Consider the following 144,179-nt stretch of genomic DNA (forward strand, 5'->3'; position numbering starts at 1 on the left):
GAATGTTATCCTTATTATACACATAGCTACTTAATGAGGAAATGCAGGCAATAAATATATTTTAAGTCAATAAAATGCTAACAGATTATTTGTAAATTTGCCTCTTTCTCTGCTTAAATAACTTAATTCTGGAATTTCGTGTAACACATATTCAGGTTGTGAAATAATTTTTTAATTAATTACATACCAGTCTTATTTACATTAAAGAGAATCCAAGATTCATTGGAGACAACATTATCTAAACTCAATTGTGGCTCAGATGGAAAGAAGACTTTCATTGGAGACGACCAGCTGCCATTTTCGGTGACATAACTCAGCGGAATGTACCAGAATTTGGAAACATCTTCTAATGATCTGTCTAATGTAAATTGTTCCTGAAATAGTAAAATATATATATTAAAATTCGATCTTTTTCATTGTTCCGAATTAAAGGTATCTACATATTTTGTAATTGTGCACAAAAATTTTAAATTAAAAATATAATTGTTTATAAATTAAAAATGTTTTTACAAAAACGATAATAGCATTTCTTATGTGTTTTAGAAAATGTAAGTAATCAATTACAAGATTAATTATAATTTAACTTATGAAACATGCATAAAACACATGGTCTACGATTTTAGGAGTTTATAGCATTCATCGAGTGGAGTAAGAAAAGTCCAATCAATGTCCTAAAATGAATCTTTTCGATGAAAAATACAGAAGTTTTTTTTACATTTGTTACAGATGTTCGATATGTATTCATTCCATTTCAATACAAAACTCACGTCAGCAGATCACAGATCGACATACATTTTCGAATATTCTTTCTGTATCTCATATTACCTATTGTCATACAACTTTCAAGTAATCTATAATACTTCTAAACCAATTTTTCTGTTTACAATCAATATGTTGCGAAGTAACTCACGATATCGAGAGCTCGTAAATACGAAAGCTGAATTTGTATCGAAAAAATTTATTTTATAACCTATGTTGATTAGACTCTTTTATTCCACTCGGTGTGAGTGAAAATACTAAAAAACATAGACCCTTTTTTTAAACACAGATATTATAGTTTCAGAATTTTCATAAAAGTTGAAAAATATGTATTTTCATTAAATTAAGAATTTTTGTTTACTTGAACGTTGAAATATTTGTAAGCTTGTAGTAACTTCGGGGAGCAACTAATAGTTACTACTAAAACGGAAAAAACATATTTTCACTTCATTTATAAGAAAATGAAAACGAAGTATAAATTGGTTTCAATTAATAACTGTCAGAATAGAACCTGATGTTTACTTTTTTATCGTATTAATTTAGGCTGTTCACCTGATAAATCGTGAGGGAATCTTCGTCATAATTTCTGATGACAGTGACAAGTGGATATCCGCCTTGACGGGCCCAAGAGTTCATTGACTCCTCCAGGGTAACTCCGGAGGGAAGTAGAAGATCGGAGGATTCCTCCGCCATAACAGTCATAAAATCGAGAACGTATGTAGTGTTGTTCTTCCTGCATGAATAATTCGAACAACTTCACTATTTTGTAAAGTACAATTCACAAATATACATGCTATCTCAGAATGAATAATATGTAAAACCGAAAAAGACGTGATTCTACGTTACAAATTCGAATCGAAAAAGAAGAATATATTACAAAGGGTAGGATTGTAATACAATTGTAATACAATGCATTTATAATGCTCCGTTTATGAGTAAATTCGTTCTGACAATTCTATTACCAAAATTCAATTTTTATTGAATTATTTAATAATACAGATGAAGGCAATATAAAGAGAAACGTAAGTAAATTTATCATATGGAAAGATATGATAAGTATAAACAGCGTAGCAAGTAATCAATCATGATTAACTCCGAAACGGCTCGATTACCGCTTCAGCTTGACTAAACTTTGAAAACATACCAACCTCAAACTACTATATTTAGCACATTTTATTAATATTTGCAAATTTAATGAAACTGAAATACAATTTGGGCAACTAAAATATATAAAATTCAAATTTATTAAATTTTTTGCAAATTATGTACCCACCACCTGGTCACCAATTTCCTGTAGCCATTCCTAAAGGCTGTATCACTTATTGCACCATGCAACATGCGTATCAGACATGCACCTACAAGAAGTAATGACAATGCAAAAGATTTCACACCTTTAATACCTTGAAACCAGACCTAAGTAGACATTTCGGAAACTTTCTTTCACACTTTTAAAAAATTCAATATTCCTTCGTGAATTGAAAATGGCGCTGCATCTGTCATCTGTGACCACCATGATAGTCAATATGTTGCAACTTAATTAAGTAGTTCTGAAGTTAAATATTTTCATAAAAAATTGTAAATATCTACTTTAAATAACAGATCCTCTTTTCTCTTATGAAATGAATTATTCGCTGTTTAATAATTTATTTGTTGCTTGATTTGGTTGCACTAAACTTATAATATATATCTATAAGTTATTATTAGTTTAATTTTCACTTCAACTCTGTTTCCTAGTATTCAACAATGTTTTAGCATATGTATAATTTCAAGGAAAAATATACATTACCACGCAACCATTAATTATTATCGTAAGTATCGCTTATATCTGCCTGAAAATCAATAGTATCAATGAGATTGATGGTGGATTTACTTTTTGCGTATTCGTCATTGAAAGACTGCAGCAGTCGATAGTTGATGTTCTCATGAAACGCCCTTGAAATACTGTAACTATCGATGTCCATCATTTTCATCTGAACGTCCGTGACGAAGGAATTGCTCAAGTTCAATGACGAATCTATCTAAAAATGAAATTTTATCGAAACGGTTTACAATGCCTTTAAATTATCGGAATTTTATCAAATCAATTTGATCATTTGTCATACAAAAATTGTGGCCATTTTATTGGAAATACTGCTCAACTCTATGATTTTGAAATGAATTTGATCGCTTGCCTTTGGTGTAACTTCGTGTTGAAAGTAAATCAGCGAACCCTCAAATAACCACGCGTCCGTACGATTCACGTTCATGAATTCGTCGAGCAATTGTTGCCCGAATAAAGTGACTAGAGCCTTCAGAGCTTCGTTCTTGGTGACGAGCGGTGACATATCAGTGGTGAAGAATGCAGACTGCCTTAAGAATTAATTTATTACTTATTAAATTGTATCGTCTAACGACGGTTGATAATGAGAACAAATTGGATAGAAAAATTAATCTTTTTATTTAGTAACGTCTTCTATTTACACTTATGTAAAGATGACTCAAGGTAAATCACAATCGTGATTAAAACAGACATAACGTTTTATGAGATTATGTATCTCATAATTTGAAATACTTTTGCTATAAAGAATCCTACAAGTTGTTACTAAATGATTTAACAAGAATTAAAATAAGAATGTAACAATATTACTAGAAATGTTAGAAATCGAATTGTACTAAATTCGCGGAGTTGAATGCATCGTAGAATCATTGATAGGTTTTAGCTGTGTCAAACGGCTTTTGCTTTCTCTCTCTCTATGTACTCTGCAGTCAATGATGAAAACCTTTTCCTACTATGGATGGCTGAAAAAATTGTTCTGCTTTGAAAAGTATTGTCTCAGGACCACTCCAATTATATTGACACCTGTAGGGCAGGTGGTTCCGTTAGAGGGCACTTATTATGACTTTTATCCTTTTTTGTCTATTAAAATACTAGTTATCATTCAAATGATCACAAGAAACCAAAAATATTTCTTTCATTCTAACAGAAAAATAATTACTCCTTTCTAATCTCTTGAAACTTATCAAATACTATTAGAATTTTAGGTGTTGGAAGAATAAGCCTTAGTAATGAAAGTATTTGAAGTGCATATTTTCCATGTCTACTTTACTGTAATAAATTTTTTTATGGATCGTCTTAATAATCATTCATTTTCCTTAAATTACATTGCCTAATGTGTATACAATTTTCTTCAATTTTAACATAAAATCACTAGAATTATTACACATAGAGTGGATATTTGACTGTTCTATCATTTGAATACTTTTGTAACTCTCACTTTTATATTTCACCCTTTTCTACTGTCTTTTTCGTTTCTATGGACCACAAAGGATTAAAATGTCAACCTAAAAAAAGTCATCGGAACACCTTTTCGAGGATTAATGCAATACCACGAAGAAAGAAGCGACGAGTCTTACTTGATTGCAATTAATCCCGGACTAGCAACGCTCTCGTCGATCCCAGGTGGCAGAGAGACTAGGTCCAACTTAGGAAGGGCGTAAGGTATCGGGAACACGTCAATCAGGTTAATGACAGCCGGCTCCAGTTTGTCGAAGAGGTAAATCCCCTGCGAGCGTCTCATCGAGTCACTCCAGAATGTCGCCACTACTTTTGTGCCCCCTATGAATGTCGCGCCCATATTCTCAATGTGGCCCATCAGAAATGCTAAATTGTGGGGCGAGAGCGGAGGAGACTCGTCGAACGTGTCGATCACCATTGTTGAATTCACGCTTGAACCGAAAACAAATGAATAATCAGAGAAGCATTGACACAATAGCAACTTTTATTATTTCCCACAAGATTTGATCGAAAGGTTCGGGGACTTTATGTATAAATCATTAATTATTAATCTTAACAATAATTAGAGAATCATTTTCAAAGTAACCGCCTTCTGCCCTTAATACATCTTTAAAATTCATTTTCGACTACAATTTTTTCATATAAGACTTCGGGTTCTAAAATTCATCTAACCAGCATATGTATATTCTTGCTGATAGTAAGTAGAAACGGAATTCAATGAACAGACGCATCAGCCAAGTTCCATTCAATTAATTCTACGCGTATCCAGCAGACTTTCGAGACCGATTATTTGGAGAACGAAGCATTGTACAATAAAATTTTACTCCACATTTCTAAAATTTTATTCTACATAATAAAATATCTAATTTACTACTTGAAGATATAGTATAAGTTACTTTAGAGTACATTTTACTTTTTTTTAGAAAAAACTGGATTGCTGGTAATGATTGTTTAATGAATTGAATTCATTATGATAAAATTTCATTTGAATCAGAAACTGTATAGCTACAGAAGTGTAGTAAAACAGTTTCTAGTATAATGTCTAAAGAAAAAGTTACAAATATTTGTTAAAGTAAAGGGAAATGTACTTTAAAATTCCACTCTGTCTTTTACAGTCTTATTCCTAGAAATAACAGCACGACTGACTTACGTGTCTCGCAAAGTTCTCAGAGGCATATTCGAGAGGACACTCATTTCTTTGGGACGTGCCACAGATACGGAGAAAACGACCTTCTGATCCGTGTCGTCGAAAACTGGCAGAAGATATCTTGCTCCGAAACGTTTTAACTTCGTTCCCATCAACCACCTGACATGGAATAAATTCAACGGTCGAGTAAATTTGAAAAGTAAACTTTTCATATGTGTATTCAAATTTTAAAAGTAAATAAAATTTAAATTAAAATAGTTAAAAAGCTTAAAGCTGTGAAATTAAAAGGTTCTTAAATTTTAATTAACTTTCTCAGAGTCTACGTTATTCGTTTATTTAATTTTCAAGTAAGTGTGTTGGGGCTACGTAAAGTTTTATTTGTTTAACGTTAAACGCTTATATGTATGTAAATAGACCAGTAATTAAGGTACATAGTATGATGAATGTAATGTTGTACGAATTGTTATAGTTGCTAATTTTCTTCTGTAATTGCGTATGGCTCATTTATTTTATAGTTTATTTTCTTATTTGCCTTAGAGTGAAAAATGTAAAATATGTACCTATATTGCTAAAAGGTGAAACGAACGTGACTAAATATGGGATGACATTAGTAACAGACATAATAGATCTACGACAGTGTGTTTGCAACACGATATTACGTAATACCTAGACAAACCATAGGCATAATGAGAGTGTCATTACAAATATCTACATATTTCTATGTAGTATTAATATTTTCTTTGTATACGTCTAAGTGTAAAATGATTCACTATAATCGTTTTAAAAATTATAAAACAATCATAGATTAATTATTCATGAATTACCTACGCTTTTGTCTACAATCTAGAAACACCGTGTATACTGTACGGTTAATAGTATGCACACAAGAATGTGTTCTCTCATCGATCCCGTAGTTGTCAGGAGAAACATAATAGCAATCTTCTTGTTAAACGAAAAACAAATTAAAGCTTAGAAATCATCCTCAAACTAATGAACAAAGTATGTACTTTTTGAAACAGACTATCCTGCCAGACTACTTTAAAAGTAAAAAAAATCGAAATATTTCTTTTATCTCAATATTCCTTTGAAATTCCTAAAAATGATTGTGGTGTGCGACTTTGAAGCGAACGCACCACAGGGCGGAAATATGCTTGACAGTTTGTACAGTAAAATAATTTCAAGTACTGAAATAAATGTTAAAGTCGACTGTTAATTTAGCTTAAATTTCAGTAATTCCCAATACCAAGCGGTAGGAAACTTTTCCCTTACACTGCTTTTTCGCTTAGCAGCAGCCGAGTTTGCACGTCAGTGTGCACTACAGAACAATCTTGGCTTTCTTTTTAGAGGAAAAAGCGGCATAGGTTAAGCACGTTGCACCACTTGATCTCGGGACTTACTACTCGTTCTGCCGAATGAACATTCGGCTTAACATTTTTTTTCGATTTAATATTTATTTCAGTACTTGGAATAAAGTTACCAAGTGGTAGGAGGCCCATCCCCTACGTCTCTTGTTCCCCTAGAAAGGAAGCCGACTCTGATCGTCAATGTACATTACTACTCATGAGCATTAGGACACTTGATCTGTATGAAGAAAATGTGATTCCAGAGGAGGACCCTCCCCCCCTCGCAACCAAATAGTAGGCATAACGCCGCTCTCGTGTTGCATTCATATAGAAATCACTGTATTTGCTTTCTCTTTATTCCAAATCACCAGAACGGCTGCCATCATGAACGATAATTGCCACGGTTTTTTCGTTTTCTTTTTACGTTTAACCCCTCAACGCCGACATACGTAAGAGATACGGACCCTGCGTTTTTTACATGTCGCTAATGCAAGTTACCGATCCACGGGCTGCTAGGAACGGCGATGCGATAAGACGGATTGTATACATTATTGATTGATATATGTATACAATCATATATCGTATCGTAATGAAACGCTTATGTTTTGTTTATAACAGCAAAAGCAGTTTTCAAAAGTTTTCCCACTAAATGTTCGTTACTAATTTACACAAATTATTATTTACAATTCACATTAATTTATCTACTAAAGTAAACACTAATTACAAACTGAGTTGTTCTATTTCTTTCGATATACTGGATATCACAAATAAAATATATTTATATGTATACATATACATATATGTATGTATACTCGGTTATAGTAAAATGCACTATAAAGTGAATAAGACATATAAAAACATACACCAAAAAATACACAAATATTTTTAATAGCTATTACAGCATACCTACGTGGTCATATGTGACTAATAATAAAATCCTGGGGCGCCAATAATGTATTTCCAAGCAATACAAGTATTTATGAGTGATCTACGATTTTATTTTTAGTCTCATATGATCAGAACTGTTGTGATTACCATGAAGCTTATTTTTTATTCTTTAGTGAATTTTTGATATATTATTGCACTTTTTTATGTATGCGAATTTTATTTCGCATTTCTATAAGCGTTGACATCATGTAAACACATTAATAAACAACGATATGAAAATATAAAACTGCAGCAATAATAATTTTCATCTGTTAGAAAGATTCCTCCTACGTATCCTAACCTTCACAATAAGAATATTGTTTCTCCCTACGCAACCGCCGGCACTGCAGTGCCACTGCTTGCAAATACTACCCAGCACGACAACTTACTTTTCGTTCCGCGGACCCCGGCGTTGAGAGGTTAAGTTAATAAAGAAAATGGTGAGTAATAGTTTCATAGTACTTTAGTTAATACACTAAGTTTAAAAAAAACAAGGTTATTTCAGTTCCGCATAAATAATTCGCGAACATACACTCCTTGTCAGAACGTTACTGGTCTCGCCCCTTAAGTTGTAAGTCTAATGAATGTAAAGCGTTAACGGCAAATATAAAATTACATTACAATGTATAGGAATGATATTCCTACTTGGAAAAAACTAAAACTTACCGTTCTTGGTCAGACGCGGTGTAATTGGCAATAAAAAACGCATTATCATCGATCCACGTGTGATAATCAATTTCCAGCAAATAAATTCCTTCTTGAATCGGCGTCTCTAAGAAAATCGTGTGAATTTCTTTATCGTCGTCTATTATGTATTGTGTAATCGCTATTTCCGACGAGGAAAATGCCGGAACGTCAGGATACGGTTCTTTAACATCGGAATGGTTTGCACTTCTAGCATCGTAATCTTTCGACGACGATGTTTCGAATCCCTCATCGGCCGACAAACTTTCCGTTGCACGTTCTGTGTTCTCTTGCGATAAAACGGTTTCGTTCTCCGATACTGTTAAAAGTAAGTCGCTCTCGGCGGAATATATATCCTTTCTAACTGCGAACAGAATGAATAGTAGATACATACGCGGGAAATTTCAATGAAACTAACAATCACAAGTACGAACAGATTAAAATCTACGTAATGTATTAACGATAAATTATATCTCGGATTTATATTCTGGTCACGAATTAAATTGAATTATACTAGCGAAATATTTCAATATTTTCAATAAATTAAACAATTGTGTGGTGAAGAAATTAAATTTCATTCAAACGAGAGGTTTTAATATTATTGACCTAAATGAAATGGAAGAAAAAACAACATGTTAGTATATAATATAACACAATTAGTTAAGTGATTATGGATTTGGTTTGAAAGTCATTAAATCAATTTTCAACTTCAGAAATATGTTTGCACGCCGACAACATTCAATAGAACAGAAAATCAATAATAAAAATTGTCAATAAATGATCAGTATAAGCGAATAATTACGAATATTTTGAACGATTGGTGAGTACAGAACAAATAACGACGAAATATTTAGCGAATAAGTAACGGAAAATTATAAAAATTCCAGATAACCAAAGTGAAATAATTTATAGTACATTATATGAAACTATGCACAATGTGTTTTTGCTGAAATAATTGATTACCCAGTTTTCTGTCCTGATGATCCTCATAACTACTCTCTTTGTCGTCACTCCTTCTTCGTTTCTTCTTTAATCGTGTCCGATCCTCGCCTTGATCCCTTGACGACAGTTTGTATCGCGCTACCGTGATGTTCTTCGCGTTTAAGGACAGTTTAGTTAAACCGGTTGTGTCGTTTACTTGAAACTCGATAACTACATAGCCTTTTAGGTGCGACACGCTGTTTATATTAATTATTGGCATTAATTGAAGACGATATTTCAGAGGACGAATGAAAGGCGAGGTCAGAGTCTCCAGTAAATTCTCAGTGTCCTCGATTTCGTCGTTGAGCAAATCCATGGTGTCGTAAGGCTGTAATAAAGATTCTAATGCAGCAAACGGATTTCAATTAAATTTCGTTCTTGTCGATTACGCCGTGATAATACTTGTACAATCAATGTGTTTGTATGAACATAAACTCCCATCGAGAAGTCTCTGGACACTTTGTTGTCTTGAGGAAAATGAAAATCGAAACAGAGATGTAATTATCTGTAGCGACTTTACTAATTTATTTCATTGTTACGTAAGACAGTGATCTTGAACATACCTCAAATATTTTTCAGAAACGATTTAAAAATTACTTGGTTATAATTAGTCACAAATTTTACAACCCTATTCACAGCTACGCCAATTTAATACAGACGAGTAATAATGGCATTACTGTAGAGAATTATTTCAGAAATGAACACGGTCTTGCAGAACACAATATTTAATAATAAAAGAAAATATATAATACAGCTCATAAACATACACACAATCACAACGAAATAATACAAAGTTTTAATGTAATAAGTAGTATTTCAATAGACTTCTTTATTAAATGAGTGATGACAAGAGCAAGCCATCGGAGAACTCAGTGATGTAAACATAACAATTAACTCATACTCTTTTATTAATAACAGATTACTATTAGAAACTGATACTTATGAAATATAATTGTAATTCATTTAATAATAATACGTTTGTAAAACATTCTACAATTCGTCATTTACTTATGTGCGGTGTCAGTTATTAAAACATGGCTTAAGAAATACCACCTGGCTGTTCTACTTACCTTTTTTTTTGGTAGAGAATTTATGTACCAACCGAGGCATCCCGCGGCAACGACACCGATTATGAAAACTACGATAATTCCAGCTATCTTTGTATACGATAGGAACCAACCATTGTCCCTTTTGTATTGAATATCGTCACAGGTCATAAACTCCACCGGACCGCCACTGAACTGCGGCATCGTTTGAGCTGCGAAAATTAATCGAAAGATTTCACTTCGATGTATCTGCTACTGGAATAATAACATACGATGGCAATCTGGTCTATTATCAAAAACCACATGGCCTAAAAGTATCAAATACGTGTTTAAAGAAATAAAATAATTTTATAGTTTCAAACCTCTAAATGGCGTAGGACGAAACCAAAATGAAACGAATATTGTGGATGATACTTGATCCGCAATGACTATTGTTGCAGAAGAAATTCTTTTACGTACCGCGTACACTATGGAGCTATTAAGTCTCTATACAACTCATAATTAAATCCTAACGTTATTTAATTTATTACGATAAAATGAAAGCAATTTGGACATAGTGTCATAATAGATTTTTTGTTACACTTGATATGACCTATCGTATAACTTGGATGTCCTGCAAATGTACATTTGGTATTGTGAGTCAAAGTAGTTTAATAGGTCGAGTCAGATGGACTGCTAGAAATAAAAAAGTAGCATAAAAACGTGTTTTTAATTTTTGCATGAACTGCTTATTACTTTATGTTCATAGGCATATCGATGTAATGAGTATTTACATTTGATTTTTAATTGATGAGTCAAAGAAATTTTATCAGATAAGAAATACAACACATTATTCTATAAAATAGTGGAGTAGGTACTACTAGCATAAACTTATTCTTATTATAATTAATTAATATTAGTAATAATATAAGAAATTCCGATGCAGTCATAACACTCAAAGGGTTATTCGACCTAGTTTATTTCGTGGTTCATACTATTAACACTCTGATTGTTTAATAAATGTCGCTCAAAAGGTCGTTAGCGCTGTTCTAAATAAATTGAAATTGTTTAGATAAAAAATATGACTTACGTAGCGTTAATACAATAACAAATAATGTGAACAAATAAATATGAAATGCGGCTATAACGTCGACTACTAATTAGCATATGAATACGACTAAGAAAAAACATAAGTCTGTATTTCTTGATTTTCTCACTTTAATGCCTCCTAATGGCAAAGAGGAAACAGAAATGTTCAGATTTGTAAAAATATGTGTACAAAGAAATGACATGTCAAGTCCAAATGAAGCAGAAGAATAATTTAATAAGTCCAATTGAAACATAAACAGATTTCATTATAATGGAGAATGTTAAAAAAAAATTACATTAACTTGATATTAATGCAACATAAATATGAATAATCTAGTAGATAAGCCACTGACATATTACAACTGTACAAAATATAATCATGTAGCAATTTTACAAAATTTTGACAAACGAGTGTAATTACCTTGGTACGTATTTTCAAACTTTTGTATGCATAATCGAGAACAATCGAGAAGGAAAACTGTACTTGAAGTTTGCCTGTACAACTGATATGCGTGTCGACGAAGATATGAATAAATTACCATAACTGCATAGAAAATGCAAATACACCTGCGTATCTATACACGTGTATATGTATATTACCGTAAATTTGTGTTTTCAAATCTTCGACGAAAATATTGAAATGTATCATATCCAGCTAAAACGTTCGAAAATATATTTGGGACAATTACAAGGTAGCCCGGGCGAAAATTCACAAATTTCTGCGGTATATTTTTTTTATACATATAACATGTTCCATAAAATTTACAATAAAAATTAATTTTAATAGTTCTTTGAATTTAAAGTGTTCAATTGTTCCACGAGTTGGTTTCATTTATTTGATTGCATTTCGTTCATAAAGTTAACTAGGTCATGGATTGATCCCGTGTATCAGCTGAGAATCGACTACTGCAAGTAGTACAACTCATCGCGCCAGACGCATTCCACACGCATTTTACCCAATTTTCAACAATTAATACCTCGAAAACGAAGCCTAGAACACGGTTCCGTCATTCTTGATTATCGTCTTTGTTTGGCGTATAGAATCCACACTGTCAAAATATGTCCCATATTTTTCTTAACATCCTATAGAGATATGAGAGGCCCAGTGAAAAAGGGGCACATGCCACAATACTATAAATTTACACATCTATTATACTTGTGGAAAAACTAATTTTCTCAGGAAATGCGATATTAACTGGTAGTTATTTTAGTTGGTAATTGAAGTGGATAGTAAATGACAATTGCTATCAAATCTTGATTCGAAAAGTCATATTATGTGACACGTTTTTTAACAATCTAAACAGAAGGTTACGGCTATTGGGGCATACAATTTTTTACAGGAATGCCTCTTTTAGTCAGTTCGATTTGGAATGTGAAGGAGGAATATTTTTATTTACATTGTGTCCGTCTTGAACATAAACAAAAGTAATTTTTGCATTCTTTTCAACGTCTAGAGACAACATCTAGCGCGGTTAATCAGTTATCATATGAAGCAAATAATGTAGAAATAAGAATTAAGGAATATTAAGATATAGTGGTAAATGTTATGCCCGGCGAAATAATACGGTTCTACCTAGACAAGTGTGTGCAAAAATTTTGCCCGAGTAACCGTACCCTTTTTGTGTAATTGTTAAAAAGCGTATCATTTATTATGATTTTTCGAGCCAAGATTTTACAGTAATTGTTATTTACCACCTTCAGTTACCAACTAAATACCTTCGAATTAATACCAAATTACCTGAGAAAATTAGTTTTCCTGAAAGTAGTTGTCGTGTAAACTTATAGTATTGTAGCATGTGCCACTTTTCCACGAGGACCCTCTTATTACAAGATCTCTAAAGAGGCAAAGTGGCATGGGCTACTTTTCCACTAAGAATTGGTTTGCTCTCAATGTTAAGAAATTTTAATATGCTTCCATTTACGAAAGGGTTTATGTCACGGTGCTTGAAGGTCGTGGAATGTACGCTAGAATGCTAGAGCCTGTTGATGGTGCAAAAACGTAAAAATTGACGTAGATGTGGCATGTGTCCTTTTTCCACTGAGCCCTGCATACATATATGTACGCTTGCCAGGATAGAAATATTGCATAGAATACACACGAAGTTTGAAATACATTGTCCGGATAATAGAACGTTTCGATGAAAGAATATTCAGATAATGAGAACGTTCTGATAATGGAGGTTCTACTTTATTATAAGAACTGAAAAACAGTTTGTATTGTATAGAGTCCTTCTTGGCCTGAATTAGTCTACCAAAAATGTTTATAAAGTTTGCCACTCTGTATTCTTACGAAATTTAAAATGATAAAATGGTGATTTAATCTTCCTGTATATTACTCATGTCGGGGTCTGTTATAAATTAGACTTCAGAAGTGCTGTCGACCACTAAAAACGATATCACCATGGTCGCCTTATCACAATCGTGTTACCGTCTCAGCCGAACGTGACGCGAAAACATTAAAATTGATTTTCCGGTATGCACGTTCATAAATACGTTCAAGAAACAACTCTTCAAGGCCCTTTCTGTGCACACTGCCTTACGTCACTTGACCGTTAGTGTAATCATTCATGGTGCCGATGAAAATTCACTCGCTAAGTATAATACTTACGTACAGGGTTGTTTCGTTGACTCTACTAAAAATCATTCTCTAAAGTTTCATCAAATATATTTAACTGTAATTGAAGAATTTTAAACATTTTTTCTATTCTTCTACAAATTTCACTAAATACACAGCTCCTTTCTTATTATGTAATACCATGGAAAATGTCATTTTCTCTGCTATTTTCATTTTCTATTATCTTCTATTTTCACCTACAATTATTCTATTATCTACATGTTCTTTTCAAAAATAATGTAATATCATGTTGCATTTTTTTAAAAATGTAAAGAAATTAATTATTATGTGAGAAGCAATTTCAACGAATATTTATGCATCTGACAATATAAAATTCTACATTATTAAACCGAACATTATACGTAAAGGACTAGTCTCGTGGACACAACATTTTGAATTTGAAAATATACTCTTTAATAAAAATTTGACTGAAGATTTTCGAAGTTTTTCCATGAATTTTATTCTCATCCAGTGTTTATGCAAATTCGTTTCAAACGGCCGTTCGTAGAAATATTCAATCATAAAAACATAATTTAATCTCCAAACCAGTTCAACCGATCCTTTCATATGGAACAAGTTAATATAATTCAGATATGTAGCAGTTCATCATATACGAAACGATTTCGTAAATATAATAAAACGGTAGGGAATATCATTTCGTTTTTCCTAATTTTCGAATGATTTAAATTCGATCGAGAATTAATTCGAGGAAATCGTTGAACCCTGCATGAAATAGGGTACTTACTGAGGTGTCAGTGAATGTTTAACGTAATTAGTTGCACGTCACCGTAATACACGTGCCAAAATCCCGAATTTCGCAAGACTTTGAATTATTTCACCGAAACATGCTTCACCGATGATAACTCACGCAAAATGACTAAAGGTTACTACCAACAGTGCTTTATGGTATTACGTATGCGAATCGTACGTGCAATTCCTCGCAGTAATATACGGTATGAAAGGATTCTGTTGCACGTTATATCACGTGTTGCATGATCAACGTGTAAACAAACGAAATTCGACGTACCCGTGTTCCCATGTCGTTGTTGCTAGTAGCTGATAAAGGTAACACTGTAAAGCACGCAACGCTGATGAAGTTGATAAACAGATTGAGGAATTTTATGCAAATAATCGTGTATATATAAAAACTGTTTAAGACTGTAATTACATGCACTACCGTTCAGAAATATCCGGACAATTATACGATGATGCAAATCTGAGAAATTATCTATAAATATTTATAAATATCGTTTATACGAATTGTCTTTATTTATTTTTGTAACTTCATCTTATAAAAAGCGAATATATTACATTATTATAGAAGAACGTAAGTGATATACTATGACCATGGCATAATTTAGAGTAGGATTCTGGAACAATGACGTTGCTTGTATTGAACGGTATCCAAACGAAATAGCGGTAACTTAATAATACATCTTTTTTTGTTTACACTTGCACCTCTCATAATTACATAAAATCCAGTTCACATTGACAAATTAAAGCGTTGAAGTTTGTTGTATTTCAATATTAACGTATAATATTGTAATGTATTTAGATCAATTATGATTACACATATTAATGATGATACTGTGTTTGTTAAATTGGCACGTTTGGTCTCCAATTTATTATTTTGTGAATATAAACTTTATTAATGTTTTACACGTTTGCTACTTATTTTATTAGCAAAATAAAATAAAACCTCGACGAAAATCTTACCATCTTCTCATGTTCCATGAAATAAGTTTCTTTACTGCTTTTATAAATGTATCGAACCTATTGTAGAATTATCAGGTTCGTATGTACAAAATGTCAGTTTTTATTGTTTTGATTCCAGCAACGAAATGATAGTACCCTCAAAAGGTAAAAATTCAAACAAATTGCTTTAATAAAATAAAGAAGATTCTTATAATTACGTATATAATTTTATTTGCATTTAAAGTAAATTATTTTATTTCATTAGATCCTATCAACTGTTTAAGCTAAACAAATTGCATTATTTATTTTAATCTTCAACCTAATAAAACACGACGCAAAATGTGAGGAGTAAATCAATTTAATTTATTTATAAATTAACTTATTATAAAATAGCGAATTTGCATAAATATGTTAAGGTCGAAAATTTTAAAATAAAGGTATTCCTATTACTATATATTATATATTATTACTATATATTGTGAATTGATCCTAAAAAGGATGCGAATACCAATTCTTCACGAAAATATATATGTAGGTACAATTTGCTATTTCATTTGACTACTTGGCTACGCGTGCAACGTTGGTCACAAGTAGGTACAATTATGTCATACAATAACTGTGATCGTACATTTCCGTTTAGGAGCCTTCCGTTTATGTTGTATATGCCTACATAGATACTTACAATTTGACGAAATATTTATATAAATATTATTTTCTATCTACTGTTACCACAACTGTAACTACACCAAACGTTTCTTACAAAATTGTACTAAAATAAAAAGGAAACAGATTCCTAATAAGTTTTCATGAATACATACATATGTATATTCACACTAGAACTACCAATCTCGTCAAAATGTCTGATTTAAAATTTCTTATTTTACATATACTAAAATTACAAAGGGCCATTGATCGGACTTCATGCTGATAATCGTTAAATTTAATTTAATTTTATTATAATTATGGTATAGAAGTACTTTATTCAATTGTTTTATTTATTGTTCCCACAATTTTTTATATACACATAACAAAGTTCATAACGTTTTATCATTATAATTTTTATTATATCAAACAGTAATAATACAACTATGAATGTTTATGAAAATTTCCATGTTCAGAGACTATTCTTCGTAAACCGGAGACAAAAAATCTGAATTTCTCGAATTTCGATGTTTATTATGTTCACAAAATACAAAAACTTTTACTAATTTCCATGAGAGGTTTTCATTATATTGTGCTATACGCATATTTCTCTTGCGATTGTTGCAAAAGAATACAATAAAGACAAACGTTGTTTCTCCTTAATTTTAGAATTTCTGAAGTATTAACAAACAATGCACAATTTCGTGTTAATAGACATTGGCTTCCAATACAGATTCTTTTGGAAGAATGGTCAATGTATTTTGAAAATGGAATTTCCAATGGTAACTCACAATCAGTGGCTGTGGAGTCAGTTACGCTTCAGAGACACGAGCGTCTCTAGCAATCAAGCAATTATGAACGTTTTTTCTATTATATTTTCTCGACGTGGAATTCAATTCTTCACAGACACGGGGCAAAACGTTTTGAAAACTGAGGGGCACTACTTCTAATAACAAATGCTGTAACAATGTAGAAAAGATTTTTGATAGACAAATAATTATTACTGTTCATTATGTCTGATATTAAAACGTAACATGAAAAATTTTGAGGACTGTTTCTTTTTTTTTGTTTTTGAAGGTAAATACTTGTGTAGTATTATTTGATATTTAAAAATCTATTAACTCTATTCTTTTATATCTATGATATAGAACTATATGAAATTAAAAAATATCTTAACTACTAAAAATGAATGTTTACATTGCACAAGTCAATTAATCACTAGAATCTTAATTATAACTTTTATAGATTTCGGTTAGCTTTTCAATATTAATATTTCAATTTGAAATAAATGATTTTACGAGTGCGTTATTATAGAAATTTTCATCAATATAAATTAAAATAATGGGTGTAATTTTGAATAGATGCAGTAGTTCTATTTTAATGTCAAATGGTACATAGTATATTGCGTTACATTATTCTGAAGATTGCATGGAATTAAATATTGTAATTACATGAAAATAATTAACATTTAGAATAGTAATAATTGGTATAACGTTTCAAAAATAATGTGCTAGAAAAGAGAACGTTTACGTTTTTATATTATTACAAATATGTACTCTAAACAAAACTTACAAGTGCAAGTCTTGAATATTAAGCAGCAAATAAATTCACAGTTATGCTTAAGGTTGGACTATAACTTTCGAACTTGTCACGTATTTTTATCTTTTCATTAACATTGTCCTTTATCTTATTACTGTCGGTTCAATTTCGTGGCACAATTCACGGTAATCGAACATTGAAAGCCTGTTTTACGACATATTGTAATAATATTACTACATTTCTTGACCCCAATCATCTCATAGGAAATTTCACACAACAAGTACTGTAAATTTGTAGCTTGTTACAAAGATCATTGCATAAGGCTCAAGTAAACAATCTGATTACTTGGAATGTCTAATACCTTGAATGGAATACCTTGAAATAAATGCACAGAAAATACTTTTAATTCAACTAGATCCATACTCCCATGCAAATTATTCTAGAATTGAGAAATTGAAAAATTAGTTACAAATTTTGTACAAGTTATTATATTATTATTAAAAACGAAGCGTTGAATCCTTTCAATCTCTATTATATGCCTTCGAATATTTTTTAGAAATGTATACAATATTCTCTCTTTAAATGATACAAAAACTATTAAATGCTATAAAACTTTTTTAAATATTAAATATTTCTTCGTTAAATGAGGCATATTAAAATGTCTGATGTCTGTTCTTTCATTAATCTCTTATTTAACAGTAGCATAATATAACTGTTTCTTTTAATTCTTCTCTTATTTCAGTAAAATATTCATATATAAATTTGTTATAAATGTCGATATGCAATGGGAACATGGGTATTTAAACTTGAAATTCTCTAGTCTATGTGTAACCTGTATTTACGCATATTCCTCGGTGAGAAAACCAAACTTTGACCAGAATTTCAATTTTTGACCTACATTTCAATTTTTGTAACTCATAAAAAACACTTAGCTTCTTTCACATTTTACTAGGAAAGAAAGATTAGCAAGATGAATGTGCTGGTACTCACAACTTCTACGTCCATAATCCTGCCAACTGGAAATAGATCCTCGGCTCATGTGATCAGCTTCCGGTTACCACCAATCAAGGAAACAAGGATCGCGTGCTGCGTCCGACACGACAAAAAGCAATCAGTCACGTGAACTAACCAAAGCGAACGAATGATCCACAGCGAGACGATTCTTTTTGAAACTGAAAGTTAAATTTGTGACCGCGATGGCGCGCTTCGTTGATGCAGGTGCAACGCAATTAGTCGTTCTACCTGTGATGCAATAGACGAAGACTGGCTCAGCAGTCAGAATGCAGCAGTTTGTAGCTCCCCACTTTTTTCAATCGTTACCTCGACGTATCACCACTCTTTGTTATCGTCACAGTCTTCTTCCTTTCCCTTTCCGTACGATATACATTATCAAACCTCAAATTACTTTTGTCCTGACACCATTACAAAAATCGCTTAAATCATTAATCTGTCGAATCTGTAAAATCCGCATTCGTCACTTATTGTGTATTATATCGGTCCATGTTATGTTAATGAAAACAATTTTCGAAAAATACTTGAAAATTGACCTGAGTAATGGTATCGATTGCTGTGTCGTTACTCAGAATACAATTCACATTCAAAGTGTGAAAATAGAAATATTATCGAATGCAAAGTATATAAATTACAATTAAGCCATTTTCATAATCACTGTCACATTTAACGCGGGCAGTTATATAGGTATCTTATTTTTCAATGCAATTTAAACATTTCCGATTGAAGAACCTAGATGTATTTGTATTTATTAGTATCAACGCAAATGAATAATCCTAGTTAGAGATAGATCTGATGATGAGTGAAGTTTTAGTAAAGTTTCAGATCGGTCTGAATTAAATCTAGAGTAGATTTGGTTTAGAACCGAGTTAGGTCTCAGTCAGAATCGAGGAACTAGTCTGTGATTCAAAATTGATAACATTACGCACTAGGTTTTTTTAATCAAAATTAAAAATAACTTTGTGATTTATTGGTGGATCACCATACTGATCTACCAATACTAGTACCATCTACTATGGTCTAAATTCATATTTATATTGCTTTTATCGTATATGGATAGTTTCTCTCTTCTTTACCAAACTGATGTATATCAAGCGAGATCAATTTTGTTTCAATACTTTGACTGTCGCGTAACCTAAATATGGATAACACGAATATTGCAAAGAAGCTGGATTATTTAATTACTGTTACAACATTTTTGGGTAAAATTCATATCGCAGTATTATTTAAAACAGGACCAAAAGCCCCTATTAACTATGTAGATATTTTCGACGACTCACCTACAAAAGAAAATAAATTGTGACTGGCTAGGTACGGCATTTTTCACTGCAGCAGTCGACGTGCAACAGGGAAGTTAAAGGATCACTTGAAAAGTACCCGTTACAAATAGCGTCGATAAACTACGAGCTTACAAGTTATCGTCAATTAAGAAGAAGCATAAGAGTCTCATAATAAAGACATTAAACAATTTTGAGAATGTTATCTTAGGAAGTTTTGTAGAAGAAATTTTTTATTACCCATTACAATAGCATTATCAGGTCCATATACATATAAACAGTTTGAGGAAACCATGTACGAAGAAAATGGAGAAACATCTCAAAAATGTTATTTACTTCTTTGAATTGCCTAATGTCAGCGAAGCTGAAGTAGACGAAGAATAGGAACGTGATTTGGACTAAAGTTATACAATATGAATATTGTACCTATAACAAGTAAAGACAAGCTACAAAGTATTTGTACTTTTTATACAAATAATTACAGCATTCAAAAGTGCCAAAAGACTTTTTCGTCAATAAAACATCAAGGTCACTTTAAAGATGACATCGAGACAAATTTAATCACATCACAGAAAGTTATTTTTTTTAATGATTTTCTTAGAACACCATTCTTAAATGTACCTAATAAGATCCTTCCAAGTAACGCATGAGTCAAACATGAAAGTGCATGATGGCGACATGCTTCACATATCACGTGTTCTACAATAAAACAATTACGCACAATGAACGAGAAGTCAAATTTATGACAAGTCTGTTTACTGTTTACATTTAGTTACCATGTGAATATACGTTCATGTTTGAGATACGAGTTAATAAACAATATTATTACATTTAAGAATGATTTTCTAAGCAAACTAGTAAAGACAGACAATTTGGTAAGAATCACTGAATTTTTTTCGATACTACTTACAATACGAGATAGAAAGAATTATACGGTGCCATTCAAGAAAGTGAAGGTGACATTGATTTTTTATCGGAGAAAAAGATTTCTGACAATATTTAATATTGCAATTCATTGCTGATTGATTACTGACTAACTCTGAAAAATCGTGATGATTATTACGATGAACACCCTGCAGGCCCAGTTTAGATGTATTTACTCATTAATGTGAACTCACGTATTTTGTTTTAGGTTGAAATTATGCTTATTTGCAGATAGTACGCTATACTTGAAACTCTAAGGAACCAAGTACATGAAAGTTTCGTTATAGTTTCACAGCCGAAACATATAAGACTAGCTTCGGACGGTTTTATACTTCTGAAACGCACTGTATACACCAGCAATAATAATTCTGTTTCTCGAATGAAAATCAGAGTACGAAACTCTTCGATAACTGTAATAAACATAGAAAACTAAGCACATAAATTATGACAGCAACATAATTGGATGACCTGATAAACTCACCTGTGGTTCATCAAATTAATTAAAATTTTATCCACCGCTGAACAGTACGAGTGACCCAGTTGCCCCACTAACGACACAGGAACCTCATCCACAGAAACATCCCATCAGTTCTAATTGAAATCTTACGCGTGGCCAAGATCGCCAGCTTTTCATCCATTTAAACCAATCCACAATGACCGCACGCAACGGTGCCATACACGAACAGGTTCACCGAATCACAATTTCCATTGACGCTTTCAGTATTGGCCATTGACGTTGGCTTCTCAGCCGTCAGCGACGGTTACTATTACGATTAGAGTCCCTTTTGTGACGTCTACCGCGTGGAATTGGATAATGGACGATCTACATATTACGCGGTTAAGTGGATCTAAACGATCTGAATCCGTGATTCGGGCTTGAATCGGTAATTACGTGGTCGTTCACGTTCACTCTGCTCGCCGGGCGACATTTTTTTTCCATCTTTTCACCCTGTTTTTCTTTCTTTGCTGCCAGTGGTGGCCATATTGGTGCACCGAAGAGGACGAAGAAGTTGAACAGTCGGCTCGGGGCCGCGTTCCTTGCCGGTCCTACGGTTTTCGCTGGAGCATATATCTTTGTCGGTGAATTGTATCAAGGTCACACCGATGATACCATAGATCGAAACCTTTGGTGATCGTTAGTTACCGTCTGTGAATTGATACTGTCAGAGCGTTCCCTACCGCATGCAAGTGCGGACGTGCTGGATGAGAATCGCGAAGTAAGCCTGAGTGTTTCATGGATTCTGAGCTGAATCGAAAGTATGCTATTTACTGTGATAGTTCGATTGAAATTGATATTTTTTTATGGAGGGTGACTTTGCGATTACAGTTGTGTCGATAACTAACGGGACATCTGTTGTTTTCGAAGAAAGTGTGATGTTTCAGAGGGGTTGCTGATTTCACAGAATTTTTCTTGCTTCGCGGTAGGCTGAGTATTCGCTAACGAGCTTTAACAGTCTCAAGACTGTGCATACTTTATATTTTTGATGATTCTGTAATCGTTTTTTTTAGTATTATTTCTTATTAGATGGGTATTCCGATACTTTAATTATTTGTTTTTAAAATATAGATAGTATTAGTTTGAAAAGAATCTTTCAGTCGGGTATCAGTATGACCGCCATTGGAATGTTAAATGACTTCACACTTCATTTGTTCGAATTTAGTTGCTACGGACAAACTAAAATTTAAATTTAACCTTTAATATCAGTGCAGGAAAGTAATTAAATATGTCAACCTTTGAACCATTGATGTAAAAATATTTTATTAGCATTAACAGTTGTTTCATAAGTTTAATGAGTACTACACACAATTACATCTTTCAGTCTTCTATCAGATTACCCGATACAGGCGTTAAGGATCATTCTACTTTGACTGCCGAAAATTTAAGCTACTTATTAGGGATTTTTTCCTCAGCAAATACAATATGTTTACGAAATACAGCTTTTTAATATTTATTGAACTACTTATGAATAATAATAAAAAGCATTTGCTAACATCATTTTATTATATTGTGTTTTAACATTGTTTCTTAGCATGAAAATGACATGTCAAAAAAAAAGTATCCGAAACAAGAAATTCAAGAAGATTGTTAATTGGTATGAGTGTGGCTGTCACAGGGGGCACAGTCATGTTTATATCTTTAATTTGGCATTCTTTTTACATAACAAAATGACCGAAAAAGTGCTTTTATTTGGAAAATAGAATAGAATTATTTTTGTAAGTAAATACTAAAAAGATGTACTTGATTTGCATACTAAAAAGTTGCTTTAAATTTTCGGCCGACAAAATACATAGATTGTACTTGTCATGTATTAATAATATTTTACGTACTTAATAGTACAAAGAATATACTTGAAAAAGTGAATATTCATTTTTTTGCTCATAATAATATTAAAAAACAAGTGTACAAAAACTATGGTACTAAGAATACGTAAATTGAATTCATTTTCTATGATAGTTCTTACTGTGTGCATAGTGTTTCACTCATTATAACTCCCAATTATAATGTAAAAACGACATATTGATGTCAACACTTATTAATGTTAATTTTAATGCCAATACTTTCTTTCAATATTTTATAACAAGCTAATAGATATAGAGCATTCTGTACATATTTACATTGTACTGGGCAAAATAATTTAAATGCACAGTATATCGATACTATTGATATTTTCCTTTCTCATTTCTATGCAAGTGTACAAGCTAAATTATTCGTATACACTAATATTAATAATATCCTTTTTATATACAATACTGAACACGAATAAAATAAATAAAAGTTACTGTACATCATTGTTAAAAGTTTCTCATTACTTACACGAATTTTTGGTATTTAAGGATGTGAAACACCCTACATATTAAGAATTTCTTTCGGTCTCACTTAATTTTAAGACAGTTCCATTTTCAATGTAAAATTTTAAAATATGAAATATGAAACGGTTAATCTCAACAAACATCCACGGTCTTCAATTACTAACGACAAAAGTGTTCTGAATTGAAATATAAAACTTGTCGACACCAGTTTCGTTTTACTGAATTCGTCTGAACGGTTTTATTTATTATTTTGACAGGAGAACGATGAGGTGGATAGCAGCAATCGCTGGACTGGTTTTCATTCTGGTCCTGCCACAGGATACTGAGGCCTTTCCCCATGTAAGCAATTAGTTTTAAGCATGATATTAATCAATTTCCGCCATAATCCGCTAATGTTATTTAACATTAATAAAATCGCAACTTGTTCTCCACGAAATTCTAAGTTTATATGAACATTACATTAAAGTGCGTCGTGAACGCTTTTCTAGTACGCCCATTTTCACTCACGGACAATTAAAATTTAGAAGTCATCTGCGCCCTTCGTCTTCGACATTTGAATCAGTGATTAGTAATAACTTATTACGGAAAAGTTCAATTCATTTCAATTTATTATTGTAAAGTTTCAATATGAATAACAATGGTGAAATTCAAAATCGAATTTTAGCTATTAAGGCCCTTAGGGGGAAAATGCCTGAGGTTTCCTATTAAATGTATAACAAATTTAATTAACATATTTCTATGAAACCAACGAACTTCATTTGTTCCTTAAATAATACACTATGGAATGGACATTATTAAATTAACAAAAATCAATGTAAGGAACTTAATTCGTTAATTTCTTCACGATCCTATGTCAACTTGAATTAAATCTTAGGAAAGAAGAACAGAAGATTGTATGGTACAATACTTTCTGTTCTCCACAATTTTTAGAAGTATTTTCGAAATCTGTGACAAGTCTCATGCAACTACTTTGTACAATTAATGCAGCAAATCCAATCGACTTGGGGTCCATTTTTGTCGCCATAATACCAATCACAAGCAATACGGAAATTATTCCTTAATGAATTAAGTAAGTTGTAACGTCTACTAGAATGGTACCCTACCCCGACATAATTTAGGCATCTCACCCCAATGTGTTGGGGAAGATGCCATGCTTGTTAATTAAGTCAAATTGTACGCCCATCATTTATGCAAATGTCTAATTAAAAATTTAATTAAAATAAGTTAAGTTTTCATTGAAATACAAAATATTAGACGGCAACAAAAAATTCTTATACACGCTACAATTTACAATATAATCATGTTCGAGACACACGTATATTGGAAGTGAAAACCAAGCAATATTTTAGTAACGGACATGACAAATGAACTTGTAGATACCATTGTGCTACCATCTACCGAATAAATTCTAAATTATAATCATTTGGCATCTTCCCCCAATTACCTTAAATTAAGATTAAAAATAAATACAAAGAAATTGAAGTTTAGTTCTGGGTGGTGCAATAGCAATTCTAACGGCTAAATTCGAATTTGAATCTAAATTTGAACTGTGAATTCAGATTTGAAGTTAAATTTCAACGGTCTAATTCAAAATTACAAATAAATTTTAACGTGCATGTTTAAAATTAAGAATAGTCACTTTTAATTTAAATTCAATTCCGAATTGTATACAACAAAGTTATATTGTTCTTTCCCGTACATTCTTGGAACGGTTTGCACATTCTGAAAGTACACATATTATATTACATGTACGTATACAGTAGACATTCCCGTAACGAAATTACTTCGGACACGTAATTGAGCGGATAATCGAATTTTCGAACAATAGAACACATCATTTCCTGATAGTAATATTCATGTACTTTGTAACAAAGGATAGAAATACTAATAATAAATATAAAGAACAATATCATTGTACCGTGTTAGGGTCTATGTTATATTTCCATCTTGATGATTCAAATCTTCTGTACTCAAACAAGAGATGGTTGGTTAATTGTTGGTTTCTGGCAGCAGTTTTAGTAACGTGGTTCTGTTTTCACTATTAAGTGTTCACGTATAATTTTACATTAAAATATTTTCAATAATCAATTAACACTCCATTATTCAATTAGAAAATTCTTGTTTTTATACTACAATGAGATTTTGTTTATCAAATATATATTTCGTAAAGTACAAATCATGGTACATAAACTACAAGACAAGTTTCTGTGTAAACAGTTCTAAAAGTACACTCGTACTGATCTCATTACGTATGCGAATAGTAGAATCTTGGAATAAAGAACTATTCTTATATGGAGAATTCGATAACAGAGAATTCTACTCTAATTCATTGTCGTTTGTTTTACAGTCAAAATGGAAACGAAGTATAGACCTAAACGACGTCTACCATTTCAAAGTAAATCAACAACGACTACCGGACAAAGTTGTACCAACTAGTTACAACCTGGAACTTCAGCCTTTCATAGGAAATGACAGATTTATGGGTCGAGTGCGAATCAACGTTATTTGGACAAACACCACCAACCTAATTAGTCTGAACGTTCATCCACATCTGGAAATCCGTCAGTCTAGTGTTACGATCACGGAAGGGTCGTTTGAAGAAAGGTCAGAATTCAATCAAACTTAAATTACTTTAAACGTTCAAGTACGACACAGCAAGCTGCTTGCATTCCATATCGAAGAATTTCGCGATATGGATCCGTGAAACCATTTCATAAATTCGGAATCGTCAGAATGCTAATTGTTACCTATACAATTATGAAACCGCAACTACTGCTGTAACCGTGAGGGGACAGTATTTTCCGATAGCAAACAAAAGAAAAATGCTTTTTTATTGAACATTTCGTCACTTTTCGACCAGATTCCTGCAGTAATTCGTGGAACTTAAACGGTTAATAAATTTTCTTATTTTTTAGTGACAACAAAAGGAAAACATTACCTAATATACAAGGTGTTTCAACAGAGATACTGATCCAATTTCACTAGAATTTACAATGGTTCTCAATTATAATATAGACAAAATGTCGAATTCTGTGCTACATGCTACTAAAGACAGTGGTTTCCAAACATCCCCAGTTCGTTGTGTTTCCAGTGTATTAAAATTTGTGTATACGTGACCGTCAGAATGTACCTAACATCTGCATTTACATTAGATTAAAAAAATATAAATAATGTATTACATTGAAGAAGTTACATATTTATTTGATTTTTCAATACTCAGAATTATTGGTGGCCACTATACAGTTTATCAGATCTTAGGATCAAATTGAAAACTGCCACCCCCATTTTCTGTTCTACGTTAATCTTTATACCAAAATTCACACACTTGACATTGCGAATGGAATTAGGTTTAGAATTAGCAGCATATATTCATCTTTTCATGAAATTTCAGACTGAGGTTTCAATAGTTGATCCGTTTAAGTTCCAGCTGCCAGCTTCTTATAAGTGAACTATCACCTTGTAAAGCAACGCTAACAACTTACACATTGCAAAATATTACTGTAAAACAACACATATGTAGTAGGGAGGCAGTCTTGTTTGCCTTAAAAATTTCGAATAATCTACGATCCTCCAAGACACGTCGACGCATACTTTGGGAATCACTAATTAAAGATTCAGTCTGATTTCGAACAAGATGTTTTCCTCCGAGTTTTTTCAGAACGTTTTTCCTTAATGGACTAATACTGTGTAGAAACACTATTGTTCTACGATATAAAATTCTGTGAATTTATTTTAAAAAGGGAGAAAGGATTGCCGCTTTTGGATGTCCACTTAGCGAAGCAAGAACTTCCAACAGAAAAAAAACCTTTATTGGTCATCCACCTTGAGGAGATGTTAAAAGAAGGCAGTGCTTGTAAGGTAGACATCACTTTCGAGGGGAAACTCACCACCAATGAAAGCAGCGGTTTATTTAAAAACGAGTACCTTGATTCCAACGGAAAGATACAGTAATTATGCTAACATTAAAAGCTCAATGTAAAACATTGGAAACGGTTCGCTAGAAACAGAATGAAGTAACTTTTCTATATACATTTTCACTTCTTATTTAGTCCATTCGTTGCTACCAACCTCCGATTGGACCACGCGCAGAGAGTATTCCCGTGCATGGACGAACCTCATTACAAAGCAACATTCAAGCTGAGTGTCTTGCGCCCGAAGAACATGACGGCTAGGTCAAACACCCCTCTAGAAAGCAGTACCGACGCGTAAGTAACTTATAAGTTAGAAATTATAATATTGAATTTTTCTTTGGTTTTTTCTTCTCATGCGATTTAAATGCAATGGCAGTCATCAACCCTCTAAATACTACGCCACTATAGGGGCTTCTCACTAATTGGGACACTTAAATATGAGACTAATTCATGGAGCCAAATTTTTCGTACCTACATGATTTTAATAGGGGTGTCCGAATACTGGTAATTTACAAGCTGAGCCGAACTTGGTTCGATTGCTCGAGTCCAGTCGAGCGTTTGAATTTTCCGAACTACTTGAAATCAACGAACTGTTTGAAAAAAATGCGAGCTACTAAAGAAACTCAAACGGCTCGAATATTCGAGCTCTCGTAAAGACTTCGATTTACTTGAAAATTAATTTTCAGCCTGTAAATGTTCGAATTACTCGAATATATTCGAACAGATCTCTTACTTTCGAGTTACTCGTAAATATTCGAACAGATCTCTTACTTTCGAGTTACTCGTAAATATTCGAACTGCTCGAATTACACGGAGCAGATAAAAGAAGAAAATTTCATTCAACGCTACGACTAAAACACTTTGAATAAAAAAGGTATCTTCTATTCGTCGGATAATTCTCACCGAATAAATTTATTTATTCGACGCTCGTCGAAAAATGATACTTTTGTATTCGAACACCGAATAACAAATCAAATTTTTCCCTCCGTTATTCATTATTCGAAATTTTTATTTAGATAAAAATTTTGCCCGTACAAAATTATTAACTGATTACGTAAAGGATGTTTGTTTTCGTGTTGAAAACATGAAAATACATCATACGCATTTAATTAGCCTCTTATATTTTTCTTTCTAACAATTAGATCAGTATTTGATAGTAAATAGCTAAATATTCGAGTAATTCGAGCAATTCGAATATTTACGGGTAACTCGAAAGTTAAAGATCTCCTCGAATGTATCGAGTAATTCAACAATTTTCGAGCTGAAAATTCATTTTCAAATAAATCGAAGTCTTACGAGTTCTCCAATATTCGAACCGTTTGAATTTTGCAAGTAGCTCGCACTTTCTTCGAACAGTTAGTCGATTTCAAGTAGCTTGAAGAATTCGAACGCTTGACTCGACTCGACCGACCGATCATTATTTGACTCGAGATTTGAGTTACTCGAATAATTCGAGTACTAACACAACTCTAGATTTTAAACGCTAGATTTCGAGACGTTTACTATTTTTACAATCCCTCGTGCATTTTGTAGCTGATTTCACGATAGAACATCCCGATCGATCGAAGTGTAATTTCGACTTATTTTTTAACAATGAATCAAGTAGCATTTCAATCAGATATTTACAAAAACTTTTGGCTTTTGTTCAATTAGTAGTTACTAAAATATTCAGTGAACTTGTGTCGTATGGTAATTTTTTCTGAATTTCATACAGAGTCGGAAAGCCGGATCAAGTCTGGGACCACTTTGAAGAAACACCGCTAATGTCAACGTATCAAGTGGCTTTAGTCGTATCGGACTTCGAAAGTATTTCTCCTACAAAAGAAGTGAACGAAATGAACGGAAAGAAACTGGAAATTAAGGTTTGGAGCCGGAAAGAATACTTGGACGCCTTGAAGGATGTGCCCGATAAGGTGGTCAGGATCATGAATTACTTGCAAGATTATTTCAACAGCTCCATTGAGTTGCCAAAACTCGACTTAATGGCGATTCCACTATATAGTGCTACTAAAGCTTCTGACAGTTGGGGTTTGATGCTTTTCAAGTACGTATCGTTCCTATTATACTTTTCTACAGATATATTAAGTTGTCCGGAAATAAATTGCAGTTTTCAACGGGAAAGTTCAATATACTTCAACTCAGCATTATTAATCGAAATAAATAATAACCTTTAGAATCAGTAACTTTTCAAGTATATGTTACAATCTGCAATTTAATCTTTCGCACGCAGTACTTAGCCATAGACACTCAGCTTGTACCACAAGACGACGTAAAGTCATTTTTGTTTCGCATAACGCGTAACAATTGAAAATGACAAGCAAAAAATTTTAAATATCCATTAACGAACAAGCTTGGATACGACAAACCTACAGCTACGAGGCGACCAATCAGCTATCAGGGAAGAACTTCTACTCTTATAACAATTTAACCAATGAAGGATAATTTAATTGCTTTGCAAATTTTCGTACTGTCACATCTAACTGAAATTTTTAGTCGAAACGTATCATTTACGGTGTCAACTGTAGTAAATCGATCCACATCACTAAAAGTATTTATTACGTTGTTGCCTTTATTTGTATCGTAATTAACAGAAAGGCAATTCGGTGTGTGAAATACCCATAAAGGCTTGCTATTATAATTAATTGCTTCTTCTTATTTAACATGCGTACGGAAAAAATCACATTAGTTATGTCACGATTTAATAGATCATTGTATAATCAACTGTCAAAGAATTATCTTTAAACCCGACAAAGAGACTCAAAGCAAAACATGTAGATAAATTATTTTTTATATAACGTAGGAGTAATTGTATAAAGTTATTCTTGATTGCAGAGAAAGTGAACTAAGCAGTCCTTCTTATTGGAACACAGCCTACGAACTTCTTTATCAATGGATCGGTCAGCTCATTACGCCATACCGTTGGAGCGATACACCAGTCAATAAAGCACTCAATTCATTCTTAGCTTCTATGGCAACGGTGAATGTAAGCGTGATTATTTATACTTACGAAGATTATGGTGAAAAAGGAAATAGAAAATTAAGTAATTTGTTACAGCTTAACCCGGAAGAAATGGAAGGAAAGTGGCCAATGACGATATTATATTCCCTGTACTACGAATTCGGAAAGACTGTGCCATTCTCAAGAGTCGCTGGAATTAGGAACGAAGCAACGTCATCGAAAAGTGCGTTTCAATTGGATTCTTTAAAAATCTCAATTACGTTTCTTTGAATAAATATTTAACAGTTTTAAATTAGTATAGATACAGTACGTCCTTTCAATTCATTTATATCTGACGTATTTTAGAACATGAGTTGATCTGCGTTCCCTTACGTTATACATATACAGGATGTTCTACCTAACATTATCACCTAATAATTTGTGTTATATTGAACATGTCATAAGAATATTCTTTACTAAAGTTGCACAGTTTTGTGGGGACCAGTGTATAATAAAAATAGTTTTATTCTGTTTGGAGGGGGTAATGAGATGCGAAGGTTAACTTTCTTTTTTTTTAATGGAATGTTATATTCTTTTTCGATATCCTATAGCCACTGTAAAAACGAATTCAGCGACCTTCAACAATTAGTCGTTCAAGGTCACTAAAGGTCGCAGAAAAAATGTTGATAAACAAGTTCTAAAAATTCGAAGATTAAAAAAAAGAAAGTTTTTAATGTAATTTATTAAATGTACAGTTTTCATTACTTTTTCTAGTATGAATTACACAATGGCTTTCAATTTCTGATACTTTTCATAATTTTGTCTCTTCCAATGAAGAACGACAGTTCTTCAAAGTAACAGAATTTTATTTTCCAGAAATATCTGAATAATGTAATATCCATTATCTTCAAACAAATGATCTTCGATAAAAAAAATTGTCAAAGCAATTCAAATGAATAAATTAACTCAAATTGAATCAGTAAAAAGGAATAAAAAGAAAGCAAAATAATAATAATTGTTTTCTTTTTCCTGCAGAGGAACTGATATTCCGGATGTTCAATTATACCCTCGGAGAAGACCTGTTCCAAAAAGGAGTCAGAAATTTCATTCAACAGGAATCGAACAGGTAGTAATTGTTTTCACCTATTAACCGGGAGACAGACGTAAAATAGAAGTAGCTTGAACTCTGAGCGTTAAATTACGATCTTGACCTAATAACTGTCGAAAAATAATGGCATCGAGGTCACGTAATCACTTTAGGAATAGAGTGTAGGTGAAAATTCTTATCAAATTCTATTGCATAATTCAATTACTCTTAGAAATTTTGTTGCACATCACAAGTTGAACTTGTGAAATTAACGAAATTTAATTCATGGCCGAGAAATAAAAATATTTCTACTTTTTATACGAATTATAAAATAAGCTAGATGTGTGTGCAAGTTGAGACTTTCAAATATTATTTTCATCGTTAGACGATTCATTACATTAGAAATAAGCTTTTATTTCTTTATTTTTCACACATCTGTATACGCTACAAGTATGCCTATGAGATCTACATTCCGATTATAAGTTCTTACACTACCGCTCAAAAGTTTAAGATCATTGATCATATATCAGCATTTTTAATACTAGAACTACCAAGCAAGTCAATATGACTTGTCGGTACCTACACTCTTACAACGATGATTAAAATGTTATAACATTACATTTTCTCAGATCTTTTGCAACTTTTATTACGATATCTAAGCGAAGAAATTCGTTCATTTATAAATTTGTAAATTTTTAAAAGTTGTCATGTTTATCGACCGATTGATATAGACATGCGTTTATCGTTGGACGTTCTAGTGTTAAAAGAACGTAACATAAATTAGAAAGTTTTCAATTTTTCAGCAATATCATCTGTCAGATGGTATTGTTAAAAAGCACTGCATTCGAACTATTATGTTATCTTTCATTTGGTTGATACTGAATAACAATGGAAAATTAGGAAAACTAACCTATAATTCTTGTATTCTATTGAATTTTAATTATCATTACGTTATTAAGAAGCATATAATTCTACTTAATAAAATACTACTAACATTTATAACATCGAAACGAAAGACGACATGCTTAATGTTCTGTTGCACTACATTTTGTTTATTGTAACCGGTTTGTACTTACACAATTCGCGTTGGCACAGCAAAAGCATATTTTCAATTTTGCATGTTTTAGCATCAAAATAGGTTCATACTGTGAAGAAAATGTTAGAGAATATGTGTATTCAATGCTGGGTCAGTTGGTTGAATATTATTTAAGTTACGTACCCCGGCGTGAAACACCTTTTAGCTCACAGGCTGCACATATAACTATAATATTTATGGAGTTGTCGTGAAAATAAAAATTTTTTTATTCGGTTTAATTGTACAATAAAGTAATCTCAAAGTTTCAAAGAAATAGGTTTAATATTTTATTCACAATAAATTCCCAAAAATTCGTTCGTTTTTAACTATCTGCATCAGGCTCCTGCTTTAATATACTCTGGCTTTGGGGACCAGATATTAATTTGAAAATACAGTAATTTTGAGTAGTACACAATGGTTGCTTCCCGGTTATTCGTGTCGGTGCCTCACTTCGACTTAATTTTACTGTAATCTCTTCTATGAAAATTCATTACAGTAACCAGCGAACATTCTTCATAAATGACATCTATAACCGACTGAACGACGTAGCGAATGAAACGAACAGCTTACCGCCGGGTCTAACGATCACCAGCATCGCAGAACCGTGGGTCACTCGAGATAGAGTGCCGTTGGTCACGGTCATACGGGATTATGAAACTAAAATGCTCAGCATCAGCCAGGTAGGTGCACTTACGTTGGTAAGCTTATCGAACAAAAGCCCCGCTACTTCCTTCAGGGACGCCGAAACCGGAACAATCATACGATTTTCGCACGGATAACAGAGCGATCTCAAGGAGACGTAGCGCGATAAATTTGTTTGTGAACGTTATAAATGAAATCTGTTTCTATTTAGCTGAAAAACTGTTCCACGATGACACATGAAAAGTTGTTTTTTTTTTTACATTCGTCATAGATAAAGGTATTTTTCCTTTTGTGCTTACGTTCCGAAACGGGAAGTTTGGGCGACATTTTGCGACCAAAAGATGACGAAACTACATAACAGAATTAATGATAGAAGAATAACAAACCAGTGATACTCGTTTCTGAATCTACAGTGGGTGAAAGGGTTTCCGCACAACAATATTTGAAATCTATATGATACGATTGGAATAAATATTAATCAAGCATGTATATTTTGTTTCCAATTGTCTATGTATACTACATATTAAACTAATTCGTTTCTAATATATTTCCGACAATATAGTTTTCTTTATAGATTTAAATGTATTCAGATTTACTTTCATGAAAAGGAATTTATCGTCATGTAATCGAATATGTAGTTGTAGCAGAATGATGAAAATATGGGTAAATATGGGTTAAACTATTTCTTAGATAAAGACCATGACAGAAACGACTGAAAATCAATGAAATATTTTTTGATACCTCATCCTTCTACGAATTTACAGTAAAATTTCAACTTAACGTTTGGCGTGAGCTTGTTGCGAGATGCTCACATGTGAATGTGATTCAAAATAGGCGGATGCGCGATTACGAAAACAATAATACAATGAGAAAGGTGTCTACCCTTGAAGTGAAAAAAAAATTCTCTCTTATCTTTAGAGCCAGCATTAAAGCTATTTTAAAGAAGTGTATAAACTGTAATCGAAATGAAAACTAAGCAACTGACAACCTTGATTGTTGGTTCTATTTGCATATCGCCTTGCGCCATTGATGATTACTTTAACAAACATTTTAGTCCCTGAAGTTACGTATTTTACTAGGATGATGTTAAAAGTATTCAGTAAGTTTCTGCGCAGGGTACTTCTAGTAACTGGGCCAAGCTATAGCTCTGTTCCAAGTGAAGTTAAGAATAACAGAGGAAAATTTTACATTGTTTAACAAGCTCCTCGGTGCATCTCATCGGTGCATTTGCAAACTGCAATTGCACTTTTTCCTTAAATGGAACACTATGATTTTTTTGCACAAATTGTAATAAAGCTGCACCCAATATATTAATTGACTCTTACACAATCAAGATATGTCCGTTTATTAAGATGAGAAATAATTCAAAGAAATATCGTAATTGATATAGCTGTAATAACAGTTAATATATAGTAAATAGGAAATATGACACTAATAAAACATATAATGGAATAAAATTGTACTTAATTCAATTATATATATACGTAATTTTATTATGTTTGGAATTAAATTAACAGAAAACATAATCGCACAAAATGATACGTAATTTCCAAATTACATAATTTTTCATCAGATTTTCAATTACTTTTACACAAATTAGTGTTATAGTCTTACTAACTTGAGAATGTGATTAATATTACAATTTTTATATTAATGGATTAATGTTATTCATACTATTTGTATTAATGTTCACAGAAAGTCTACCTTAGGGAGAGTCTACCTTACACACCGCAAGCCTCGACGCCTAAGATCTCCTATCAATGGGATATACCACTCGTGATGGTGTCGCAAGAAAAATGGGAATTTTACAAACCATGTCCTCAATGGCTCACGAAATCAAATGAACCGAAAAATCTCACTGTTCAAGACATCACTGACAAAAATAACTTCATCATTGTCAACCCTGAAGAAATAGGTAAGAGAACTGAATAAATTACTTAGATTAAGGAATTTTATTTTATTACTTTTAACAGTTATTATATAATGATGAAGGTATTGCATAAAAGATTATTTGTTAGATGAAACATACGCAACTATTAAATATACAAATGAAATTGTTCCATTTAACGCAATAGAACTAAACGAAAGATAATTTATAGATATATTAAACTGACTACGTAAAATATATCGATAGGCAATAGGAAACCAGGAAATGGAAATACATATAAGGAATGGTTAAAAACTTTTTTATTTAGATTCTTCTCTTGAATTATCTGTGTTCCTTTATTCAATAACACGCTTGTTTAACAAATCATTCATTAAACTAGAATTTTGTTTAATATTAAATAACGTATGTACTTAAAGTTTCGAGACTATAATTAACTTATAAATTACACGAATGAATTCAATGAGGGCGCTTGCAGATCATTACATTACTTGTGAAATTATCAATATTTATTTATTGGATACCAATTTATAATAGTTATTAGATGAAAGATCTATTTATCTAAATAAATTTTCTAATTGAGACGTCTAGTAATCCGACAAATCGGTGAGAACGCGAAATTGGAAATGGCCGTCATCCACACCGATTTCCAAGTAATAATCTAAACAAAATTTTTATCTTATCTGTTACTTACTCTGTTCTTTTATCTTAATGACCATTATTTGATGAATAATTTATTAGATAAGTAAATTACGTTGAATAATTATGATTTACGACATTTAACGTAATCAGAAAAACGAATATATTCTTCTCATCACGAGTAGAATTTCTGTATTCTCAATCATTCTGTATTGTTTCATATTATTACTTCAAATAACAAATTATATGAAGAATAAGTTATTTGAAAGTAATTAACTATGAAGTAAAATTTTCAAATTTATTTTCGTATCTGTTCGTGCCCACTAAATATCCTCGTCTGTTCATTGAAGTAACCATATATTTTCTTTTATATTAATTATACCCTTTATACCCTTATTACCCCATTATACCCTTTTAAATTAAACGTGTATACCTAATTCTAATCGAAATGCATTTAAATAAAATTGCTTTATAGGATTATTCCCGGTAAATTACGACCCCTGCAACTGGAAAATGCTGTCACAATATCTACGATCTCCCAATAGGGAAACAATTCCTGCTTTAACCAGAGCGAAACTTCTTCATGATTCCTGGAATCTAGCATACGCTGGTGAACTTTGCATCGGAATAGCGTTGAATATGACTCTCTCTTTAAAAGAAGAACGAAGCCACGTAGTTTGGGAACCTGTCTTTATGATGATCGATCATATTGGAAGACGCATTGAAGGATCTGATGTATACCCTAAATTTGAGGTGAATTTGTAAACAATGACAATATTTAAACGTCGAAATTTAACCAAACTTTCATTATGTATAAATTTTTCAGGATATCGCAGTACATTATAAATAATTGCATGTGTTTTAACAGATACGCATTACAGCGTTGACTGTTATGCTGGCCATGAATCGTCGTTACCATTGCATTTAAAGGGGAATCTCGTGTGACTGATATTAATGAATTTAAAGCAAAAAACTTGCTATTGCTAGTTTTAGATTGAACTTCTTTTGTTTCGCGTAGAAGCTTGTTATTCTCTTCGACGATGAAACTCCTATTGGTGTACACTGTGCAATCAGTCATAGACATCTAATTGCAGAAAACAAAAATTTTTTTTAAAGTTAAAAAGTTAACGCTGGGATTGAACCGAATTCAAAGAAAAAACATGAAAAATTGAAAAAGTTATAGCGTTTGAAAGGCAAATTAGCTTTTTTCCCTAAATAAATTTAGTTTCGTATTAATGAAAAAAATATTATAAATAAAAATGAAACTAACACTTTGAGGTTCAGTACCTCCAGAAATATATAACAAATAAAATGAGCTTTGTCTGAAATTGATCACTCCATTCAGGAGTTTCTGAAAGAAGCGAAATAAAATTTTGTTGTAGACCAGTTGATTTTATATCAAGCAATTAAACTTTTGACATTACCTGTTGATATGCGTGACTGTTGATTTTATATCCGGTAACTATATTGCTAATTTCATATCAGGTCCCTCGAAATTTGGTTCGTCTTTTAAATCTGGGAGAGATGTCTAAATTATTTACATATATGTTATAAACACACGATAAATTTTTACAAATATTGTAATGCAAGGAACATAGAACAGTCATCGTCACATTCCGTCAATAATATCTGGATTGTCTAGTACTATTTTTAATATTCAATTTAACGCATCTTGCAATCACTTGTTCATACATCCACCGCGTATACAGGGTGACCCATTTAAATCGAAAAATATTTCAAATAAAAGTTGAATAGTTTCATGCGAGAAATAATTTGATATTAATTTGATACAGCTGTTAAATGTCATGTAAAGTACTTTTATTATTGAAAATTCTTTAAGAAATTACTTCACTACAGTCTACAAAATAATATAAGAAATTTTCATGGGACCATAAAACACGTAAAACCGTTTACACCAAAAAATACACGGAATTTCTAACCGATGTGATATAATTCTTCTAATAATGTTTGTAATGATCTCATTTGTTTAAAATCGAAATTCTCAACAGAATTCACACAAGCGAATAATTTCTAAAAAAAATTGCTGTTTCAGGCGTATATACTTACCCTCCTGACGCCTCTGTATGTGGAGCTCAATGAATCCGTACAACCTAACGAACCATCTTGGAGAACTCATATGCGGAGTCTGGCGAAGCACTTCCTCTGTCGTGCTGGTTACAAACCATGCGTTAACGAAGCCAGAAACCAGTATAAGAAATGGCTGACCGACGACGATCCGGACAAAGGAAATCCGTTCGTATTTTACTTCCTTAATATTTTTTACATACATAGTTGACTGTCTTTCTAAGCTTGAGTCATCGTATCAAAGGTTCTGTATGATGTAAGACATTGACTTGCATTAGATGTTTATCGATGATGACGTGCAGAGTCATCTAGGAATATCACACCGTACTATCACTAGGCCAAACAAGGGAGTTAGAAAGTTTGTTTTCAAACATCCGGTTTGTAACCTTTTAATCTTTGGACTTGATAGAAAAATTTCGTTATAAATCAAATATACTAAACAACTTTCAATTTGAAATTAATCAAACATACATTGATTAATTTTAGGGGAGACCAGGGACAAACGTAACAATTTTTCCTTTTGAGTTTGTAACTTTTGAATACAGTTGAATTTTAAAAAAAAATTCTTGTACGACGAGAAACCTTGATTATTGGCCAACACAATCAAACTTTAAAACTTTAAAATAATATTATACTAGTTTTTTTGAAATAAGACTTTCTTTAAAATAATTCATTTGTTACTTTCGTACCTACCCCTAGGGATGATTGTAATACCGCATCAAGATTGAAACAAACCAACTAAAAAGAAAGATGCATTTAAGTGATATTTTTATTTAATCTATAGATAGACATTGACATAAATGAAAAGATGAATATAAACATAAAAATAATATAAAGTTTTAAAAATTTTTGAATGCAAACATGTATGTAGTATTAACATTCGTTATTACCACGAGTCAGGAATGTATTCTTCATACTTTATTGCCAACTCGGAAGCCAATATTTTTACATCTTATTTTGCCATACCGTAATTGATAGCAGATAAGTACAACAAATAATATTGCAAAACTATTTCCTCTTCGTTGGAAAACAGCCTTTTTGTCAATGTATGACAAACAGAAGTCATTATCATGAAAAATGTTATATCTACCTGAAAAAGAATTCATTATTTAATATAATACAAAGACCTTCATAGGATTTTGTGGAACTGAAACAAAAGTTACAAAATTGAAAGAGATAATGCAAACTTGCTTTTGGCATATTACAGTGGACACTAACTATATTACCACTAAACATATTGCCACGTGAGGCACTTCCCCTTCACACGTACTTACGCGCAGCAAATTCGCTCTCCCACCACGTTGCGTACGCCGGCGTAACAACACGATTCAGCTTTTGCGCAGGCGTCGAGGCCGAGACTACAACGGTAGAACTTATCATGGCGGAGGCTCTGAACTCATTGCCATTTTACTCCACTACAGCCCCGACCATGGCAATATAGTTAGAGTCTACTGTATTTCAATAAGGTAGTCGTATTAGGAAAACCGCTTACTGCTGCGTGCTGGTGACAACTGAGATGGAGGACAGATGGAATTTGTGTATAAAGATGGGAGGAGAGGACTGTTGGGCGATTGGCATTTGTTTTATAACAGTTGGTACGTTCGTCCCGTGTTACGTTTGTCTCTGGTCTCCCCTGACAAATATAAAGTCACGAAATATTATAGCTGAAATTGTATTATCCACAGACCACGAAGTTTTTGTTTTCACATAGAAATTTACGTCAAAATTGAAAGACTATATTATTTCCCATTGCAGGGTCCCATTTTTTTTCATAAAGAAGACGGTTTCTATTTTTTAATAATGTGCAGTTCTCGTTCTTTTTTGTCTCTGTCTAGGGTCGCCAATGAGTTTCTTTGCCCAGTGTTCAAATGGGGCACTGAAGAGGAGTGGGAATTCGGACTTCAACGAGTCATAAACTTCCCACAAAACAGCCCCGAGAGGAAACAAAATGAGCGAACGTACCTGTTGAAGAGCCTATCGGGCTGTCCAAAAGACAAGTATAAAATAAAAAGGTATATCAACTTTCTTATCCATAATGTATTAAATGTATCAACGTCGGTGAACGTAACTTCATGAATAAATTGTGCATGTGAAATTGATAAAATGTATCTAAGAACATCGAATTACACGAATTAATCTGTTTTTTAATTCTCGTCGTATGAATTGAATCGATGCAGCTTTTTCGTAGAATATTATTTCACGAGCAATTACTGAAAATGTAAAATCTAAGGCTCTAAATATCTTCAAATTGAATACCTGACATATTCGAAAATTTCGAGTCATTTGATTGGTAGACAACAGACAGCTAACATGCATATGTCCGTAAGAGAATTATGAAACTACAAGAATGCTGCGAACGTACACTTCGTGTATACTATACTTGATTGAAATTCATAGCAAATTTTCTTGGAAGCAAAGTAACTTCGAAATTTTATTCCATATTTTCATCTCATTTTTTCGCAGAGAATCACTACCTTTCCGCTTGCACCACGAATTATGGGACATCCTATATAATACTCACACTGTAGCCCACCTTCTTCCGCATTATTACAAAGGCATAGACGTTCGTATTTTCACTATAGTTTGCAATGTTAACGTCCATAAAATCGGATTACTTAACATCGTGTGATGAACAGAAAGTACTCGAAAAAGATTCTAATCATCCCATCAATTAAAAATTCACATATTATTTGGCAGTATAGCTCACATTTTTTAAATAATTATAAAGAGTTCGAGCCTATCTCTAGTCTAGATTTGAGTCTATTTAAAACTGGTTTTTTTCAAAGTAGTCGTTAAGTGTTCAAATACTTGATCCCTTCACAGTTTATGTTACTGAGAATACGAACTCGGTTGTTACTTAATTTCACGAGTTCTGGAGGTGGAGCTAGCAAAATACTCCTATTGCCCTTGTCACCCCCCCCCCCCGACAAGATTTTTCTACCTTTATATAATAGTTATCTATATACGCCAATCTGATAGTGATGATGATTGTCTGCTTAAAGATAGTTAATCCAATTCTAAGTGCTTTGAGGAACAAAGAAAATTGAAGATTTCGAATATGATAAATACGTAACACAAGAAAATAATTCCTCTTTATATTTATGTGAATGTCCTATGATTCATTTGACTCAAATGTTTATATATGAACCTTTGAAAATTATTTATATTTGTTAATAGTTATGTCATTGTCAACGACAACATTATCCTGCCTTGTCAACTGTATCAATCACCATGATTCCCTCTTTTTATGTTACCCCATAAAGACAAACTGAAATCATTAGGATAATTGCAAATAAGTAATATAGAAGTTCAGAATTCACTAAATTTTCTTATGTTACCATTTTTATTACATTGTCTTACCTCTTTATTCAATAACATGGGTGTAGGCAGACAAGAGAAAAGGGGGCATTTGCCCCCCCCCCTACCACCCTCCCAAGGAAAAAAGAGAACACATAAATATTATGAAATTCACCTGAAGATAAATTTGCCTCCCCCGTCCCTCCCCGACTGATAACCTGGATACGCCCATGTTGATTAATTATATTGTAAGGTTACATGAATAATAATTATATAGGTTGTTGAATGTGACGATTCTGGATCAAAATGGCAACTTCACGGACTCCGATATTCATCTTATATTCAGCACGTTAACCGGCGGTGCAGCTGGTTACACTACTCTCTTTAATTTCTTGAACGACCATTGGGACGTTGTAAAACAGCGATTCAAGGACAAAAGGCATCTTTGGAACGGAATAATAAATTCAGCGACCTCTTCTTTCAACACCCAAGAAGGTCTGGAAATGGTTTCCGATTTGTACACGACTCGTCAAGGTGAATTCGACACTGCTGATCATATAATTGAAGAAGCATTAAAAATCATTAAACACGAAACGGAATGGAGCGAGAAGAATCTTCCAGTAATTGACGCTTGGATTAATGAAAACTTACAGTCCGAGGAACTGGAAGTGCTTCAGACATACACAACGACTTCCGTTCCGGGATCTTCTGTTCCTAATATATATAAATAAGGGTATGATTTTTAATTTAAAGTAATTATTAATAGAGACGTAAATGTAGATTTACTCTCAATTTCCTTCGAAATAACATGATTTATTCAAAAAGGGAATAAAATGTTCAATATTTGGGATTCAAAAATTAAGTCAATAAACACATAATTTGTCTGTTTCTAATATTTCGTCTACGAAATTTCGAAAGTTGCTACCGGGGTGATCACATTTTAGAATATTCAAAATTCAATAAAGAAACTTGTACATTGATACAATTTATGAATTTATTATTTATAAAAGTTTAAACCACTTTACAGTATGCAAATTTTGTTTTTCATTCGTAGTTTAAATCTACAAATAATTAATCTGATACGCTACTAACATTAACAAGAGTTATATAAGAATGTAAATTTGGATTATGAAGAAAACTTTCGAATTATACTGTTTTATATAATATTAGCATGGTTTTGTATTGTATAGTTTGTTTATTTATAGAAAAAAGCTTTTGCAGATTTATAACTGCTACCAAATGTTTATATAATACTTAGGTTTAGTGAAAAATTGTGTAAATTGCAAACAATAAAAGTCTGATATACATTCCTAATGTTAAAACGTGGTGAAACAATTGTTAACTGTATTTTAAATATTACTAATGAATTTAGTGGTAAAAAAAATGTATTAAATATAATAATAAAAACGTTGAAGTGCTTTCAATTCATATTTTAGATAAGTATAGATATAATAAACATTTTACTTCTTCTTAAATATTTATTACATGAAAATTGAAATGACAATACGGGTTATTTCAATGTTCTCGTAATTCATATTTTACTGTTTTACTAATATTTAGTATATAACATCCAAAACTTATAGAGGGTGTTAATGAAAATATGGGACACTTTCACAGAATATTAATGCGAAATGAAGTCGTTTATTCAAATTTAAGACAAAAATCAAGAATGACAAAGTTTCTGTCAAGACATTCTTTTTTTTATTATTAAGTGTTCACTAGCGAGATGGTGTACTCTTTATACTAATTAAACAGTCGATTCCCAGCTGATATATGAAATCGATCAATGACGTAATTAAAATTATGAATGAAAACCAAATGAATGGAACTAATGAATGAAATGAATGGAAATTGAATGTATGTACATATAGGGTGGTCGGTTTGTCTTTTGCATCTGAAATATGCTCTTTTAGGATTAGAGGCCATTGCCTTTGGTAGAATTATTCAACTCAAAGGTGTATATATTATAATTGACAGAACATCAACCACAAAATCACTTTTTTTGTCAAAATTTCAAACTTTTATGACCGTGTTACCCTTTTATTGTGCAGATGATAAATTATTGTCTCTGCAGAATCAAACAAGTTATCACTTCAATGCTTATCACACGATATTTTACATCTAAATTTCACTATATCAGAACAACAGATATCAGAGGAATGCTAGTGTGTACATTTCTTGTAGACTATTTCTTTTGTGTGTCTGTCACTATCTTACCGTTTCCGAAGATATCTTGAAGTCCAGGGCAATAACTTTGAGCACGTGTTTTAACAATGTTAAAATAAGTATTCTTGCGACTATACTAAACCACAAATTTTATGCTGTTTTTAAGAAATAAAGACTATTCCAATAATTTGTGACGATACACCTTCTATTTTGGAAACATTGAAGCTAACAAAAATCTAATTTTTCACGTTCAAGATCATTTCAAGGTAATACAATTATAACTTGCTGAATTTATCATAAAATAATTTATAATACTGCATAGAAAAAATTAGGTCTTATGAAACCAACAAAAATTTAATATTTCACGTTCAAGGTTATTTCAAGATTCTAAAATTATAGCCTGCCGAATTTATGTTGGAATAGTCTTATAACTTTGTGTGGAAAAAATGATCATGCGAAAGTTGTTTATTAATCATAATATACAACTTTTTGAATCTAATAATTTCATCATCGACAATGTACTATGACTACTCCTAAAAGCAGCGGAAATACAATTTCGAAGATAAACGGACTACCTTATATACAGGAAGGAACGTAATTATTCGTACGAAAACAAACAAAAAATGTGTCATCAAATGTTCTTGTACAGGGCTCCCGTTTCAAGAAAAAAATATAGGGTCAGTGAAGAAGTTTCGATAGGTTTTGCTCTAAAAGAGTAGACTAATAATTGTAATTTAATAATAATTTATTGAAATACATAATGATTCTTGCAAATTATAGAAATTTTTATTCTAATAAGCAAACTTTTGAAATATTATTATTAAATGCATTTCGGTAATTAAATTATATAAATAAAATTACAGTTTACCACAGATTAGGGTTGATAAAACACCTTCTTCAAACAGATCATAAATGTTTTATGTGGTGTTTGTAACGTACGTTCCTTTTATTTTTGATTTTCTTTTCAAGAATTCAATCTAAATTTTATTGTAAGCAATAAAGCATGTTGATCGCGTCAATTTTTGTTCTAAACAACAATTCACTGTGTCACATCGACGTCGACACGTAATATATTAATATAACTGTTTACTACTTTCACAAAACCGTGGCGATCTCAAGCATAACTTGCAGGAAATCTATTAAAACTTTTGCATTGACCCAATACATACGACTTGGCCATTGTTTCAATTCCCTTACTGATTGTTTCTGCTCATATCAGACTTTATAAACATTGTGGTATGGTTCAAATAATACAATAGGTTTTTGTAGAATATTTATCAGTTACAAATATTGTTGACAATACCCCCCACAGATTATGATGCCTTTTCAATTCTCAATTTTATAATTATAATTTTAATTGCCATCGCGATAACGTGTGATAAACTGATAGAAGATAACAAGTTCGACGGAACGCAGATAAGATTTAGCTGCCACTAGTGTTTATAAATACTAACACAGACAGACACAATCAGTAACGAAATCAATCGTACGTATATCTGGCAAATTTTCATGAAAATGGCGTCCCGTGTGAAAAAAATGTATACCACACTTTTTGTTTGTTTTTACATGACAAATCATTCCCTTTTTGGTCGTACCGCGAGTTACACACCGTTCTGCATACAATTTCATCTGAAACTGTGGAATAGTTTTTGAATAATCTTTAAGAATTCAACCTATTCAGTTAATCTGACTTTACGAGGAGCAATTATGACCCTCTTCCAAGCATTTTAGTGAAGCAAGCCGTCCTGGCTTAATGAGGCGTATTTAGTTTTTATACTGGATGAGACTTTCTGCTTCTGACGCAGTGATAAATGAAAAAATCAGCAAATATTTGCATAAGAAGCCACTTCTATTTTTATAAATGCCTAACTGCAATACATACATGTTCAATCACACATTTCTCCAACAAATCATTATGTGCCAAATTGTTCTAAATAAGTTTTAACAGCAATAAACAAGAAGACAACATGATTAAAATATTCAAGTTGACTTACCACTTCAGAGGATATTCCAGCCTGGAACGTCACGTTTAGGCTTTTTGAAGATTTTTTACAAAAAAAAAACTTAAGAAGTTTTAGGTATCGACCTTTAGCACGCATATTTGATTATGTTTTAAGAATAGTCACCTTTTTTGTTAAGTAAAAATAATAAAAATTGGTCTAATTGCAAATCATTTAATATCATCCCTTGAAAAAGTATCCCACTGGCTGTCACGATTTCACTCAGTCTGGTCCTTTGAAACGAAATAACGAAATATATTTTTTATTGGTATGAGTGTGGCTATGGAGTGAACCAGTAAGAAAAAATATTATAAATTTTTTAAAATGACACCACTGTGAAGTTTGAACATGGATTTTCAAAATTTTATTCGTGTGACGCGTGATAAAAAATCACCACGCGGTTCATGCGATAATAGCACATTTACCGAAAGTCTACACCAAATGCGCAGTGAATTAGTAAATTAGAACTTGAGATCTCGTGTTCAGTCATTTTAAAAAATATATTTCTGAAAAAAACTTGTTTAAACCTTTGTACGCTGCATACTACGGGCTGTATAAAAGTCTTTCTGCAGACATACTTTCAAAACTCTATACTTACAGAAAATGCACCAAAAACGTACATTTTTTAAAAGATCTAAACTAAGTTACTCCCTTAAGCGTAAATTGCAATCCATTCATAATGATAATTTGTGATCTTTTTTTTTTTGCTAATACACTCATTAATAATATAATTCTGTCAGTAGTGTATTGAATTTGCCAAAATATTACATTCCTTTTTACCATGTGATTTGTTTTCCTAAACATCAAACATTTATCACAAGCGTCCTCATTCGATATCGGAAGGTTTAGTCGCATATCGAGGAACAACATGAAAAGACTAGAATAAAACACTAAAATAGCTCAAATATATAGTATATATTGCTTCGACCGATAAGCACGTGTGTAATCTTTGCACGTGGATCAACGTCTTTCTACCATTTTATCTGGTAATTGTTCAGAGTTACACGTAATACTTCCAGACGATTTTTATTTATTTATTAATTACTTTCTTGACGGATTATTGAAAGCTTGGATGTATGACAAAAAGCTAAGAATTAGATACGATAAAGGGTCAAAATATAAGAACAATACACCTAACACTTATATAATAATACTGATAGCAAAAGAGTAAAAGAATACATAAGGTACATACACGGTCTGTCCTAAAAGTTCCAGAACTGAAATTTAAACAATAGTTTTCAGTAAAATAACGATGCTCTTCTTCATAAAATATTATAGATAATTTTTTTGTAAAGAGGTATACTGTTACGGTAATTATAGAAACTCTGAAAATAGATCTGATTGTCCTTCTTTAAAATGCTAGAACGGACGATGTTCGAAACGTTTGATTTCACAGATCACGAATTTATACAACGGTTTGGTGTCAATAGGGATCTCACAGTTTGATTATCCAGCGTATTTGTCTAAATCAATTTCGTCAAACTAATTCCTGTCACCCAAATTGGTAACGAAAACAAAGAAATAATAATCTAAAATCATTTTGACATTCACGGGGCTTTAACGATTTTCTTGAAAGCAATTTCATGACAATTTTACCAATAATCAATTAGTTAGTACTCAATCCACTCGTCCATATATGCATCGTCATAGGAACGACAATGGATCATAAACGTCCTCAATCCATTTATGACACAAAATATAATACTACCATTTAAGGTCTTATTAATATACACATATGTATCTGTACGGTATTAAGACTTATCTATTGATCCTCATTGCAGTTTTTGATAACTGTTACGTAGAAAATGAACTTCTGGTTTCTTTGTGTTGCGGAGAAGAATGATAACGTTTTTTACTATGAAATTTCTGATAATACTCAGAATAATGTTCATCCTAAAAATTTGTTATACTACTTATGAAATAAACAGATACTGGCTATTAATTTCAGTAAATGAAAAAATATTACATAAATTGCAACTTTCAAACTCTACAATTATTAAACAGTTTTATTTATAACAGATATTCTATTTAATATAGAATACATAGCAATAACAAAAATTGGTTCGTATCTCATTTATTCGGTTTTGTATTCATTACGTTACATTTCAGGGGGAATTTTTCTAATTTCACTATTTTAAAATATAACGATTAGAAAAACACCCAAATTTAAAAAGAAAATAAATTATAAAATCGTTCAATAAACTTCAAATAAAATAACTTGTAAATAAATAATTAAAACTAACGAATAGAATAATTATCAAAACTAGCCCCTAAATGCAACAACATGAATAACACTGATATGTCTTTAGAAAGGAGAATTAATAATACATAAACCATAATCAAAAATATAATTGTTATAAAAAGTATTTTCTAAATCCTACAATACATGCAGAAAAACAGATACATTCATTATGATTCTATTGATTACGATTTTTGTTAATTAACACAGACATGCTATATTAAATTTTACAGGATGATAAAAATTTTTCAATGAAATATTAGAATATTAATGATAAATTTAATTGATAAATGAAAGAGTATAGACTAATTACAGTTTTCGAAGCAAAATAATTTGTGCCGGCACTGTCAAAGGGTACGCAATAAGATATTATCTTGAAAGTCGCTTTTAACAAACAACGTGAAGATTAAATGAAATTCACTGATTGATATTTGTCGCGTCGCGAATTGTTTCGTTATCGATCTTACGGTTGTAAGCCGTATTCGCGACTTCGCTGTGTTACTCGCCAATTTAATTTTAAGTAACTGTTTCGAATTCTGGTTGCTGAAGGAGTCCGTTCGATGACTCTCGTAGTTCAGCTAAAGGAGTCCGTTCGTTGACTCTATTGATTCTCTGAAGGAGTCCGTTCGTTGACTCGGTTGATTCTGTTCGTTCGACGACTCGATTAAATCTGCTCTGGAGTCCCGGGGTTCGCTTCCTCCTCGGTTCCGGCTTCCCCCGAGTCGCGCCTTCGGGGGTGTCAACGCCTTTTCTTGGGCGTTGACAGAATATCGATATCGATTTGTATCGACCTGAGGAAGGAGGATCTCCAGCCACTCCTATAGGGGTGGAACGACACCGCCCTGGTCACTTCGTTGGTGGTGGTGGCAAGCCCCCGGTCATCCTGCGACGGTGGTGGAGGAAACCTCTCCCTCAGGTCGAAGTCCGCGAAATTGGGGAAGAGGAACGAACCCCGGAATAGCGCGCCGGTCCCGCGAGTCGGCGTCAACCCTCCGTAAGCCCGAACGGAGGATGACCTGGCGTAACGGTACCGACTGCCGGGCAATACGGCCCTCGTATGTTAAGGCTTAAGTCGCCGCTCGACGAAAGCACGAAAGTATTTTATTACTTGGGATGCCAGATGTGGAATCCTTAAACGTCGATGAATGAGAATGTTAACTCTGACTCGCACATCTGGCAACAGTAAAACAAATTGCTTCGTCGAGCGGTCGAAGGACCGTGTCGGTTGTCCTTCTTGTTCCTCGACGGAACAATATTTTATACGACGATGAAATTAAACACGCAACTGTGAATTCCCAGAATCCATTGAATATAACATTGAATTTATTATAACATTACAATACGATGGATAAGAATATAGAGCACAGAATGGATTTTACAAAAATATAATTGCATTAGTAAAAATGATCTTTTCCTATTATAAATAAAAAAATTGTTACACGTAGGTGTCAGTTTGCAAGACACGACACAAAGAATATGGAACTTTGATTATTTTAACAAATAATTTTAATTGTATTACAAAATTATACTCTTAACTTGATTTATATACTTTATGTGTTGTTGCGCTGGATGTTCAAATTATTAAAAAGAAAAATACTAATTATTTTTTTTTATGTATTTCTCGAAGAAGAATATGACAATTCATCACCAATTTTTACGGTAATCTAAACATTTTGTACAAATTTTATAAGACATGAACAATTATTCCCTAAAACTGTCAGTGATACTGATTTTTAAGTTTACAATCGTTGGTCATAAAACTTTTATTGCATTATCAACCGTATTGGGATGTGTATTTACTTGGCTTAAAAGCAATTCTTGATTCTGTTAATCACGCCGGTACACGTGAGACCACGCGTAGAAATCTAAAACGTGTCTTGTTAGTGAAACACTGTTTCCAGGAAAAGAAGTTCCATTAATTATGATTAGTAATCATCACTATTAGTGTTATCATTAACAGTTTCTCGTTGTAATTATGAGTAATGCAAGCAACTACTACTATTGCTGCTAATAATTGTGAAAAACCACGTACTTGTATAAAGGCACGCAACTAATATAAAGTGTTCGGCAATTTTTCTTTTGAATATCATAAAAATTACATAATACAAAAGTAAAGAAAATTGCAATAAATTAATAAAAAATGCTAATACAAAGTGTAAGTTGAGTAGCAAGCAAATTAACAATGTTATTAAATTAATTAGAAACGGTAAAGTTAAAAAGTATAAAATAAAATTAAAAAAAATAAATATTCATAATAGGTGTTCGTGCTCCGAAATTTATAAATGATTCATTGTTCAAAATATTCTTTATTTTGCATTAAAAATAATTCATGCACAAGTCTGTATTCATGTACCCCGTTCACAACGCCATTTTTTCGTCAGTCGGTTGTCCACCAATACTGCGACTTTTTAAATAAAGAAACAAATAGTAATTTAAAACATTATAGTGAAATGAATAAAGATTACAAAGTCAACATAAAGTGAACAATGATGAAGGTAGTAACAGAAATAAACACAACAACCATAGTATCATAATATCAATAACTTCCGGTTTAAGTGATTACAATGTATGGTATAGTTTATTGAAAATGTCTTCTTGTAAGCCACGCTAAACAGCAACTTTTCAATTCATAATAAAACAAAATAAATTCAAGATAATGGTAAAATTGTAAGTAAATAAGTAAAAGTAATGATAATAAAATGAAAGAACAATAGTAATATGAAAATAGAATGAACAAATAAAGACCAGTTTAAAAATTGTAATGACGATAAAATTTCTCATATTCATGATAACTTCCAAAGCATGTTATGCTTGTGTCATGTCATCTAATATGAGAACTTCACAATCACTCGATTTTTGTTTTGGTGCTTTTGCACTTAATTCTTCAGGGTGAAAACACCTTTTGAAGGTTAATATGAGTTTTCCTATTTACCTGCATATCTTGAGAACTATAATAAATGTTCATAAACTATTAGCACGAACATTTAATGGCCTGTTATGCCGCATAAAACTGCGTAATAAAAGTGTTAAAAATTGGTTGTATGAATAAAAAAGAACATTTTCAGCCATCTCTATTTTAAAAAAATTTGATTCTTGTCGAGTGGAAAAGTATGCAAACTCCCATTATGAATACAGATACGTGTATTAAATCTACCCGACAAGACAGTTTTTCGATAATATTAACTGATGCTTGCATCCCAGACACTCGCTGTTGCACTTCGAACGATACGTTATCAACAAGTAGGTATTTGTGAGTATCTCTTGTATTGTATATTTCAATCGAACCATATAAAATAAACTCGTAAAGAACCACGTGGACTAGCATTTTTAATCCGTCATTGCTAATAATAAATTTGTGGACCTTTTATCAATGTCACTGACTGCCACTTTCTCATTATGCATAGCGTGTATAATACGTATATACATATATGTGAATACAGTTATGTTTTGGAATTTCGTGTTCTCTTCCTCCCTTTCTCCCCATTTTGTCTGATATGGTATAATTGTGCCTATCCGTAGCTAACAGTCATTCTGTATTGTAATTGCAGAAAGCTCATTGCATATAAGATAACATCATACAACATACAAGATACAATTATATTACATGCAAGATTATTATTATTTCAAATAATAAATTTGTATCATTGTACAGTTTTATGGAAAATAGACAGATATTAAGTTTTTACTGTAACAGTTATTGTTATATCTACTATAGTTTTCAAGGTATACAGAGAAATAGGAAAAGGGCATTTTAACCCTCGTAGGGTGTTTCCGCCCTGAAGAACCAAAAAGTAGTCCCTTATGAATCTGCAAGGTTTCAAAACAATCGGAATTCTTAGGTTACCGAACTTTCCTTGTGAGCCCCTAAACAAAAGCATGCCATTTAAAAGTTCCGGGTCTCTGTTTAGATAAAGTCTGTACGATAAAGCGGCGTCGAACACAAGTGAAAGGTAACATCGGGCACTGGTCAAACGTCTGATAAGATAAGAAGCGATACTAAATAAATATACACGCCGAAAACAATCAAAAGGACGAGTACCGATCTAATGAACAACACAGCGATCCAACGTACACGATCGTGATATTGGCATAAAAGCACTATCCTTAATGCTGTAGTCTCCTTTTATGCATCGGCCGTCGTTGGATTGTCAGCTCCGTTGTGATCAGTGACCAGTGTGGTTCGTGACAGCGAAATAATCGTGACAGGAATTGTGATCAGCGAAGCACTTTCACTCGATCGAAGAGGATACTTCTATAATAGTACTGATAGCGCTAGATCATTTTCGTCGAATGATGTGACCGTGAAGACGAAGTGCTGTAAATGGCAAGACCGAGTGGCGTTTAAAATATTTAAAATCGTAAGTTACCCACGGAAGTTCAATTCAATCGTTACATAAATTTCAAACTATAACGGATACTAATGAAATTATTAAAAATCTCGAGTATGCAGTTTAACTTATTTTAGTTCAATCGCTATTAACAAAAATGTATTGTCGAAATGCTTGTGATCGTTATATGTTGTCCACTTAAAGCAGATGAATTTTGGTTAATACATTCTTTTATTGCAATCTTTGCAAACGACTGAAAAATTGTGCGAACCGTTAGAGTGAATTCCTTATGTACAAGATAGAATAGAAGCAATAGTACAAGCTGGAAACAAGTGATACCTCGTGTCAAAGTAAATCGAAAGTGAAGAATAATAGATAAAATCGACAATGAAAAATTATCTGATACGTATGTAGGTACACGTGATTATCATAAGTAGAAATGATAAATACTGAACAGATCACGTTACGCAAATCCAATTCAGTTACAGGCGTATCCAAAAGGTCTTCGACATCGATATTCTCGTGAATTAAGCCTTGTACGAAAATACTTTATTCCACACTTTTGACACATATTTGTATGTAGAATCACCTCTTTTCCGACTGTACCATTATTTTCGTCACAGCCTGTATTAAAGTATAAGTTGGTACAGTTGAAGAGCGTGTCTTTCAAATAAAATAACCCATCGTGTCAGACGTTTTTTACTCATATTTTGTCTCGTATTTTCAACAATTAGTAATTCGGAAACAAAGCCTCGAATACACTTTCGTCCTTTTTAATTTTCGTCTTACAGGGGGCATTATTCAAGTATAACACACCAATTGTAATGCCGTTTAGTACAGAGATAGTATTTTAAGAAGTATTTGTAACGAATTTTTTTGTAGCTGCTGACATTGACATATAGGGGTGAAAAGATCCCTCAGAATCATGGGAGAAAAATACATTTCCTTAATGTCTCGCAAACTATTCGACATAAAAAGCATATTTGTTAACAAGAATGATGTGTTTTTTAATAATAAAAATAACTGTTTAAGTAGTTGTTCGAAATACCAATTTATTTAAACAATTCTTTGTATTCTTTAGTGTTTCGATAAACTACTTAAGTATTATTTTTATTATTAAAAATCATACGATTCTTGTTAACAAATATCTTTTTTAAACCGAATAGTTTACAAGATATTAAGAAAAATGTATTTTCACCCACGACGTTGAGAGCTGTTTTTACCCACTAGCTGTGAATATCAGCAATTACAAAATACTACATTTCAAATATTTTCCAAAATACTACCTCTGCAACAAACTGCATAGAAATCGGTGTCTTACACTTAAGTGGTATACTTTGTTAAGTTTGCAAGTAGAATCTACTCAATAAAGGTGTCCCACATTTGCATTAACACTCTGTGCATTTTATGTAACAATTAGATGCAATGTTTGACATTTGTCGATTTTATACTTATATTAGAGACGGACACACTATGTCTGAAAAATAATTGTATCGACAATATATTCATTTAGAGACTGATCATATTTGTAAAAATCATTCATTTTATTCAGTTTTATTAATCAATGCATGGATAGATGTCTGGAGAACTGTTTTCGAAATCGCTTTGAGTATCCTTGTCGAAGCTGCTTGTACACACAAGATAATACACCTGCTTGTCGTATCGCAACTGTACGTGAATTTTTAACTGAAAACCAAATAGTAGTGCTTGCTCATTCGTTGTATTCACTTGATTTGGCTTCCTGTGATTACTTTCTTGTATTTCAAAATTCTAATAAAAGGGACATTGGTACGATGACATTTCAACCATACAAACAGTCGTGACAAGAATATTCAAGGCGATTCCGAAAACAGATCTCCAGAAATCTATCCATACATTTGTTGACCGTGCACAGCATCGTATTATTGCCGAACGAAAATTCCTTGACTAAAATGAACGAATTTTGGAAATATGATCAGCATATGAATTAATATATCGTCAATTACAGGCAACAATAAACAAGAAAATATAAAGAAGCTTTTAAACTCGACAATTTTTAGAAACACATTTAACTATTAAAAATTGTGTCTAGATGAGGTAAAACATTTTGTGTTTTGAGTAAATTGAAAATATGCAATGCAATTATAAGTAAAATCCAGTTTGTGTTGTTAATGTGAAGATAGTTTCAACCCGCTTAGTATCAACCTTAATACGTGTATTGTATATTCTCTATAAAAGTATATTCACAATACCTACAAATATTTTCATTCGACAAGTATTATTGCAGAGTTTCAAACAATTATTAGATTACAAAAATTTTAACACAATACAGCGATTATAATTTATTTAATAAGCATTTAATGCTCAAATTATTAAATTATAGTAATAGATCCACAATATTCAATAATATTCACATAATATTAATTGCTGGAATAATAAATGCAGTACATGAATTATTAATATGGTTTTCATGAAAATGAAATACTTCCACCGAATTTATAATTAACAGTAATAATAGAATATTAATCACGAATATTATGTCCGCTGTAGATGAACATTCGAAAACTAAAAATATTTTTAGTTGAATTCTTAGTTGATCTTAACTTTGTCAAAATAGTCTGTCCATATTAAACATTTCTACTTGAGAAAAGGTCATTATTGCTATTTTTTGTTAGGTATTCACAAAAGGTTTCAACATGATCCATTTTCATCAAAAAGTGCAGACTTATTACTTGTTAGTATAAAATATAAACCACTCACAAATATGTACATAGTTTCCTTTTCTTCGTGATGTCGAGACCATATAGCATCATTGCAATTTATTTAAGTATTCGAAGTGCTATTAATATTAATATGAATTGAACATCCATTCATTTCGTTCGTACTACGCATAATTAACATGATTTACTACGTTTAATTTCATCTACAATAAACATATACATATAGTATGTACAAGGGCTCTTCACGCAACTGTAACGAGCCATATCTTTTGTTTATTGGAGTTACAAAAAAATTTTAAAGGAAAAATATGAATGGTTGAAGGCGCATTACATATACACGATCATATATTTTCACAAGTACAACAATGAAAGTGCATTTTGTAGTTGCACTATTTTTTCAAATGGACACCTACCTTTTCTTGCATGCACCGAATCCTCTCGTCATTCCGTCAAAAGTCTGAGGATAACGTGGTCGCAATATGATTAGTTGAGGTTAACGAAATTCTACTGAGAATACAAAAGTAATTTATAAGGTCCAGTGAGGGGGGGGGGGATATCCAATGAGTCGAGTGAGTAACTATAACCAAGAGTAGGTAATCACCATTTAGGTGGGACAGGTACAAAGCTAGTTACCAGCCAATAGCTGGGCTTAGCACGTGAATGTTTTATTTTAGTTATATCTACTGACTCGCCTTGTTGGCGGATCATGGTATTTTTTCACGAATGATCCTCGCCGTATGTAGCTTAGCGTTGTCAATGCGAAAGCACGACGCCTTTACGATTGCCAAATGCTTGACATCCTCCTTGTAGTTTTTCTTGAATCCCTGCGAATTGTTGAACGTATAATGCTGCTGTAAATGGTTCATTACGCTGCAGAACTTATAATTAATTATCCCGTCCACGATCTCACCATACGCAGAGAAGAAACTTCTTTCCATTGAAAGTGGTTCTGGATTATGACTGAAATTATTCAATTTCATCTACCCACCATCTTTTTCGACTAATATTCTCATAGGTGACGCAGTTTTCATCTCCTCTAATCAATTTATCCAAAAATGATTCATTTCAGTCCATAGACAAAAGCGAAATGATAACGATCATCCGATCTACTTTGTTTTCTTTTTTCGTCAAACTTTACGGAACCCATACACCCAGCTTGCTGACATTCCCCAGTTTTTCTAGGTGTTGACAAATGGTAAATTGAAATGTTCCCGTTTTATCTGGTAATTGTCTAGTCGTCTGAAGTGGGTTTCATTTCATTAGAACCTTCACAGCATTGTTATCGACATCTGTTGACCATCCTGGCTCAGGTTCATTGTAAAGACTGGTATCTCCAGAACGAAACTTTGTAGACCAAATCCGCATTGATTTTTGCAGTACTCGCCGCGCTATGGATATTCTGGGATTTCCACATTATACAACGAATACTGTTTGGACTTCGCCATGTCAGTTACATAAAAAATTTCACCCGTCCTTGATCTGTACTTGCTGACTACTGTCTTTAGATTGCTTCACCCTCAGACATAAAGTAAACACAACGACGATAAGGAACAGCGGGTCATCTGGATTTCCCATAAAAGTAGACGATCCGTTACCCGCACCGGCAATTACTTATGACTCAAACCAATATTTACCAGAAGAGCCTACTTGCTCTTTCCAACTAGAAACCAGACTGATCATAATAAGCTGAAATGTCTCATTTCTATTTTGTGGTCCTGGTTACTCTCACAATTTGAATCGAACCTGATTGTGCAACTAAAGGTCCGACCTGATTATTGGAACTATCCTAACTTTAGACTGAGTGTCCTAAACGACGCGTTGTCTCTGAACTCCTACCAAATCAGAACTAATTCTCTATTACCTGCTGAAAATTCATTCTAACGAAAACTGACTTCAAGCCAACGGGTTCCGTCCAATGTGCTCTTAGCGCGATTCATCATGAGAGGGATTTGCAACAACCCCCTCGCGATAGGGTGTACGGCAGTTCGTCAACATCACAGAATTAGATTCCAAGTTTTTCCTAAGAACCGTTAACTCTAAGTACGATATTACTGCCCGGAAACCTTGGGACTCTTAAACGTCGATGGTTGAGGCCCATTGAAATTACCGACACAGATTTCACCGACACTTTTGTTATCACCAACAATTCATCGACACCAGATTTGACCGACAACGACATTAACCCTTGCAGGACCATACTTGGGTCCGATCAACCCAAGTCTTTAACAGCTCCATATAATACATCAACGTAGAAATCGAGTTTAAGCTAGTAGCTGTTCAAATTGTGTCACATTAAAAAAGCAGGTCTTCTTGAATGATTGCTTATGAAAATATGTTCAAAAAGTAGGAAGCATAGGGGTCCAAACGGATCCAAAACCCTATACTCTAGGGGTATCTCTCAAGGGTTAAACAACAATGGGTTTCATCGTCAACAGCATTACTCGGTCACAGTATTAACCGATAATGACATTGACTGACAACAATACACATTCTGCGATCCTTCGGCTTTACGTGTCCTTCGTACATATCAATAATACAGAGCTTGTCGTTACTGTTTATTGTCAATTCTTTAATTTTGTTACATAGTTTTAGTACATCATAACGTGAAGCCTCAGAAGCATGATTGTGTATCAGTAGATCATGTTTTCAAACAATATGTTTATTATCTGAGTACAGCGTATTCGCTATAGCTGCACACTCTCAACTATTGCCCTTTCTTCAACTTTTGCCAAGTTCCTGAAGCTTCATGTCAAATGTCGGGATACATATTCTTCCAATTTATCTACAGAAATCTGCAATAAAAATCCTTTACCGCGCCATAAACTATTCTTAGCGACGAACGTTAACATATAATCTTATTGTTAGTGCCACCAATATAATCCTTCATTAGCTGTTTATTGCATTATTGCTTGTCATTACTGATAAGATTTATATACTATCATTCTCATACTCTGCAGCAATCTTTGTCATTATTGATAACTTAAGAAGTGTTTATTTTTGTTTCTCTTTTTCATAAAATTTAGCAGACGGAAAGAACACTGAAAAATCACCATGAATATCCTGCGAGTTGAACATTTAATTATTTTCCTCGCTCTAATCAGCACTGGGTATTGCGCTACAAGTGACAGCGTCAATGAGACTGAAGGTAATTATCAAAAAGATTATAAACAGCACAGGTGCTTACATGTCTTAATATGAAAAACATGACTGGCATGTATTATAGAATGTAGTAATATATCAGTAGGAAATTGGTAGATTCTTTTGTTATATGGATTATTATTAATTTTTACAATATTCTTTTATTTTTTCGACATTTCATTGAATGGGTGGCTGATGGAATCAATTTTTGTTCTAATGTTTATTAAAATATTTAGTTAATTTAGTTAAATATTAAGTTACAGGGACCGAAATGATTATTAAATATTTCAAATAAATTCATATCTAAACGAGTGGAAATGTAAAAATTTAAAAAAAAATTTCTGATGTGATAAATTCGGTTTGGAACAAACAAATAAATATATAAAAAATAAAAGCTTTAGCTTGAACTGTGTTACATCACATGCTTTAGCTGTGTTTAAATTTTATACGAATACGCATGAACTAGATATCCCTGACACTGAAGTCTACACTGTAAATACTGATACACAAAGCGACAATCTGATAAATATTCTACATCGTACACATTTCAAAATAACGCTTTATCAAATATTACACTGATTATTGCTTTCGCATTTTCTTATTCAAATAAACGCATTAATACATGCAATCTCGTATATATTGTGCATAATATCACACTTTCCTGACAAAGTTTTTACGATAGTATGTATGGACTAATGTTAGAACTTTTTTCATTATAAGAGTTTAATAACAACTATTCAGTAAGCATCGTTCTTAAAAAAATTGTTAAGCTAAATTTTGAATCGCATAAATATATAAAATAACACAGATACCTTTTGAAATAATACATTTTCCTCAGTAGGTACCTGATTAAAATTGTATTTTCTTTGTGCAGAAACGTTTGCCGAGAACAATGGGAATCTCGACCTCCGACTGCCAAAAACGATCATTCCCGTTAGCTATAATATCATACTTACCCCAACTTTAAAAAATGGCTTCAAATTCGAAGGAACTACTATGATCACTGCTTTCGTACAAGAAGATACCGACACCATAATTCTTCATCACGGAACTATTAATATCTACACACTAACTGTAACAGTTGGTGATACGAGACTAGAACACCAGGATCCAAAATACGACTCTAAGACCGAAAAGATCAGTATTAAATTAAATACTACTTTGAAGAAGGGAATGAATATATCAATCAACTTCTTCTATGGCGGCGTACTCAGAGAAGACATGATTGGATTTTATAGAAGCTCGTATATTGACTCTACAGGAAACATAAGGTAAACTTATGCTAAATTTATTAAAAAGAATCATTCAATGAGACAATACTAAACAAATAATATTTGATTAGTGCATTCTAATATGTTAAGAACCAAGAGCATCTCCTTGTTTACACACCCTTTGCTTCCTAGATAAATGAAATACCAAAGTGTAAATCACCGAGTTTTATAAAGTTTAGCACAGAAACAGAACTTTCAAACTATCTGACTCTGAATGGAAATCTTATTTTGTTAAATATTACAGAAACTATTAGAACTAGACAAAAAATTTAAATTGCAAAACTGTATATCATTGAATGACGAATAGAGGTACATGTGTAAATGTAATTAGGTAATACACTTGTCTAAATTTTTCCTGCAGGTTCCGATAAGTTTATTAAAAAAAATCCAAATACCAACTTGTTTGGAGTTTGTATGTTGACATGTAGTTTACGTATACAAATTTATACAAAAATAGATCAACGTTTAGCAACAAAAATGTTGACAATATAGTACGTTTCAATATATTTTCTAAACAAATAGATTTTGTAAAGATCTATTTACGTAGGTGCAATCGTTGTTTAGAGACACAAAATCTGTCAAATTCAACTTTTTTAATTTCTACATGCAGGTTCTCTATTTTTAACTTTGAAAGCTGTTTTCAACCCTTTAACATGGGCGATTGCCAATACAAAGCTACATACATATCGTCGCCCTAGTTCTTAAGTGTTCTATCTCCACTGGTTTCAAAACTGAGAAAACTGAGTTTAAAGTTTACGAAGTTTAATATTTTAGCAAGAAAGTAATGAAATAATCAAACACACTATAATATCATCTAGTGAATAGCTATTTATTACAATATTTAAAAAATTTTATCTTATTACCAACATAAATTTTTAATTGTTGTTAGTGTTTGGAATAATACAATCATGAAGAACAAATAACTTTGAAAGTTTCGGAGTTAGGACTTAAAAGAGTACCTGTTGTTTTTTAGGTTGAATTTTCTTTATGTTATGGTAAATTTGTATTCCTAGGACTAAAACCTTGGACAACGATGTCAAATATTTTTCAATGTTCTATCTCTGTTTCAAACTTAAAATCTTATTGGATGAAATTTCTCATTCGACTTATTTGCTAATAATATGAATGACCTTTAGACAACAGACCATTTGCTACTTAGATAACCGACATTTTATTATTAATGCTAATACCATTAGATTCTATCATGTATAGTCACAAAATAATGTTATTGGTAAAAACTTCTCAATGTTGGAAAATCGTAATAATGAAAAACCGTTTTAGATGGATCGCCGCAACACAATTCCAGACAAAGCATGCACGCCATGCTTTCCCGTGCTTCGACGAACCAAGCTTCAAAGCAACTTTTAAGATCAGGATTTCAAGACCGACGGAATATAAATGTCTGAGTAATATGCCACGGAAAACAACCGAACCCTCGTAAGTAATTACTCAACCTCGGATGTTCATGCAAATTCACATTATTATACACTAATTTTTTAACACTAATATTCAATTGTAATTTATTCTCTATACATGGAGTAATGGGACACGTAGTACAAATAGGTAATGAGTAATTCTACGTGTACAGATAAGTCGAAAGAAAAGTATTCAATTTTTTCGACGTATTTGTATACATACGTAGGTTTATACCTTGCTCGGCAGAATTGGGCAAAATGTAATCTAATTACAAAATCTAAATTGCAATTATGTACAATGTAATTGTAATGTAATTCCAATATAATTACGGGACAATTACAATTACGTTGTGATGTTTATTGTAAATTTAATATAGTTAACTACAATGCAATTATAATTGTCTTGCAATTACATTGCAATTACATTGTAATTGTGATTTGAATTGTGTAATTACAGTGCAATTACATTATAACTGTGATTTCGATTCTGTAACTAGATTACATTCAGCCCAACTCTGCTGCCCAGATGTATATACACGTCTTACTAAAGTCCAGCGATACTAATATTGATATTATTATAATACATTGCATTAATTCCTGATATACCTGAGGTTACTCATCGTTACAGAGACCCTGGTGAAGAATGGGACATTTTCGAGGAAAGCATCCCAATGTCCACCTACCTGGTAGCTTTCGTGATTTCAGATTTCGATTCTCTGAAAGATAAAGACTTCAGTGTCTGGGCAAGACCGAACGCCAAAGATCAAGCGGAGTATGCTCTAAACATTGGTCCACGTGCTCTCAAGTATTTTTCCACTATATTCAAACAAGAGTATCAATTATCGAAAATGGACATGGTGGCAGTGCCGGATTTCTCAGCCGGGGCAATGGAAAATTGGGGATTGGTCACTTATCGGGAAAGCAGAATGCTATATGACAAGGCTACGTCTTCCGATGCTGCGAAACAGAGCGTTGCTGCGGTGATTGTACACGAATTGACCCATATGTGGTTTGGAAATCAAATTACACCCGAATGGTGGAGCTATTTGTGGCTAAGCGAGGCATTCGCCAGGTACTTCCAATATTTCGCCACTGCACAGGTAATCCTTAATTTTTAAATTAAACAATTTATTATCGGAAAAATAGAATGAAATTGCAGTAGTTTTCCGATAATAATAACAATGAGGAACTTACTACACTTACCTTAAAATTATGTACACAATAAAATATGAGAAAATTAAGGGGATGAGCTACTCAAAGCAATTAGAAATTTAGGCTTTTCGTACATGGATCTAAATATCTTTTGGAAACAATATATATTTGGAAGTAGGAATGTTTGGTATAGAAAAAATGTTTGCCTGCATACTTTAGACAGAGAAATTTTCTTCTTTGTTGGAGTCCTGCTTCCTTAGCTTCGAATAGGACACAATTTATAAGACTTATAGGGCTTGTACGGTAAACTCATGTGGCTAGTTTTGATGCAATATTGTGAATTAGTTCTATTATTTTTGAAATATCTTTTGTACAGATGCCATATGATTGACCCGTAATCTATTTTTGTGTTTATTAGACTTTGGAGATTTTCAAACGAATTCCATAGTCTGCTTCTCAGTTGCTATTTACTAATATTTTTGTTGTCTTTAGTTGTTTTGTAAATGTTGTTTTTTATCAAGGCTAAAATCAATAAGTTTGACAGACTGTATCTACAAATTTTAATTCAGTATTTCCCGTGATTAAATTTAGTGGATTCCAACACTGATGTTGTTAGGAAAAAGGGGTACAATGTGTTTTTGAAGTTGAAAATTTGAATCCTGATTTATTGTACCATTTCTACAGGTTATTTATGGATTATTGTAATAGTTGTATTGTGTTGTAATTTTTTCCGTCGCATGCCACAACTTTGTGGGGCTGTTCACCACTTTATACCGTTTTTTAGCAAAAACAAAAAAATACGCATTCAATAGTTTGTAATTCTCCACAAATGCATTCCACTTTGAACGAAAAGGAATGTTTGCCCTGGAGATGTTCCCTTCTAAGCACTTCAACTCCCGGTCAATTTTACGAATATACTATATCTCTCATACCAAGATTAGTGCGGTCAGTTAATCAGTACATTAAGTATTTATTCCTACTACAATATTATTTTATTACAATGCCTGTTACTGTAGTATATGCTGTTTCAATAGAGTTAATAATAAATACGACTAAGAAAAATTCCAAGCCATTAAGGCTGCACAGACATACATATATATATGTACTTACGTTTTGCTTTCTCACAAAATTCTACCATAAAGAAGTAGTCATTTCATTTAAAAAAAGTCAAGAATTATTACAGAAGACCAAGGGAATAAAATACGATGTTAAAAAGAAGCTGAATGAAAATTGTAACTACATTATAATTGTAATTTATTTTGCAGATTGAGGAATCATGGAACATGGAGGATCAGTTTATTGTGGACCAATGTCAGACAGCTTTCGCAGCAGACGGTCTTGAATCTTCTGAGCCAATGACTCGAGACGTTGTTACTTCCTCGCAATTAGGTGGAGTTGGGGACACTATCACGTACAATAAAGGAGCAAGTATCGTACGGATGATGAATCTTGTTTTTGGCAATGCAGTTTTCGAGACAGGACTGCAAAATTATTTGAGGAACAAGTAATGAGAAAATGTATTATAATAACATAATGCATGTTCTATTTGGTGATATAGTGTTAACGAACGTAATTCTCAGAGTAACATAATAACAGTACATGAAATGAGAATATTGATTATATTCTTATCTACATTACATATGGCGTATTTAAGGAAATTAAATTTAAATACGAAATAGGTTTGAAACTTATGGTACATCGAGTACTGTAAATACGTATTTGTATTCCAGAATATACACTAAATGTCTACGTTTCAATAATAGTTGTTTGTCAGTGCAACGTATACAATGCACTCCTAAAGCTTGGTCTAGTAATTTAATAATACTCCGTATAAAAGTTTCCCAACTTTTCATTCTATCTTCATAAATCCGGCACCAATGAGTTAGTGACGATCTCCTCGTGAAGTGGACACCACATACGACAGCATTTAAACAATTACCAGTTACATTAATATTAATGTGCATGTATTCAATAATACCATAATTACTAGAAGCTAGTTTAACAATGTGCAAAATCTCCAGTGTTTACTGTCATTTTCGTTAGTAGAAGCTTACCAATCAATTGACAAAAATTTCATTATGAAATAATGGAAAATATAGAAATTTTTACACTTTATTAATCATGCTAATCCTAGAAATCGTGATGATTACAAATTTGAGACTTCTGAGACTGAGACACTCCAGATAATTTCAGTAATATCTGTTTGTTCTGTTGTAATTTTTAATGATAAGAAGGACGCGTTTTTATAATTACTATTATTATATTTTATATGCAAAAGTAGTATTTAATAGCACAGAAATGCAGTTATTAACGTTAAAATAAATATTATTATTGACTTTACTACTAGTACTTTAAGAAACATCTCTGAAAACGGAATTTTAGATAAATATCCTCACTCTAGTAACTACTATATTATTCATAGATTTGTATCATCACTGTAGTATCCTTATTTACTACTCAATTAACTATATTTACCACTCACAGATGAGTGGATGCATAACCTGAGAATTAACGTAACCATTTCTCTGTTACTATAAAAGATAACATAATACATATGTGTCTATTGCAGCAAAGAGGCAAAAGTAGCGCGGCCAGAGAATCTATGGATAGAGATTCAAGACGAATTAAATCTACGAAACGAACAACTACCTACATCAGTGGAAAAGATTATGTCTACGTGGACAGAGCAATCCGGATTTCCAGTTTTAAACGTCGCTATTGAGAACGGTGTAGCTAAGATACACCAGAGTCGTTTTCTATTGAGAAATTTAAAATCTACACCCACAAATTTGACATGGTGGGTGCCCATCACTTGGGCAAGCAAAGACAAGCCAAACTTCGATAAAGTTGTGGTACCATATTGGCTGAATAAGCAAGAAGATACCTTTCAATTGGGAACTGGGCCCGGATGGGTGGTGCTAAATGTCCAATCGGCTGGTGAGTAACTTTGGATTATAATTTAACACATTTCTAATTCTCTTATTACATTTACAAATTACACTTCCTTAATAATATAAGTACCAGTTATTGTTACTGCAGAAATTTGCCTTTCAACGTGATTCATACGATTTTATTCAATTTCATGTTTATTACAGTACTCTAGACTAGTATTCATTATAAAATAATCAAAAAAAATTATATGAGTCGTCGAAATGAAAACTATAATACAGATATCGTTTTCTGAAATTCTCTAACCACTTTGACCTTACAATATAACAAACATCTTTGAAATTAACGGTCTTACGGGAAAGATTCAGAGGGGAATTCAAGTAAAAGTAGTCGAAATTTGTTTACAAAAAACACCGTCGAACTGCCATAACATTCGAAGAATGATTTCTAAACAAAAGGAAAATACTTATAAAAAGAAAAACAAATTTAAAGTTACTCACAAAATATTGTATGGTTTACACATCCATTATAATATACATAATTCATAGGAATTTGATTATTTCGATAGTAATTCAAATATGAAAATATCATTACTGAATCTATAAGTCTTAATCTGAATAAACGATACAAATAAATATATTATTTTAAACTTAAAACTTATTACCGACATAATGTACCACATACATAATATGCAACATGCGAGTAAAAATATTCTGCCGAATAAATGTTAAAATTTTACTTTGTTTAGGTTATGAAATGATTGAAAGAATTTTTTGAATATTAATAAAGTTTATTTAATCTACAATATGGACATATACGCAATAATCAAATTTATATAGTAATAGAACACATCACAATAATACACATGACAACGTATTCAGGGAACACAGGGAATCACATTGGTAATTTACATTGAAATATCATAAACGTAATCCAAAAAAATATGTTTCGTTCTATAATATGAACGTTTTGAGTGAAAACATGGCGTGGATAATTTTTTAATGAAACATTTTAATGTAAATTGTCCTTATATTTTGAAAATTATATTTCTAGTTTATTCAGGATAATATTTCCTACCTTATTCCCAGTGGTCTTTTGGTTTAAAACACTCTATGTAATTAATCGAATGCAATTCTGTTATCGATAGTTCGAACTTTCAAACGTGTTAGGCATCTGTTTCCATCACCTCTGTTACCCAAAAATTATTTAAAAATAGGCCTAACAAGTGCTATCAATGATGAGGTACCTTATCAACACGTGCGATACAAGATACGAGGTAGCAGTGATACAATAATTCTACACAATACATCGTATTTTACTGATAAAAGATCAATTTCCGGAATTTAATAAGTTAGACATGAAATCTACAATTCACGTGTATGCCAAGTACGAAATATACAATATAACTAAGATTCAGACATTTTTAGCAAAACGTTTAGCATCGTATAAATAAAAAATACATTTAAAAATATGTTATAAATAGGAATTAATATTATCGATAGATCGACAAACACATTAATATTAAATCATTTTACAATATTTCTACAATAAAGAAAGGATTATATAATTCATATTTAAAAGTACTAATTCTAAAAATAGCATGTTCATTACCATTTATTATACTACGAAGTATGATATTGTAAACAATTAATTGTTTCCAATAATACCAGCCCTTCTGCTAGCACATCTTACATCATACCGAGTACCTACCATAAATTTGTATAGCTTACAATTACTTAAACTGTCACCTATCTGTTTTTCTAATAATTCCAAATATTCGTTCAATAATGACGGTATCACTTATGATAATAATTTGAAGAACGTTTGATAAGAGTTGGACGGTATTACCATCCAATTTCGACATACTGTGATAAGTATCCCGTTTAACAGAAATATCAGATATAGATATTCGATAATTTTAGAGTTATAAATGATTAAAGTAGCGGGCCTCAAGATATTATACTATATAATGTCGTCTTTGATAATGAACCATAGCGGACGTGATTTCAGTGTGTGATATACGCGTATTTATAAAAATCACCAGGAACTCTTTATTTTTATATGCTGTTCGTTTCAATTGTTCGTCCAATTTATACCGTCGGTGCTAACGCTAAATGAACTAACTTATGAGAATTACTGCAATGTTATCATGAATACTTTGCACGTCGCATTTTTAATCATCGGGTTTATTCTGTCCTTCCATGAAAATCAAGCTTTGGATAGAGAAACTGATAAGAATGAAGGTAAATGAAATAAAATTTATGAACAATTTGACTTTTAGTGACACTTCTATTGGTTAACAAATGAATGACGTTAACGATGTTGAACATATTAATCACAATAAAGTCTTGAATAATTATAACAATTTTAAGTATCTCAAATATAAGTATTTTCTTTTAATCCTTGTAATGATTTAACCACTTAATGAATTTACCGACTTTAAACATTGCAACTGTCTCAACAATCTTAATCGACACGACAATTCTGATAGTCTTGACATATACAACAATTTAAACTGTTTTACTAGTCTGAATCGCCTTAACTGTCTTACCCGTCGTAACCACCTCGACAATTTTTTAAATTTTATATTGAAAGTTATTGTTTAACACCTTAAGGCGCAATGTAGCCGTCCATTTACTTATGTCGAGTGTTCTGGACCAATAAGAACTTGATCACTTGAAAATTTTCATAGACGGAATTCTGCACGGTAATCTGCAGCAGTGGTATGTGAAATACTCATAAAGAATTTTTTTGTATGCAGTTTTTAATATTCGTACCTTTAATACTACCACTGCATTTAGTTCGAAAATAATGAAAAAGTAAAGAAATTGAGTGTGAGCAGTATGGCGTGATCTTCCATATTAAAAACATTCGATAGTTTGAGATTGTGTCTTATCTTCCGACGACTGGGACGAATATATCAACATACGTTGAATATATTCGAGCTGTAACATAAATTACATAGCTATGATTTACATGAAAAAAATTGTGCTTTAACAGACATCTCTTTGTTAAAACAAAAGTCAGACAGCATATCATTAATAAGTTCAATTAAACACCACATTCGTTTCAACAGTCTTATTATCTTTACTTATCTCAACCAATTGAGCTGTCTTGATGCTCATGATCATTTAAAGTGTCCTTATCAGATTAATCGTCTGAATAATTTTGACGATTATAACGTCTACGGCGCTTCATCATGATAGCTATCTATGAATTACAGGCGATATTAATAATTCATAAAATGAAGTCATTTTTGATATTCCTTTCAATTAGTTTTTAACTAAGAGTGATCATTTTTTCGAGTATATCAGAACTGTATAAAGCACGTATGGAGTGATCCTGGTCCTTCTTAACGCTACTTTAGCATGCGCTACTTTAACGCGAGTCTACTGTAAATTGATACACCACACGTCGTTACCTAAGAAGGCGTGGTTTAAAGCCCGCCGAGTTGTCGTTGCTCGGAAAGCCTGAAACGTTGCCCGTAGGAGTAGCTGTTGAACAGCACTGCCCTGCTGGAATATACAACTACGTTAGTACATGTACTGTGTACTGGGTCAAAATGATCAACTATCCTTAAACCTAAAGGAGTTTCGAACAAATATTATTCTATAGCTTTAAGTTATTTTTTCACATGGAATCATTACTCTTGCGGTTCTATTCGAATGAAGTACAATATTAAGACAATTTTTAGAAATGTAGAAATTTCAATGATATTTTCAGGACTGCCCTCGTAGGTTTACTTTAAAGAAACAATAACTTAATCTAAAAAATCATTATATCGATTTTTACATGCATCACTATTTATTGAATTATTTAAAAGATAAATGATGTACCAGATTGACGGAGGCAATAATCGATTGCGAACATAGTTGTACATATTAATTACTTTCACAGGTTTCTATCGAGTAAATTACGATCGTGCTTCTTGGTATCATATCATCGAGGTCCTCGACAGTAGGAATTATCAGGATATACCAACTGCTAACAGAGCTGCCATCATCGATGATTTGTTGAATTTGGCAAGATCTGGTTTGCTTGACTATGAAATAGCTTTGGATGGTTTACAATATATCAAACGAGAAAGGAATTATTTGCCTTTCAAATCGGCGTTCTCTGGATTTACTTACCTCGACCGACGGTTCTCTGGACATAATAAATTTTATACACAGTTCAAGGTTTGATATAGTGATTATGTAACATATATTCGTTATTTATTAAGCAAAATAACGTTTACAACATGCCATTCTTATTGAGCAAAACAATTTTCTTGTATTCTTTAACTAAATACATAATAAGACGAATACCGATAGGAAAGAAACATTTAAAAGCAGATATACTTAATACTAATAGAGAGAATTACTATATAAATAAACGATGTAAAACAGAACACTTTAATGAAGATGAAAATATTTTTAATCAAGTTTCTTGTTACATTAATTTTAAAGTTCACGAAGACTGATGAAAGAATCAGTAGAATTTATTATGTTATTATATTTCATCCAAACAATTCGATATATTACTAATTATTGTTCAATATAATTTTCGGTTGAACGTGATTTCTTTTACGTACAATGTGACGTCGGATTTACTTGTTGATTCATGAGAACAAATTTCATAAATGTTTGCAGACATTTGTGCTAGACCTCATCAAAGATGTATATGAGAATCTTGGTTACGTGGATCGTGCGGGTGACGACAGATTAACAGTATTATTGAGAACTGAACTAAACAAATGGGCTTGCAAGTATGGCCATCCAGGATGTGTAGATACCTTCACTAAATTGTTTCAAGAATGGAAGAAGAACCCTAGTTTGACGTAAGGACATTTCTGAGGTTTTAGACATCCAGAGCCTGATTGAGGCTTTTACGTTGTAACCCGTGTCGTTTCATAGTACTTATTTCTACGTGTTGCAAGCATTCTAGTTAAGTTTATCTGGAACCTAATAATACACTGATATGTATCTATACAGTATCCATTTGTATAGATCTATAATGTGTCACATTTAATTGAAACCGACGGAATATTTTGCAAACCATGGAAGATATGAAAAAATTGTCTTCGCGATAATTGCTAATAAATATTTTCCTTATGTATGTGACACCATAGAAGGGATTTCAAGGTCAACGTAATTTTTTTTAAGGGACACTGTATGTCTTTTAAATAATGTTACTTTTAAAATACGTACAACGGGGTGTAACATAAGGTCATTCAGTTTAGTACGAGTTCATAATTAATAAAATTCGAAGGAGTCAGATCAACGTGAATCGTGGATTTAGTTCGAGTCAATGAAATAGTTACGTTCGATAATAATCCACGGCCTGCAATTCACTAATGTATGACTTGCTAATACACTAAATCACCTTATCTGACATCCAATTGATATTTAAAAATGCTATTGTGTTATAAACAAACACGTACAGTGTTTTTTTTTTTTAAATTACGTTCCCCAATGAAATCTCATTTACCATATCATACATAAGGAAAATATACATAATACATGTCCACCTTCATATCAAGCAACTACCCAAGAACAATTTTTTCATATCGTCAATAGCCTACAAAATATTCCATCGTTTCCGGTTAAATATAAGACACTGCGTATGTATCTACATACATATACATATGTATACAAGGTGCTTCCAACTGTTAGGTACAGGCGGGCATTAGATGGTTCCACATGAAAAAATAAGTCAAACATAAAGATTAACATTTTTTTATTTGAGATTTCGTTTTCGAGAAAATCGAATATGGAAATCAATCTGCAACGGATGTATTCGTCATGGTAGTAAGTGGAAACGGAATACAATGAACAGACGCGCTAGCCGAGTCCTATTCAATAATTGTACGCGTCTGCAACAGATCTCCAACTTTGATTTTCTTGGAAAGGAAGCCTCAATGAAAAAATTTTGTCTATATTTTTTCTTACGTCTTTACGAGGAATCACCTCACGCTCGCTTGTACATAATTTTCGAAGACACTCTGTACATAAATATGTACGTCAGTATATCAGTCGTTCTCAATAAACTTAACTTACAGCGCTTCCGAGACTTTGGCACGAATTTTTGAAATAGACAAGTTCTGGACCTGGCAGTCTCAACAGTAATAACTGTTAGAATTTCTTGGTAATTTCTTATGTTTTGCATGCTTTACGATTCACTCAAGTACAGATGTTGTGGTATGCTATGTATTTCTTAACGAAAAATGGACTACTACAGTAATATTCCGTTATACGCCCGTTATTATATCGTCGTTGGTCTCATTTTGATCAGTTAAATCTCACCAATATGTTAATATAGTTTTTACTAACGAAAGACCAAAAATGAAAAAGTTTCATCGTTGCATTAGTGTTGTCTCATCGATACTCACAATCGGTCTTCAAATATTTTTTGGCTGTCTCGACCGCCGTTGCTGGAAAAATACAGAGGTGAGCTTCTGAGGCTCGGCCCAAAACTTATGAGGAACAAAAACTATGTCAGTCTTTTATAAATACTCGCATCCCGTCCCGAGTTCGAGCATTTATTAGTAATACACTACACAGCGGAACATTACTGTATGTATATACAAGGAAGTTTTCCTGCTTTGAGACTTGAAGTTTTCGCGACTTCTCTTCATTAATGAAAAATTAAGAAACCCATTACCTTCATTAACTGTTGTAGTAGTTTCATTAAGGTATCGATTGAGTGTAAAAAAATTTTTTCAAATTAATAATATTTGTACTACTAACTTTGCAGTGTGTAGTATGTAATTGTGCCATACTCATTGCATGTACACATATGAATCGAAGAGTGCAGAATAATTTATAACCATAATATTGCATTGGACAAATTTTCTTTCTTATGGATGACACATACATTTTAAACATTAATATTTGGTGTTAAATATTTGCAGCATTACACCGAACCAAAGACCCACAGCATACTGTACAGCTATTCGGAATGGAACGAAAGATGATTGGGAATTCTTGTGGAATCAATATTACAACTCAAATTCAGCTGCTGACCAAGCAGTCATACTACAAGCTCTTGGTTGTACTGAAGACACCAGTCTTTGGGAAAGGTAAAAGTCATAAATTGTTTCTTCCAGCTAAGTGACGACTTTCATTCATTCATATAATAGCATTTGTTATTTGGCATTAATCTTTCAGTTAAGTGAATATAAATTACAAACATTACGTAACTATTGATTTCTGTTATTAAAAGCTCGTATTGATACATTTACGGCTGCACATATTTCTTCCTTTTCACAATAATAGGATTACGGTACACGAACCCTTTAAAGTCTGAATTATGATATCGCTATTCCTTTAACACAATTTCTATTTCTAGTCTAGTTATTACTGTTGAGGCTTTCAGGTGTAAGCAGTGTCCTGGTGGAATTATTTTCCCTACGTTCTGCAAGCATTGCAGCTAGCTTCTTCAGGGGGTCGAATGACACACTGATATTGGTGTGTGCCTTGTGGTGCTACACTAATACACTGGAACTTGTTTATGTGCATGTTCAACTGACCAATAAAAACTGTCTTTTGATTGGCAAGGAATGAACTCGAACATGAACAAGCTCGAATATATTAGTGGAGTAGCAAAAGGTACACACCAATATCTGCGTGTCATTCGACTCTCTGAGGAAGCTAACTGCAATGCTTGTGAAGCTTTAAGAAAATAATTCCACCAGGACACGGCTTACACCCGAAAGCCTCAACAATAATAACTGTAGTTATACAGAGACTAAAGAAATTTTATGTAATTTTCATATAATGAAGACTGAATTATTAAATTCTAAAGTAAACTACTAATTACTTTACTTATAAATCATGAATTAAAAGAATGGAAATCGGAAGTTGTTCAGCACTATAATCTAAATGTTCATTCTAATTATTTCCATACATTAGTTTACAAAAACAAGTAATATGCGAGATTTTTTTCCACCTTTCGCAATTTTAATCAACTTCAAGATAGAAAAAAAGGTATATCACTATTCTTCTTTTAACATGCAACGTCTACATTCTAGATGTCTGTAGACTTAATAATATGTATAACCAGTAGACAGTAATGAACATAAGTCGTTGTTTAATTGAAGTTACGAAATTTGTTCATAATGAATCTGTTTTCAGATACCTACTGGATGCACTTAAGAGTTTCGAAAAAAGCAGAATTCGCAGACAAGACAGTACCTCTGTCTTCTCCGCGATTTCCGGTTCTGGACGTCTTGGCGCGGAGTTTATTTTAGACTTCGTTGAGAAATACCATACAACAATGAGCGAATAGTATGTACATCTTATATACAGAACCGTAAAACGTAACACGCCATTCTCATTTTAAATCGTATAAAATTATAATCTTACATTCTAAAACTTCATTTATAATTTGACAATTTTACCTTTAGAATTCAATTATTTTTAATTTTAATTGTGCCATTTTTCACCTTACTTCCTTCAATTTCGTAAAACTAATGTGCTTGACTTAACAACTGCAATTCTCAGTTACATTGAGAAAAAATTGTATGATATTATCAAAAAGAGTACCTTGTAGAAAATTTCCATTTTTTATCTTCCGACAAATATGAATGACCATGAGATTGATAATTTTATTGTAATTAAGATGATTTTCTTTCATTTGGATAATAGCGTTATATACTCTAGTTTTATGGATGATTTACTCATGTTCACTCTCCGTTCACGAATGTTGTCATATTCATTTCAGCTACAGTGGACCAAGTACAATTTCCAGTATATTGTCGTCAGCGTCACAAGGATTCTCCACGCAAGGATCAATCGACAAATTCGAGAAATTAATCAAGACACACCCAACAGAGTTTAAAGACATCTTAGACTCTCTGAACAATTCTCTCAAAATTGCTAAATACGAATTACTTTGGTTCAACAAATACGGTGATGCTATAATATCGTGGATAGATAAATCTGTGAAATTTTCTGAAGATTACCGATTACCTACGAAAATAGAACCACTTACATATTTCATTCACCTAAAACCAAAAATTAATGCACTCAACAATAAATTTTCCTTCGATGGAACAGTAAAAATAGCAGCAAAAGTCACTGAAAGCACAAACGTAATCGTCTTACACTCCTCGGATCTGGTACACGAGACAATTATTGTTTCTGCTAACAACAAGAATTTGACAATCACGAAGACGGAGACCACTAAGAAATATGATTTCTTGACGATCGAACTTGATGAGGAATTGAAAGTTGGCGAGGCTGTGGATATTCAAATAAGTTTCAGTGGCACACTAAACGATGAGATGCGTGGATTTTATAAGACGTGGTACTATGATGATAATGGTCAAAGAAGGTACAGTAAAGAATACATATAATCTATCTATACATATAAACACAGTCTGAGCCATTTAAATCGACCCCAATCTTCCAAACCATTGACGATACCGAAAAATGTTTTAAAGAAACTTGAATAGTTTCAGAGAGGAAATAATTCTAAACTAGTAATTATTTTATAAGTGAACGGGTAGATGGCATATGAAGGTCCATTTTGTTTTTTTAAATCGAATCATAAATCTCCTAATGCATTAGTCGATGCAGCTCGTAATTCCCTATAAAAAAGGTATTCTGCTATTTATGCCGAAAATCTATCAGTTTAGAAGATATTTTAATTTCGAAATTGCGAAATAGTACTTTTAATGCGATGATTACCTTCTTAATGAAGTCACTGATGAAAGTTTGAAAGGAGTATTACGATGAAAAAGTATTTACATTGCATCAGTAAAGACAACAGGAACATTGTTATTCGGTCCAGCGAGTACATTTCTAACATCTGATCCACTCTTCAAGTGTCTCACTTTCTATCGTTTTCATAGGATAATAGATTCATGAGGCCCGTGTCAACTGTCAAAAATGGTATTATCCCAACCGAAATAGCTCTCTGTTTCCATATTTTCGACTAACCGTTACAAAAGTTTAGATTTGTAGAGACATTTTGAACAGAATACATAAGGAAATTTCTTGGTATGCATGAAATACTTTCTGTATATTTTATGCCAAATTAAAGAACGGAGCATTATATAATGATATGCCATGGAAGAATGTTGAAAAATTTTATTGCGATTTTGCAGTGTAACTCTGCCATTTCTTACTATACATTTGCAGTAAGATCGTAGATAATATAGAAACAATCACACAGGTGAAAGAAAATCGAAATAATAATTCTGGGAGAAATTGTTTTCTTAGCAGAATAAAGCGATTTATAATTTATTATAATGTATCATAAATTATAAACTACATAACTTGTACAAATAATTTTTAAACAAACATGATTTGCTATTTGAACAATCATTTCAAAATAACTTTTCCCAAATGTAATATTTAAGTATGTTAATACGTATAAATAATGATTAATTACGCACGACTTATCTTCTTGTGAAATGAAGTGGTACATTTGATTTTTTATTTATTTCTTTTGGGCTGCATTTTCCATTTCTTTACCTGGATATATCACACATACTGTTCCAACCGTACTACTTGTAAAGTGTACGTGTACGCGTATTCTCATAAATAAATCAAAATATTTTCAAGAAATTTAGGAATCAATTATAATATTCTATTAGGTCAAGTAATACAAAGTACAAGATATTCCTCAATGGTATAAATGAAAAATTTTCATATTTCTTTTCATCAGATGGTTGGCCGCCACTCATCTGGAGCCAGTTGGTGCCAGAAAAGTCTTCCCCTGCTTCGACGAACCCGCACTGAAGGCAAACTTTACGATGGAAGTCGTTGTCGCAGAAGGCTACAGTGCACTTAGTAACACAGGGATTGAGTCTATAATCAGACACAGGTACATATTTACAAATAAGTATATCCGTATAAAGTATCCGTATGAAACACAAGTACAAACTAGTGCGAAGAATTTAGCCTGAATATAAACACATCGTTCACCTGTTGCCAGTGAAGATCGAAGTTCCTTTATAATTACAATATTGAAATAACACCGTACTATTAGCGCCATTTTCCGGGTAAAAAGAAGCCCAAACAACCAAACCCAAAAAAAATTCTCAATACGAATCTGGCCCTTGCTATTATCCGATTTATACAGGGTTAATTACGAGAAACAAAGCATCTAAATATCTGCTTTGAGAATTACAGATACAGTGACTCTTGCTATGTTGCAAAGTGCTATATTGTAGCGTGAGGCACTTCCCCTGCGCACGTATAGTACTTTCACGCACACAAATAGGCTTTTCCACCACGTTGCGTACGCCGCACAGTGGGGTATTTGACCTGAAAAGCTGGTCAAAACTATTTTAAAATTTACTCAATCTTCAAAATCTCATAACTTTGTTCATACTATTCGTCCAAAGTTGATGAAACAAAAACCATTTTAAAGTTTGCACTTTCTAGTTTTTAGTTCTTTAAATTAATTTTATCAGAATGGTTGTCTGGAAGGTAAACTTCACCCTTTAATAGGAGTGTGCCAAACTGTACTTTTCCTTGATTTTCGTCAAGTGCTACAGAATGCAAACAATATTTGCAAAATACGAGCTCGTACTGCAAAATACGAGACGCCGTACGATCTTCGGTACTTTTTCAATTCACAACTTGGTCTATTAAGCTTCTTAAACGCTATTAGATTTTCAACCTTATTGAACGATTCCATTATTTTACCGTCCGTAGAATTTCAATTTGATAATATATTTAAGCTACACATTGTTCTCCATATTAATATCACTCGATGTTTACTTAATTTTGAATTTGTCGTATTTAGCTAATGTTTTTTTAACATTTCCATTTCTCTGATTCACTGCTTTATTATTTTACATTGCAGGTGAGATACATGATACGCCAGCATCATAAGCCTAACAAAACCATCCTAAATAAATTGTTTCCTCTTGTGTAATTACAGTAACTATGAGAAGACCATCACTTTCAAAGAAACGCCTAAAATGTCTACGTACCTCGTAGTCCTAGTTGTATCTGATTTCTTTGGGATAACGGATAGTGGAATATATGGAGTTTGGGCTAGACCAAATGCACGTTCTCAAATGGAGTACGGTTTATCGATCATGAAGCCGCTTGTGCAATTTTACGAAAACACGCTGAATGATCCGTATCAACTAAAAAAACTTGACATGGTAGCGTTGCCAGACTTTGTAGCAGGAGCAATGGAGAATTGGGGTTTATTAACATACAAAGAAAGGAATCTATTATATTCGCCGGAAGAATCGACTACGGCAACACAACAGAGTATAACCACCGTTGTATCGCACGAAATCGCCCATCAATGGTTTGGAAATATGGTCAGTCCTGCCTGGTGGAAATATGTCTGGTTGAATGAGGGTTTTGCCAGATATTTCGAAACATTTGCAACCGCATCGGTGAGTAGTTAATACATTTGTTCAGAAGCCCTTTCATAATTAAGCGATTTAAATGATTTCAATCGATAAAGTCACGTTTACAAAATATTTCGTTGATAACTTTAGTGTTAAGGAATAATTTTTATACCTGATGTCCGCTATCTAGTGACTTTTAAATAATAAGTGATCTAATACTTTTTTCATAGATTCAGCATTGTTGTCTGAACGCTAATAAGAACTCAGTAGAACATATATATTTTATATAATAGTATCATTTAATATTCATTCGCTAATTATTCAAAACGAACGGATTCATTCGTAAATTTAATAATTCATATATTTATTTCGTTGGTGTAAATACAACTAAAACGAATATTAATATAACTGACAAGAAAATTCTATTTATCAGGTGGTAAATTGGAATCTCGAGTCTCAATTTGTAGTGGACCATGTTCATTCGGCTCTTGAAGTAGACAGTTCGTCGTCCAGTCATGCCATGACACACGATGTATCCAGTCCAACCGAAATTTCGGGACTATTCGATACAATATCCTACGCTAAAGCTGCTTCCGTGATAAGAATGATGAGAGCATCATTTGGTGATACTGTATTCTACAATTCCCTTCACAGATACCTCCGAAACCGGTAAATCTTATACTTAACTAAATTTGACGCTATACTGAATTCTGTATAAAGCAATTGCTACATAGTTTTCTATGCATATTCAAAAGACCCCTTTCACATGGAACGGTTTATAATAACAATTGGTACATTTAATGTTCTAACTATTACTATTGGTGCTGAAAGAATAACTTATTGTCCTATATGTATATAAAAAAAATTTCGTAGAGTGTTAAGAGATTAATGACAGTAGAGGACTTTGAATATCTTATTTCATTTGCATGTTGGATAAACTAGAGAACATGTGCATTCGTCTGCGAACGAAGCACAATAAGCATAATCATAAATACACAATACTTGTTCTATAGATGTACTTTTGGACATTAAAAAAGCAAAGGAATTCTTTGCATCAAAACATACTTAACAATTTCTCCGAGCATTTATAATCATTACCAAGACAATTTCTTCGTAAGTCATTTATTTTCTGAATACAAATTACACTCGCACAGTAAAAAAATAGTTAAGCCGTGTATTCTTTTAAAAAAAAAGATTAACGCAAAAGAGTTTATTCGATCATTTGGACTCATCTTTGAATGCTATGCCTCTAATTTTGACATGTCCTGTACAGTTATCACTAAAACTCATGCAATCATTTGATTTTACAGTCGGTACAGCACAGCCACACCAGAAGATTTGTTCGATGCGTTCAAACAAGAAATCTCTGATACTGGGCTTAAAAATTTGATTTACGATATTATGAACTCGTGGACCACACAGCCAGGATATCCTGTAGTACACGTTAGCATACAAGGCAATAGTGTAAAATTACAACAGAAAAGATTTCTGATCGATAAGGAGAAGGCTAATTCTGATACTAGTTTGTGGTACGTTCCAATTACTTGGACATCTCTGTATGAACCTGATTTTAATAATACGGCACCAAAATACTGGCTGAACACCGCAGAGGGTACCACCACGCTTCCGTCTGACGCTACGGATTTATTCGTATTTAATGTTCAACAATCAGGTACACCAAAAAAATGTCTATTTAACTATTTCAATGAAATACGTATTTTGAACCGAAGAAATTTAATGTCGCAATCTAAACTATCTCCACTTTATATCTAGTATGACAACAGGTGTCTCAAAATATTTATATCGTCTAAATCGTTTAAATTACAATCAACCTCCTAGAGTTAACATAATTGATTGTTTGACGAAGGAATTAACTTTCCTTCAAAGATTTCAATACGATTTCAATTTAACCTTAATTCCAGGCTTCTATCGTACAAATTACGACACAGATTATTGGAGACGAATAATTGACTTCTTGAAAAGTAAACAATACACAAAAATACATGAAATCAACCGAGCCACGATCATCGATGATTTATGGAACTTCGGTAGAGCAGGTCACGTTGACTACGAGATCGTGCTGTCTGCAACACAGTATTTGGTCAATGAAACTGATTACATTCCATTGAAAGCATTCTTCAAAGGTTTAACCTTCTTGCGCAGACATGTTCAAGGCAGAGATGCTGACGACGCTTACAAAGTATAGTATTCTTTTTATGAAATATTTCCTTCCGTGGACCTCAATTCTTGTCATACTACTTACACATCCGCAGTGCATGTTGATGAATTCGTTGCCGTTGTGCTCAAATTGTATTGTAATATTCGTTATCACAGCGACTGCTGAATATTTATGGAAATATCGAAATAAGACACTAAAACATGTTATTAGGCAAAATTTAAATGTTTTAGGCTTAGCCACCCCCCTATCGTTTAAATGAAACTCTACACTCCCAGTCAGCCAAACCTGCAAAACCAAATTTTGCCCAGTGCCTGGTATAATGTTATGTACTCAACACAGCTACAAGTTTGATGCAAGATCTGCAATCAACAACTTGCACGGAGATTACCAGCAGATTAGCAGCAAGTCTTGTAATATAATATAGGTTATAAATTGACCTAGTTTAGTTAGCCTGGGTTGTGTTGCAAGACTTGTTTCCAATTTGCTGCCAATTTGCTTTAGCAATGTGTTAACAGACTCTGCCTGCAAAACCCAAGTCAAATGCGGAAACAGACAGTTATGGTTTTTTAGACAAACTTTGTCATTATTTGCTGGCAATTTGCTCGAAACTTGCACGCAACTGGTTATTAGGGTTATTGAATATGTTTAATTTTAAGTATAGATCAAGATAATCCAATGACGATCGATACTCAAAATTAGTCAAGGTCGCAAGAGAGAAAAACGTCCTTGTACCGTTGCAATGCACCTTTATTTACAATATTTTAATGTATTTTATTTGTTATTATTTGAGGAGGTGTTCAAAGCATTCACTTACAACTTGTAAACATTTCACAATTCAATGGCGACACTTACCATAAGTTTAACGTATCTTCATTTTCACGTGATCTCTCACGACATAACACTTTCTTTCGCATATATCCACAGGAAATAACCATGGAGTGTTAGATTCAACGATCGCGATAACCATATTGCACGGTAGAATAAATTTTCGGAAAATAAATTAAAAAAATGTTTCCGGAAGAATGGATAGTCTTCTCAAGTAGTTCAATTTGTCTAACTTTTTCTAGTATTTTCAATGTTGTTAGAAATATTCAACTGTCTTAATCATCTCGTAGACCCACTCGACTCGACTCGAAGTCAGTGGCTTGTATAAATACCTTATATTCCTCGCCCCGTGTAGTAGGTACTTCTTTTATATTGCAATGTTCACTTAAAGTAGTAATTATTCCGTCTAGAATTATTCACTCCTGTAGCGATCATTTCTTATAACTGTATTCTTCTCGTAAATTATTTGACCCTTATTACCTCGAATGCAACCTTATTTCTCGTCATGAAATTAAGTAACACTCCCCTAGTTCATACAATTTTTTTAAATATTGCCTTCAGCAAAATGATACATAGAACTTTTTAAAACAAAATGGGAGTGATACTATATAGGTGTAAATACTTATTCGATTCTTTCCTCCTTGCAAAGATTTGGATATATTTTTAAGGATTTGTCCAGATTTCCCTGCATACAGTCACTATTTTTCATGTAAAACAGTTGAGAATGCTGCAACGAAAAAGTAGATGGTACAAGCTCACGAAGTAATTGTTTGTTGTAGCAATACGTAGCCAGAATTGTTACCCCGATATATAATAGGATCGGAGACACAGATACTAAATGGTCTAAGCACGAATTGCGACTACTGAAAATGCTATTACGAAAGTGGGTATGCCAAATAGATGCCGCTGACTGTAAGGCTAATTCCTTGGACATGTTTAAAAACTGGCAAAATGGAGATTCTAAAAAGTTTGTATTGATTGGAGAATTTATTAGAAAAACACGATTTTGGAGAAACTGATTTACCCATTGGATTTCACATATTTTGCAGAATACCGCCAAACTTCCGCAGCGCTGTGTATTGCGAAGTTGTCAAGTTAAATGATTTTAGTAAATGGAATACTATATGGACGTTGTACCTGGAATCAAAAGTGGCTTCAGACAAGTCATTGATTCTTCAATCTCTAGCTTGTACTACCGATAAAAAATTGTTCTACCAGTAAGTAGGTGTTTACAAATTTTAATTTCTATGCAACAAAAAATAAAAATCATAACTGTTTATTATTTTCCACCAAAGGCTTCTTCATACAGCCATTGAAGACAATGGTGTAATTAGACGTGAGGACAGTTCTACTGTATTTTCCAATATCATAGAAGCCAGTCTAGAAGGCGTTGACTACGTAATGGATTTCATTAAAGCTAATTATATAGACATAGTCGAATAGTAAGTAAATTACCTATTATGAAATAGTTAAACTGACTCGTGTAAAACGTAATAATATTTTTGCCATTATGTTTTTTCAACAGCTACAGAGGACCATCGCAAATCCACAGTATCGTTAATACATTAGCCAAGAGAGTGACCACTGAAGAACTCTTGTCAAAGGTAATTCATATCCATTACAGTTCGTAAGAAACACATTTTTCTTCGATAGAGTGCTTTGCAGTTCAATGTGGGATATAATTTACCCATTGATAATATTTACTAAATGTCTAATCATATATAGGCTGATAATAAAAATCTAGGATACTTTCACAGTTAGAAGAAACACTTGAGTTGAGTAAGAGCTCGTTTATTGGAGGCTATTTTATTGTAACATACGTACGCCCTTCGCTCATACGTATTCCTCTCACACGTGCGCGCACCCCACTCTGTCGCCCAGTATGGAAGGAATAGAATACATACGGTGTCGCGTTTAACTCGTTTATTTTTCGTCACAGAAATTACGGTGTATATAATACTGTTCTGAGACAATGTTTCAATACTCAGTAACTTTCATGATTAAACTTTTTTATATCTCTAAAAATAACGGAGACAGTAATAGTAGTAACTGTGGTCGAATAGTGCATACATCCAGCCCACCGTACCTGTAGCTCCGTCAAACAAGTGAACGAGCGATTGGCGGGGAGAATGCGCGTTTGATTGGAGCTCGCTTAATGTAGTATTCTTGGAACTTTAACCCTCTACAGCCCCGAATGCTGCAATAAATGAGCTTCTACTGTAATATTCCCAAGTACTAGTAATCATTTTTAAAGTACTGTATGCATAATGGCTGTCTCATTTTGAAAATATTATACTAAATTATTAAACCAGTCATTTACATACATAAAAATGGTTTTCTACTAACTAATTATTACACTATGCTTTCACATATATTCTAAAAATGTTGTTACACGAATTCTCCCTAATTACAGTACACCGAGTTGATCAGTTGGTTAGCGATACAGGACCCAATATTTAGGATATCATTGAACTCCTACCAAAGTATCGTAGAACAAGAGCGGACCTGGGCTGAAAAGAACGTTCCAAAGATACACGCATGGATAGAAACGAATTATCAATCAACTAGCTACCGCCTACCAAAAACGTTCACTCCATTGAAATACAACATCTATCTTGCTCCATACTTCGAAGAGAAAAATTTCCAATTCGTTGGAAAGGTTCAGATAGAGATGAAACGTCTTATGAGCACGTCCCGTATAGTTCTTAATAGTCACGAGCTTGACGTGACGAAAGTATCAGTTTACAATAGTAACGGCAATTTGATCAAAGGTGAAGAATTAGTAGTAAGCAATCTTGTTACGAACAAGGAGACTCAAATGCTTAAAATATTCATGAAAGAATTCATAAAGAGTCAAAACATTATCGTTGAGATCGAGTATGTGGGATATTTAAATGAAAAAATGCAAGGCTTTTATCGAAGTTATTATCAGAATGATGATGGAACAATACAGTGAGTAAAAAACAAATATAACTATTTTTCTAGTGTGCAAAACACGGACGTACATAATCCTTGCCCAAAATATCTTAGACCGAAATTATCGTGATTAAAAAATAGCACATATCTAAGTAATAATTCAAAACATAAATCTAAAACAGGCGCAAACAACAAATCGTAAAGCCTTTTGTGATATTTTATTTTATTATTCTGAAAGTATTTTTAAACCATATGACTTAAATACACTTATTATTATATAAGTATCTGTATATAACAGAGTCACAGTAGTTTTTATATGTGTCACAAGTATTGCAAGCATAATAAATGAGACGTAACTTAGACCAGAACAGAAACTTAGTAAATATACGCATAATTGACATTGTTTTACAGATATTTGGCGACCACACAGTTCGAACCTACTTATGCTAGGAAAGCATTCCCCTGTTTTGATGAACCAGCTTATAAAGCACCCTTCATAATTAACATCCAAAAGCCCGTAAACTCTGTAGCACTTAGCAATATGCCTAGTCTGAGGTTGACGTCATCGGAGTAAGTACACTATTATTCGTCATATTTAACTTCACTAATTTCACAGGTTTCATAACTTAAATACATCTTAAACATTGATATAATATGTGGAAAATGCAACGCTCACTCGGACATAACTTGTCCTTTGTTGTTCAAAGCTAATCAGTATAATTACCCTTTTCCATACTACTTTCAATGTCACGATGGTAGAAGAAGTGTCATATAATTAAACAATTTTTTTCACAACGCTTTGAATACCTATCATGCGTTTTACTTCATCAAAAGAGTTCTTAAGAACTCGCCCGTGCCATTGATGTGAACATTGCCGCGTGTAAAACTACTTTAATTGCTGAACCATAAAATATTCTATACCCCCAAAGATGCGCGTCATTGGAGCCGAGCTGTAAGCATCTGCCAACGCAAGGCGAAAAAGATAAAAGGAAACTTTCTGTTTTTCGATATTAAAAGATTAATGATTAATTTTTCAACATATAACAAATTTACGTAATTTCCAGGTGTTTTTACGTTTACCATCGATTACTAATAGTAGTTATGATGCGTTTAGCGTTTCAGGCCATGTATGGGAAACATTTCAAGAAACTGTGAAGATGTCGTCGTATTTAGTCGCGTTTGTCGTTTCCGATTTCAAGCCTGTAAGAGAGGAATCCACAGCAGTAAATGTATGGAGTAGACCCAAAATGGCAGAAACTGGCGATTTTGCACAGATCGCTGCTCAACGAATGCTTGACTATTTATCCCTGGAAACAGGCTATAAGTACACTTTACCGAAACTGGATTTGATAGCAATTCCTGACTTTTCAATGGGTGCAATGGAAAACTGGGGGCTTGCTACGTTTAGGTGAGTACATCTCTTCACTAATTGTTTTGCCATACTCCTGCACCATATAGCTTCATAATCGTCAAAATATCTCAAACATCATATAGCTTTATAGTTACCATCACTGGTAAATACAATATAATAATAATAGTAATAATATAACAAAATTTCTAAAAGTACTAGCACTAGTAGGTCTAGCACAATTTCAAGTTGAATAATCGTCTTTACAGAGAATATGCGCTTCACTACGATAAAGACGAAACGTCAGCTACATACACTGATTATATAATAACTATAATAGCCCACGAATTATCTCACATGTGGTTCGGAAATTTGGTGACCTGTGATTGGTGGGAATACACCTGGCTCAATGAAGGATTTGCTGAATATATGCAGTGGGTTGTCTCTAACCAAGTGAGTTCTTGCAGTTACTTTTCAGTTTCAAAGCTATTGACTTGTAACTATGTTTAAGCAAACCTGTTACAGTTTCGACCTAGCCATGAATTCGACAATCTCTTCGTGGTTAACGAATTACAAAATGCGATGCAAAACGATAATTTCAAGACGTCACACCCCATGAACCAACCTGTCAGTAAACCATCAGAAATATCTAACGTTTTCGACAGCATTGCATACGGAAAGGGTAAGTGGTTACCAAATACTTAAATTTCATAGCCATAAAATAAAATTATCGGTGAATTGATATTGAATACAGCTGGAGGAAAACTCTACAAATGTAATCATATTACAGCTTCCAGTGTCATACGCATGATACATCGTGCATTCGGACCAAACATCTTCAAGAATGCAATAAACCGATATTTAAAAAGACATCAGTACAGTACTGCGACACCAAAAGATCTTTGGAATGCCTTCGATGAAGCAATCAACGAAACCCGAACAGTTGGGGACTGGCACGTCGGTATGGAAGAATTAATGGATAGCTGGGTTAACAAAGCCGGATATCCTGTTGTGACAGCATCGTTAGACAAAAATACAATAACTTTAACACAGGTATTTCGTAGTTTAAATTCAATTTTTAGTAATTAAGCCAACTCTCTGCATGTTTATATTGAATTCCTCTTCCTGGTATAATTTCATAATGACCACGTGAACGAAATGTCTTGTGCATGTGTATATTGCTATTAAGAAATTTTTCTGTACGTGCATACTTCGTTAATGGGCAATATAAGTGAAGTATACATATACCAAATATAACCGAATTTCTTCAAAATAACAAAACACAAGCAACTTGTGCGAGAGAATTGTCAGATTAGATTTAAATAATATATTTATTAAAACAAATGGCTAAAACTACGTGAAATAAGATAATGATTATACTATGACAATTACAATTAAACTAAATATGACTATGACTATAACTCACAATAAGTGACTACTGTAGAAACTCAAACTCTTAACTCATTATCTACGACAGAACTTTGCAATCGACTGTAGCGGCTTCTTGTAATGGTTACTTTAAGCCGCGGATACAGGAAACATTCCATCACGAAAGTTTGGACCCTTACAGATGGTTTTAATGATGCCCTTGCAATAATCAACTGAATTGAATTTTTAGTCACTAGTCAATGAATAAGGGGTAAAGCGTGCACAAGCCTCGCGAAGTTTAAAATACGATAACTTATGTCTTTTGATAATCTTAACGCATTTTCCAAAAGTTGTACCGAAGAGTTTGTTGAATTTTGATTGCCTCACGCATTTTTTCGATGTTTTCTTCGATGATCCTGTCACAAACGAATTGGCCGATAATAGTCGTTAATGTCTTCGCAACCCGCTTCAACCCCCGTTTAAACTAACCACAAACTTGTACGAGATAAACAATTATGGCCATACACTTTTTGTACCAATTGATGAATTTCGGTAAATGTTTTACCAAATTTAAAAAAAAAATTCAACCGATACCAACGTTCAACCCGTTTCCTAACATTATTCGTAAATGAACAAAAATAAATGAAATAAATTCTACATTAATATTTGCATCCCAGTCTTTACAAATTTTGATCGAAATCAACATCCTTGATTCGAAAATTGATTTACTATTAGCTAGATAAGACAAACGTAACAACCAAGTGCCAGTATTATTGCTCCACTTATAATACTCCAAACTATCTCTTTCAGGAACGCTTCCCTGCTCGTGGTAGCGATTCATCCAAGGTGAGCTACTGGATACCAATCACAGTAACATCATCCACTAAACCTGACTTCATAACTACTGAAACAAATATATGGATGGGAGCAAGTCCTCAGAGCATTTATTTACCAAATGCAACGGAATGGTTCGTCGTCAATGTTCAACAAAGCGGTTACTACCGCGTAAATTATGATAACATTTCATGGGAACGTTTAAAAGAGGCGTTGGACAAGCCGGGTCACAGTCAAATCCACGTAACGAACCGTGCTCAAATCGTAGACGATGCTCTGAACCTAGCCCGTGCTGGTTACATTAACTATGGTTTGGCGTTTAATTGCATAACTTATTTAACCAAAGAGGTAGATTATCTGCCATGGAAAGCATTTTTCAATGGAATGAGTTATATAATTCAACGATTCGAAGGACAAGACGGTTATGAACTGCTCCAAAGACATATTGTGCTTCTGACATCGAATATGTTTGAGGAACTCGGTTACGTAGATTCGAGGAACGATACTCACTCGAAGCAACTGAAAAGAGAACTGATTTTAACTTGGGCGTGCAAAATGGGCAATACAAGATGCGTGGATTTCGGAAAGGAGTGGTTCGCAGATTTCAAGGCAAGGACTAAGAATGGGTAAGCTTTTCCGCATTGTTACAATTATATAGCCCTGTAAGGAATTATTAAGAATAACAATAGAACACAGATTCTAAGAACATTTCTCAAATTTTACAATATGTCTGAATTGACTGAATTAATGCCAGTCTAACACACATCGATATCAAGTGTAACCCAAATGTAATTCAAAGATCGTAAATCTAAACAAATTCATTTAAGCATGCCAATTCTCGTGACATTTAGCACAGAGGTAGATCATATGAAACTATTTCAGGTGTATTATTTTCACGGCCTTGTTCACATTAGGGAAGTGCAATAACACATCAAGGTTCGAAATGGAACAGTTATTTAACTACACAACTGAAAAATTAAGAAAAATAATGGCAAATAAGAAAATTTTGTTTGTTCATTATAAGACAATAATGTAGTGTCAATAGAATTTCGAAAAACTCAATAATGGCACTAGTACAATTTTTATTATTTTTTTTACAAGTATAGAAATTAAAACAAATCATTTTTTGTTGAAACATTACGGATAGCAACTATGGACAGTTTTAATGAATACAGATATTTTATAAACCATTGGAAGATCCTTATAGGTATAAAATAGTACAATTACCCACCCCAAGCCTAACTTAAGTCTGTTTAAGACATAATGTAGGACAAACTGAAGCGTAAACATAATCTTCATTTGACTCTGATCAAGTTCATCCATGATCCAAATATATTACGGATACAACTCTATCTGAACATATTCCTAACTTAGACCTAGCCAAGGTTTTAGATCAAAACTCATTCTGTAATAATTCAATCTGAATCGTTATTCAAGTATAATCAAATTACCATTTACATATAAAAGAATCTACCTTAGTCATGACACTAACTTAGCTCAGTTCCATCAACAAACTAACTCGAATACAATTCTGCTCCAATTCAGACTGATATCCAACCATAATGTATTCTTAACACACAGCTAATTCGGATATAAGTCAATATGATAACGTAATATAATTCAGTTACAGATAGATACTGAGCTAAATCTAATTCGAGGATACCTTCTATACAATCCAGATCTAAATAGGATTTATCTGAATCATAAACAAGTATTAATTTGCATCTAACTCGTGTCCAATTCTATTTTGAACGTAACGTAGTCCTTACTCAAAATTAATTCACAGAAAATCCAATCATAAATCAAAACTAATTCAGAAATAGTTTTATCCTAAGAACTAATTCAGAAGTAGCTGATCGTACATTTATCCGAGAAAGGGGACGATTCCCGTTTTAAGAAGAACACCTACGCAACGCTGTAACAAATTATACGAATCACTTCTTCGCATGAGGCATGACCCATGCCTGCATACTTCCATTTCTCGAGTCTCACACTAAACTGAGAGTAACTACTGCTTACTTCGAACGTAAAGCTACACTGATCTAAGATTAGATCAGATATAAATTATGCCACAACTGAAACCGAATACGAATTTATCTTGCAATTAATCTTGCTCTCAAATTAAATCAGATCCATCACAAAAAAACTACCCTTACTTATAATTAATGCCTAAACACATATTGACTCCTTAACAAATATTATATAATTTTAACCATAATATAAAATGAATGTTCATCCAAGAGAAAAAAGATGAATAAACTACAACCTGTATTCGACATTCATTCACAGACTGTCGAACAGAATTTCACCAAATGCGAGGGCAGCAGTTTACAGTACAGCGATTAGAAGTGGAACATACGAAGACTGGGAATTCTTGTGGCAACATTATCTGAAAACAGAGTTTGCTACAGAGAAGAAGATCATACTGGATGCTCTTGGGTGTACGACGAATAAAACTCTGTTGAATATGTAAGTAAAAATCTTACTTTTACTTAAGAACTATTGTGCAGAATCCAAACATAAATCCGTTAAACCGTATGTAATTTTGCCTGTTGTTTTCTTTGTATGACACGTTTTCTTTTATTCTAGGTACATTTCACGTGCACTGAATCACGATTACACTTCCGATATTCGTAAACAAGATGTCAATGCAGTTCTAGCTTCTATTTACGGCAGTGGACAGTTAGGATTTAATGTGATGTTGGACTTCTTGATAACAAATTATCAATCCCTTTACGCATTGTAAATATCCAAATATTTATCATTTAAAGAGATAATGGTATATTAGGATTAATGTTAATTGAGAAAACAAAATTCTCTTCTCAATGTTAATTCTTTTAATGGAAGATTATAAAAGCGTATATTACAAACGTACACTTGCTTTCATTTTTTCAGTTATGGCAACTGGGGAGGTGTCGGAAGCTTGTTGTCTAAATTAGCATCTCGTACTTCCAATAAAGATCAATTGAAAAAGGTAAATTAATATTTTAATATTAATATTGAATATTAATATAAATCATATCATTAAGATTGGTATACTGATAATGTCCTATTTTGATATAATATTCCAAGTTCAAAGACTTTACCAATAGAACGGAAAAGTGCGAGATGGAATACAGCATACTGGTTTTGCAAATTTCAGAAACTGTAATTATATAAATTAATTGAAGATATTTGTCTATCTGTTTTATGAATATCCATTTATCTTACAATTGCCAGAAATGAACTATGACAAATAAATTAATCTAGTTGCTATTGAGATCTAGGTTCAGTTGTAATTATTACACACAATTATTATATTGAATTTTGTGAAATTTTATAAAATAGGCAATTATTATAACTGCATTTAATTAGAAATTATCGGTCAATCTAATTTTCACTTCACTAACGCCGAATTATGATGTCAAATTTTCTTCAGTTCATGGGTGTAATTAAAACTTGCATTTTTCTGAAACACACATATTTTTTTTTTATTACAGATCACTGACTTTGTGGAATCTAAAAAGGATATCATGAAAGATATTTCATCTACCCTTAACGCAGCCGTATCAGCCGCAGAAGAAAGTGTCTCGTGGTACTCGTACCACAACCATGAAATTATTCGCTGGGTAAAATGGCACCTTGCCAATTCGAAACAAAATAGCGGAGTTGTTCCAAACAGTTATGGTATAATCTCTGTGGCAATAATGGCACTAATCCCGTACATGTTAAGTTAATATACACTATATATTATAGCGAATCATACCAATGGATATAAAATGTTAATATTCGATAAATAGTTTACATAGATTAAATATTGCTGTGTACATTTAACAAAATGAAAGTATTATAAAATAAAGTAATATATTGATTTTATAAGAATGACAATTATATAATTCTAATTGCACTTATTATATTTCTCTAACTGAAAATACGGTCCAATACATATTACTTTTATTTTCATTTAGATATGGCTACCCTGATAACCAGTTGTGTACAAGTTTCAAGCAAATTGCCAGCAATAAATGACTAAAGTTGTGTAAAAAACCATAGCCATCTGTTTCCGCATTTTACTTGGGTTTTGTAGGCAATGCCAGCTGACAAAATGGTAAAGCAAATTGGCAAAAAGTCTTGCAACATGACATATGTCAAATTGAGGGCAAAACCGGAACACGGTTTGCGCAAGCCAACTTGCTCCATATATTGCTGCCAATTTGCTGCCTATATTTCTTCCAATGTGCGTGCAAGTTGTTCATAGCAAATCTTGCATAAAATTCGTAGCCATAACTTTATAATAGGCATTGGACAAAATTTAGCTTTGCTGGTTTGGCCGACTGGATATGTTAGCTTTGCATCTAAATACATTCCAGGGTAGTTTACTACGTTCGTTTGAGGTACATTTTTGTTATTTAAGGTAACCGGTAGACGTATCTGCTTTTTTAACGTAAATGTGATGTGGATGGATTTTTCTTCCTTTTATTTTTACTTCTCGATGCTATTATTGGAGTCCCATGGATAGCTAGGATCGCCGTATTGTCTATGAATGTATACAAGCTTGTATAGGATTGCTCCTAGCACACTTCCTTGCTGAACTCCTGCTTTTATAAGAAAAGTGTCAGAGATTGCGTCTTGGATTTCAATTGCAAAATTCTGTCAGTTAGGTAGGACTTAAGTAAATAATAGTAAGATGGCGGAAAATTTTGTAACATTTTGTGTAGCAAACCTTCGTGCCACACCTTGCCGAAGGCTTTCTCAACATCAAACAAACTCGACGGATATTGTCGACCACTTTGTGTACCTGCTCTGTTGCCGCATATTTTTTGCGGAAGCAGAATTGTTTCAGTAAATCTTTTCCAGATTTTTGAAACGTGATGGTACGTGCTGTCTTCCATTATTTTGGAAAGTGTAAAAATCTCAGAAAGTCATTGAACAAAATTTTCAAGAACCTTATGGCTTTAGGGGGAAGTGACTTGATAATTTTACAGATATCGTTTTCTGAAATACTTTAACTGTTTCATATTTATGTAAAAGAAAAAACTTACGATATAAAAAACACTTATGAAATTAAAGGTCTTATGGAGAAAGATTCGGGTAAAATTCGAGTGAAAATAGTAGAGGATTTTGGTTAGAGTACACAGTCGAACTGCATAACTTATTCGAATAATAATTTCTAAACGACAAGAAAATATTTATAAAAGAATTAATTTAAAGTTGCTTACGAAACATTACATTTATGGTCTACGCATCCATTATAATATGCAAGGTGTAATAAAAATGTTGCAGGTCCCTGAAATGGAACACTCGTGAGGTAAATTGGAACAAATTTTTCCTTAGCACAAATGTTATCCGAGGCTTTGTTAACGAAATATTAACGAAAAACCCCGACCAATGAGAGCACGGGTCTGCCGACCGAGTTCCCGCGGTAACGTTAACTACGCACTGCGATTGGTATGATTTTGTCCTTGACAACATATGTCAAGGTCAAAATCATCAAAGCTGCCTGCCCTAAACGCAAGTTTTACCGAAATGACAGAAAGAAACTTTTCAACACTAATAAAGTACATATATTTAATGTGCAATATGTACATGCACTACACTCTGCTGATGGGCGTAGCCAGGTTATCAGTTGGGGGTGGGGGCAAAAATATTAGCACATCGACTGCCAAAGTGAAAAAGGCCGTGCGTAGCCAGACACGCTTTATTTTGTTTTTGAAGTCATAAATGCTTGAAAATGTAGACGTTCTGTTAACAGAGGCTGTTGGTCGTGTTTCAAATTATACTGCGATATTTTAAATATTACGAAAAATTTTGTAACTCTGGGAAGGGCGGGGGGAGGGTGGCGAAATCCAATTTTGTTCTTATAGGGTGGAGTAAAAGCCACTTTTTTCCAGCCCACCCCTAGCTACGCCCAGGACTCTAATCAAACTTATAAATATTAATTTTGTATGTATGTATGTGTTCTCCTGTAACTATATAGCTCCATAGGCTTGAGTCAAGCCGAAGGTTCTTCCAATAAATACAATATTAACGGAACATATCACAATGTTACACATGTCAACATATTCAGGGTACACAGGGAATCACATGGGTAATTTACATTAAAATATAATAAACATAATCTAACAAAATACTATTTGAGTAAAAACATGACGTGGATCGTTTCTTGCTGAAAAACTGAAAAGAATTTATAATTATATTTTGAAAATTTATGTTTCCTGTTTATTCAGGATAATACATCCTACTATGTTCCCAGTATTCCTTTGTTTTAGAACACTCGATGTAAGTATTTCAATATAATTTTGTAAAAAATAATTAAATACGTATAGCAATACCTACAATGTTGAGAATCGTAAATATGTTACCGGTAGTTGAACTTTTCAAACGTATCCGACTTTTTTCATCATCTCCGTCACCCAAAAGTTGTTCTAACATATGAATATGTAAATGCTATCAATACAAAAATCTACACAATACATCGAATTTTACCAATATTAAAAGATCAATTCTTGGTAATCAATAAATTACTCATGAACGTGCAATTCACGTTTGTGTCAAGTACGAAATCTATAATACGATTCAAAATATTGAAGTATTTTTAGCATTTTAACATTATATAAGTAAAAAATGTACAGTATTAGCAATATACATATATGTATTTCTAATAGATTAATATTAATGTTGTCACTAGATCGGCAAAAACATTAACATTAAAACGTTTTATAACATATCTATAATATATTCTATAATTAAAAAAGAGTTACATATGATAATTGATATGTAAAAATACTAATACTAAAAATATTATGTTTCATTACCATTTATTATGTTAAGACGTATAATATTGTGAATAAATAAGTCATCTTACATCACACTGAATACTAAAAATTATTATAGGTTATAATTACTTCGATTCTCATCTATCTGTTTTTCTAATAATTATGAATATTCATTGAAAATAACAGTATCACTTATAATCATAATTTGAAAAAATGTTGATAAGAATTGGAGGGTACTTCGATCGAATTGCTCGAAATCGACATGCTGTGACGATTTCCACGTTACACAGAAATATAAGATATAGATATTCGATAATTGTAGAGATATAAATGATTAAATTAACGGGCCTCGCGATATATACTATGTCGTCTTTTTTGACGAACTAGATATGTCGGAAGTGGTTCAAGTGCGCGTATGATATTCTGTTTTCGATTCCATAAAAATCACCAAAAACTTTTTAGTTGTACATATTTTTAGTTTCAATTCCTCGTATAATTTATAACGCCGGTGGTAACATTAAATTAACTAACTTATGAGAATTATTGCAATGTTATCATGAATACTTTGCACGTTGCATTTTTAATCATCGGGTTTACTCTGTCGTTCCATGAAAATCAAGCTTTGAATAAAGAAACTAATAAGACTGAAGGTAAATGAAATCAAATTTATAAGTAATTTGACTATTAGTCCGCAACATTTTGAATAATTTTAACAATTATAACTACCTTACCTGTACAAACTTCCTTCTAATATCTGTCGTGGTACAAACTATTATACAGAGTGTAGATATTACAACCTTTTGTACAGTCATCATCGACATAACTGTTCTGATTGTTTTGACATTTCCAACAGTTTGAACCGTTTTACTAGCCTGTATCGCCTTGCCTTGGCCATCCATACCACCTCGATACCTTTTTTTAATTTTTTTATTGAAGCATGTTGTTTAACACTTTCTGGTACAATGTAGCCGTCCAATTACTTATCTCGAGTATTTTGATTCGTTCGACAGATAGAAACTATTTGTACTGTAGTAATTTATTGCATAAAACGAAAACGAGAAAAAATTATTTGCCTTTAAGGAATTAGCCCTGACACTATTTCACGTAATTCGACCAATGAGAGTTTGATCACATGAAAATTTTCATCAACCGAATTCTACACGGTTTTTAATCTGCAGAAGTTGTATGTGACACGCTAATAAAAGAATTTTTATATGCAGTTTCTTATTTTCATCCTTTTTTTAAATTGATATTAAGCAGTCAAGTATGGTCTTATTAAATGCGTTCTATTGTTAGGGATTGTGTCTTCTCTTGTGAAGACTGAGAAGAATATATCAACATACTTCTAATATAATCGGGAGGTAGCATAAACTATGTAGCTATGATTTATGTAGAAAAAGTTGGGCTTTAACAGACACCGTTCAGTTAAATAAAAATCAGGCCGCATAAAGGTTAATAAGTTTAATTATACACCTCAGCCGTTTTAATTGTCTTACTATCTTTAATTATCTTAACCAACTGGCGTACCTAATCTTCATCAGATTAGTCGTCTCAATTAATTTGAGAATTTTATCGTGTACGACATTTTATCATGATAAAACATTTTTACATGAAATTAGGGGGAGGGGCGGTTAAGTCATCCTTTTGTTCGTACAGCATTTGTTTAAAAACTACAGGCCGTCAAAGTTTGCAATTTTTGCTTATTTTCATGAAAGGGGAGTACTTATGAATTCTTATTTCGGAAATTATTTATCGTTATTGAATTCATTTTCTTCTTTGTTTTAATGTCGAAGTTGTGGCCTATTTAAATAATACTTTTAAACTTTACATTTGTAGCCATTGTACATAATGGACTGTACAAAATCATTAATGTCATTTAGGCGTACTACTATAATTATTTAACATCTATCAATAGATTCAGAGATATTCACGGAATATTATACAGACGTCTTCGCTCCGAGAATGAATGAAAGCAATCCGGCGAACAGAGAGCATCTTGAATGAGAGAGAAAGAAAATGTGCAATGAGTTGAACAGAGAGAACGTTCAAAGAAAGAGAAAAGAGAAAAGAGTCTACTTATGTATTGGGGCAGCCACCGTTACCCTAACAACTACTTGCATAGCAACTTGGGGCGTCCCAAACTCTCGGGACAGCATTCAGACAGGCCTGGTGCAGAATATCATAGCGTTTTTTAAATCGGCTTCAACGTGGTGCAACATGATGTAGGGTAGACCGAGGCGAATCGGATTATTTTCTGTTTGATAGTAAAAAAATAATAGTTAAAGTTTAGAAAGCTGATTATGTATTATAAATTCGTAGTTACTACACATTTCATTCGAACATTAAAACAAAAAAATAGAAAAGACCTTAAAATCTTCCTTTCGCAAACAAAAAACGAAAATGTGAGAAATTTCCGATTCGCCCTAAAAGTTGGGGCGAATCGGATAATCCAGATATCCCTGAAAAAACTCAAATTTTCATAAAAAATGTCTAAATTAATTTTAAAAACTACAATTTAATGATATGGGGTCAATTGACCCTACTTGGCACATAGGACGCAAGTATAGTGTCCTTTAACACCACCTCTATCAGCACAATTCTCGTGACACCACTCATCGCAGTAATTGCATTGTATCCAATCTTTAATTCCTTCTGGACACCAGGGACCTTGATTGATTTTTTTAATGTACCTACACACTATCTGTATATAAATAATTATCACATTTATAATCATAAAAATATTCCAACGAAGAAAAAAAGTGATCCAATTCACCCCAAATGTCGTGATCCGATTAGCCCCATACATAAGGATTTTAAATTGAATAGGATACGTAGACGAATCATGATATAATAATCTAAAGTATATGAAATATCAAATTTGGACACCATACGAACTAATAATAATAAACACATTTGAATTTTCAAGCTTATTTTTTTACTTTAAATACAAAATTACAAATTACGTATCTTAGGTTCGCACCAAAATTATAACGTTCACACGTGTTCGTCTTAATAGCAACATGTGCCGGCACTAAACAAGTACGTAAAACAATTGATGGGTTATTGGATTGGGTGTGGGGGACAAGGATGACGCAATATGAACAAGCGAAATGTTCGTTTCCATGAGAATATAAAAAATATGGACTGAATTCTTATTTTGATCCGATTTGCCCTGTGATCCGATTAGCCTCGGTCTACCCTACTTCCCGTTACATACCTTTGAAACATAGTTTTTCCTAATCTTTCATGCACCACATGCGCGGTTGCCCGGGAAGTCGCGACTTAGTGTCCGTTAATTTCTTTTTGCCCGGGCAACTGACGAACAGCACTGCTCTATTCGCATATACAACTGCGTTAGTATATGTGTACTTAGTCAAAATTAAAACTCTATTATGTTTAAACCGATAGGAGTTTCGTGCAAATATTATTCTATAGTTGCGAGCTGTTTTTTCATGTAGAATCATTACCTTCCCGCTTATGCCTGCATAAAGTAAAATGTTAAGACTATTTCCATATGATTTTTAGAAATGTAGAAATTTCAATGACATTTTTACGACTGTCCCGGAAGGTTTACTTTACAGGGACAATCACTTAATCCAAAAAATTATTGTATCGACTTTTACTTGTATGATTATTTATTGAATTATTTAAAGTAACAATGATATATCAGATTGAAAGAGTCACTGATCAAATGTGTACATTTGTTTTACATATTAACTACTTTCACAGGTTTCTATCCAGGAAATTATGATCGTACTTCCTGGGATCGTATCATTGATATCCTCAACAGTAGGTGTTATCAGGATATACCAACTGTTAACAGTGCTTCCATCGTCGATGATTTATTAAATTTGTCAAGATTTGGTTCGCTTGACTATGAAACAGGTTTATATGGTTTACAATACATCAAGCGGGAAAGGGATTATTTGCCCTTGGAATCAGCGTTCTCTGGACTTACTTACCTCGACCGACGGTTCTCTGGACATGATGAGTCTTATACACAGTTCAAGGTTTGACATAGTGATTGTATAATATATATTCATTGTTTATTAAGCAGAAGAATGTGAACAGCATGCCATTATTATCGAATGGTACAATTTCTTTATATTCTTTAAATAAATAGATAATAAAAGATAACAGAGAATACCGATAGGTAAGAAACATTTAAACAGCAGATAGACGTAATGCTAACCGAAAGAATTATTATATAAATGAACGATGTACAACAGAACATTCAAATGAATAAGAAAATATTTTCAATCAAATTCCTTGTTCAATTTTAACATTCGCAAAGACTGATGTAAAAATTAGTAGGATTTATTATGTTATTATATTTCATCCAAACAATCCGATATTTCGGTTGAACGTGATTTCTTTTACGTACAATGTGATCATGTTTTGCATTAACATAACATTACAGAAAGTTGGATTTATTTGTTGATTCATAAGAACAAATTTCATAAATGTTTGCAGAAATTTGTGCTAGATCTCATCGAAGATGTATATGAAGATGTCGGTTACATGGATCGTGCGGGTGACGACAGATTAACTGTATTATTAAGAAGTAAACTGAACAAATGGGCTTGCAAGTATGATCACCCAGGATGTGTAGATACCTTCACTAAATTGTTTCAAGATTGGAAGAAGAACCCTAGTTTAACGTAAGGACATTTCTGAGGTTTTAGACATCCAGAGTCTAATTGAGGCTTTTAGGTTGTAACCCGTGTCGTTTCATAGCACTTATTTCTACGTGTTGCAAGCATTCTAGTTAAGTTTATCTGGAACCTAATAATACACTGATATGTATCTATACAGTATCCATTTGTATAGATCTATAATGTGTCACATTTAATTGAAACCGACGGAATATTTTGCAAACCATGGAAGATATGAAAAAATTGTCTTCGCGATAATTGCTAATAAATATTTTCCTTATGTATGTGACACCATAGAAGGGATTTCAAGGTCAACTTAATTTTTTTTTAATGGTACACTGTATATCTTTTTTAATAATAATATTTTAAAACGCATGCAATGGTGTGTCACGTAAGGTCATTCAGTTTATATTGTTTATGCATATTTTATACATTTATATTTTCTGATTACATACACATTTTATACATTTATACTTGATATTAAATATTTACAGCATCACACCGAACCAAAGACCCACAGCATACTGTACAGGTATTCGAAATGGAACGAAAGATGATTGGGAATTCTTGTGGAATCAGTATTATAACTCAAATTCAGCTGCTGAACAAGCAGTCATACTACAAGCTCTTGGTTGCACTGAAAATCCCAGTCTTTGGGAAAGGTAAAAGTCATGAAGTTTTTCTTCCAGCTTAGCGACGAATTTCATTCATATAATAGCATGCGTGAATATATAAAACCAAGTAAAATAAAACTTTCAATATATTCGTACGAAACTTTTATTTTATTCTGCATGTATCGGGTCATGTCACAAATTAAACACACCGAAGCAAAAGCTGCCTATTGTCAGGTGGTCCTGTGGCATGATACGCATGGCGATGCAATTATAGGTACGATGCATAAAGTACCCCCAGAGTCACGGTATGAATTGGATATGTGTCGGTCTCTTACAATTTTTTCAATTTGATTCTCCATCTAAATCAAATATATCGTTACTCCAGGGCTGTCATTATTTTTCGCCGTGTTATTCATAACTCTGTTTAAATTATGTACCTGTTATTTGATGAACGCCTATATAAAGGGATCAACAACGAGCGCTTATTGGGAACGGGAATATTGTATTGGGTCAGTGCAAAATTTGTTATGCATTTTGTTCTAAAAGAGTAGGCTAATAATAAATAAAATTGTAATTTAATAATGATTCAATGATATACACGATTATTCTTTTATAATTTATGTATTTCGAATAGAAATTTTTATTCCAATATAAAGATTTTTGGAACATTATTATTCAGTGAATTTATATACGTATATTATATTAATAAATTTACAGTTTACCACAAAGGGAGATTGATATAACAGCTTCTCCAAACAAATCCAAATAGGTCATAAACGTTTCCTGCGATGTTGGTAACGTTTATTTGTTTGAATTTATAATATGTTTTCAAAAGTTCAACTTCCATTTCATTCTAAACAATAACACACTCCCAATCGCGTTAATTTTTCTTCTAAACAACAATTCACTGTTACATTGACATCGACACATAATCTACTAACATAACTGTTTATGGTTTCAAGAAAACCGTAGCGACCGCATCATCTACAGAAAATCCATCAAACCTTTTGTACTAATCCTATATTTATCTTACTCATGTTTCAACACTATTAGTTAATTTATCAATTTAACTGATTACGTATGTTGGTACTTATAGAATAACGGGATTTCAAATAATTCTCATATAATGAAACCTGAATTATTAAATTATACAGTATATAACAAATTATTTGTAAATTATGCATTAAAAGAATGGAAATCTAAAATTGTTCATCACTAGAATGTAGATGTTCATGTGAATTATTTCTAGACATTACTTTATAAAAACAAGTATTAGGGCGACAATTTTTTCTTACCTTTCACAATTTTAATGAACTTCAAGATAGAAAAAAAAAGGTTTATACCGATTCTCAGTTGAATATGTAAAGTCTACAATTTAATCATCAGTAGACTCAATAATATAACCAGTAGATAGTAATAAATATAAATCTATGTTTAATGGAAGATACGACAATGTTTTACAATGAATCTGTTTTCAGATACTTATTGGATACACTCAAGAGTTTCGAAAAAAGCAGAATTCACAGACAAGACAGTACCTCTGTTTTCGCCGCGATTTCCGGTTCTGGACGTCTTGGAGCGGACTTTATTTTGGACTTCGTTGACAAATACCATACAAAAATGATCGAATTGTATGTACTTCTCATATACCTAAAGAACCATAAAAACTGACACACTATTCTCATTTTAGATCGCATAAAATCATAATCTAATATTGTAGAATTTCATTTATAATTTGATAATTTTACCTTTAGAATTCAATTATTTATCATTCTAATTGTGCAATTTTTCTTCCTTCGTACAATTTTGTAAAACTAATGTGCTTGACTTTACAACTGCAATTCTTAGTTACATTGAATAGAAATTATATGATACTGAGACTTTGAAAAAACGAACGTTGTAGAAAATTTCCATTTTTTATCTTCCGACAAATATGAATGACCATAAAATTGATAATCTGACTGTAATAAATATAGTTTTCATTCATTTAGATAATAATTATTCTACTCTAGTTTTATGGAACAGTTATCGATGGTTTATTCATGTGTTCACCATTTTCTGCTGAACAATGTTGTCATATTTATTTCAGCTACAATGAAACAAGTACAATTGCCAGTACATTGTCATCAGCGTCACAAGAATTCTCCACGCAAGAATCAATCGATAAATTCGAGAAATTAATCAAGACACACCAAACAGAGTTTAAAGAAATTTCAGACTCTCTGAACAATTCTCTCGAAATTGCGAAATACGAATTACTTTGGTTCAACAAATACAGTGATGCTATAATATCGTGGATAAATAAAGCTAACAATACCACCGTAGATTACCGATTACCTACGAGCATCGTACCACTAACATATTTCATTCACCTGAAACCAGAAATTGCACCCAACGATACATTTCCCTTTCATGGAACAGTAAAAATAGCAGCAGAAGTCAATGAACGCACAAAAGTAATCTTTCTACACTCCTCGGGACTAGTACACGATGCAATTAATGTTTCCGTCGACTACAAGAATTTGAATATCGTGAAAACAGACGCAATTAAGAAATACGATTTCATGACGATAGAACTTGCTGAAGAATTGAAAATTGGCCAGATTGTGAATATTCAAATAAGTTTCAGTGGCACACTGAACGATGAGATGCGTGGATTTTATAGGACCTGGTACTATGATGATAGTGGTCGTACAAGGTACAGTATAGAATACCTAATGTACAAACTATTCATTAATATAGGTACAGTCTGAGCTATTTAAATCGATCACCCTAAATATTGTAAAAAATTTCTTGACGTAAACGAAATTTTGTCTATATATTTTGTACAAAATTGAAGAACGGAACATTATGTTCCATTGTGATATGGAAGAACTTTGGCAAATTTTTATTATCACTTTTCAGTGTAACTCTGTCATGTCTTACTACATATTTCCAATAAGATCATTGGCAACATAGAAAGAATCAGTCACATGAAAGGAAATCGAAATAATAAGTCCAGGAGAAATCGTTTTGTTTCTAGAATAAAGCGAATCATGATTTATTATAATGTTTAATAAATCATAAACGATCCACCTTGTACTAACAATTTCCAAACAAATAAACAGACAAAATAACTTTACTTTAACGTGACATTTCGGCATACTACTGCGAATGAATAATTACAAACGTAGTATCTTCTTGTGACACAAAATAGTTCCCTTGGTTTTCCATTTATTTTTCTACCGGCTGCATTTTTTGTTTGTGTCTATGGATATATCAATCAATCATACTGTTCCAACCGTGTCACTTGTAAAATGTATCTGTGTGTGTGTGGTTTTCAAGGGACACGTATTCTCATAAATAAATAACAATATTTTCAAGAATTTCAAGAATCAATTATAATATTCCATTGGGTCGAATAATACAGAGTCCAAGGTATTCTTCAATGGTATAAATGAAAAATTTTCATATTTCTTTTCATCAGATGGTTGGCCGCCACCCATCTGGAGCCAGTTGGTGCCAGAAAAGTTTTCCCCTGCTTCGACGAACCCGCACTGAAGGCAAACTTTACGATGGAAGTCGTTGTCGCAGATGGCTACAGCGCAATTAGTAACACAGGGATTGAGTCTATAATCAGACACAAGTACGTATTTACAAATAAGTATATCCGTATAAGGACTTGTATGAGACACAAGTACAAACTAGTACAACTGGCATGATGCCATTTAACCCCTTCGCATCGATGCGAAAGCGTTAAGAAAACATCAATGACCTTCAAATAACCTTGAAATTAACATTGAACAAAAAGTTTGTTTATACCGTCAATTATGCCCCCTTGAACAGTACAACTTTTGCCTTGGACACTCTGTCATTCAATCCCCAAAAAATATTTAAGTATTTGCCTTATTTTCATTAGCAAGAATATTGAAACTTAATTTTCGCTCAAAAATGATGTATTTCGTGTGTTTATATTCACTGTGGCAAAAGTTCGGGCGAAGGTTTTTCCGTTGCGCACCGAAACTCGTTGTTGTTGAAAATTGTGAGACATCGAACGATCATCCATACATTCCCAATTCACAACTTGACGTATTAAGTTTGTTATTTCATTGTGCAACTCAATTTTCTTGAAAGTTCGTAGAATTTCGATTTAACGATATTTTAGTAATATATTTAAGGTACACATTATTCTCCACATTAATATCACTTAATGTTTACTTCACTTTAGATTTGTCGTATTTAGCTAATGTTCTTTTACATTTCCCTTCCTCTGATCCTTTGCTTTGGTATTTTACATTACAGACGAAGTGCATGATTAGCTTAACATACAATACCGTTTTACTAACAAAAGCTTCCTAAACGATCTGTTTTCTCTTGTATAATTACAGAAATAATGAGAAAACAATAACCTTCAAAAAAACGCCTCCAATGTCTACGTACCTTGTAGTCCTGGTCGTATCCGATTTCGCTGGGATAACGAACAGTGGTATTTATGGAGTCTGGGCCAGACCGAACGCACTTTTTCAGGCGCAATACGCTTTATCAGTTATGGAGCCGTTGGTGCGATTTTACGAAAACGCACTGTATATTCCATATCAACTGATAAAGCTTGACATGGTAGGGTTACCAGACTTTGCATCAGGAGCAATGGAGAATTGGGGTTTAATGACTTTCAAAGAAAGGTATGTATTATATTCGCGTGAAGAATCGACTACGGCATCACAACAGAGTATAACCACCGTTATATCGCACGAAATCGCTCATCAGTGGTTTGGAAATATGGTCAGTCCTGCCTGGTGGAAATATATCTGGCTGAGCGAGGGTTTTGCTACATATTTCGAGTACTTTGCAACCGCCAGGGTGAGTATTTAATGTATTTATTCACGATCAGTTTATTAATTAACCTAAGTAATTGATATTTATGTCTGAAATATCTCATTTTTACAAAATATTTTGTTCATAATTCTAGTATTGGAGGAATGATTTTTATGTTTGCTCTCTTCTATGGAGTTACTTTTACTCAGACCCTGATAGATTCATTGAATAAAATTATTTCAAAATGATCGTACAAATAATTAATGATATTTGAATTGAAGTAGATGTTTGAATCATGCTGCAATTGAAGTTACAGCTATCTTTTAACGTACGTTTTTATTAATAACATTTTATTGAACGATATTCGGAAAGTATCTTTTGTGGACAAGGTTACCTGAAACTTCACACAGTCATTTTGCTTTTACTTAAATGATATCATGTAACAAAATCTACGAAATTCTGAAAATTCAAAAAGACCATATGATGCATAACTTCATGTTTCACTAATCACGTTGGAAACAATGAATACCAATATGTACACATTTAGTTTTCTATAGTGATGAAATGTGATCATATACGTATACATATACATATGTATGTAGATACATGTACAACATTGCGACAGCCCATAAATTTCAAACTTCTGTTCAAGAGCTAATTAGAAATTAATGGAACTTACATATTTTGTATAAGAATATATTTCGTCGTTCTATAATTCACTATGCCCTTTCCACTAAGTAGAAAATTACGTTTCATTTAATATGCATTCACTAGTTATTAAAAAGAAACGAGTTCATTCTTACACTTAACATTTCACATACTTATTTCGTTGAGTTAAGTAAAACTAAAATCGGCTATTATTATAACTGATACAAAATTCTATTTATCAGGTGACAGATTGGAATCTCGAATCTCAATTTGTAGTGGATTACCTTCATTCAGCCCTTGATGTAGACAGTTCGTCATCGAGTCATGCCATGACACACGAAGTATACAGTCCAACCGAAATTTCGGAACTATTCGACACAATATCCTACGCTAAAGCTGGTTCTGTTATAAGAATGATGAGAGCATCATTTGGTGATGATGTATTCTATAGGTCTCTTTACGGTTACCTCCAAAAACGGTAAGTCTTATTCTTATATTCAAAAAACTCCGCCCAAATTAGACAATTTATAATAACAATCGGTAGATTTAATGTAGGTATACATATAGTAACGATTGATGCTGAAAGAATGATTTATTGTTCTTTATATGAAATACATTTCGCAGAGTGTTAGAAAATTAATGGTAGTAGGAAACTTTAAATAATTTAATTAAAATTCCTGGACTCGTGTGATTTTTCAGTGCATAGTGAATCAGGTTGGTCCCTCACACCGATTTTCAAATGATCCAATTACGGTGTTTATGCTATATGGTAGTTACACGAGGCCGATTCTGGATCACGTATCCAACGAAAATAGTGGTCACACAATTACATTCGTATGTAAAGCAGTCCTAACCTTTGGCTCCAAAGGAAAGTTCTCACGATATCTCACGCGTAAATAACGCAGACCTAACTTTGAGCGAATAATTTGGACATTGATGACTCAGCATAGTTTGGTCATTGGTGACCCAGCATATGAGTCATATGACATTATATGTTGCACAATTGTACGCGTATGTAAAACAGACCTAACTCTCGTCCTGTTGCACACGTAGATGAGGCAGATCTAACCTTGAGCGAATAATTTGGAAATTAATGACACCCGCATATGATATTATACGTGGTACTTTCCGTTATACCATGTACTCTTGCACGGGTATGTAAAGCAGACCTATATCTGTTTTTTCGGCTAACATTTTGTCGACGTCGTGCGGACCTGTGAGATGTTAACCTCAAAATCTTAAGCTGAAAATATGCAACATCGTGCTCCCTACAAGCAGCATTCAAAAGATTCATTCCATAATCCCCTCGCGCCAATCGTTATGGCATTCGCGAACCAGGCCCGCAAAATTGATATCCTGGTACGTGTTGTTCGAATGGTAAAGTATTTATTGCATTGTTTAAAAGGCCTGTGCCTTCAATAGTTCTATGTATATGGAACAGTCCCTTATCATTGATGGAGGTCTGTCAATGTGCGTACGTTGATCACTGACAAATTCAAAAAATCAACTTTCTTTTCATAAACTAAAAAAATCCAACAAAACATAAAAATTTTAATGTGTGGCATTATAGAAATAAGAACTAATTCTTTTCAAAATTCGAAACGTAGCAATTCCAACATAACTCCTGTCGGTCTCACAGACAGAAAAACGCTCCTACAGGCGCGTGCAATTCTCAAAAGTGTACATGTGGTTACTGACGGGTGTGTCAGAACTATTTAGGAAGCTACAAGAAACGGCAGGGTGACAGCGTAAATTGTTTCTAAAATACAGGCGAATTCCGATTTCGTTCATTTGTGGGACCGACACGTGAATCTAAGAAAGTTAATTTATATGCTCAGTAATGAAGACCGAACTAGAGAACACGTGTATTCGTTTGCGAATGAAGCACTATAGGCATAAGCATTCAGAATACTTGTAGTTGTTCTGTTTTACATCACCGACTTCTAAAGACCGAAGCGCCTGGAAAACTATTCACGGCCCAATTAATTGTTTTATAACCACTGATTTGAAGGAACAAAGCAACTTCCTTAAAGTCTCGTTCGTACACACTGTATTTTTATATACAATAGCACAAGATTTATAACAATACAATCCTACTCCAACTCAAAAAGCCACGTCAGGACCAACTACGGGCACTTACGTACACCATTCACAGAACACGTAACTTACCACTTACAAGAAATACACAAACCAAGTCGATAATAGCACAAATAAACAGCGATTTAGACATATTTCTCGAACATGGGAAACGCATCTGGAATCGCAAGTACAAACATCATGATCACGTCTCGAGAGCTGAACTTATTACAAGGCGACAAGACTGAAACTCATGCAATAATTTCATTTTATAGACAGAACAGAGAAGCCACGCCACAAGACTTGTTTGATGCGTTCAAACAAGAAATCACTGATCCTAAGCTTCAAAATAGGACTTACAATATCATGAACTCGTGGACCACACAGCCAGGGTATCCTGTAGTACACGTTAGCATACAAGAAAATCGTATACAATTACAACAGAAAAGATTTCTCATTGATCAAGGGAAGGCTAATTCTAATACTAGTTTGTGGTACGTTCCAATTACTTGGACATCTCTGTCTAAACCTGATTTTAATGATACGACACCAAAATACTGGCTGAACATCGCAAAGGATACCATCTCACTTTCATATGAAGCTAAAGATTTATACATATTTAATATCCAACAAGCAGGTAAATTAAAAAAAAAACGTCAACTTTAATTTCAATGAAATATGTATTTTGAACCGAAGGGATTTAACATAGCAATCTAAACTTTCTCCGCTTTAAATCTAGTATGACAATGGATGTCCCGAAACGTTTATATCGTCTAGAATTATATTACAAATTATATGACAATAATTTACTACGAACAATTGTTACCTAAAGCTGGGAAATTTCATTCAAGCTCCTAGATAAAACATATGTTATTATTTGATGAAGGAATTCAACTTTCCTTCGATGATTTCAATACGATTTCAATTTAACCTTAATTCCAGGCTTCTATCGTACAAATTACGACAACAATTATTGGAAACGAATAATTGACTTCTTGAAAAGTAAACAATACACAATGATACATGAAATCAACCGAGCCACGATCATCGATGATTTATGGAACTTCGGTAGAGCAGGTCACGTTGACTACGAGATCGTGCTGTCTGCAACACAGTATTTGGTCAATGAAACTAATTATGTCCCATGGAAAGCATTCTTCAAAGGTTTAACCTTCTTGCGGCGACACGTTCAAGGCAGGGATGCTTACGACGCTTACAAAGTATAGTATTATTTTTATGAAATGCAATATCTAAAATCGTTTTGAGAAATAATGTTTCTCCAGAAAAGGATAGATTATATTCCTTAGACAAAAATTGGTTTGTTTTTAGTCTGACCACACTACATTAGAATTGAAAATTTCAGGGTGGTTTTATAATTATGCCACGCAGTGTGTGTCAGTCATCGCTCATTGTGTGTTCAAAAGTTGTTAACCCATAATGATACCTTTTTTCTTGAACTGTCTAACCAACTCTGAACGACTGTTTACCTTGAACTGTTCCTAATCAACTCTGAAGTTAATTGGGGACAGCTCAAGCATATTTTCTTGTCCATAACTTTTTAAAAAAACCAGTGACAGCTATAATCTTCAAGAACGTACTCCGGAGAGTGTCCTTGAAAACATATACATATATATCAAAGTGAGCTGCCTCTCCTAAACGTAAAATTTACCGTAAAAATTCTCACTGTTCTAGACATAATGGGCAAGGCAGTCTTCTATAAACCATTTCGAGAAAATAGCAAGGTCATGAAAAACCACTATGGGAGTGTTACTATGTTAATGTTGATGTAAACACTTACTCGATTCATTCCTCCCCGGAATATTTTGAAAATATCTTTTTACTGAATTTTCCAAATTCCACTGTCTATTGTTATTATTTGTCATATAAAACAGTAGAGAAGGTTGCAACGAAAACGTAAATGGTTCATCCTCACGAAAAAATTATTTGTTACAGCAATACGTGGCCAGAATTGCTACCCCGATATACGATTGGTTCGGACTCACGAATGCTCAATTGTCTAAGCATGAAAAGCAACTATTAGCAATGCTAGTACGAAAGTGGGTATGCGAAATTGATGCCGCTGACTGTAAGGATAATGCCTTGCGAATGTTTTATAACTGGCAAATGGGATATTCTAAAAGGTTTGCAGTGATTGAACAATTTAGTAGAAAAACACGATTTCAGAGAAACTGATTTACACATTGGATTTTACTTATTTTGCAGAATAATGCCAAACTTCCGCAGTGCTGTGTATTGCGAAGTTGTTAAGTTGAATGACTTTGGTAAATGGTATACTATATGGACGTTGTACTTGGAATCAAAAGTGGCTTCAGACAAGTCGTTGATCCTTCAATCTCTAGCTTGTACTACCGATAAGCAATTGTTGTACCAGTAAGTGGGTTGTTACAAATTTTAATTTCTATGCAACACGAAATAAAAAACATAATTGTTTATTATTTTCCACCAAAGGCTTCTTCATACAGCCATTGAAGACAATGGTAGAATTAGACGCGAGGACAGTACTAGTGTATTTTCTAATGTCATAGAAGCCAGTCTAGAAGGCGTTGACTACGTAATGGATTTCATTAAAGCTAATTATATAGACATAGTCGAATAGTAAGTAAATTACCTATTATGAAATACTTAAAATGACTCATGTAAAACGTAATAATATTTATGCTATAATTTTTGTTCAACAGCTACAGAGGAACATCGCAAATCAACAGTATCATTAATGCTTTAGCCAAAAGAGTGACCACTGAAAATCTCTTGTCAAAGGTGATTAATATCCATTACAGTTCGTAAGAAACACGTTTTTCCTTCCACAAGGTGTTTTGAACTTCAGGATGAGATACGATATATCATTTAATAACCTTCACAAAATGTCGATTCGACATGCCAAATTAATTGTAAAACGATGACTAAGGAAGATGACATTGAGTATGATGTTTCGATTCCGTATTATCAATCGTTGAATATACAGGCGAAAAAAGTGTATAGCACGTCTGATGCGACGGGTTATTTCACACGACAGGCGCGCTTTTCAACAGTTTCACGGGCTGCTTTCATTCATTTAATTTTATTTTATTCATTAGTTTCATTATACAGGGCTCTCGGGATTATAGTCTCTAACTCGGGTCCGCGAGGGGACGATAATCGTGGATTACACGAAACGCTTCTGACCCTCGTGAATACGTTTTTTTCCCGAAGCTCGAGCCTCGGCAACTCGCCATTGTAGCATTCGAAACATAGAAAAGGACAAGCCAGTGAAAAACAGAGAGAGAGTTTCGTTTCCTCTCGTCGACCGATGGTTACATTATAGCTGACCTCACAGTCCCATTGTGTGTGTACTGTTTCGGCCACTAATAAAAGTACATGTGACTGGAGGTGATCCAGCTACATTTAATTCGTCGACATCTCTCTAGGCAGTCGGTAACGATTGAACGCTTCGACTAATCGGTGTACGTTCACCCGCTCCGTCCGTCGAGTCCATCGAGCGCATACATTGTTGCACGGCGCGCTGAGACGGCTTTCCATTCACGAGTCAAAAAAGATTACATTCCCAGGTATCGGGGAGACAACACTAATGCAAGGATGAAAGTTTTTTATTTTTGATTCGTTGTTGCTGAAACTTTTACTAGTATATTGGTGAGAGTTTTCTGATTAAAATGATACAAAACACAACATAATTTGGATCATATTTATTCATGTAGAAAGTGTTAATAGTTCATATTCGTTCAGTATCGCTTCTGATAAATCATAAGTAAATATGATCCAAATTATGTCGTGTTTGGTATCATTTTAATCAGAAGAATCTCACCAATATGTTTATAAAAGCTTCATTAATAAACAACCAAAAATAAAAAAGTTTGATCGTTGCATTCGTATTGTCTCACCGACACCCGGGAATGTAACCTTTTTGTGGGCTCCCAACAAGTGCGCCGCAGCAACAAAGTATGCGGTTGCCGAGTTCCACGGCCTCGCTCCCCCCCCCTGCCCATCACAGTGTTGATGATGACGCCTGGACAATAATTGCATATCAACAATGAGTCAATAAACGCGAGTGCCCTGTATCATCGATTGAGCCCGTGTGTCAGCATGGAATCTGAATTAAGTAGTATAACCCCTCTAATTATGATACCTAGACGCGTTTCACGCGTATTTTGCCCGTATTTTCAACAATTAATAAGTCGGAAACGAAGCCCCGAATGCAATTTCGTCATTCATGACTTTCGTCTTAATTTAGTATGTAGAATCCACTCTGCCAAAGTGTCCCACATTTTTATTAACACACTGTATCCAATTTTATTTTGATTTCTATTATTACGAGACTTCTGGTATAATAATATGAAATGACAACATAAATGATTTCATGAATATCTTATAAATTTCTGATAAATTAAACTGTTTGACACGTAAAAAATTTTGCAATTTTCAATAAGCATTTCTAATAGATCTTTCTGAGCTGAATAAGCATCTGAAAACCGTTTCTTTCGAGCACGTCCAGTTTTTGAAAAAATCAATTTTATTTTAAATTGAAATTTTTTAGCTTCAGAGCTGTGTTGTGCTTTTGCAGTAATACTTATTCAATTTCTTTTGACAGGAAATAATTCTCTGGACTCCTCCGAATGGAAGGATATAAATTGTTATTATATTATAAACGTCTAAATATGTTTAAATAATGTTCAAAGAGAAAATGACACCGAAAACTCACCTATTTTTACTGATATTCTTCCATTTATTTCAAAAACTAAGAGTTTCATGTCAAATGGAACTGAATAATCATTACTGCAAAAGCACAACACAGCGTAAAAGTTTAAAATTTGTAATTTTCTTGAAAATTGATTTTTTCAAAAAGTGGACGTGCTGGAGAGAAACGGTTTGCAGATTCGTATTCAGCTCATAAAAATCTAGTATGAACGTCTATTGGAGGGTACAAAACGAAAAAAATTTAAATTCGTTGAACAGTGTTATCAAACTTTACACTACTTACTTCATAAACATGATGAACAGGTGGACATAAAACTTTTCTGAAATTAATGGGAAATGACGTTTGTCAATAGTATGTGTTAAGAGTAATACATACAGGGTGCTACCGAATTGGTGGTACAAGCAGATTGCAGATAATTTCCTATACGAATATAATTAAAAAATGCTAGACTTTATTTGTACGGGGCTTAGGTACGGATACGCGTCCATTCATGTCTACAGGAAGTATACGTAACGGAAATACATATTAGCCCAGTCCTAATCATTTGAACCAATGACTAACGGATTTAAAAAATCAATTTTCTTGAAAACAAAGCCTCGGAGAAAAAATTGTATTCTGCACTTTTACTTAATTTCTCCATATAGAACACATTTTGACAACTTCCACTACCATTTCAGTCGCACTATGCATGTCTCACGAATATTATAAAAACAAAAATTGCATTTTACTCTTACTCCATGACTAGTAGGAACTTAAAGATCTAACATACATTTGATTAATGTACCCAAGTAATAGTCATCATTTTGAAAATTCTGTGCATTAGCTGTCCTATTTCGAAAATATTGCAGTAAGCTCTAAAAGCAGTTATTTATAAACCAAAAAATGATTTCCTACTATCTAATTCTTACGCTATACTCTCAAGTATACAATACTAAAAATATTGTTACAAGAATTCTCTGTAATTGCAGTACACCGATTTGATCACTTGGTTAGCTACACAGAATCTGATATTTAAGAACTCGTTGAGCTTTTACAAAAGTATCGTGGAACAAGAGTGGTCCTGGGCTGAAAACAACATTCCAAAGATACAGGAATGGATAGAAACAAATCATCAAACAAATGACTACCGTCTACCAAAATCATTTACTCCGTTGAAATACAACATCTATCTTACTCCATACTTCGAAGCGAAGAATTTCCAATTCTTCGGAACAGTTCAGATAGAGATGAAACGTTTTGTGAGCACGTCCCGTATAGTTCTTAATAGTCACGAGCTTAACGTGACGAAAGTATCAGTTTACAATAGTAAAGGAAACTTGACCAAAGGTGAACAATTAGTAGTAAGCAGTTTTTTCACGAACGAGGAGACTCAAATGCTCAAGATATTCATGAACAAATTCATAAAGAGTGAAAGCATCATCGTTGAGATCGAGTATACGGGATACTTAAATGAAAACATGCAAGGCTTTTATCGAAGCTATTATCGCAATGATAATGGAACAATACAGTGAGTAAAAAGTTAATATAACCATTCTTCTAGCGTACAAAACATCGACATATACATATAATCCTGGCCCATATGTGCACACATTGTTTCACAGGTACTTGGCGACCACGCAGTTCCAACCCACTCATGCTAGGAAAGCGTTTCCTTGCCTCGATGAACCAGCTTATAAAGCTACCTTCATAATTAACATCCAAAGGCCCGTAAACTACATAGCGCTTAGCAATATGCCAAGTCTGAAGTTGACGTCGTCGAGGTAAGTAAACTATTATTGATTACAATTAACTTCACTAATCTCACAGGTTTCATAATTTAAATACATCTTAAACACTGGTATGATACATAGTAAATAAAACGGTCACTTGGAAATAAATTGTCTTTTGTTTTTCAAAGCTAATTAGTATTATTACCTTTGTCGTACTACTTTTAATGTCGTTACCATAAAAGAAAAGTGTCATATTTGAAAAATTGTTTTCACAACGCTTTGAATATATAATATTTTACGCGTTTTACCTTATCGAATGAGTTCTTGCGAACTTGTGAGAGGTTGCCGTATATAAAGCTACTTAACTTCTAAACCATAAAATATTCCATACACCCGAAAATGCGCACCGCTAGCGCTGGTAGCAAAAATGAAAAAAAAAAACAATCAGGTGTTACATATTAAAAAATTAGTGATAAATTTTGTCAACTGCCAACAAAATTCATGTAATTTACGGGTGTTTTTATGTTTACCATCGATTACTAATAGTAGCGATAATGCTTTTAGCATTTCAGGCTATGTATGGGAAACATTTCGAGAAACTGTGAAGATGTCGTCATATTTAGTCGCGTTTGTCGTTTCCACTTTCAAACCTGTGAGTAAGGAATCCACAGCAGTAAATGTATGGAGTAGACCCAAAATGGCAGAAACTGGCGATTTTGCACAGTACGCTGCTCAACGAATGCTTGACTATTTATCCCTGGAAACAGGCTTCAAGTACACTCTACCGAAACTGGATTTGATAGCAATTCCTGACTTTTCAATGGGTGCAATGGAAAACTGGGGGCTTGCTACGTTTAGGTGAGTAAATCTCTACATTAATTGTTTTGCCATACTCTTGCACCATATAGCTTCATAATCGTCAAAATAGCTCAAACATCATATAGCTTTGTAGTTACCATCACTGGTAAATATAATATAATAATAATAGTAAAAATATAACAAAATTTCTAAAAGTACTAGCACTCGTAGGTCTAGCACAATTTCAAGTTGAATAATCATCTTTACAGAGAATATGCGCTTCACTATGATAAAGACAAAACGTCAGCTACATACACTGATTATATAATAACTATAATAGCCCACGAATTATCTCACATGTGGTTCGGAAATTTGGTGACCTGTGATTGGTGGGAATACACCTGGCTCAATGAAGGATTTGCTGAATATATGCAGTGGGTTGTCTCTAACCAAGTGAGTTCTTGCAGTTACTTTTCAGTTTCAATGCTATTGACTTGTAACTATGTTTAAGCAAACCTGTTACAGTTTCGACCTACCCATGATTTCGACGATCTCTTCGTGGTTCACGAATTGCAAAATGCGATGCAGAACGATGATTTCATGACGTCACACCCCATGAACCAACCTGTCAGTAACCCTTCAGAAATAGCTAACGTCTTCGACAGTATTGCGTACGGAAAGGGTAAGTGGTTATCAAATATTTAAATTTCACATCCAACTTTACAAAAGTAATCGTATTACAGCTTCCAGTGTCATACGTATGATACATCGTGCATTCGGACCAAACATCTTCAAGGATGCAATAAACCGATATTTAAAAAAACATCAGTACAGTACTGCGACACCAAAAGATCTTTGGAAAGCCTTCGATGAAGCAATCAACGAAACCAGAGAAGTTGGGGACCCGCATGTCGGTATGGAAGAAATAATGAGTAGCTGGGTCAACGAAGCTGGATATCCTGTTGTGACAGCATCGTTATACGCAAATAAAATAACTTTAACACAGGTATTTCGTAGTTTGAATTAAATTTTTAGTGATTAGTCCAACACCGCATGTTGATAGTGATTTCCTTTTCCTGGAATCATTTCATAGTTGTTAGGATCCCGACACTCTGTTTTGGTCGCGATCGCGGGTATTTGCACTAAGGTGTCGTCTTATAACTGAACTATATTTATTTACAGTATGTACACTCGCGAGCAAACTCGGCTTCCACTAGGGGAAAAAGTGACGTAGGGAAGGACCTCCTGCCATTTGGTTTCGGGAATTATTGAAATGTATATCAAATTAACATTCAATTTAACATTTATTTCGGTACCTGAAATAAATTTTGCTAAATGGTAGGAAGCTCTTTTCTTGCGCCACTTTTTCCCCTAACGGAAGCCGAGTTTGCTCGTGGGTGTACAGAAAGAGCCTGAGTGCTATTAAATAAATACAACAATGAACCTAACTGTTCACTCAGAGCTCCAACCTAATTGTTGGACCGTTCCAAAATTTGTCTGTAGGTGTGACTGTACTGAATGACTGTTTGCTTGTAAATGTCTCTGACTAACTGTGTCAAAAAACTGTCCGGAAATATGGTTGCTGGGCCCGTGCATCCCCTCCATGCGCCCTTGGCGCAATACTTTAAAGGAGAGGGTTGTCGCAACCCTCTGACGATGGGGGTGGACGGCAGTTCGGCAACATCGCGGACTTTTCTGTCAGTTCCACTTTCTTCACGCGGTTCCGAGAAACCGATAAGTCCCCGCGCATAGGTACCGTCCCGAAGTCTGGGGTTTATGATACGTCGATGGTCATGCATACACTTCCAAGGTGGATCTCCTGCACATTTGGTTGCCACATGTCAGGAACACGTTTCCTTCCGAGGGTTCCCAATCAATTTTAAAAATCCGTGACCGTGCCATACACCTGTGTTAGCGACGAGCGCTAACAATAGTAATCACGTGAAATGATATGTTTTGTACAAATACATATGTTACTGTCAAAAAATTGTTCTCTAAGTATTTCGTTGATGGGCAACGTATTGTACATACATGGTGTGTTATAAGGAGTTTAGATGTTTCCTCGAGTGTATGGATTTTGGTTGAACTTGCATTGAGTTTGTTTGTGACTTCCTGAGTGCTGTTGGTTTATGCCGTTTTAGGTGGTCGGATCATTCAAGGGGGAATCTTGAGTTGTTTTCTGGTTCTTATATCAGGAGTTGTGAGTTCAATTTCTTTCGAGTACTTCTGTATTCTTGCGTAGAAGGGATGTAACAATTTGCGTTTGTGTTTGTTCTGATTCTCTGTTTGGATCTAAAAATTCGCGCGCCGAATTTTTTTGTGTTTCTAGTAATGAAGAGCTGTAGTTAAGCTTAACTGTTTTCTTCTGACGGATAATGGTAATATATTGGCATCACTCAGTGTTACGACTATTGGGTTAGTTTTGGAAGCGCGGATGTTCATTCGAACTCCTGAATTTTGGATTGGTTCGATCATTTTAATAATGTTGGGTTTAGCAGAGCTGTACACTATGGGTCCGTAGTCCATCTTAGAACGGATCACTGCTTTGTATGTGTTAATTAATATTTGGTGTTCGGCCCTCCAATTTTTACTTGTCAAGTTTTTAAAAATATTTAGTCTTTTGTTGCATTATCAACACGAATTAAACACCCTTCATACGGATGGTAGAAACCTTTTCCTAACATTCTTCGTAAGTGAACAAAATAATTGAAGCAAATTCTAAATTAATATTTGTATCCTAATATATGAAACGATACGTCCTGTATATCAAAATCAACAAATTTGACTCGAAAACTTATTTACTATTAACTAAGTAAGGCAAACATAACAACCAAGTCCCAGTACTACTGTTCCACTTGTAATCCTCCGAAACTATCTCTTTCAGAAACGCTTCTCCTCTCGTAGAAGCGATCGATTAGGGGTTAATTTCTTGATACCAATCACAATAGCATTTGCCTCTAACCCTGACTTCATAACTACTGAAACAAATATATGGATGGGAAAAGGTATTATAAACATTAAATTACCAAATGCAACGGAATGGTTCGTCGTCAATGTTCAACAAAGCGGTTACTACCGCGTAAATTACGACTACACTTCGTGGGACCGTTTAAGAATAGCGTTGGACAAGCCAGGTCACAGTCAAATCCACGTGACGAACCGTGCACAAATCGTCGACGATGCTCTGAACCTAGCCCGCGCTAAATACATGAGCTATGATTCGGCGTTCGATTGCATAGCTTATTTAACCAAAGAGGTGGATTATCTGCCATGGAAAGCATTTTTCAATGGAATGAGTTATATAATTCAACGATTCGAAGGACAAGACGGTTATGAACTGCTCCAAAGACGTATTGTGCTTCTGACATCGAATATGTTTGAGGAACTCGGTTTCGTAGATTGGAGCACCGAAACTCACTCGAGGCAACTGAACAGAGAACTGATTTTAACTTGGGCGTGCAAAATGGGCAACCCGAAGTGCGTAAATATGGCGAAGGAGTGGTTTATGGATTTTAAGACAAGGACTCAGAAGGGGTAAGGTTTCTCGCATTGTTACAGTCATACATACATGAGGTCGAGTAGTATTTACAAGCGGGCACTTAGTGCTTCCTTATGGAAAAATACGAAAAAATATCTAGACAAGACCTTGTTCATCCGACGCTTAGTTTTCGTGGAAGTCAAATTTGAAAGTCCATTATGTGCGTATGCAATTATAGCTAATTGTAAAATATAATTCACCGAGCAACGTATAATGTCTATCATGTTTGTAAATAATTTCTTCCAGACCAAAAAATAAATATTCGTCTAAGAGAAATAAAGGTGAATAAACTATAAAATGTATACGACTTTCGTTCACAGAATATTGAATAGAATTTCACCAAATGCGAGGGCAGCAGTTTACAGTACAGCGATCAGAAGTGGAACATACGAAGATTGGGAATTCTTGTGGCAACGGTATCTGAAAACAGAGTTTGCTACAGAGAAGAAAATCATACTGGATGCTCTTGGGTGTACAACGAATAGAACTCTTTTGAAGTCGTAAGTAAAAATCTTTCTTTTACTTGAAAACTATTATTTAGAATACAAACATAAATCACTTAAACAGTATGTAATTGTGTATGTTATTTTCTTTGTATGACACGTTTTCTTTTATCATAGGTATATTTTACGTGCACTGAATCACGATTACACTTCTGATATTCGTAAGCAAGATGTCAACGCAGTTCTAGCTTCTATTTACAGCAGTGGGCAGTTAGGATTTAATGTGATGTTGGACTTCTTGATAAAAGATTATGGAACCCTTTACGCATTGTAAATATCCAAATATTTATCATTTAAAGAGATAATGGTATATTAGGATTAATGTTAACTGAAAATACAAAATTCTCTCTTTAATTTTGGTTCTTTTAATTACACATTATTAAAAGCATATATTACAAACGTACACCGGCTATCATTTTTTCAGTTACGGCAACTGGGGAGGTGTCGGAAGCTTGTTGTCTAAATTAGCATCTCGTACTTCCAATGAAGATCAATTGAAAAAGGTAAATTAATATTTTAATATTAATATTGAATAATAATATAAATCATATCATTAAGATTGGTATACTGATAATGTCCTATTTTGATATAATATTCCAAATTCAAAGACTATACCAATAGAACGGAAAAGTGCGAGATGGAATACAGCATACTGGTTTTGCAAATTTCAGAAACTGTAATTATATAAATTAATTGAAGATATTTGTCTATCTGTTTTATGAATATCCATTTATCTTACAATTGCAAGAAATGAACTATGACAAATAAATTAATCTAGTTGCTATTGAGATCTAGGTTCAGTTGTAATTATTACACACAATTATTGTATTAAATTTTGTGAAATTTTGTAAAATAAGCAATTATTATGATTACATTTAATTACAAATTATCGGTCAATCTAATTTTCATTTCACTAACGGCGAATTATGATGATGTCAAATGTTCTTCAATTCATGGGTGTAATTAAAACTTGCATTTTTATGAAACACACATATTTTTTTTTGTTACAGATCACTGACTTTGTGGAATCTAAAAAGGAATTGATGAAAGACATTTCATCTACCCTTAACGCAGCCGTATCAGCCGCAGAAGAAAGTGCTTCGTGGTACTTGAACCACAAGTATACAATTATTCGCTGGTTAGAACGCCGTCTTATCGATGAAGACCCAAAGAACGTAGCTGTTTCAAACAATTTTAGTATAATCTCTGTGGCAATAATGACATTAATCACGTATATATTAAGTTAATAAATGTTATACGTTATAGCAAATTATATCAGTAAATTCAAATGGTTAATATTTGTATAATTCTAATTGTATTTATTATATTTCTCTAACCGAAAATGCGGACCAGTACATATTTTTTGTTTCACATGTGACTATCTATAGCACATAGAAAGAGGATTATAGCTCTAGGAGTCATAGATTTGTACTCTTGTACAGGATACTTACCAGGATGGAAAAGGACCTGTTTTCGGAAGAAGTGAGTAGTCCTTACCTGATATAAAGTTTCTGTTGATGCTCCCAACTGCGCGATTATGGCATGGCTAGAAAGATGGCACAGCTATTTTTGAGAAAATATGGCACTGCTATTTTTGAGAAAATATGGCACTATTATTTTTGAGAAAATATGGCACTGCTATTCTTCAGAAAATATGACACTGCCATTTTTAAGAAAATATGGCACAGCTACAATATTTTTGAGAAGTAGGCTCCACTTTAAAACCAACACATATTTCATAAACGTTGAAAACTCCATGAAAAGTGGAAGTCCATATTTCGGAAATTCCGTACTATTGTAAAGTCTCCGTCCACTGAACGTAGAAAGGAGCATTGTTTCTCACCCCCTCCAAACAGACTGCGCCAAAGCTGTAACAGAGGGAGCGCGGGTTGAACTTTTAAAGAACTGATTGGTCAATTGGCAGGACCAACAAAAAATTAATTACAAATTGGGAAGTTTCTAAATTCTAGAACCTCCAATCGTTTTCCGTCGCGTTTTAGCGAAGCGTATATTTATATGAAGCACTTCACACGAAACGCAAGTTTTAGGAGTTGCTGTTGCTAGATGGCATGTTACCATTCAGTAAAACGCTATGGCCGGTACAGACGAGCGGTTCGCGGCAATTTGCCGCCAAATTTCCGTCGTTATTTTGTTTTTTGGCGCTTGTGGTCAAGCAGTACATGCGTTTATTTTAACGAATGCAAATCTGCGTCGCAAATCGACTTTGAAAACCTGGTGTATACACGTACAATTGAATAGGACTTAGCTAGCGTGTCTGTTCATTGCATCCTGTTTCCACTTTGACGACTACACTCATTTCAGATTAATTATCGAATTTGATTTTCTCGAAAACGAAACCTCAAACGAAAAAAACGTATCCCTTTTTTTCGGCTTATTTTTTCTTACAGAACCACCACCCGGCTGGATGTAGCACGATTTTAAGGACACCCTATATTTTTATTTTGTTATTGTTTACAAATTTTCCACAGACATATGAAATTGATTTATTCGGGTATAACAGGCGACATCAAAATTTTTACATTAAACCTTTTTGTCGGATATATTTTTCACCAGAAATATACAGAAATCGTTGAATTGTACATAAATATTTTGTGAACTACGTTTAATAGATTAATTATGAATAATTAAACGATATTTCAATAACAATTACATTCACAAATAATTTCGTGAATGTTTCTCGTTTACTATCAAAGATTTTGAAACAGCCATAATTTCGAATTAATAAATAATAGCAAACAATCGCGTTCGTCGGCTCGAAATTACATTCATCGCAAACGTCTCAAATCTTTTACATTAAAAAATAGAATGAACCAATAATTGTGTAGCAGTCAAGTATTTCTAAAACTTCAACAATTCGAAGACAAATGAATTCAAAGAAATGTTATACTGTCCAGGAGCAATTGTGTTTGTAGTGGTGCATTAAGTGATTTCTTGTTTGTAAATAGAAGCATTCAGTTCGTCGAAGATCGTAGATTGATTGTTTATCATCAACATATTCATTGCCCGATAATTTTTTACCGAGCTTGTACTGTATTTTGATCCTGACTGACTTTAAAAAATAAACTTGATTCTTCTATTTAGTGATATAGGTCTAATGTCTCTGACTTAACTCTAAGTTAGATTTAGATTCGTTCTTTGAATTATTTCCACTGCTTCCTACACATTCGATTGGTGCTCGTGGACAGTGAAACATTTTTTTGAAACAACTTATCCTTAATCGTTACACACACGAAAACCCAGCGCTGCCCAAGCTATTATCGTACGTAGATCTAGCTTACCATTGACAGGTAAACCAAAAACATAACACTGCAGTTGCCATCTGTGTTCAAACGTACGAATGTTTCGGTTCTCTCTCTTCTAGTTTCTCCGCTACTCTCTGTTAGCAACGATTTGCGGAGATCTAACTGTAAAGATGCGTCTCCACTGGTGTTCGCAAACAGTTTAGGAACAATAAACGAATTGTTCTTCCTAGATGTTCTACTTGTTTCTTATGACGTGTTTGCAATATATAGTTATGTGAAGTGCAGTGGTAATGAAAACTTTGCGAACTTCTTGCTAGCATTGTTTGCGAACAATGTTCATGAACTGTTTGCCAGTGAATAAGCACCTTAGAATGTGCTCGAGGGAGCCACACCCATGGACAGCACTGCAGTAACCCACGAAACTTGTTCACATACAGTTACGCGATTTATTCATTTTATTATTTACAACCGAGTAAAATAAGTAACAGAAAAATGTCGAGAATATATCTCTGATGGGCGGGCAAAAGAGCATAAGTCAGAAGTTTTGCAGAGTGACACCTGTAATATTTAATATAATGTTTAATATTGTAAGTGCTTTTGTGCGAAACTAATAATTCTGATTTATACTCTTTTACCCGCCCACCGGAGATACGTATGTAACGCGATTGGGGAAACAGGTCAACAAAATAATTTTTAATAATGAATATACGTGAACAGATAAGTCACTGTAGTTACAAAATTAAACGAATGCCACCAGTTAATGGACCACTCTACATAAATTATATTTTGCGCGGGGAATAAGACAATTTGAGATCGATCGAGGTGTTCGCTAGAATATTTAACCTCGTTTCTTTCGTATCATCATATGGTGCGTACTAACATATAATGGCAGGGATCGCCCCATATTATCTATGCCCTAAACATCTAAGTATTCCATTATACATACCGGTCATCCCGTAATAAGTGAACGTGTGGCAGATGTAAATTTATCGGTTCAAAATGGTAAGAGAAGTTCATATGTATGTATATACAAAGTATCATGTAACTGGTGATATAACCGAATAAGGGGTGATTCTATGTGAAAAAATAAGTCGAAAATATATAATACAATTTTTTCGTTTGAGACTTCGTTTTCGAGAAAATTGACTTTGAAAATTAATCTGAAACGCTTGTATTCCCCACGGTGGTAGGTAGAAACGGAATGCAATGAATAGACTGTAGAATTTAATGCAAAATGATGTTGTATAAAGTAATTCTTAAAGACGAGAACAAAGGTGAGAATTTCTTTGTTCCCTGAAGTATCTTTTTGGTTTAAGAATAGAATAGAAAACTTGTGATTGAAAACTTGATAACTAGTTGTGTACAAGTTTCCAGCAAATTGCCAGCAATAAATGACAAAAGTTGCCAAAAAAAAATCATAGTCATCTGGTTCCGCATTTGACTTGGATTTTGCAGGCAACGCCAGCTGACAAAATGGTAAAGCAAATTGGCCAAAAGTCTTGCAACATGACCTATGTAAAATTGAGGGCAAAACCGGAACAAGGTTTGCCCGAGCCAATTGGCTGCATATGTTGCAAGTTGTTTATAGCAAATCTTGCATCAAACTTGTAGCCATAACTTTATTACAGGCATTGGACAAAATTTGGCTTTGCAGGTTTGGCTGACTGGGAATGAACAAACGTGCTAACCAAGTCCTATTAAGTTGCACCACACATCCAGGAGATTTTTAAAGTTGATGGTCTCGAAAACAAAGTATCAAATGAAACGATTTTATTGACATTTTCGACTTATTTTTTCACGTAAAATCGGCCCTACGTTGTACCGCCAGTTACATGACACCCTGTATATGTATAAGTGTATACCCTATTTGGTCTAGCGGTCGAGCCGTATCAATCAATATCCGTGTAACTTCGTTACAGCCAGTTCAAAAGATACGGTTTTTTTACCGATTCGATCATTTTGAGGAGTCAGAGTTGGATTTTCACTGAAGACACGGAATCGTATAAACGCTGCTTTATTATGGATTCGGCAAAATTACCGAATCGGTAAAAAAATCCGTATTGTCTGAAGTGCCTCTTACAGGTAACCGAAACTATTTCTGTTTATCAAATTTGATTTTAAATAATGATAAAAATTATTACTATCAATATTATCATTATATATTAATTTTAGATATTAGACTTAGAATTATTTATAGAAAATCGGGTGTATGTTTATAGGAACTCATATTATTATCTTGAACCATTGAAAATAGATTCCGCTTATTACGGTACATCCTGTATATTAATTTTCAGCGCGTATATACAAAAACATACAAAAACATTTAATACTTTTGTAAACTTTTAAACCATCTCGCCTCCCACACGGAAAGCATTGCACTTAAACGAATTCATAAATTCGTGCATAAGATTTTATAACATCGATTGTAGATATTCGAAAAAAAGTACAGAGACCCATGAAAAGTAGGAGTTTTAAGTTCTTTGTTATTTAATAAAAAAAACGTAAATTCTTGTGTTTCGTATTTATGTAATAAAAATACGCACGAATTTATGGACTGGCCTAATAATTTTCCATAAAAATTCCAATTCAACTATCTTCCACGACCGAACGACTCCAACACCGTTAAAACTATCGTTTTCGAACGTTCTAGCCACTCTCCGTCGAACGTTATGAACTTGTCTATTGTGTGTATATCCACTTTTTCATTCTTTTGAGATTATTACGCGGTGTTTCGTTTTAACCAGTCGTGGATTGTAACAAGGTTACGTTCCAACCACTGAATATTAGCTGCAGACTGTTCAATCACTTGTTGGATTGTTCTGGTTGCGGAGCCAAGTTCTTCTCTGTGTTCATTTGTGAAGTCCAATAGCTGAATGTGAAAAGAATAATCGATTGTACATATTATAAATGTAAAACTTAATTTTTAACGAATCATGTAAAATAGCGTGACCCAAAAAATTATGCATTTGATTCCATTCAGAGCAAAACTATTGTGTAAATAATTGCATTAATGGATGACGTAATATTTAATGTTTCTACTATTAAAAAAACTGACGCCTGTATATTGCATGAAAATGTAAATAATCATTAGTTAAGAGGCAGTTATTTCAATAACCGCTTGCAATATAAAATGAACATATAATTTTGAAGAAATGAATTATTTGCTTCATACTTACATCTTTCAGTTCATATTTAGTGTTTATGCCCGTGGTAGTGGCTTTTACTACATTGTTGATAGTCAATAGGGATGATCCAAGACTGAAAACGATATACATTACATGAAACAACGTTAAACTTTCAATGCAAAAATTCATTTAAAAATTATAATTATTACATTATGGAACATAGATTGAAAAAGTAAACATAAATATTTTTCCATAAACTTGTAACTGACATTAAATAAAACAGAGTGATTTGTTGGCGATATAAAAAAGTACTTTGATCGCGTAATCTGATAGAATTTATATTGATTTCATATTAGTTATGTTACATTAAAAAATAGAAAATTAAAAATATCGACTTGATTATACTTGTTGATTATTCTAAAAATTGTAAAAATGACTTTTGTTTTACTACTTGATATATACGAGATCTGATCAAAAAATTCCAGGACTGTTTAAACTGCGCGCCAACGAAAGGCCGGAGCATGGTGCAATTGTTTTAAATGTTTAGCCCTAACCTACCCGAGGACGACCGAGTTTGCAAAATTGCGATAACCTTCTTGGCTGCAAATCTACAGCTGTTTCAGTGAAACAAGATATTTGCGTTCAGCGATTTTATGATGAATGAAGAGGAAGAACAACGCATTTGTGAGAAATTTTGTGTGAAATTGAAAAAAACATTCACGGAAACTTTTCAAATAAAAAAACCGCAAGGTGAAACGATTAATTACGTTTTCGTTACCGCGAAACCCAGTGAGGAGAAAAAGAGCTGAACTTTGGCAAAGCGGGGCCTGGTTTTTGCATCACGACAGTGCACCCGCTCATTCGGCCCTGCTCATTCATGATTTTTGCACAAAAAACGGCATGACAGTCTTACCCCAGCCCCCCTACTCTCCCGATCTGGCCCCAGCGGACTTTTTCCTGTTTCCAAAACTTAAGTACCCGCCGAAAGGAAAGAGATTTCATACGATCGACGAAATACAAGAAAAATCGCTGATGGAACTAAACAGCATTTCAGAAGAGACGTTTTCCTTATGCTTCCTGCAATGGAAATAACGGTTGGAAAAATGTATAGCTTGCCATTGAGAGTACTTTGAAAGGGACAATGTTGAATAACTTGTACGAATTTTCAATAAATTTATAAAAAAATAAGTCCTGGAATTTTTAGATCAAACCTCGTACACAAACTTACTATTCCCTGAGCCGTGCCCAGTTATTCCTGAGGAAGTTGAACGCCAAAGTCTGCCCAATGGGGTGGTTGGAAACCGAGCTAAGTACACGAGCAACATCCTGCTTTCTAATTCCCGAATTCTCAGTGATCGTCCACTCCAAGTATCGACTAAGTAGCCATGTTTCTTTGGTGCAGCCCAGCGCACTTAACAGCAGATCCTTTTCTGAACCAACGTTCGTGTCCAGGTACCTCTGCCAGGCAAAGTCCCACTCGGTTTGTCCGCCAACCCGAATGGCAGTGCAGTAAACAACAGACTTCAAGTTCGGTGAAATTCTGAAAATTAAGATTAAATCTTTTTACAGCTTCGCTAGTCGGGATGTTTATTCTTACTGACTCGTCTTGTATATAAAAATACATAAAAGACACTATACTACTAAAATATCACATTCGCATACAGAATGCTACATTTGCGTGTGCGTCACTTTGGATATCTTCTTCATGTTCAGTATTTCTAGAGAAATAAAACTACACGTAATTTTTTAAATTTTGGTAAAAATACTCAAACCTACATAAGGTGTCTCGGATCGGGAAATATAACCGGGCAGGAGTTTTTGTCTATAAGACAAAATAAGTTGACAAAAAAAGATTAAAAACTTTTCGGATGTTACTTCATTTTCGAGATAATTAAAATGGAAAATTTGTTGGATACGCAGACAACAGGACATAACTTGGCTAACGCGTCTATTCATTACAGGCTGTTTCTACTTATTGCCAGCACGAATACACGCGTTTTAGATAAATGATCAAACCCAATTTTCTCGGAAACGAAACTTCAAATAAAAAAATATATTCTGCTTTTTCGACCTATTTTTTCTTTTAGAATCACCTCCTATCCGGTTGTCCTACCCGAACTGAAACACCCTGTATGTTTCAATCTGTTTTCAAAATCCTGAACACTTGACCTCCACGCTACAACCACCCTTATTGCTTGAAGTACTTTATTGACATATTCATTCTCAAAATTTTCTCGATGCTATATGATAAATCCATAATAATGACATTATGATACCATGGGAATATTGAAATATTTACCGTGGTAATGGTAACTAATAAGTCGATTTATATGTAATATTCAGGGTCAAATGACATTCCAGTACAACACCTTATTTGATGGGTTTTTCTTGTGTACCGGCACAATTGTGAAAGAGGTCGAACTAGACTATTTTCCTAGAGATAATGTAACATGTTTCATTGTATAATAACTTATGATATCAGTTGAACATTTACAGTTTAACACATTTTGAACGGGCCGTAAACAATTTTCCGATCCCATGGCCGAGACAAATGAACTTTTCTTTTTTAAATTTTTAATATCAATATGACATTACAAATATTGCCAACAAGATTTTCCCAAGCCAATTCATAGCCATAACTTTATAACAGGCATTGGACAACATTTGGCTTTGCAGATGTGGCTGACTGGGAAATTTCTCACTTACTAACAAGAAAGTACTCACTGATTATTTTTATTTGGGTCGGGCGTGTTGCGCCAATTATGAAACTGTTTCACAGCATTTTGTACGCAGTCCTCGTGACCAAAATTACACGCCCAAAGCAATACGTCGACACGAGTGAACACTGTCAATTGAGGATCTCCGGGGTTGTCTTTGAAACCAACTTGCTTGTACGCGTTGTCAAGAAGTTGCAAGATGTATACCTGTAAAATTATTTCAGTAGTGTATTAGATTTCCATAGAACATAAAAATGGCAAAAGAAACATTTACAGAAAACCATTAACTACTGTTAAATCGACGTGACTATTAATTTTTAGATAGGTATAAGCCTATACAACGCGGGAAAAGGGAACGTATTCTAAATCTATAACACTTGCGTCGCGACGCTTCTTTTAGCACTGTGTCACACTGAATTCTGACATCCTTTTATACAGAGTGTCTGTTTCAATTGGACCCAGTGGAACATCTTGTAAAAAACGGGAGGTATCAAGAAATGATCTACCACATTTTCTTTGCTTAAATTTCGTACTGTACTCAATGACCTTATCTAGCACATCGTTAAACTCTTCAAAAATACAGCATTCTATTAAAAGAAAATTAACTTGATCTTAAAATCCCACTCCACAACTTACAAAAAAATTATTTATACCAGATTATGTGTCCTTTCATATAAAAACAACTTTTGTAAGAAAATTTTGTTGACACCTTCAGTTCCTTGGAAGATATTCCCATGGGTCGAATTCAAACAGACACCATGTATGCATTGAAAAATATATATTTACTCGAAACTTGTCGTAACTAGGCGTCCTGATTAGCATGGTATCTAGGAACTGCATGGCAGTGAAAGCAGCCTTCCAAGGCAGGTATTCAGTCTCATGAGCCAAGTAAGATGTGACGTCCAACGCAGTACTATAATGCAGCTGGTCGGCCTTAGCTAAATTCAAGGCATCATCGATCAGTTGAGCTCGATTGTTCGTTGATATATCTCTAAACGAGTCCTTGTTCAATTGATTAATTATCATCTGCCAATTCGTTCTGTCATAGTTGACTCTGTAGTATCCTAGAGGGAAAAGATTGACATGTATAAGTAAATTAATGGTGTCCCTTTATTAATATTGGTATAAAGTACAGCAAATATTAAAATTGTATAGCATATTTAATATGAAGTTCATGACTCATTTTTCAAACGGGCGTTATTAAGTGCTGTACGACTCTTATACAGATGCCAAAAAAATCCAATAGGAGTATTTTCTCTTAAAAGGACGAACAACTTTTATATCAACATTTTCTCCCATGTTTGCTTGTTATTTTTTGGTTATTTGACTTGACAAATTTTCAGCTTTGAACTGCGAGCGATAGTTTTCCCCGTCAACTTGAGTTACCGCAATTAAGAAAAATGTGTATCTTATGCTTTTAGATACTGTAATGTGAACAAACGACGTACTTTTTATAATTCTTTTCACTTTTTATGTTTTCTGGATATATGTAAATGAAATAACTAGAAATGAGACAAACAGATACCAACATGGGGTCCAAATCCAAGCCTGGCAGCGCATAAGATACTAAAAGGTTGCTGGATCAACAGCGTGGACACTGCGGTTGAGGTGACCAACAGTTCAATGTTGATGTTTGTTGCGTTTCTAGTTATTTTATTGACATGTATCCAAGAAACGTAAAAAGTCAAAAAATTATAAAAGGAAAATTATTTATATCCATTTTCAGAGTACTTATGACGGACTTTGATGTCATTTTTCTAGCTAATAATGAATTTTTCGAATGAATGACACTTATTTCAATTCTTACAAGGTCAAGTTTTATAATTTCCAACTATTATTTTTACAAAACAAATTTAACATCTGGGTAATTTCCCTGGTAAGCCTTACCAGGTTTAGTTGAGTTAGATATGAATTAGGACTGCACTAGATCGCTTTGTTGCCCGATAAAATATTTGGAAGTCCCCAAAAATGCAGTACTCCATAGCTTACCGGTTTCTTGAATATTGAAGATCACCCACTCTTTCGGATTCAGCTTCACATTCGGCAAAGTAATCGTTTTCTGGGCTTTCATCCACTCAGAGGGTTGGGTTCTGTTAAAATCTAGCTCTTTCTCGGTTGTGTAGGTGATTGGTACCCACCACAGTGGCTCAACCTCAGAGGTGGTTCTCATAGTGCCGTTACGCATCAGAAAACGTTCCTGAAATTAGACGTATACGTCATCAAATGTTTATAAACACTTATAAACGATGACGTGTAAATATTGTATATTCGACGAACCTGCGTTAGTGTTACAGAACCATTTTTATAATTTCGTGTAACTGTGACCACAGGGAATCCAGTCTGAAGAGTCCATGTATCCATAATTTGCTTTATTGTTATACCTTGAGCTAAAACGTTGTCCGCGTGCGCTTGTTTCGTTAGAGCGTCCCATAAGTCGTTCTGGTTAGCGCTTTGATATGCCCTAATATAAATTTATAAATTACGAGATTAATATGAATTTGTTTTAAAATCATTTTAAACAATAGGTACGTTGCCTTGGGTCTGTTTTAGTCTAGCTTAAACCAACTTTGGATAAAACGGAGTTCGGCCTGGGTTAGGGCTCAATCGGGAGTTTATAAGAACTTTATTTCATATGGATTATATACGATTATGACCGTGCCTTATTTCATTTATGTATAAGCTATCCACGTGGTAAGTTTGTATCTCGATTTTTATTGACCTCAAGTCTCTTGAATTAGACCATATCCGCTGAGTTTATATTTTAACCTTGATTAACCCCTAATCATAAAAAATGATAAAAAATTTTTATTTTAATCTTGATTTATTTAAAACTATCCCGTCTTATAGATGTGGGTTGAATTAGGGTTGAATTTGTATTTTGATACTCATTCACTATGGACTCTGTTCTCGTGTGTACGTGGGTTAACTCAGATTTCAGTATGTACGTTTATCCTGATTTGCTGTAAAGTAGCTTGAATATAGTTACTAAATTCACTTTGAGGATTCGTATCACAGCGTTGAAGTAAACACGCGTCTACAGTTTATTTGCATGAAGTTTGCATTAAAAATGTGTCTCGTATTTTCTTGTATCTCTCTAATTTATAGGCTGTCATAGCACTTAAAATACGAGCTTAATCAATGTATGTACGTGTATAAAACTCCCCCACGTAATCGCAACATTCAATTCATATAACGCAGTTTCTGAAAACATTGGATACAATGTCGCTAATTTACTGATTTTGTTAATTACAGAAAAAGAGGCGTATTGATGAGTAAACGAGGCAGAATAGAAGCCAATAATAGGAAGAGGATAGCAATACCATAATACGCTAGTCCACAAGGCGAGATTATAGAGGAAAAAGACTGGATAGAATTTTTACTTACAATTAGAGTTAATAATTGAATAGAGATGTAAAGCAAATATGGAGATGTATCCATATGAAAGTATTATAGAATATGCGTACTCACTTTCCATTCAAATAATTCGTTAAACCTTGTTTGAAAACTTTCGTAGTCAGGAAATGATCCATCATTCTGAGTATGCTAGCACCTACACCAATGGAGAATGGCGTTATAATTTATTAGTATAATTTTGTGAACATAGTAATAAGTTATGTTTTAAAAACTTAACTAACTTTTACTTTTGTGCGTTACATGGTATACGATTATTTAATACCTTTTTTATATGAAATCTTGTCGAAGATCTCGCTAATCTCATCCGGATGGCCAACTTCGATCGATATAGGATGTGAAGATTCCAAAGAGTCTAATCCGAAAACACTTTGGATTTCATGAACTACAAACTGCTCCAAAACCCTCCACGTTGGTTCTACCTACATATTAAAACAGGAGAGCACAGATTATAATAACTAATGTAACAATTTTTAATTACAACACTCCAAGCTCCCGAACTTACCGCGTTCATACCAACGTATGACACGTAAGTGGCAAAGCCTTCATTCAACCAAAGATCCGTCCACCAACTTGGCGTTACCAAGTTTCCAAACCATTGGTGAGCAAGTTCGTGAGCAACTACAGTGGCCACTCGGTGCTGGTTGCTGCTGGTCGAGACCTCTTCTTGGTACAACATGGCGGTCTCCCTATAAAAGAAGTTTTTATATCATTATAGTATAAAAATTGATTAGATCATAAAATTTACTATGATATTAAATGTTATATTTTATTTAGTTCTAAAATAGTAAAAATGGTTAAATACTACCACTTCGATTGCACATATCCTAGAAGTTCTTAGAAGGCACATTGGGGACGAGTGTCCCCAAGTGATTTAAAACTCGAAATATCTCCTAAACTGTGGACTTTTAAAAAACAGTCGGAGAAGCATTTTTTGAAATTTAATATTTGTACTTTCAGGTAGACTAGTTGAGATTAAAAAACAATAAATTACATTAATAAAAAAGGGATTTAAAGTGAAGAGTCCTTTTAGGTGATTTGGAAAAAAGGAGAGACATGAAGGTAGCAGTTAAAATAACGGTGATGGAGAAAATAAATGAGCAGAGTGATGAATTAGTCAGAAGGAGGTTGAGAGGAAAACCAAATTAAAGACCAACAGCTCAAGATGAACAATTGTTAGGTGTTAGGAAATATTCTCCGGGCTTTTTTCTCAAACTACGTTCATTAATACCAGATTTCGTAAATGATTTTGAGTAATTTACGAATTCCTTTTAAAAAAATAATATATACTGCAGGAAAATTATACCTAAACTTCGATAAAAGGAATACGAAGATGCAAACCGAATGATATTTTCTACCACCTAACAGTAATACAAATTAATTAGTGTACGATAGGTATGAGAATATTTGAACAAAGAATGGAAAAAAGAGAAAAATAAAAACAACTGGTTTAGAAATAGCGTGAGTAGGCTTAAGCCTACTGAGAGTACATGCAAGAAAAGTTATGCAGATGATATCGAGGGAAGGGAACAAACGTGGAACTATATGTTCAAAAAAATGTATGGAATGTGAGTTATAAATAAGACGACAGAAGAAATGCTGGCAGATAAATAGAAGAGGGAAAAGAAAGATGGATAAAACGCGTCGATGAAATACAAAAAAGAAGAATAAAAAAAGAAAGGGAAATAATGTAATGGACATAACATAAAGTACCGGTTTTAATAGATATAGATATAAGATTATATACAGGAAAGTCTGACTACCTCTGGCACCTACAATACCTGGGTTGTTTTTATGAGTAGAATATAATGTGTTAGATGGAATTATACAGTATATATAACTTTTCATAGCATTTTTGCTATTAAGGTCATTTAAGAATCATAAAAATACAGGTTGCTTAATAATTTGGGAACTTATTCAAGTTTCCTATAATACTATGCGTGTAATAATAAATGGGTCTTATTGAGCCATAAACATCAATAACCTTGGAATTTAGAAAACGGTGACCTTGAAGGTGTTTGGATTAATCATAAGTGCCATCTCAGATAACTCACAGGACCACCTAAATTCTTCTGGGTACTGAACTGCATTCAAATTAAGAACCTGATAGCTTGTTACTAATGCTAGGAGTCTCATTGTTCTTAGTAACCACACTTGAATCTGTTTGTCCAAGTTTTGCTGCAACCTAATTGCTGAAAGTTTTCCTGATCTAACTTTTACTTTTAATTTAACTCTCGGTGATCTCTGAAAAGTGTCTGAACTAATATATCTCTCCTCTGTGTCTAACCACCTCGTCCTTAAATATAAAAAGATCTTCAAGAGGCAGAAACGAGCATAGAAAATTAGTAATCCCGATATCTATGATTGGAAAAGCGAAAGTGATACCCCATTAACGCCTACCGTACCATACACTGCGGATACTTGTGGACATACAATTGAGCAGTTAAAATACACACATTAATAGCAAACATCGGCAATCATTAACTATCTTACAGAATTGATTGATTTGCTCATGGAACATTCCTTGTAACACTCAATATGCACACCACTGAAATAAATAATTCCATTTAAGCCACTCTATTCTAATGATAAAAGTAGTGGAGATATTTTAAATTCAAATCATAAATGGACCACGCTAAATAGTAGACATGTTTAAGGTATACGTAAATCATTATGATCATAGAACGAAAGTTCTAGTAACCCCGTTAGGGATTCAATAAAATATACCAATATATAGCAATTCTATATTAAACTGTTAGTTCGCATGTATTTTATATAAAAAAAATTCATCTTTTCAACTGACATAAAGATTATATTATTTCGAATCACCTGTAAGTAATTAAACCCCAGTTCTCCATGGCGCCCGCAGCGAAGTCAGGCAACGCGACGTTGTCAGTCTTTGGTAGTGGAAATTTAATTTTGAAGTAATCCTCGTAATGCTGAAGAATGCTCGGGCCAATCTTCAAGCAGTAACGTGCCTGGTTGATCGCCTCGGCTCGTGCCCAGACTCTAAAGTTTCCTGATTCCGATTTCATCATTTCGAAATCGGAAACTATGAAGGCTACCAAATAGGTAGACATTGGTACCGAACGTTCGTAATGGTCCCACAAGTAGGATGGTAACCCTGGACTAATTGGAAACAATAAAATGCATTCCATATTACACGTGATATAACTTAAAAAATATTTTAAGGGCATATGAATCAACTAAATGAATTAGTTTTCATTATATATAGTTCATTATACAAAGTTATAAATTAAATTTCATTTTATACAGAATTGAAACACATTTATAATGTATTATATGTGTATAATACACATTTGTAATGTGTTATATGTTCAGGACATTTAAGCCTATTAAATTAGGGTAAAGTAACTGCATAAGACGTATGATAGTTTATATAATCTTATTCTTCCTTTTGTCTGTTAAATATAGACTAAGGAATGAATTTTAGAAACACATTCACAACATTGAATTTGAAGATATTGAAAGTTCACTAAGTTACTATGAATGTGTGAAAAGTGAGAATAATTAGAAATTATGTAGAATTCTTGGAATTCAAGTAAATTTAAAATAATTATATTAATATTACTGAACATTTGGCGGCAATCTGTTGACTGGAAAAATATGAAAAGGAAAGGAGAGGGAGCGTTTCGTCCTGGGCCTGCTAGTGGACTCGTCCGTAAGGCTACCTAGCAGACCCTGCCTTAGACGCGGGGATATACGATGGTCGGTTAAGGACGTATGTATATGTATACGATCGAGGAAGGATTCAGGTAGTTGGGGGAAAGGTGTCAACTCGGTAGACCTCTGATGGCGAATGTAGGAAGGAAGGTAGTGCCGCCACAAACAGTTATTTGGAACAATTCAAAATTAAATTTAATTTCTAAACGTTTTGCTTCAGTAATTATTGAAATGTTTACTTTAAAGTATTAACCTGTTACGTAATACTTAATAGAAACAGTTAAACTAAAATTCTACAGAGAAAACTTAATAGACTGAATTTATACATACATGTAAATTGATGGAAGTTCCGAAACAGTGGTAAATTTTAAGTTCTGGTAATTACTACTTCTAATTTGTTGTTCAGTGCTTAAAAAAGTAAATAAACAACAAAATCTGCATTGATACTTAGTCATCTGAAACTCGCACTAATAACTGAATTCTTGTTCGTTTCGAAAGGATTGAGAGTATAATCGAAGATGATTTTTAAACATTTGAACCTGTCGATAAGATAATTCCCTTTTCATTAAAAATTAATTGCACACCAATTTGAAACATCAATGTTATATCATCTCTATTTCGAATTCTATTATTGCTTCAAGTTAATTTGTCCGTTCCCGACAGCCAACGGAATTTTCTGCGTTATTGGATCTAACAACGAAGAAGCTGCGCAGAACAATTAACTTGGACGATTCATCTTACACAAACAATTTGATTATACGCACTTTGCTACTTCTAGAAATAAACTCGTCCATTTATTTGCCCAAACATCGCGTGTGTCATATTCATTTAACACTAAATCGTCAATCATGAAGCTCTGGTATTCTATCAGACATATATCAGATGATTAATTCATCATTTTTATTTTCAAATAATCGAATTATTCCTATAAAACTTTTGTTTAAAATATTTTGTCCCAAAATTTATTAACATTTTCAGGTCCAATATGGCTCGGATGTTCCATCATATACATATAAGAACTTATACACAAACTCAAACAGGTAGATATGTACATTGTCATTCATAAGTATAGTGGATTCTGGTTATTTAAGACTCATCGAGACTAGCATCCTTTGGCCCGAGTATGCGGTTGTCCCGATTATACAAAGTATCACAATGCATTTGATAAGGTTTTATTTTTTGAGCTTTGTCCCAAATAAACTGCTACCTCGATTAACATGTGGCCCAAATAAGCGGAATCCATTGTCTTAGAACACTGGATGTATTCCAGAAAAATGTTTTACACCTCTGTGGCATTGTTTTTATTATAATTATTCATGATCCAATGATTTCCAACATTCTTAATATTTAAGGTAATATTTATGTAAAAACTTCAATAATTTCCTAATGTTTCATTCAATTTATGTCAGACTCTATAAGTGTCCCAACTTACGGGCGAGAATTTTTAACTTTACTTCTCAAACTTCAAAAATGAATGACCATATTAATATTTAATTAGTTAAGATAGAATATGATAAATGAGAGCAATGATGAACAGTATATCAAAGGAAAAAATACTCATAATTTCGATTATGAACAGATTATTAACGACCTACAAGAATTATGAAGGCTCGTGTTAGTCCAATCTAAAACTTTTAAACTATATGGTTTTAATTTAAAAAATAGTTTGCTTCACATTTAATAAATTCACCTCAACGTTAAAAAATAATAAATTGAACAATTTCCTATACCCGCCCGATACATATTTTTGTTCATTTTGTAAACAAAAATATATTCGATCTGTCTTTGTTCTCTTTCAAGCAAGTTTGAAATTCAAAACTCGTTTACTCAATTTTTTGCAGTTATTATTTCAGCGTTACTCCAACCACTGAAAACTGAGATGATTTTTATTTGGAAAACTTATCAGTTGGCATCCACTCATATGGGAACAATCCGTGGAGCCTGACAACTCAATAATGTATACATTCGTGAGAATGCTTGATTAGAATAATGCAAATTTCCTCGTGATCTGACAACAGTGGTGTCTGGTTGACTACATAGAAAGAAGTCTCTTTGCGCGAACGTTGATCACTTACACAGGCATAGGCTCCCCTTTTCTAGGCATATTCGAGATAGACGTCATGTTCCTGGGTCTGGCGATGCTGATCTGGAAACGAGCCTTCAATGCCGGCTCGTCGAAGCAAGGAAAGGCACGTCTCGCGTCTGTCGCTTGGAATTGAGTCGTGGCGATCCATCTGTAATACAAAACCGGGAGCAACTTCGGTAAACAGCAATTGAAAGAGAACCCTTGTTTGCACTTCCACGGACGCTCTGTCCCAACTCCCCTCCCATGACGACACCCCTAAGCTATAGTTATCTGGGACGAGAATCACGGAGGCACTCTTCTATTCAGCGGAGACGCTTAAGGAAATGATGTCGAGCTGTGTAAATTCACGGATGTCCCGTACAACCGAGAAGAAACCCCGTCTAGAGTGGAAGTTTTGTCTACACGGAACGCTGGGGATAGAGTCTCAGTCCTTTTAAAAATTTCGAGACGAACCGAAAAAACGCGGTCTAAAAATTGATTACAGAGGAGTCACCTTAGAATTATTGTAATTGACAAAGAAATGGTGTATTCAAAGGAAAAAGATTATCTGAACATTCTAACAAGCATTTACTTTTTCCAAAATCAGAATATTATGAAACACACGACTGAGTTTTTATTCGAGTTAACCCTTAACTGGTAAGGTGAGGTGTAAAGAACCCTATAAATATTTTGAGAACATTTTATTCAATAGTCTGTCAAAAAGATACTTGTCTATTCTGTAGTTTCCTTACGTGAAAATGCAACACAGCTAATTGTGTAATAAGATTTATGTATAAGATTTCTGTAATAAATAAGAACTGATGAGATCTCCAACTAACCAGTTAAGGGTTGAAATATTAATATTTAAGTATTTACGAATTCTATTTATGCGGCGACCAAAGATTTTTGTGATTTAAAAACACTTCACAATTGAATGTGAAAGTTTAATGCAACAATGGATCTTCAACTGAATTTCAACGAATTGTAAAATGGTAGATCTGTGGAACGAAATTACTAGAGATATTGGTTGACCTTTACTCAATTATACCTGGTCTGACTGCCAACAGTGTAGGAGCTTCTGTAAAAGCCTTCCATGTAGTCGTTCAAATGGCCAACAAACTTGAGATGCACCAGGTACTGCTTGCCCCCTTTCAACGTGTCTGCGGTCTTAATCACAAAGAACTCCCGTTGAGTGTCGTTCCTTTGCTCAATGATCCCAATTGCTTTGGTGTTGTTGTTTGTAGCTGAATACTCTTTGATATTCGTGAAAGTTTCATCGATATCCATGCTGGTCGCGTGTAAAGTAACATTTCTCGTGTCTTCGGTCACGTTCACAAGAATCTTCACCTAAAAACCACACGATTCTATTGTTTTTCTTGTCGTGTTTATTTGTAATAGAGATAATATACCATAGCCTATCTATAATATACTACTGTATCAAGCTCAACTGAGCAGATTTTGCACACAACACTCGTATGTGTGTCCTGCAATGATTGGTACAACCGAAGAGGAGGTGATTCCATGTACAAAAACGAATCGAAAATGTAGAATAAAATATTTTGTTATGCAGCTCCGATTGCGGAAGAATAGAGTAGTTATTACTATTTTTATTCTTATTTACTACTGTCCTATTTATTACAAACATAAATGAAAGTAACAGACAGAGATATTAATCAATCATATTCTACAACATGGGATTCAAAGAATTTTCAAATTGGATTTTTTCAGGAACGAAGCTTCGTGTGAAACAATCTTATACGTTTTCGATTTATGTATTTTTTTGCGCATTATCGCTTCTTCCTCCTATACACCACTCACTGCGAGACACCTTGTATACTGAAAACTGCAGACCAAAATTGTATGCATCGAAGCGACATTTATAATATAATTACACACTGATTTAATTCAATAATTTAGCAGTTACTTGATACTGGCAACGAGGATAATAATTAATTAGTTTAACCCACTAAGACCCAAGCAGTGAAATAAGGCAATTTTTACACATATAATTATTTATTACTTATAGAAGTTTATAAGAAAGAAATGCCATCCAAAAAGTGTTTGAATCGGTACTGTTTATGTAACAAAATATTGCGTCTATGCAACTTCGGACAACTTTTTATTGAAAAACATAAATCATGATTTAAGAAAAAACTGATTTTTCATAATGCTATACATACTTCAATTTCTTGAAACTTTAAAACCTCGTACGATCTACGTAGAAGGAAAAATAGGGACGAAAAAAATATTAAGCTAATCTATAAAACCCTCTTTCGTAACGGCAACATGGAAAACAGAATTCAAAAATATGAATTCACTGGAAAAAATGGGAGTGAAATGTTGCATTGAAGCAACGTTGGGTTCTAATAGATTAATACTACATACTAGACAATACCTATATACAGTAATTCAATTTGTTCATGGAAGTCTATCAGAGGTATTTGACCAAATTACATACTAAACTTCAAATTTTATATCTAAGTTAAGAAAAGTTTATCACAAAAAGATAATAAAATTAAAGATAACGAGGATATTTAAAAAGGAATTGTATAAAAATGTTTACATTGAATTGTTATTTCGAAAATATATAAACGAATATGTGAGTTATTGTATAATCGACTCAGTATTAATTGAATATTCCAAAAATCAGTCAAAACGGATAAATGTGTTAAACAGAAATCAATTTAAATAAACGAAACGAAAGTTATTTCTGTATAATCCAGTCCATTAACTTTCCATTTAAAAATTGGAATAATGTTCTGTCGCTAAAAGCGAAAGTAAAAGTATTTTCGTCCAAGAAACTTCTGGCGTCAGTTTTTAATCTACTTCTCCTTCCGTTTACTTTTTTCTGGATCTATATAAAAACATGTATCGGAACGACGGGATATTTAAAACTTTCCAGCTACAATCACTTACTGAACAAGTTCACATACTTTCACCATTTCGAACGAATACGTAATCATGGTCATCATTTTCGTTATATTTGTTTCCGCAGCACTTTGAAGAAAATTATGTAAATGTTAGTCAACAGGAAAAAGATAAAGGAGTGATTACTAACGATCAGTGATTATAATAGTCACTTGCTTTCGAAACAAATTCAATCGATAGAAGAAAAACTGCATTAATCCAAAATCGATTAGATAATGGAAGCAGTATTACACCCGCAAAAACTTAATAAAAGGTAAAAATACCCTCAAAGACTTAATTATTCGCCACTTGGCCCGTATCTTTTGAAGCAAAGCACTTCTCAACTATTAGGACGATTGATTTTCTCGTTTCTCGGTTAAAAAATAGAAGGAAAACAACGAACGATCGAGAATAATTCTCCTTATTGTTCCATTCTTCTATAATTCATGTAAAAAATCTCACCAATTATAATGGAAAATCGGTGCGGATATGTCCCTTTACAGGAAATATTTTGACCACTCGTTATCAAACATTTATGCGTAGAAATTTATTCCTGCAAGGGTAAACAGAAATCCTGATTTGAAAGTGGAAAAATTTATTTATATCACATATCCATGAGATGAATCGAGGGAAATAAAGAGTGTAAATAACTTTTTATTGCATGAATTCTAATAATATAATAAATTGCAAAGGTAATCCTTACGGGTTGCTGTAAAACCTTTATTATGACAAAATCATTTATTATGACAAAATCATTTGTGTAATGTTCTACGAGCCACCTTACTTGATACCTATGTATTCAAACAATGAACAAAATATGAATACATTCTTAATCTATACAATAAGTAGAGACAATATATGTACATATACTATATGTATATTAAGTTATATGAATAGATCAATGTAGACCATCCTGGAAATAATAAATACTGGAATAAAGACAACAAAATTAAAACTAATAATGATATACAGTGTGTTAATAATAATACTACTGATTTTAACAAGACTAAGTATAGTAATCTTATTACTGCTATTATTAATGCCACTTTAAAATTTATACATATAATACTTTTTTGATTTCACAATACCAAAAAAGGTGTTCGATCATTTTTTCGTACAAGAAATATTTTATGAGTAATTTCGAGTGGTCAAATTGGGTAAACCATCCTGTATGTACATTTGGTGTTGACACCTATTAAATCGTTGAAACCTAATAAATCGAATACGATGGTGCTGGCAGAAATTATCTGCAGCAGCTACACGCAATACGGATTCTCGTTTATATGGGTCAGAATATTAAAGATTTACCATGTTCCGTTCAATATGTTCATATAAAGGCTGTCCAAAAAGATCAGAGCCAAACTTCTACTACATGTTAATGAGATATAACTTACGATTCGTATAAACTTATCTCCGAAAATGCTTTATTGAAAAGTCATAAGCGTTCAAAAATTTTCATCAATTGTTACGACAGTTACAATAAATGTTCGAAATTTCCTCCATCTGCAAGAATATAGGCTTCCATTCGTCGAGATCTTCCGAATATTCCTACTATATTAGAAATAATAATGCATACTGAATACATTCTCAAAGCTGGTCTCCTGTTTTTATCATATTTTCGTATCCCCCACCCCGCGTAATAATTGGATATTTATAACCTTTCAGTAAATCATTTTCGAACATAAATTTATATATTTTTTATCTACTTGGCCTCGTTAACACATAATATAAGTTTAGCCCGACCTTTTCAAACACCGTACATATCAGATTCTCAAAAACTGGCCTTGGTATGGATTTGATTCACTATCTATTAGCAAAAAATACAATCGTATTGATAGATATTGGCCACGGGAATTAATAGAGGCGATACTTTCCTTTATCTAAAACAGAATGTTTAAAAAAAAAAGAAGTACATACCTCGCCATGGTAAGTGAAGTTTCCCTCCCATATAAATGGTATCAACCTCAGCTCGTAACTGTCCGGTACCACCGATCTGGGTAATCTGACGTCCAGTTTCTCCTGGTTTGAGCCCGTGGGGAACATGCCGCGCGGCTCGAATACTGATTTCCTGGGATCATTGCACGATTTAACGAGCTTTTCCTCGAGGCACGGGGCGAAATGATAGACCAACAGCCCCGTCACTACCAGGGATAAGAGGAATGCAGCACCCAACAGGAAACCACCGCAAGGTGACACCGTGCATCCCCGTTTCCGGCCGAAGGTTGTCGTGTGAGCGTCCATCATTGCTAAAACTTCGCGGGACTGGGTCATATCATGTGTAAACCTGCAATTATCAAAACATAATCGTGTCAAGTTCAAATTCTTATTTCCAGATTCCTTGATGTAAATTCGTATTATAACGAAAGATGTATATGTATATCAGTTATTGTCTGTCATGAAGGCGCCATAAAAATACATATTTACTTGAATCATAAAATAACAACAAGCGAATAGTAGTAATAATATCTATTTATTCAATTTTTAATGCTCATTTAATCGGCGTAGAGAAATATAGGATGTTTTATTTTTAAAAACTAAGGTGACCTTCAAAGCCTTACGCGTGAACAATGTAGAAAAGAAATCATTATTCTAACGTATGTCCCCTTTGGCACAATACAATTTTTTTAACATTTTTTCGTATAGCAAATAACTTGAGAGTAATTTAAAATCGTCTCACTCACGAGCAAACTCTGCTTCCACTAGGAAAAAAGGCGGAGTAGGGGAAAGGTCTCTTACCACTTGATCACGGGAGTTACTGAAATTTATGCCAAATTAACATTTAGTTTAACATTTATTTCAGTACTTGAAATAAATTTACCAAATGGCAGGACGTCCTTCCCCTACACTGCTTTCTCCCCTAACGGAAACCGAATTTGCTCCTGAGGGTTCAAATTCGCTTGTAGTATGATAAATGCTTGCATGTTCCGTTGCTTCGGCGTTCTTGTAAATTCCCTTTGTCTTTTCTCTTTTTATTCGTTTCCATTCATTTTATGTACTGTACGACCTCGATTAACCGGCTTACTCGGGAGACAATCAGCCCGAATAAATCGAAACTTACCGGATAACCGAGATCTGGTGAGAAATTACTGATGATGTATTTTACATGCAAAATAAGCTCTTTATATGACAGAAGTTGCACTCCTTTTTACAATATAATCATATTATTAATGTTGGACTTGTATGTGCTTTGCCACGGAATGGAAGAGGAAGTTTGCAAAAACAATGGAGGGTCGTAAGAAATGATCGTTCGTTATTACTGAATACGAGATTCCGGATAACCAACACCCCAGTTGATCGTGACTATGGATAATCGCGATCTGGTTAATCAAGGTCTTACTGTATACATATTATTTCATAGTACATTCTCGTTTCGTAAATTTCTGTTTGGCATAAGTGGATACCGGTTTTCCCTAAGTCATATTCGTTTCGTAAATTTCTATTTGGCATAAGTACCGGTTTGCCACCCACAATCAGTCATATTGAAGTGTAATAGTAATAAATTATTTCTCAGACGTACAGTAAAATAATTACACGATTACTATATTTAACACAAATTTTTAATCTAATAATACATGCTACCAGTGTCACTGGACTTATAAAATTAGATACCATGGCGGTGAATTTCAATTTTATAACGATTCGAAATTCAATACTGTGATAATTTGAATCACTTCGAATGTGATTCGATGCTTAAAACTCTTGAAAATGTTAATAAATTTGAATCTTAAGTCTTTAAAATTTCAATTCGTCACCAAAGGTCTTTATAATTTTCAAAGCTTGTCAAAACCTTCAGGACCTATTGAAATTTTAAATACTCAAGATTGACGACTTCCCAGCACATCCAGTTTTTGAAAAAATCATTCCTTTTTAATTGAAAAATTTCAATTTTGGAGGTGTGTTCTGTTTTTGCAGTAATAATATTTCCATAACAGAAAGGTCTGCTCTATCGCATATTATGGTTAGATTTTCTCATAGACCCTTAGTTTTTGAAATAAATTGAAGAATATTAGCAAAAATTGGTGCGTTTTCGGTGTCCCTTTCACTTTGGTCATTATTTAAACATATTTAGATGTAAATTGTTATTATATTATAGACATCATCTTATTCAGTAGAGTCCAGAGAATAATTTCGTGTCAAAAACAAGTCAATAACTATTACTGTAAAAGTAAAGGACACCTCAAAATTTGAAAATTTGGAATATTTTTACAATTACTTTTCTCAAAAACTGGACGTGCTGGAAAATAACGGTTTGCAGATTCATATTCAATTCATAAAAATTTATCAGAAACGCCTATTAACGTTTCTGAGGTATTTTACATGTTCAACAGTGTAACTTGGTCGTTTTCTTATTAAACCGTAAATAGATTAAATAACTTACATATTAATTAGAATTTGCAGGCACTTGGTTGTAAATGAAGTAATTTCACAAAGTGTTTCTATTTGCTTGGATATTTAGTTCCATGAAAACATCTTATCTAACCACTGTGGATCATCCTTCGGGCACAGGTAAACAGCATTAGCATTCGTGACGAAATACATGAAGGTTGTCATTGGATCATTGTCCTGAAGAAACTTCCTGCGTTGAGTAAACAGGGTGAAGGCAACCGATAATTAAGAGTAATTTCACGTTCACAGCGAACGCGTCAAGGAAAGAAGCTTTAAATGTCCAGAAAGGATCCTTGCAATTACTCGTCGCCTCTCATTGGCAACGAAACAATTAAATAGGAATTGCGACCTCGATAGAATCAATCTATGGTGGCATCGATTGATTCACTCGCTGATAGTCACTCCTATTTTGTAAGAGAAACTATAAATTACATTTACTTTAGCTTTTAAATCTATTTCGTTCTACTAGTTAAAAGCAAGAATTACTATTGAAGCTACGTATTTCCATAATTACTTTCATTTAATTGTAATTTAGTTAATCTTGTCAGTTATAGTAATCTTACGAAGTATTCGATAGGGCAGTCCCGATCTAAGCCTTCCATTTATGTCAAAAAATACTTGAATTAAATTTTGTATACTGTTTCCCTTTTAAAATAATTAGAAATTGTACTGAATGTAGAAACAAAGTTGTTAAAATATAACAAAGCATTGTTCGTTATAATCAAGCGTTCGTTAGGATTAAATGATATTCGATTTTAGTGAGAATAAATTTCAATATATAAAGATTTATGTATTTTATTGTATGTTGCATTACAAAAATTTTGTGCCCCCCCCCCCCGCCCCCGCTTTTCAACCATGGTGTTGAAGGTTTCATGACCCTAAGCCACAAAAAATATTAATCCGAGCCTGGTCGTAGAGGATGATGAGTAATTAATACATATGAATAAAAATCATAGAATCCATCACATATTCTACTCCAATATTAAATTTAGTAATTACTAGATCGCAGATTTCATGCATTTGTAGAATACGTCAATATGCATAATACAGTAAAAAGAAAGACTTTCGTAATATTTAAGAAAGTTAATCACACGTTTCCTAACTGAATGAAATCCTTAATGAAGAAATAAATTATGTTTATGTCATCGTGTTATAAATCAGTGTAGAAAAGCTCGGAGTAAGATGATTGGTCTGGTAAGATGGCAGATGTTATTTTTTGCTTCTATTGCTAGTACATACCGACTTTCTTTGTTACGCTATCTTTGCATATCAGTCGACAATATAGTTTTGCATGGTAAAGTAGACATTAGATGATGCAATAGAAAGTTAGAACATAACCACGATTTCACGCGTGTGGCTTATAACAGTTTGACATCATAAATTAGTGAATACAAGCTTAAATAAAGGTAGGTTTTGCATGGGACGTATATTTTGGCGTTTATAAAAGT

The 144,179-nt window shown here is 33.3% G+C and overlaps 5 protein-coding genes across 6 annotated transcripts in view; 3 read left to right on the forward strand and 2 right to left on the reverse strand.

Moving 5' to 3' along the window:
- Positions 1–18,758, reverse strand: part of LOC107191199 (thyrotropin-releasing hormone-degrading ectoenzyme-like) — a 23,465-nt gene extending 4,707 nt beyond the window's left edge. The window contains exons 1-11 of the mRNA XM_015580175.1: positions 18,710–18,758; positions 10,186–10,373; positions 9,098–9,443; positions 8,117–8,498; positions 5,184–5,339; positions 4,153–4,464; positions 2,931–3,108; positions 2,630–2,777; positions 2,033–2,114; positions 1,312–1,492; positions 188–374 (exon numbers count right to left, since the gene is read on the reverse strand). Coding sequence (XP_015435661.1) covers positions 188–374; positions 1,312–1,492; positions 2,033–2,114; positions 2,630–2,777; positions 2,931–3,108; positions 4,153–4,464; positions 5,184–5,339; positions 8,117–8,498; positions 9,098–9,443; positions 10,186–10,373; positions 18,710–18,758 — 2,209 coding nt within the window. The remainder of the gene's footprint in view (positions 1–187; positions 375–1,311; positions 1,493–2,032; positions 2,115–2,629; positions 2,778–2,930; positions 3,109–4,152; positions 4,465–5,183; positions 5,340–8,116; positions 8,499–9,097; positions 9,444–10,185; positions 10,374–18,709) is intronic.
- Positions 18,759–21,994: 3,236 nt separating this feature from the next.
- Positions 21,995–42,143, forward strand: LOC107191216 (aminopeptidase N). 2 transcript variants are annotated; one of them, XM_015580203.1, is made up of 15 exons: positions 21,995–22,148; positions 24,000–24,081; positions 26,090–26,346; positions 27,483–27,689; positions 27,792–27,947; positions 29,368–29,697; positions 30,486–30,636; positions 30,709–30,835; positions 31,627–31,717; positions 33,250–33,433; positions 35,091–35,310; positions 36,395–36,672; positions 37,973–38,172; positions 39,840–40,016; positions 41,579–42,143. In XM_015580203.1, the coding sequence occupies exons 1-15, from the start codon at positions 22,114–22,116 to the stop codon at positions 42,030–42,032; spliced, it is 2,949 nt and encodes a 982-aa protein (XP_015435689.1). In that variant the 5' UTR covers positions 21,995–22,113; the 3' UTR covers positions 42,033–42,143. The 2 variants fall into 2 exon arrangements, with proteins under 2 accessions (XP_015435689.1, XP_015435690.1); XM_015580204.1 differs by having other exon boundaries at positions 21,995–22,188; positions 41,579–42,142.
- Positions 42,144–51,988: 9,845 nt separating this feature from the next.
- Positions 51,989–90,218, forward strand: LOC107191200. Its single transcript, XM_015580176.1, has 33 exons — positions 51,989–52,064; positions 57,757–57,878; positions 58,746–59,142; positions 60,424–60,579; positions 61,186–61,657; positions 62,975–63,213; positions 64,279–64,646; positions 68,496–68,776; positions 69,230–69,417; positions 71,491–71,658; positions 72,713–72,865; positions 73,302–73,913; positions 75,252–75,410; positions 76,476–76,947; positions 77,336–77,571; positions 78,213–78,574; positions 78,825–79,102; positions 80,686–80,873; positions 80,956–81,123; positions 81,202–81,348; positions 81,432–81,510; positions 82,320–82,858; positions 83,234–83,392; positions 83,937–84,230; positions 84,440–84,623; positions 84,696–84,852; positions 84,961–85,223; positions 85,360–85,373; positions 86,372–86,998; positions 88,662–88,841; positions 88,962–89,114; positions 89,268–89,346; positions 89,852–90,218. The coding sequence occupies exons 2-33, from the start codon at positions 57,785–57,787 to the stop codon at positions 90,086–90,088; spliced, it is 8,103 nt and encodes a 2,700-aa protein (XP_015435662.1). The 5' UTR covers positions 51,989–52,064; positions 57,757–57,784; the 3' UTR covers positions 90,089–90,218.
- A 5,996-nt stretch (positions 90,219–96,214) lies between these two features.
- LOC107191201 lies at positions 96,215–118,679 on the forward strand. The gene is made up of 27 exons (XM_015580177.1): positions 96,215–96,239; positions 96,857–97,137; positions 97,601–97,788; positions 98,277–98,444; positions 99,875–100,027; positions 100,486–101,094; positions 101,863–102,021; positions 102,764–103,235; positions 104,081–104,316; positions 106,190–106,551; positions 106,857–107,134; positions 107,868–108,055; positions 108,138–108,305; positions 108,384–108,530; positions 108,614–108,692; positions 111,594–112,132; positions 112,227–112,385; positions 112,899–113,192; positions 113,402–113,585; positions 113,658–113,814; positions 113,876–114,138; positions 116,017–116,666; positions 116,991–117,170; positions 117,291–117,443; positions 117,598–117,676; positions 118,184–118,293; positions 118,616–118,679. Exons 1-27 carry the CDS (start codon positions 96,215–96,217, stop codon positions 118,677–118,679), a joined length of 6,345 nt encoding a protein of 2,114 aa, XP_015435663.1.
- A 3,932-nt stretch (positions 118,680–122,611) lies between these two features.
- The window catches only part of LOC107191218 (aminopeptidase N), a 23,749-nt gene continuing 2,181 nt past the window's right edge, over positions 122,612–144,179 (reverse strand). Inside the window, exons 2-15 of the mRNA XM_015580205.1 lie at positions 140,263–140,629; positions 136,487–136,785; positions 135,449–135,607; positions 132,519–132,818; positions 130,195–130,378; positions 129,955–130,111; positions 129,747–129,828; positions 128,556–128,739; positions 128,268–128,475; positions 127,065–127,342; positions 126,286–126,485; positions 124,790–125,101; positions 123,613–123,694; positions 122,612–123,305 (exon numbers count right to left, since the gene is read on the reverse strand). Of these exons, the coding sequence (XP_015435691.1) occupies positions 123,156–123,305; positions 123,613–123,694; positions 124,790–125,101; positions 126,286–126,485; positions 127,065–127,342; positions 128,268–128,475; positions 128,556–128,739; positions 129,747–129,828; positions 129,955–130,111; positions 130,195–130,378; positions 132,519–132,818; positions 135,449–135,607; positions 136,487–136,785; positions 140,263–140,616 (2,949 nt within the window). The 5' untranslated portion in view covers positions 140,617–140,629 and the 3' untranslated portion in view covers positions 122,612–123,155. The remainder of the gene's footprint in view (positions 123,306–123,612; positions 123,695–124,789; positions 125,102–126,285; positions 126,486–127,064; positions 127,343–128,267; positions 128,476–128,555; positions 128,740–129,746; positions 129,829–129,954; positions 130,112–130,194; positions 130,379–132,518; positions 132,819–135,448; positions 135,608–136,486; positions 136,786–140,262; positions 140,630–144,179) is intronic.

Source organism: Dufourea novaeangliae, unplaced genomic scaffold, assembly GCF_001272555.1.
Source record: "Dufourea novaeangliae isolate 0120121106 unplaced genomic scaffold, ASM127255v1 scaffold235, whole genome shotgun sequence".
NCBI classification, from domain to species: domain Eukaryota; kingdom Metazoa; phylum Arthropoda; class Insecta; order Hymenoptera; family Halictidae; genus Dufourea; species Dufourea novaeangliae.

Bases quoted from the DNA above. Each gene is read 5' to 3' on its own strand.
- LOC107191201 (XM_015580177.1), top strand. From the start codon at position 96,215: ATGACGCAATATGAACAAGCGAAAT. The intron at 108,056-108,137 runs GTTTGCAGTGAT...CTTATTTTGCAG, and splicing joins CAAATGGGATATTCTAAAAG to AATAATGCCAAACTTCCGCA. The intron at 116,667-116,990 runs GTAAGGTTTCTC...TTTCGTTCACAG, and splicing joins AAGACAAGGACTCAGAAGGG to AATATTGAATAGAATTTCAC.
- LOC107191200 (XM_015580176.1), top strand. From the start codon at position 57,785: ATGAATATCCTGCGAGTTGAACATTTAATTATTTTCCTCGCTCTAATC. The intron at 57,879-58,745 runs GTAATTATCAAA...TTCTTTGTGCAG, and splicing joins CAGCGTCAATGAGACTGAAG to AAACGTTTGCCGAGAACAAT. The intron at 75,411-76,475 runs GTACATATTTAC...GTGTAATTACAG, and splicing joins GAGTCTATAATCAGACACAG to TAACTATGAGAAGACCATCA.
- LOC107191216 (XM_015580203.1), top strand. From the start codon at position 22,114: ATGCAAGTGCGGACGTGCTGGATGAGAATCGCGAA. The intron at 22,149-23,999 runs GTAAGCCTGAGT...TTATTTTGACAG, and splicing joins TGCTGGATGAGAATCGCGAA to GAGAACGATGAGGTGGATAG. The intron at 27,948-29,367 runs GTAAGTAACTTA...AATTTCATACAG, and splicing joins CTAGAAAGCAGTACCGACGC to AGTCGGAAAGCCGGATCAAG.